At 39.3% G+C, this 116,249-nt stretch overlaps 1 protein-coding gene across 3 annotated transcripts; it reads left to right on the top strand.

The window, feature by feature from the left end:
• The first annotated feature begins 11,868 nt into the window (after positions 1-11,868).
• Positions 11,869-115,507, top strand: RAPH1 (Ras association (RalGDS/AF-6) and pleckstrin homology domains 1). Of its 3 annotated transcripts, none has more exons than XM_076342439.1 (14): positions 11,869-11,954; positions 48,894-49,013; positions 52,512-52,617; positions 53,499-54,016; positions 86,097-86,174; positions 87,499-87,658; positions 91,328-91,449; positions 93,163-93,228; positions 94,700-94,843; positions 96,074-96,184; positions 99,917-100,015; positions 100,659-100,779; positions 102,412-102,554; positions 107,208-115,507. In XM_076342439.1, the coding sequence occupies exons 2-14, from the start codon at positions 48,894-48,896 to the stop codon at positions 109,182-109,184; spliced, it is 3,765 nt and encodes a 1,254-aa protein (XP_076198554.1). In that variant the 5' UTR covers positions 11,869-11,954; the 3' UTR covers positions 109,185-115,507. The 3 variants fall into 3 exon arrangements, with proteins under 3 accessions (XP_076198554.1, XP_076198556.1, XP_076198555.1); XM_076342441.1 differs by lacking the exon at positions 107,208-115,507 and adding an exon at positions 72,519-72,593 and having other exon boundaries at positions 102,412-102,872; XM_076342440.1 differs by lacking the exon at positions 11,869-11,954 and adding an exon at positions 35,728-35,757.
• The last annotated feature ends 742 nt before the right edge of the window (positions 115,508-116,249 follow it).

Below are 116,249 nucleotides of genomic sequence, written 5' to 3' on the forward strand. Positions count from 1 at the left end.
TCCACGAAGAACATTGTTGTCAGAAGGGTTTCCAAGAAGAGTTCTCAAGACAAGTTTCTCTGCTAGAAACCTAGGCTACAGCTAAGGTATCTCAGCATATGGGTAATGTTTTTGGAGGTGGTGGGAGGTCAACATAAGAATCATTTATCTTAGTTAACTGTAATGTCTACCCTTAGATCAGACATCCTACTTCAAAATAGGCTTTAGATACTCTGGCTTAATGTTTTAATTCTAGATGAAATTTAAGCTCCAAATGTCATATTTAAACTCCTAAATATAAGTGGCCTGATTTTCCAGGGTGTTAAGCATATGCAATGCCTGTTGATTTCAGTGAGAAATGTGGGTGCCTGCCAACCATTCTGGAAAACGAGGCCATTTTATTTAGTCATTGACACATAGATTCCTAACTTTAAGCAGCCAGGTTTGAGACCTTTTCTAGCTTCATGCAGTTCTGCTTCAGCTTTAGCAGAAAATCACTTCCATTAAGAAGCACCCTTTCAGCCCTATTTTGCATGCTGTTGTAAGTATTCATTTAAGGCTGATTTTGCAGAAGCAAACAACAAAACCACATCAATTTAAAATATTCCTTTTTATTTTTTAAGCAGAATAAATAATTTCCTAAACATTTTTTAAAATGTTCCTTACACAGAGAGTGACCTCATTTTTATATAGCAATTACTACTCAGACAGAAGGGAATTTGTGCTGCAGAACTGTTCTCTTTAGTACAGATGACACATTTCAGTGGGAAAGGCAAAGTTAAATACATAGCAAAGTTAAATACACACACTGGGTTCCAGCCATATTTGGACTGTATCACAAACTAAATAACACCAGAAAATTAAAAATGAGCACTGCTTCTCAACTCTAATCTAGATTTATTGTGCTCATCCCATGTGATGCTTGATCAGAAAGGAATAGGAATGCATGTAGCAGGAGACAACATGCCAGGTCTATGCTAGACTGAATTTGCCAACTGTTCAAACACATCGTCCTACTGGAGAGACAACTAATACAAAGGAAAACAAATATGCTTTAACCCGTATAGCTTACACTAGTTCAGCATTAGTTACAGTGACCAAAATACTTTCCTCTTAGGACACTCTCATATATGTTAGAGTTAAAAATGCTGCCAAAATTTCCTTTCTCTGATTGATACTCATATAATGGCATAGCCTCTTAGTGGTCTTAGCCTTATTCTTAGACTTTCAGAGGGAATTAGCAGCATGTGTTGCTTGCGTACATCTCCTTGTCATCTGTGGATTCTTTAGGTTCAAAGGAGGCAACAAATACATCAACACTTAGGGAGCCATTTGGATCTTGAAATCTTAAAGCGGGAAGCATTTATGGAAGGTTGCAAATAGTCTGAACCTTCACAGTGGCGTGAATGTTGCAGACTAAGATGTCTCAACACGGGCTCAACAGAAACAGAAAATGGATTAGATGTACCTTTCAGAGAGCAAGGGTAAGATGTTGACGGGGCAGGTGGGATTGGGGAAGATTTTGGAGACCTAAGGATGTAGCAGAGGGAGAATTTGGCTCTTTGAAGTCTTTTGAAAGAAGGAGGACATTTGTTTCCAAGGGATAGGTCTGAACTTCAATACATCTTACACCGTCCTGCACACAACGTTCTGATCAGCAGTAATTCAGGCTCTGGTTACATTCTCTTCTGGAAGAGAAGTTATACTTCTTCCTTCAGCATGCCCTGGGGTTCCTGCGAGTCCACTGTGACATGCCGAAAGGTGGATCTGCACAGGGCCAGTCAGGTGAGCAGGGAGCAGATAACAACAGTCCTGCTGTTAGCTGCTTAACACGAGGCACTACCAGGTTACTCACTGAAAGGGAAATCTGGAACTATAGTGATGTGGTCTTGGCATGCTGAGGATCTGGTTGCAATTTGACACTTGTATTTAGTGGCAGGTTTTCTATTTAGCTAGCTAAAATTGTTTACAATGGTGTAAGAATAGCTTAGAACAGATCATACTCCCCTTTTTCTGACTTTCCAGACACAACCATAATGTTTTAAACACAGGTGTTGGACTCAGTCTCATGTCTTTGACAGCATACACAACAAACCCATGACATAGTCATAGTTGGATCCTAAGTAAACATACAATAAACATACCAGAGCAAACAAAAGACAAAGAATTTATGGGGTGCTGCTGGGGCTGATTTCTGCTTGGTTGTAAAACAAAAAACAAAGTGAGCACTACTCAAACTATTTAAAGGAGACACCACTCCGCCAGCCTGGCCCAGCTCCACAGACTCTACCCACCACCATTTTTTGGCTGTGGCAGAGGAGAGCTTCTCAGGAAGCAGCTGCTCCATTAAGAACCTTGCCACATCCTGCTGCAGCCACAAAGGGCCTGGCACTCCCCACCAACCCACTGCTCCCCCAGTCCTAGCAGAGGAACGGGCAGTGCAGGATACCTGCCTGCTGCAGCAGATGTGCAGCCCAGCTTAGAGAGCCATGACCCACACCACCGCCACAACATAAACTGCCCCAGGCCCCTTTTCTGGTGAGATTGGAGCACAGCCGGTCACCTTGAATGTCCTCCAACGCTTTTGTAAATCAGCAGGGGTAAGTCCCTGGAAAGACCAGGCTTCTTTTGTATCATTTATTGTTTGTATTGTAACAGAACACAGGCTCCTGTGCAAAAATTTTGTCCTGGTGGAAGAAGATGGATGAGGCTATTTGTCTGGAACTGCTGAAGCAGCCCTGTGGGAACTGTCACTCTGGCCAGGTAGCTCAATAGCTGGGCGTCTCCAGTCTGGCCACTTTAACCAGACTAACTGTCCACTGTGTCCAACGGCATCAGGTGTACTGCTTGCACACTGGCCTTTAGGGCAGCAGATCTGAAGTACAGCTGACGCAGCCTGGATATGTGGGATTTGCTGCCTGCTGCGTGAGTCAGTATTGCCACCCCAGGCAGGCGTATGGGTGTGGTAACCCAGATCCTGTCTCTGCTCTCAGTGCTCTTTTATGCCAGATATTCACCCATATGTAATGGGGGACCTACGTCTTACTAAAGAGCTGACAGTCAGTTTTGACACAATAAAAAAAGTGGAAGAATATCCAGTGGAGGAAATGGGAAAGGAAGGACAAAAATAGCAATGATAAGAACAGGCGGTTGCACACATTGATTTTGTGCACTGTAAGCACTGCCAGATTGCTATTTTGAGACATTTGTATTCTTACTGGTTGCTGTGGTGGTGTTATCAACTTTACGGATGTCAAAATGGAGTGCATATGGAAAAGGTTTGTAAGGGACCATGCAGTGGCTTCATGTATTTGTCCAGGGAGTTTACTTTAGGACACAAAGGAGAAGACAGCTTGTACTTACAGGAGAAGAGGACAACCGGTCAGTAGAAGAGGAAGAAATGGTTAGACTTTGATGAGTTTTACAAGGATTGGAAACTTATGTGAAGAGGGTCTACTGGGCAAATCAGTTAAAGTGAATGGACCTCTGGGAGGATCTGGAGGAAGTAGCAAGACTGCAGAATAACCTAGCATACATACAGCTCTAGAAAGAGAAGTGCCATTAAGGGGACTTCCAAATTACAGTCTGGAAGAACTCACTGAGGCTGCTAAACATGAACTGGCTACACTAGCTAAAAGCATGGGCATACAGTTGCTGGGAGACAATGGGCTCTGTCCTTTGAAGCTATTTTCACACTGTGATAGCCAGTTTGCTACTGGTTGGTATATACAATAGATGTTGCAAGTTTTTTGTATCTATTTTAGGCCTAGTTGTCAGGTAAATAATCAGGAAAATCATGGGATTTAAATCTAATATCACAAATAACTTTTTAAAGTAAATTTACAGATTTTTCTGGTTGAAAATCTGTCAGTTTAGTGTAGGCTTATGAGCTTTCCAGTCACATTTATAAAAAGGCATTGAATAAGAAGGCAGCATCCAGTTATGACTGTAGTCTGACTTATAGAAAAACTACCTGCCACAATATGATGATGAGTCAAAAGAAACCACTAGGTCCTCTCTTTCTCTACATGTACACATTGATACAGTACAAGTGAAAAATGAGTTTTAAGATTCTAACAGAAGACAAAGTACCTTTCACCTAAACAGTATAATTTTGCAGGATTTCCCTAATAACCAGTACCAACCTGTGAAACTTTATGCCTGTCAATTCCTTCCTCAGAAAGCTTGTCCACACAGACTCAGAAGTAATCCTCTAATAAGCAATATAAGTGTGGCAGAGTAAGATGCAGGGGGATTTTATTTCCAGCTTTCTTAACACCATATGTTCACTTAATCCCACTCTTCATTTAGTTAGACGTAATCCCTGAGTACTTCAGTACAAATTACATGCAAACATGCATTATGTGTATGGGTGTACCTGTATACAACACTGCACATGTGTCTCTCAGACTAAGAGAGAAATCACACTGATAGCTAAGGCACTTGAATTTTCCTAAACGGATGCTCCCAAGTCATCTACCTCAAAAGTACACATTAAGAGTCGGGAAGGAAATTGTCTCTGAAAGAGTTACTAGTGAGGATTGCTTGGATTTTTGCCCATCAAACCTTGAATAAAAATCTTCAACGTTATTCTGAAGTGCCATTTAATTTTTCCTACCTCATCACTAAAATTATTTAAAAAATCATGACAGCCCTCTTTGATAAGTCCAGAAACATCACACAGACCATGTTAAACATGCTGAAATGTTTATTTTCCACTTTTCACTTCAGAATGAGAGCTTTGAAATAAATTGTAAGTTTCAAAACACAATGAGAAAAAAACTGAAATTTACTGTTCAAAAACCTACTGTCCATTCATTTACAGCTGCTCAAAAAAGAATCTGAAACGTCCCACAACTATTTTCAGTCGCTCACTAGTTGAAGAACAACTGCACCGGTTTAAACTACTTTTTTTAAAAAGTGTGACAAGTCCAGCCAATGTCACTTAAGTGGTCAAGACAGAAGTTCCAGTAAATCCTAATGTATGATTTACAAGGCGTATGTCAAATATTTCACATATGCACAAAAATGACAGGAAAAAATAGTTCTGCTCTGTAAACATTTGGTACAGTTAAATAACACAGAACTTCTGGGGAAAGCTTTCTACTCAGTCTTGCAACTTGATTGGTGCCAGCTGGCTCCTGAAAGAACAAAAAGGTCCACTTCAGCAAGTCACTATCCAGACTGAGATCTGAGGACAAGACATGGCTGAAGATAGCTGGAAAAGAATAGTTAATAGTAACTAGAAAAACAAACAGTAATGCCAGCACTGAGTATACTAGAAATGTGTATATCTATCCCTGCAGCTCCAGAAACTGTACTCCATTGCTGCAGTACATACACATAAAGCTTCCCCCTGCAATTATGGCCAGTGCATAAATGAGTTTGACTGAATTTAAAATATTTCACTCTATAAAGAAAGGAAGCTAAATGTAGTATATTGGATTTTCACAGTGCAGCAGGAGAAGCTCCAAAATTCTGTTCTATCTCAGACAGCAATGTGACTGATGATAACTCTATTTTATTGCACATTCATAAAATCACCTGGACTTTAATAATTTCTAAATCAGATTTAGCAGGTAATTATTCTGTAATGAGGATTAACTGCATATAAGGTGTTCGATCTTGAAGGAAAGATACTTTCAACATTTACATTAAAACGTTGCTCTTTTTCTAACTCAGTAAGCAAAAGACATCACTGCTGAAGTGAGATGAAATAGAAACTTTTCGCCATGAGAAATGTTGTCATGGAGGAAGTAAAAACAGAAGGTTAAAAATAATCTGAAAGGTAAATGACTACTTGTTGCTTCTCTTATGCCTTACTCTGTAATGGTGACATGGATAACATGAACTCCCAAGCCCTTCTGAGAAGTGCTTTCCAGCCTGACCCAGAGAAATGCCTAATCCAGACCCCTGGATTATCCTGGGACTCTTCCAGTTTGATATCAAGCACAGCCATTATGCCTAGAGAGTCCATAAGGCCATATCAAAAAGGCCACTGCAAGAAGAGAAGAACTTTTCGTCAGAACTACAAGACAAATTCGAGCTGCAAAGTAGAAGTAGCAAGCAGAAACAAACTCAATTTCTTTTCCCACCCCACTCTGCCACTCACCTCCCTTAGTATTTTAACTATATTGTGGACTTGTTTTTTTATGTAAAGCAATGGTTCTCATGACTACAAAACTTCTGGTACACTTCTGTCATTTCACTGTGATGTTAATGACCCAACCTCTGCCATTACACCATAGCAAATGGGATGTTTTAATGCTTTTGAAGTTATGTGTGGTGTTTGCTCCTATGCTGAAAATTCTAGTGTTGTTTGAATGAATGTGTGGAAAGGAATCACTATTTGTATTTTAAGTGAATTATGTGCCAGAACCTCATAATTCTTATGAATGAGTAACCTCATAATTTTCAGAGGCATCCCTCAATGAAAGTAAAGATGCTCCAAGGTGTATTTATTTGCAGAGTTGTTTGCACAGTTGTTTGCACAGTTGTTGCCATAGCTTTTTTTTAGACTGGCCATCCTTACCGTGTAGTGACTTCTCCAAAAACTGACCATGACAGAGTCAATGTCCTCTACGTTAGCATTTGTTTACATCATCCCTCTTGCTGTTGTTGGCGCCTCATTCCAGTTCATGTCACCTTTTTTTTTTTCTTATGCTAATAGACTTTTTCCAATTCATCTTCACCACTGAGATTTTTTTCTCTTGGTTTTAAAGGTACTGTCAGATAGAAAAGTATTGTCTCCTCCCATCTCCAAGATGATGATGAAAACCCGTTTTATGAATGGCCAGTGCAACTACTGTGATTGGAACCCACAGCTACATTATTTTCCCTTGTAATCATATTAAATCAGATGGAGGAAAAAGAAAGGCAGCTAGAGGGTATTAATAGATCTTGGGGGCATGGTAGATCTTAAGGCCTGTAACTGTGCTGCAGAAAGCCACTCATTTATCTGCCTCTCAGTAAGAATCTCTAGAAATAGAAGCATTTTACATTATTTTGTTCCTAAAGGTACAAAAATATATACATTCTAATTGCACTTTGGAGAAGGAAAATTAATAAAGACAGTTGCGCCATTCCCCATTAGTGGAAATGCCCCACAGTTAACCTGCATTAAGCACTTTCAGTATCACTGAATCCCTTGGGTGGGATTTTCCAAAGTGCCAGCATTAGCTCAGCCCTGTTCCCATTAAAATCAATCACTGACTTCAGGCTGGGAGGAGAGTCCAGAGAGTCCCTGTGGTGCCCCGTATGTTGGAAGATCCTAATCTTTGTGCATGCTGTTGCTTCCCTATATTTATGTGCGTGACTGCACAGGTGCACAGATACATTCATGAGGGTCAGGATTTTCCTCAGAGGACCTAAAACAGAACCAGAAAGTCAGCTGTGCGGAATAAGGAGTAATGGAGGGTAATATAAATCATGGAGAAAAGGGGAACTTCACATAAGATGAAACTTCATCAAATGTCGAGTGAAGTCAATTAATTGCAGTCTCTATGCCCCAATTCACAGAGCAAAACCTTCCAGAACTTGTTTTCAATACTACTTCACACAGTATACTTTCTATATGGAATCCAATTGCCATAGGCAGTCATCAAGGCAAAGAGTTTAGTAGAATTAAAAAAGGGATTTAGGAAGCTTTGTGAGCAAAGACAACATTTGCAGCTGCATGTGCTAGATTAAAACAATGCAGGGGACAAACAAGCTTCCTGCTTCAGCAGCATAAGCTGATCGTTTTGAGGGTCAAGAAGAAATGCTTTCTTGCCATGTGTTAGCCCTGCTGATTTATTGAGATGTGTGATGGGATGGTTTGAGTTTTCACTAAAAGGAGTGATAATGATAATGAATGCTATAGGTAGATTATTTGCTAGTCTGTATTACGGTAATGCTGGCACTTCCACAAAAAGAGTATCAGTCAATGAGTCTGTGATGAAGAGCAATCTCCCAAGCAAGGCAATGGTTTGGCACTGATGAGAGCAGAATTCAGACCTTGGCTATGAACGAGACTTCCTTTCTGACTGTAGGGAGGTAGCTTACTCTCTCTGTGCTTTAAATCATCACCTGAGAAATGGGAAGGCAGTACTTCTCTAGTTCTCAGAGGTGGAATGAGGGGAAAGTGCATAAAGAAGAGATTGGTCATATTTTCATTCACAGCCATTCTGTGCTTTGGATTCAGAGCTGTCATCCCACCGTAAATCAGGGTACTTTAGCTGGAATTAGTCAAGCTTTTCGTGATTTACACTGATGAAATGAGTTCAGAAAATGGTGTTTTCATTCCATTGTTTGTGGTGCTCCTCTGTTTAAACTTGTTCCCACATGCAAATAGCAGCAGCCTTTCCTAAGAACAGTAGCCCTGAGAAAGCTTAGTGGCCTTAACCTAGAACATGAGCGGTTTCTGCAATGGATTATGTATCATGCTGGCTGGCTTGAAACCCCAGAAGCTCCTGTCCAAGACTTCATTCCTATTATGGGCTACTGTTGTCATTACACCTGTTGCTTCAAGGTCAGATCCTCTTCAAAATATTCTTGTTTACTCCGAACAGCAGATAAGATCTGAGAGAAGACATTTTTAATGTATAGCTGGATGAGCTGAATTATTTATTTTAATGGCTATGGGTGCTATACCTGTTGCTAAGAAATACTGTAATACTTTGTCATAACTCCCATTTGGAAATGCCATTATAGCTAGCTGAGCAGCAATAGATACGGTATAGGTTAAGCAAGCTATTGATGCACAGGAAAGGCTTTTTAATGATTTTGTACCTTGAAAACTTTAGTTGGCAAAAATTTGATAAAGAAGCAGGTGGAAACAGTCAGACTGCTCTTCTCCTTGTTAGGGCTGGCAGGGGTCACGGGCACTCAAAGTTCCATGATGGGATAGCCGCATGTATATATAGATGTACCTATATATGCACATATATACATAGTTTTGATTGATAGATATAGAGTCTGGATCAGACGCAGCTGATCTTCACCAAAATGTGAAATCTCTACTGCACTAGTCATTGAGCTTTCTTGGGTCCAACAAAGCAATCAAGATGGGAGCTGGTTTTTTGATTTTGAACTCTCATATTTCCAGCCTTTGCCTGGTGTGTCCTTTGTGGAAATTCCCCCAATTGTCTAATGATCCAACGTAACTTTTGTTTATTTGTGTTTTCTTATTCAGAATTGTTTAAATACAGAAAACAAAACCTTTGAAGCATTCAAAGTTAAGCTCAGCTGCCAACACTTCTTAGCCGTAATTAAAATTTGAGATTGATTGATAGACAACATTTAGGGAGAAGGAAGGGTCAATAGCCATGGAATTATTGCCCTGATTAAAAACAACGATCCATTTTATCCTTTCTTATTTAGAAGCAAATATACATTTAAACCGACCTTTTAACCTACTCAAAAGGCTTAACTGTTTTTATTACTTCATTAGCTGTTAATTTTATTGGTGGATGTATGACTAAATCCCCTGTACTATGAAAACCTTACCCAACTTCTACTGCAGGTATGTACTATTTCCCTGGCCTGGGGGATGATTCGACATTAGTAACTGGTGTATGTAATTGGATAGTGGTTCTGTAGGATGCACACGGATCCAATCTGGTCCTCAAGCTTAAAATGGTCTGGCTCTGATCTCTACCCTGCATTAAATTAACAGTGTCTGTTGTCTGCTTAGGCTCAGGGCAACTTAGCACGTTTGATATAAAGGAATAACATTTCCACGCTCCAAAAGCAGAGTTTGCATTAGTCAGCTGCAGCCTCTTTTTTCCTTTTGGTACAGTTTCATAGTTGAGTGTATGAAGCTTTGCACACTTCATGGCTATGCAGTTCCTGAGCTGCTGTGGTGTTGAACGTGACTTGGCAGCGCTTCTGTGCGGGGTTAGACATAGCTGGAGCTGCCAAAGAGCTACAGAATGAACCTGGGCATGGCACACCCAAGTTGCTCCTTGTACTGCCCATGCACTCACTGTGCTTACTCCGTGAATCTCGAGTCTGCTTCTCGGGGAGGTGGTGTCATTCTAACCCCTTCAGGCTCACGGAGGATCATTAGGAAAGCATGGTGGGATTAATACAACCTGGAGACGTGGTCTAAACCTGCTGATAACATCAGATCCATAGTCACTGCTAGCTCACTCTCACTGTTATTCAGCAAGTGCAGAACGGCACTGAAAATTGAAGTACTTACCACTTTTATTAAATAATGTGAGCCCAGACATTTATTAATTGTGGAACATTTCCACAAACTATGAAGCAGTGTAGCAGCAGTGGTCTATTATTTTGAATGGTTGGATTAAAATTCTTTTATTTGCAACTCCAGAAGGCTACTGTAGTCTTTTGGTGACGAATGCATGTATTTTTATTCCACATCATTGATAATTTATAAAAGAAATTCAAATCTGCAATTTCTGCATCCAAAACCTTGATCTCTGCTTGTCTGGGACATTGTTAATTGTCAGCATTTAATTATGTTGTCCAAAATTTGGAAGTGATTACATGCTAAGGCTGTAAGATTTTTTGCTATATACATTAGAATTATATGTGTGAACTTTGTCTTTCAAATGGCTTAATTGTATGTATACGTGAAAATAATTTTCTCCGTGTACTAGCTTGTATTTTAAAATCTCCCTCTTCGTGATGCTTTTGAACTAGCTTATAACCTCGTCGGTACATTAGTATTTACAGAAGTAAAACAACTAGCATGATTTTGCATAATTGCTCTCATTTATGGAAAATACTGTGCTTTAGCTGACTGAAGTTGTCTCTTTATCAAATACTGACAGATAAAACCTGATGTAAAACATGCCTATGTTCTGGCATGGTATGACAGCAGGTCTAGCAAAGGGGAGAAGTACCTTCCCAGCCGAAGGCAGCATGAATGTCATCCTTTCTGCGCTACAGCTTGGAGCCCCAGCACACTGGTATCTTCCCCGGCAGCCCACGCAATAAACTATATTTAAACGAATCACCTCTCGCATAGCATTATTTGCAGTAGCACCCAGCATTTTATCCCATTTCGTAAATAATTTAAAAAATGGTGATCTCGGCCCTGAGGTTGCGGTAGGATGAGAAATAGGGGGAAACTCCCAGCCGGGGAAGAGCGTGGCCGAGGCGCCGCGGTCCAGGGCTGGCCCAGGGCAGCCACTGCCGGCTCTGCGGGACACACCACCGAGGGTTTCCGGAGGGTTTCCAGGATTCGGCAATTTGCTGCCTACAGAAACCCTCGGTGATCCGCGCGGGACGGGTAACGTCTCCCAGCGCCTGTAGCTGCGTCCGGGACCGCACCGTATGTTCGTGCCGCAAGCTGCTTGGGGCACGGCCAGCGCCCGGCGAAAGCGCGCTTGCCGCCGCCAGGTCCGGGAGGACCTGCTCCGCGAGGCTCGGCAACGCGACCTCCTGGGCGAGAGCCAGCGGCCCCGGAGGCGGGGGTGGCAGCGCTCCTCAGGGCACCCCGGCATTGCGCCCAGCCGACCCCGCGCGCCAACCGCCCAACCGCCGCTCGCGCGCTCAACCGTCCCCCGCGCGCCCAACGGCCGGCGGCTGCCCCGGCGCTGCGGGGCCCTCGCCGCCCCCCGGGCGCTGGCGGTGGGCCCGGTGGGGCGGGGCGAGGTGCGGCCTTGCGCGCCGGAAGTGAGCGGCGGGGGGAGCCCGGAGCGGCGGCGGGCGGTGGGGCGGTAGCGGCGTGGAGGGAGCGGTGTCTCCGCTGCCGGGCAGGGAGGTGCTCCGGCGGCCGGGCGGAGGCGGTTCTGCGCTCGGCGGAAACAAGAAACGGGAAAGGAAGGGAGCGGCACTGGGAACCGGTATCGGCGGCCACCATTAGCGGCGGCGGGAGGAGGAGCAGCAGTCGCGGGGGTCTGCAGGCGGAGCGGAGCCCGGGTGCTGCCGCCGGCAGCAGTGTGCCCGCCGCCTCGCCCCTCTATTTTGTGGGGGGTCGCCGCTGCCTGCCAGCCCTCCGGGGGCTTCCCCGGAGCCGGGGCGAGGTGAGTGGTGGAGCCGCTTTCTTGTAGTTTTTTTTTTTTTTTTGCGGGGGGCGCCGCCGCACCGCTCGGGGGTGGGGTGGGGGGGGGGGGGTGGTGGGAGAGCCGGCGGGCGTCTGCCGGGCCGTGGCGGGGGGGCGGGCAGGCGGGGAGCGGCGTTTCCTGCCGCTTCCCCTCAGCCCGGCGGTGGGGCGGGGGCCGCTGCGGCCGGGAGCTGGGCGGGGAGGACCGGAGCGAAGGAGTATGAGAGGGGCGAGGATTTAACGGCCCACGGTCTGTGTCCTGCGCCCCTCCACGCCCCAAACATCATCGGGTGATTTTTTTCAAAACAGGCTTTGCAATGCTGATGACTGATGGAGGGTTTTTTTGTGTGTGTGTTTCCCCCCCCCGGCTTTCCCCCGTGTAAGGCATGCCTCAGAAGGGGCTGGGAAGTAAGCCGGGGATGCGCGAGGGATGTAGTCGGTGGCATCCAGACAATGTCAGCTTGGGTGAGTCTCCACCCTGTGGAGCTGCAGGCAGTCGAGTGCCCTGCACAAGCATCGCCAAGTCTCTCTGTGCGACCCGGGGAACAAAATACGCTCAAATCCCCTTTCCTGGTGCAGGAAGGAAAGATTGGTTTAGATGGCTCGTTACAGTGTTTTGTTTAAAAAAAAAAAAACAAAAACAAAACCTGAAATCTTTTAAGCTTTTTAGCCATACGACTTACTGAGGGCAGGTTGGTTTGTGAAGAGCCTCCCAAGCAAGGCTGGTGTCTGCATTGGTTTTCATGAAGATGGGGAGAGTGGTATATTTTTTTTTTTTGCATGGGGAAAATCATTGATGGTGGGAGGGAAAGGAGGAGTGACTGTATACATGAGTGTCACATGACCTGCGAAAAATTCATATAGGTATACTTATTTTTCTCTTGCATTAATGCTAGTTGTTTTAAGAAGCCAATGACTTACCTGTTCACTTTGGAAGGTTTTATTTCTTTTGGATTGGTTATTTTGTGTGGGAGAAAATAGTCACCTGCATATTTGGGCACTGTCTTTGCATTTTATCATTTTTACTAGTATTTCAAGGCTTTTTATGTTTTTACCTTGTTGTAGGTATTCAGAAGGGGACAAACAGCAGTATGTGTAGTATAATTCCTCTTTTACTGGAGGAGTACAGGTACATTCAGTTTGGCACTAGTATACTATTTTATATGGCTAATATCTTTACATTGCCATTCATGTGATGGAGGAATGGGGAACTACTGTTTGGTGAGACTGTAGAATCACACCCACTCCATTTTAAACAAGTTGCTTCTTTTTGTCTGTTCCCCCTCACTCCCCTGTCCTTCAGACAGGGACACGTTAGCTTGTAAAAACATCTTTAAGCAGAAAAATGAATTTACATGTTTATTGATGAATGAATTTAGATGTTTTTTGAAACAATATGTCTAAACCAGCAAATCTTCCTATTTTACTGTCTGTTTAATCAGCTTTTCTCTGCTGAGAAGTTTCCTATTAAAATAGAGGAACAGAAAAATCACTTGCTAAATCATCTTGAAGAACAAAAGTATAGGTCATAAATTCCAGTTCTAGGGAATACTTTACACGTAAGTTATATAAAGGCGTAGACATGTCTGTATTTAATATGCTTATATCCTTCTTGGGTGGGTGTGGTGGATAGTGGAATATAGAACTGTTTCTGCACCTAAGTTGGTATGTGGTTTTTTCATATCAGTGGGTGACACTCAAATTACCTTATAGAAAGCCATATTAGGGAGGCTTTTTGCTTTCATAGAACAAGGAGGTAAGTGGCACTAAGGGAATTTATTTATTGCCCTCCTACAAATTTCATTTTCAGATAGATATTTCCTTAAAATGGCTTGGTTTTTAGACTTGTGACATGCAATGAAGAGTCCTTCTACCACTGTTTCTCTGACTCAGCATGGGATGACGGAGAAAAAAGTATTGCTAAGAAATAAGCCACAGTTCAGGAAAGCAATGTAGTTTATCAGCTGTTAATCTTTCAAAAGAATATAAAAAATAATGTGAAAAGGGACACTGACAAATTTTATATAATCTTCAGTCTGCCTTCCTTGCATAATATCTTGAGACCGCTGCCTTCAGGTTTGAATTTAAAATAGTTTTTTTCCAGGGGAGTAGTGCATTGCCATGAACTGTTTTGAACTTCCTGTATATTGCTGCCTGTTCCTTTCTTAATAAGGTAAGCCATGGTCCAGAGAACACCTGTTGGTTTGAAGGAGTGTATGAGTCTGCTGTGGTAACTTTTTGTAGGTGATGGTTCGATATGATTGATTTTAAGAGACTTTATTTTTCAAGAGGGTGTCTCAGTCTTCCGAGTATCAGAATATGTGGATATTGCCTCATTTCTCCCTTCCCCCAAACCACTGAATTCTTTTTAGCTGTAGAGCTATTGTGTTGCTTCTTTATTTGAATTTTGCAAGAATATGAACCTTTATCTCTTCCTTCAGCATCAAGATTTTTAATAAAATCAGCTAGCTTTTCTAGCCAGATATAGTTATTTCTTTGCGCTCTTAATTGAACATCTTTATGCTGTATTAATCTGACCTTTACTGGTCATACAACTTGCCTGCCTTCTTCAAATGTCTTTCAGCCACTGGAGGGGAAAAAAAAAAATCTATCGAACTGGGACAGAGTTAAATCTGAGTGACTAAGCCAGTTAGGCAAATACTAAGAAGAATAGTGCTGAAGATCCCAGTTGTTAAGTAATTGAGATCACATTCTTAATACTAGAAAAATCCAAATTTCTGGTGTTACAAACGAAGCCAAAGATTGCAAAATAATCACACCGCCTTTTCTGTTATGTTAAACAGTAGTTTTATTACTGAATTTTCAAGTAGAACTGAAATACTGTGCTTCACAGCTTGCCATTAACATCTGTTCATACTGAGGACCCTGCTGATTAAATCTAGAACTTGTTACAGGCACTTACCAAACCCAAAAATGTCCAACTTGTATTTCAGCCCCCAACAATAAACCAAACACTGATGGATGCTTATTTCATGATGTTTCACACCCTTTCTCTGCAGTTGCTAGAAGAAAGCATATGGTGATTTACAGCTGAATCGGGCAATCTCAGATAAACAAGCATTATAAAAAGGGGCAATCCAGATCTGTTTTGTTGCTGAGGTTTAATAATATCTAGAAATGACAGCAGACTGCTGAGTAGTCACATTTAATGTATTTCTATGTGGAATGTTAATTTTGTTTAAGGAAATGTAACTTACAAAACCAAAGTTGTTGTATTGAGTAAGTTCTTTTAAGGATTCAAAAAATCTCTCTCTCATAATTGGCAGTCACAGATTTTGAGTGAGTACACATGTTGAATGCTCTCCACCTTTAGGAATGCCTACAAGGTTAGGGAATGCCAGTGAAGAAACTTGCACTATAGTTGCCTGTTATAATTGTTCTTCAGATTGGCAAGGGATTTAAGCTGCTTCTTGTTAATCTGCAAGCATTATCATCACTTAAAAACTGTGTTCATTGAAAATGGCATATTATTTTCAAGAGGTTAATACTAGAAATTAGCAATAATTATCCAATTAAGCATATCAGTCCCTGTGAGAAAGACAAGTAAAATTCCTTGATGATTCAGGTTGCTAATAATCATCCTCATAGTTGAAAATCTTATAAAGACTAAGAAAAGTATCTGCAGCATAGTTTTTACGCAACTTGATCCAGATACATTGGCTGATATTTTTTTGACTTTTCAACGAGTTAAAGTCACTTCTCTACTTTGTCCTAAGTAGTAATTTTAATTATTTGCTAGGACAGGCTTTAGTTGAAGTGTTTAATGTAAGGTGTTACATAGAATAATACTTTTGTTGAGCTTGCTTTTTTTAATACATGTATTAATGAAGAGCACTTGAAATGTCTTGTTCTGTGAGCTATCACTCTGTTTGTTAGGGATTGTATGGAGGAAGATGATGTGCATGAGAATTTGAAACTGGCCTGAGGTTAAATATTAGGAAAATTATTTTTTGCTGTCTTATTTCATAATGAGTTAGTTGAAGTCTATAGAGAGGACGGGGGGGGGGGGAATTCCAGAGCTACAATAAAAATAGTTTTAAAACTTTTTAGTCATAGACCATAAGTTTTACCTGTTACTGAATTTCTAGTCTCAGAAATTCATCAGATTAATTTAAATTGCTATTATCAGAAAGGTGATTGAATCTTCATTGCCTCTGGTCTTTCTTTTTAGGAGAGCAGTGTGTAAGGTGAAAGTTTTTATACAAAAATATAGCAAGTCTGGTGATGGAATTACTATACACAGTAGCAAAACTGTTATGATATATTTACTTTTCTTGAGTAAATATTTTAAAGTGTTCAAGAACTCAAGTTGTTGCTGATAGAAATGCACTGATGTTGCATAGAGCAAATGGTAAACTGAATGAGGATTGTTCTCATCTTGTGTGAAAATTATCTTAAATATCATCCCTTATTGGGATGTTAATGTTGTATTGTTCTAATTGTTGTATTTGACAGCTGCTGAAATGGTCTTGTACTGTGTAAGGGTGTCAGTACTCTGTCAGTGTAAGTGTTTAGAATAGCAAGTTGTGTTCATATACTAAAACAGAGTGCTCTTTTGCTTAAGCTATGTTAAGTACAGATCCAAACCACCTTACTGTTTCCTGCTGTTTATTACAGCACAATAGCTGTTTTCTAGCAGATCAGGTTTAGAAAGAAACAGTAAAAAGTGACATCGTTCTCCAGTTTCATGGCTCTGATCAGTTTTATTACTTGTGTCCGTATTGCACTTTCATCCAAAAAAAGTCTTGGAGACGTTAAATAGAGAATGTGATCATTTCTCTCAAATGCATGTATGAAGTGGAAAAATATGCTAAATAAAACACATATACAGAAAGGGGCTTGGGGGAGACAAATTGGCATCCTCTCCAATAACTTTACCCTTCAGAAAGCTTTGGGAGCAGTTGAATGGGGACTGGCAGAAACTGTTCATGTGATAGTGACGGTTGAAGTCCACTGCCTATTGCTGGCATAGGGTCCTTTGCTACTGCTGGTGCTGTGATTATCTCATCTTGTTCTTCCCTTTCCCCAAAGACTTCTCAATTTGCTGTGTTTGTAGGACCTGTAGTATTCCTGGCATATCTTTTTGTCCTTAGTACTGGGTTAAAGAAAAATAAAAAAAAGTGTAACTCGTAGTTGTTTTTTTTTAATTGTTGCCTTTGTGGCTCTTCCAGTAGAAAGGAACAGTTTAGTAGTTTGCTCCCTAAAGAAAAGCTTCCAAGTAGAGCTTGTTGCTTTCCAATGATACATGGATAGACTTCATCTTGATGCAAATTCTGTCATTTGTTACCACTTTTCTGCTTTAAGAACAGCCATCTTTAGCATAGAAAAGGTAGTTCATTCTATCTGATCATAGTCTTAATGTCTGAACTTGGTTACAGAGCTCTGGTAAAAGTGCTCCCCCAAACTGAAACTTGTGAAAAACTCTGTAGGTTCTTTGAGGAAGTACTGCAAACTCTTCAAGGATTACTCTGTGCAAAATTTTACTTTATTTTCTGAAATCCAGTTAGTCATCATAAAAGGAAAAATGTTTTCAGAAGCGTCCAAAAGACTTAATTACTAGCCTTACTGAAACTGTAATTGGTAAATTTGCGTCTTCTGCTTGTAAAATTGGATTTTGAAGGCTATGTCATTAAATAGTGTTAGAAGTGCAAATAATGAATATGTATCAATGATTATGATAAAATAATCCCATCTCAAATGGTTGAATTCTTACTCTGATATCACCTTTGCAGTTAAATCCCTTCAATATATGTCATAAAATTGCCTGCTGAGTTAAGTGCAAGATTAAAAGTTGAGTGAGTTACTGCATACTGTGAAAAACGCTACCTTTGCAACGTAGAATTCATAATGGGTTTTTTGGTGTGGAATTTAATTCTTTTTGGAACTTATAGATGGTGCTAAGACAGTTTTGCCCCAACTGTGTTGTTTCAATCAGTGATGAAAAAAAATATTTAGTGTTTCTTTTTAATGTCTCTGGATTTCTTTTGAATTGCTTAATTGATTATTATGATGAAATATCTCTTTGTGTAAAATGCCTATTTCATTGGTTTAATCACTGAGAAAGTATACTGAAACTGTTTGACAGATTTTCCTCTCTGTCAAAGGGCTTGTAGATTTGTAGTGGTACTCTTACATTTAACTCTGTCAAGTTGGTGAATTGATCCTTGTGATATACTGTTAGTGAAAAGAGAAATGTTCGGAAGGAAACAGCTTGTGTACACGCTTGCTGGCTTTGTCTCTCCTCTTTCCCTTTCTTCATGATGAGATGTCACTGATAGACTTCGTTATAGACGCTATAGAAGATAGCATTAGCAAAACAAATGTGCAGGTTCTTTGGAGGGAGTAAAGTTGCTCTGTGCATTGTTTATAAACTTCTTCCAGTCATTAATCTCTGTACAAATGCATTTGCTATGCCTGGAATAGCCACAGGTTTGCAGTTCTCCCTGCTTGCATCTCTGACTGTGCTGGCCCAGTCTCAAGAACTGTATGTTCCGCTCAGTGTTTTTTCTAGTAGGTCCCTTAATGAAATGCTGTTAATAAGAGCAAAAGAGAAGCAATTGAGATTAGAGACTACTTCTTTTTTTTTTCCCTTATGGTTTTCCTGGCAGAAATATCCTTAGGTCTTACTTAGCTTTAGTGATCGCTAAACTGTTGTGTGTTAAAAATACTCTTAAAAAGAAGAGACTGGTGAGATTTAATCCACGTTAAGTTGTGTGATCCAGTTTACAGCATGATCCACAGCATGCCAAATTGGTAAAATTGAAGGGGTGATGAGTTGCGTGGGGAGCTGTTGAGAGAGGAAGAGAAGCTACATCCTTGTATACATCTTCCTAGACCTTGATTATATAGTTTTGCAAAATTAAAGGTTCTTTTATCTCTTTTAAAAATAAAGACAAACTCCCTTCCAGGCTGCTATTTGCATCTTATGAGTATTAAAAGGCATCTGTCCAGGGTTTCAGAATCTATCGTAGGAAGTACTTTGCACCATGATTTTGTAAATGAAATCGTTTTCTTACCTAGATGACAAATGTTATCTGTATGTATTTAGGCAAGCTGGTTTACAAAACTGGGATGGGTTCTAGCTCAACATTGAAAACAGTAAGTTTTCAAGATGTTTTTGAACATCTCATTAATGAGACTGATTTTTTGCAGCTTAATGATGATCTTCCAAAGGTGAAATTGGCATGGGAAGCTTATTAGTTTTACAGAAACACTGTACTTGCATACTAATTGCTTTAATTTTAATCCTGTGTTTTTTCTACTTTGTATCTGAGCTCATTGCGTGTTACTCCTCCTCTTTATGGTTTAGAACAAGAAGTATTGAATTAGGTGGGAAGAGAAGTACTCTAACAAATGTGAAGCCATTTCATTATGACTATGACAGTGTTCCCTCAGGTTTTCTCATATCATTGGCTGGGAATACACAAAGATAAGTTAAGATCCGAAGTTCTTAAATTTGTGTTAACTCTGAAACTCTTGTGTCTACGAGGACAAGACACCCTATGTGAAATAAATGGCGTAGCTACTCTAGCTTCTTTCAGAAGCGAGGACAATGTTCACTGCCCAGGGATGTTCCTCACAATTGTTCTGTGAGAGGTACGTTACTGATGGATTGTGTCTGGACTTAAAATAAAGCCTCAGTCTTTGGTATTGCGCTGTTGGCTATTCCTAGGCAGTTTCCTGCTCATGTATGGTTGTTTTCGATTTCATCCTGGCTTGCCTAGTTCTTGCCCGTATAGTGATGAGGCATCTTGCGTAGGATTTTTGATTCCATGCCAGAAGCCAAGCATTCCAAGCTCTCTTTATTTATCCTTAGTAATTTTGCTTCCTGCTTTTCTCCTTGCTAGAAGGATCACCATGATCTTGTTGCACCATTTAAAATGGAGTTAATAATTGTTGGAATCTGTTTTAATATACCAATGCTAGTTTGGACTTCCTAGGTGTCTGTAATCATTCTTCTTCACAGGTGACTAGAGACCTTTTACACAAATGTGTTTTATAGTGCATTTAAAAAAAAAAATTTCCATAGTGAAAAAACTCCTTAAGTTGTTTTGAGCCTTTAAAGAAAAATGCCTCACAGACCTCTGTTCTCCAAGGAAGTTGTCACTTACTCTTTAATGCATGACTTAAGAAAATAACCTTTTACTTAGACATGTAGTTCTGAGTGGCTTTGATAGCAACATGGATGATTGCATGCTATTCCCGGAAAAGCATTCTGTAAGTTTGTTGTGTGTATCAGTGACCAACATTTCTAGTAGTTTGGATTTTAGTTAACAATTGTTGTGTCTGAGGGCTTAAGAAAAGCACTTGTGTCTATTAAATAGTGGTATTTTATTTAGGGGGGGGGGAAAGCCAGTAGTTTTCACTCACTTGTAACTTTGCAAGGTAGTAATACTGACTAAAACTTGTGAACTCCTTTGGCCATCTCTGAGCACGTCACAGGTCAGGAGAACAGCTCTGTCTGAAGCTGGGTAACAGAAGATCGCTTTTTCTTTCACCTCTATGTAGGTATGTCTGTCAATAAGTAACTTAGTGATATCTTATGATCAGTTCTGTGAAACTGAAAGGCTATTTGTCAGATTGATGTGAGTACCAACAATAAATTCCTGTCCAGGGCGGAAGGAGAGGAATTATTTTCCTAAAGAAATGTTCAGTTGTTCTGGATTATAGACCTCAGAGATTCTTTCTAAGCAGCATAGCAGAAGTGAGAAGTCTCATTTTCAACAATTACATAGAAGGAGGGCCCCATAGAAGAGCGTGAATGTTGTCTTCCTTCTGGCAGCTGGCAGAGCGGAAAATTGAAGCAATAGGAAAATGAGTGAAATTTTTAGGAGGAACCACATATCCATGTCAGTTCTTAAAGTGAAACTTACAGTGTCTTTATGAAGACTGCTCTGTATTAACTAAGCTGCAGTTGATAGTGCAGCAGACAGCTTAATCTTTTGTGCTTGCTATTCTAGTTAGTGAAAATCAGACACTTCCTTGTTAAAAATAAAATAGAAAACAAACCCCCCAAAACGCCTACTGAAGTGCTTGTGATTAGCTTGATTAAAACTTTCTATTTTGATATTCCTTATTCCTATTAAGCTTGAATCTGTGCAAAAACTTCAGAAGGTCCTCAGAAACAACAATTAAAAAAAAAAAAAAGCCCTTGGAATTAGTTATTGCTACTTTGTAATGAAAAAACTTAAATTATCTTTTATCAACTGGAACGGAGTATTCCTGGAATGACTACCGTGCATTGTGGGGTTGAAAGTCCAGTGTAGAGCAAACAAAGTATTTTCAGACTGTGCACTTTCAACTTCAGTGGTTTCATTTCTGAAATGTGATGACTTGCGTGTCCCTCTTTTTGAAAAGAGGTGTCACTTAATCTTCATTCTCCTGAAGTACCATGTAGTTAATATATTTACAGGTGTCATGTAGGAAGTTAGCTTGGATAGACTGTTACGCCCAAAAGTTTGGGGAATGATTTTGTGTCTCGTTTTTTCTGGGCCTAGATCCTTCAGAAGTATATTAGGTTTGTGTGGCTTTTAAATTTAAAATACACCTAGTGTAGGAAAAAAACATTGTCGCTTGACACAAATTCCTTTGATTTAATGTACAGGCTGTCTGCTAACATTGTCACGACAAGAGTTTAAATTGAACTGCTGTTGCTTGCTTTCTGGCCTAAAGACTGATCTGATTGCAGTACATAAGGCATGTTATTGTATTATCTGTGACTTTTTAAATTATTCCTCGTATCTAGTACCTTCTGATGATTAATATTTTCCACTAATTCTTGTGAACTGTATACTTTCTTATTTTGAAGATGACAAAACGAATTGTTATGTCCCTGTATAATGTGACCATGGGCCAACCTCATGTCTTTGTACACTGTAAAGTAAAAGGTGCATTAGCATTTGAGAAATGAGAAGTGAAACTGAAAACAGTAATAAAATAGGTCTAAAGTGTTTGTAAAACAGGAGGATATGCTTTAAAGCAATGTCTTCGTAGGACTTTATTTAGTTTTTTGATTTTGTGGAGCATAATAAAACGCCTACCTTCTGAGCTTGGATTCCATCTCTCCATTTTTTTTTTCAATCTTGAAGGTACACGGTCGTCCTTTTGTTTAAAATGTACCTCACCTAAAACTAGAAGGCCAGAACTTTTTAGTTTTCTGTATTTATGCTCATTATTAACTCTCTGAGATAAGGTTAGTCTGGCGTACTCTTTGATACAACTCTTGACAGGCTGTGAGCATTTGAGAACAACATTTCTATATACGTGATCTGATGAAACTTGATAAAATGTTACACAAGATATTGATATGTCTTGTGTAGTACATTGTTCCAGTTAAAGCTGCCTAAATCTTTGTTTTTCTACTTTAGAGTGACTTGAAAAGCAAGATAAAAGGCCAGTTGTTCTCTTACGAAAATGTTAAAAATTGCAGCTGACCTTATGTTGTCTGCATTCTTTTTGCCTTCCAGTATGGATTTAAATATTTGGGTTTACAATTGCGCATGCTTTCACTATGTTATGATGTGCCATAAGAGTTGAGAAAGCATAGCCTACTGATAAATTCAGCAGCTGCTTCCTCATTCCTAAAATGACTTTTGCTGGATTGCTTTCCTTAAAATGTTGGTATTTTAGCATGATTCAGGCAGTATTATTGACAGGAATATGGAACTAACATATATTAAAAAGTAGGGCTTTTCTTGTTTTTGCAATATGATTAAATATGTTGTTTTGTATCTGGATACTGTATATAAAGTATGCATCTTAAATCATCACCTTTTATCATGTCTACTTATTCCAAGACACTCAGACTGAAGTATCGAACTTTCTGGAGTATAGTGACAGCCATTGTTCAAGACACTGGTATGTAGGGTATGAAGTTGTTTCTCTTTTTTAATAGAATTTGGAATACGTAGATGGTTAACCAGTTAAAATGTTATATTATTAGTTCGCTTTTTGAAAGGAAAATTTAAAATTTTTCCTGACAAAACTCGTTGTGGATTACTGTAGTGCTGTGATGGAGTCATCTATTAAACTAAAAAACACTACTTTGTGGGGGAATTGTTCAGTAAAAGAAGCCCTTAGTTTACTTAATATTTCTTTCGTAATTTCTGAAGTTCTGCTTGCATCTATAATGTGATTAGTAACATTTCACAGGGGAGGTGGGGGGGTAGCAGTGGTCTGGTCCTGCGTGCATCAAGAATCGTCTGTGTAGTTACGTGGAACTAATTTGAACATATGGTTTGAGGCTTATATTTCAACACTAGTAAATAGTGATGATCTTCCTATCATTAGGTGTGCATGCAGAAGTCTGGTATTTAATGGAATACAGGTTGATAACTGTAGTTTTCATATTTTTATTGCCACTATGCTTAATGTATTTTATAGATCATGTTTAGAAAATCTATTTGTAACTAACTGATCTTTTTCTTTCCGAAGATGAGCAAGATAAGCACTGAAATGGTATCAATGACTCTGCATTCTGTAAAAAATTGATTTGTGCCCTCTGTGTATTGCTGATCTTTTATAGTGTCTTGAGGAATAGGACATTATTTAAAAAGAGGAAGTTAGGTCTGCCACAGAGGAAGCATTATATTATGGATTAAATGCTGTCCTTGTCATCTTTGAACCACACTTTTTCTGCTGTCTTGTTACATGCATGTTTTTTTTCTTTATACAGTCTTACAGTTCTCGAGTTGCAGACAACGAGTAGTTTTGAAAGTTGTACATGTAGCGCTCTTGTCTTCTTTTTGGGTATTGGTCTTGGAATGTTTGCTTCTGAAATGTTCCTTGGTTTGAAACTGGATAGGTAGAAAAATCCTTTTTTCTGTGCTCGATTCCTTCCTGTACTTGGGCTTATGTTTGCAAGCGTGCTTTTAACTTTTGTTGGCTAGAATTTTCCCACAGGAGATATTATGTCCACTGAGAACTGGACAGAATATTGTTCTTGGTGTTCCCCATCTCAAAATGCACATGGGGGAAGGCTGAATAGTATAATATGCTATGCTAGTCCTGTGCTTTGTGCATATTCTCCTCAGCTGAGAGAAATTCTTTACATGATACACAAGAATTGAAAAAGGGGCTGAGAACTTGCTTTCTGTGACTTGATTGCATTTTAAAAAATATAAACTGTCAGGAATAATAGAGCTGGAAAGAGGTACTGTTAGAATTGACCTTACTACTTAGCACAGAAAGCTGTGAATGATTCTACAGATGTATTGCTCTTTTAATTGTTTTCTTCTGAGTGAAGATTGTGACATCAGATGAAAAGTTGAGACCAGGAATAAACAAGGTCTTAGGATGCATCCCATTTTTTTACAGGTATTTCTTCATAAATGATGTTGTGGGGCACCCTCTGGCTTGTGATAGAGCTGTTTCATCTCCAGATCTCGTAAGTGGTTGCACTGAATGGATAGAGACAGTGACATAGAAATAGTGCTAACAGCCAGGCATGGATTCCTGGTAGTCATACTCAGCGGTATTGCGATGGGACCATAGCCAGTCAGTTCGCTTAAGTGTGAAGGTCCACTGGCAGCTCTGACAGAACAGCTGCAACTGATGTTATAGCATACTAGCACCTAGTTGTTGAGTCATTCACTGCTGATCATTCTAGCTACTGTCCAGTAAGTAAATAATGAATTTTGGCTAGTTTCTTGACTAAAATTTCCACGTGCACCTTGATGACCAGTCTTTCGAACAGTGGTTATTACACTAACTTTGCACTGATTACAGTTTTGTCAGGTTTTTGCTACACTGCTATATATTCAGGCAATATCAGAATGTGAGGTTAAGATTTTGGAATACTGTTGAACAATAAAAGGAGAGCAAAACAACATGACCCGTATCTTCAGCTTTCTCTAAGTTCAGTAAAACTGAATTGTTTGTACAACTTCCTTCAATATGATGGGAAAATTGCCCAGGTAATTGCTTCCTTATTTCTTCTATTTATATGTATCATCCTTCAAAGTGTGTTGCAGGATTTCTGTCAAATGCTAAAGAGCATTTTCAACAATGCCAAATTCAGCTGTATGAGAACAGAAGTTGCTTCAGCTTCACCAGCACAATTTAAAGCCTACCTTGTGTATAAGTAGTTTAATCCAAAAAACCCCAACCCAACCCCAAAATCTAACTATGTTCTATGTGGAAATGTTCTAAAGACTTATTTATTGAGACTTAAGTATTTGAGGACTCTTAGTAGTGGATTATGTTGGTAATACTACCTGCCTCTTGTCTAGTGCTTTTTATGAGCAAGTGTGCAAAAAGTATACTGGTGTAAATAAAAGTACAGTTCTTTCCTTTCTAACTTTCTGACCTCTCTAATACAGTTGCAGCTAGAAAGTGATAGCAGTGAGTACTAGGAATCCATCCTTGGTCCATGTGACCAGCAATGTTTAGCACTGCAACAGCAATGTGTGGAAATCTTTCCCAACTTTCTTCCACTGACTTTTGGGCTTGTTTTTCTTTTTCCTACAGAAGGTGGGCTTTTCTCATTTGTTTTTCTTTACTTGAAAATGGGTGGGGAGTCTCATGGTTGGTTGTTTGTTGTTTGTGGTTTTTGGTGGCACTTTTTTTTAAAAAAATAAAACTTTTTGAGGTTTTTCTTCCAGTCTTTGACTTGTAAAATTAAATTTTAAATGACATACTGTCTTTTGTATGTGTGTAACGTTGTCCAATCCCAAATACACTATTGTAAGTCTAACATTTCTTGACTTTTTAACACTGTGTTTCTTTTTTCTGCTATCACTTCCTCTTGGGAAAAGAAGACCTAATTCGTTTTAGATGAATCAGGAGATTTGTATAGAGAAACTTGGATTCTCTGACTTTGCATATACAAATTGCTTGAATTGTCTGCCGCACCCTGCGGATAGTTTAGTCTTAACCTTTTTCTTGTGTTGGGAAGGAGAGGTCTTCTGGCTCCTTTCAGTCTTGATTATGAAAGGGGGCTGATGATGTGTTTATACTTTGTGGGAGCTTTGCATCAAGAAATCTCCAGTACCATAACAAAGTGATTGGAATTAGTCACTTCAGCAGTTTTAAAGGCTTTTGCAGGACTTGACAGTGGGAAAAGCCTAATTTATGAAAATTAATTTTATTCATAATAAAAATCAGTAGACTTTTTAAACTGCTTTGTTAATATCTTGCATCTAATTCTTATACAGCATGACCTATGAACTGAACTTGTGGATGATTTCTGTGTTTAGACATGACATTGTTAACTAAATTTTTTTTTTAACTACTATTATTTATATCCTGAGGTTATTTTGGATGCGACATCTGAAATATTTTACATAGTGGCATCAACAAGCATAGGGGATTTTTTGAAACTTTTCTTTTGTACTTTATTAAATGTTTAGGTTGTCCTTGACCTGATTTAAAGTCTGATTTTTGTCCCACCCCAACCTGCAAAATCAATTTGGCAATCAACTTCTCGATGTTCCCATTCATACAAAAGTATATAGAGATTAAATGCACCAGAAATGCTCGGGCATTGTTAAGCCTAGATATATAATATAGCTCAGATGTTGGTGGATACTTTTATTTTTTTATGAAATGGTTTGTTATCATTTGACCTGTTCTAAAAACTGTTGCTTTGAATTATGTCAAATACTTTCAGCCATTGAGTCACAAATAACATAATTCAATCTCTTATTCCTCTCCTAATAATCTACGTGCTATGAAAATTCAGATGCCTTGTCTGTTTTAGGGTGGGCTCTGTTACTTCCTGTATTACTTTATCTTAAAGGCCGTAAGTTAACTTTCCTCATTTATGCTTAGAACCAACCAACTTGTCTTTTATCAGGCTGCAGTGTGAAAACCCATTTTCCTCATGAAACATTTTCATCTGAAGTCTGGTGTAGCACAAGCCCTGTTATGTTGCTAGAAGTCTTCCTGAAAAGCATTGATGAAAGTGTTCTTGGATGCTAGGCTTAAAATAAAAAAGCACTGATCATGTTCTGAAAATGTTTTACTGAAGTTAGACTACACATTTTAAAATTAGATTTCATTATGTTTGTCGGTTTTAACTGATGTGTCATACTAGTTGAAAAGCTGGAGTTCTACCTTGCACTAATTTTCCAGCTTTTAAGAAGTTCCTTGTTTGTTTTGATGGTGAGGAACCAGTTTCTTTAAAGTTTTAGGTCTGCTTTTACTATTGAGTAGAAGGAGAGGGGAGATTAATGTCATGGGATACCTTGACAAAAGAGCCGCGTTTCTAGCTACAGGACCATGTTTTCTACCCATCCCTCTGTGTGCTTTAGAGTTAGTCAAGTGAACTACTTGCTGTGATGTAAGTGAACAAGATGAGATGCCCTGACCTGTATGAATGCACTTCAGCATGCTTCTTGCAAATGTAAAGGAGAAAGAGAAAGAGGAAGAAAAGGAAAAAAAAAAGAAAAAGCAGAGGTGGTGATTTTATAGTAAGAGCTGTAATACCTCATCTTTGAGATGGAGTGACATCCCTAATTCTGAAGGGTGAAGATGGATGAAGTCTATCACCTGTATAGATTTCAGGACCTCCAAAGAAGCAGCTCCATTTCATTCCAGTGTTCCCCTCCTGCTGATGGAAACAGATATGTGGCACTATCAAATGCGATATTCCTTTACAGTCTGGACGTGGTCCCTGGCAGAAGTTATTCATAATTAAATTCCTTATGTATACTTATTTATATATTTTAGTAATTATAAGCTACCTTTACTGCAGAGATGTGTTGGAATGCAGGGAGAATGTGCAGAAAGCTCCTAGTGGAATGAAATTTATAACTCCGCAAAAATGATTTCCTTTTTTGGCTTGTAAACCTGTTCTGATTTGTCACAAGCTGGGCCTTTAACATATGCTAGGCTGTAGCTCCTGTCAGCAAAACTTTATAAATCCTTTGGAAAGATAATAGGAAGAAGTTGCTAGCAAGACTTAGACCTGAATGAGCGTTTAGGGGTCTGAGGGAAGATAGAAAACCAATAAAAGCCATGAAATAATTTAGGTTTTTTTAAGCTTCATTGTAAATCCTTTCACAGTGCTGCTTTTTTGATTTTAATTCAGCTTGAGATAGAGAGCTATGATTCAAGTGTAATAATGTTTTCTACAAAAAATGAAACTAAAAAAATCTTCCAGCCAATTCACACCTCACTGTTAGCAATCCGAGGAAATGAGACTGTGGGCTAATGGAATGTTCCACAAACTTCAGCATCTGCATAAACTTTTTCATAGTGCAATAGACAAACACAACTCGGAAATTATTTTGCTTTTAAATATTGAGGTGCTAATGAATTAAGAGACTTACTGTAATGTGGCTTTTAAACTGGTCGCTGTCACCTACATTTTAAATAGCTACTCTTGCTGCTTTGTGGCTTATTTTGGCTACAGCAAATTAATGCAGATCAGTTCTTGCCAACCCTTATCCTTAACAAGATGTGAATGTGGTCCAAGTAATTACCATTTCTAGTGTCACAAATGACATTCCTTATACAGTGTGGTCAACTCAGTACAGCTGCTTTAGCAGTAAAAATAGTCATTGTGGTACACATTCCACTTTCAGTGTTGTATTCTGTAGTTTATTCATCTGACTCAATCCTTAGAGAGGTCTTTATACCAAAGAAGATATTTTTGAGGAAACAAAAATAATTGTTCTTTTGGGATGTTCAGAAAAAAACTTCACTCTGAGGCTTGCCAAATTGTTACACAGCTGTTAAGATGATATAATGGTTTTTTTTGTTTGACTAAGGTTGTAAATACAAACTTCCTTCCTCCTGCATTTATAATTAATCTGGCTGTATGCAGAATTTGTGATAAATCTCTTCCAAATCTCTGTTGAGGGAGAGTACCTATGAAATGCTTACAAACTCCAACATGCAGTTTATATTTGCTTATGAAATGGGTGACCTAATTTTCTGTGAACCAGATATAATCTCCTCCCCTAGTCCTGCCAAAAGAATATATGTCTAGAATAAGAGTTTGTTCTGGTTTTATATAGGAGAAAAATATTAATCTGTGAGAATTCTTGACTGGAATATCCTTAATCCTGGGAGGCGTTCACTATGGTTAAGTTGCAATAGAACATACTTAGACTTCAAAAATGGGCTCAGAGTGGATAGTAGGTTCTGTTTTGTTTGTGTATGTCAGGTATTCCTGCATTTGTTGTGAGCCATGTTTCCTGCTGCTTTCCAAATTATACTGAAGGGAAGTGACAGCACTGGTGATCAGCCTTGTGGACACAGGCTTAAGTATTTTGGCAGCGATACTGTAAACTGAGGTAGTATTTTGCCTTAGGAAGGGCATGGCTCTTTGAGCATGATGCAAATTCAGTATGCATTACAGTATAAGCTCGGGTTTAGCCCTGTTTTTCTAACTAATTTTTAGTGCTTAGAAATTGCATGTAATTGTTTTCATATGAGGACACAATTTTTTATGTTCTGTAGGAAAAAGCTGAGGTGGTGTGTGTAATACATCTATAAAAGGTTTGGGGTTTTTTGAACAGTATTGTAGTATCAATACATCTGTAAAGGGAGTTTTTTGTTGTTTGGTTGTTTTTCTTTGTTTAAACAATATTTTGGTAGCATACTTACATTTGTAGCAGGGAAAGATGAAGGAATTAAAATATCTGACTAGTTGAGAAAAGTCACCTATAAGTCTTCTTGCAGAGTTTTCCATTTTTCCATTGAATTCAGGAAAGAATGAGTCTTGATGGCTTCTGATATTAAGATGTGATGGCAAAAAGAGGCAGGAATGTTTGTTTCTTGACAAACTGATTCTTACTGGAAGTTTTCTAAAGTTTGTGGGTTTGATTCTCAGTTACATAACAAAATAATAAATACAGTATATGTTTCGTGATCATCTCTAGAGCCAGATACTAGGAAGATAGAGACCATGCTTTCAATGGCAGCAAGCTGTTTGTCTGGAGTATCATGAGAAACTATAGCCACAGCTGAAAGTGTAGTTGGCTGGTACCCTTGTTTGAGTGAGCTCTGTACACCTGTTAAAACCAAAAATTTCCAAGATGACATTTGAGTTAGGGAAGCCTTGAGGGTGAGCTAGTGAGACATGTCTGTGCTGGACAAGGACAATGGGAAGTGGTCATTCTTCCTTCTCCAGGAAACAGAACAGAGGGTCCCTCTTCATCTTTCCATAAGAGAAAGATCATTTCAAACACCGAAAACCAAAAATTGTCTGTAGTTGCAATTAGGGATCTATTTAAAAACTTAGAGTTAAGGTATTCAGGGCTCTACAGCAGAGTATTCTTGTAAGTACTCTTTACACTAAGTAAAGTTCCAGCAGAAGATATTTTAAAAGTGTCATTCCAAAGGAATTTTGCAGTCTTGACTCTGGCAATGTGGGGAGAAGATTAGAAAATTCTTACTTTGCCTGAGTTACTCTAGTCTTAGCTTGGCACTGTTAATACCTGGTCATTACACAGAATTTTGTGAGCCCTTAGTATTCCTTGCTTGGAATTATAAGTGATTTTTTTTTTTTTAAGTATTGAAGTATGTCCAAGTATTCTTATGAAAGAATTTGGATTTAGGTGTTTCTGAAAATATTATGGTACAACATTAACCATTCATGCTCATATCTTTGGTATTTGAGAAAAACCAACAAAACCCCAAAACACAGGTGTAGTTATTAGCATGTAATGGTTTATAAAGCATCTACTGTAGTCTAGAAGGCTGTGAAGGAATGTAGGAGGAAGGGTGCTCTGTTGTGTGCCTGAAGCTGGTCACCCCATTTCTCTTTCTCATTGCTCACAGCAGAGTCATAGGCAGTCAGCTGCGTGCTGGTGGTGCCAGCAGATTGTGCATACTCATCTGAATGAAGCCATGTACAAACTTTGAAACAAATGTGAACTTTTGTGTCATGGCTTAATTTTTGTATGAAGGCTGCAGAATGTTTCTTATACTGGCAGGAGAGGCAACCTATGTCAGCTAGTTAATGTATGCTTCAGACAATGAAAAATTGAAGTGACTTTAACTTCATGGAATTGGTAGTAAACTGCACAATTACAGCTGTACCCAAATGAGATATTCATAGAATATCTCAAGTTGGAAGGGACCCATAAGGATCATCGCGTCCAACTCCCTGCTCCTCGCAGGAATACCTAAAACTAAATCATATGATTAAGAGCATCATCCAGACGCTCCTTGAACTCTGTCAGGCTTGGTGCCGTGACCACTTCCCTGGGGGGCCTGTTCCAGTGACCAACCACACTCTCAGTGAAGAACCTTTTTCTAATGTCCAATCTGAACTTCCTTTGATGCAGCTTCATGCCATTTCTTCATACCATTTCATGTAGCAAAGGAGTGTTTACATCTAAGGAAAGAATGTCTTATTTGTTCCTGATAATTTGGGAAAACTGCTACAAATACAGGCCTGTTAAAGTGTAAGCCTTTCCTTTCAAATTTTACTTTTTAGTGGAATTTGTGTTGCAACAAGTATTCATTTGTACCTTTTATGTCATCAGTTCTGTGATGCATTTTAACGGAGCTGTGCCCTTGCTCATGCACAAACATTTCAATTTTATAAATACCTACAGACTACTCTAGTGAGTAAGTAACTTACATTGGCAAGAGAGTTTTCTTTTATTATTGTATAAATAATATATTTTAAAATTTTCTATCTATATTATACATATTTACAAGCACAGATGTGCTTACATGTGTTGCCTTTGGCCTGGTTCTGAGACCACCAATTCCACAGATATATGCAAGGTCCTGTGCTTGTGAAATACGTCTTTAGTTTCCAGAAATGTCTGACCAGTGCTTGTAAGCATTAAATGAAAAAGTGCAGTAGGGAAAACACCATTTCTGTATTTAGCCTCTAATTTGAAAGCTCTTTGTAATGGCATGGGCATGCTATGTTTTCATATCTTGTGCCTCAGTGCTGCAGGGTTTATGCTGGAAGTTTTCTGAATTCAGAATTATTAATGTATTTACGGATGGTAATGCTCTACCCCCCTTTTTTTTTTCTTCCTCCCCCAAATTGTTCCAACTTCTGTTTAAATGTAGTCTTTAGGGGTTAACTTGATATGTGAAAAGCACTAAAGCATTAAATGCTTGTAATGAAAAGTACAAGCTTTAAGTATATTTGTAGCTAAAGTAATTTATTAAGACTTGTCATTTTACTGATTTGGTAAAACTGATCCAATTTTAATATAAATAAATGCAAATCAGTAAAATTTTAACTTTTTCAGTGTCATGCGTATGTGTTTGCATATGCCCTACAGTAGGTAGCATTTAAAATTTTCTCTGTACTAACTGAAAAGGTAGCCTTTTCTGTTTATTATGAACTTAAGAATGTAAGCCAAGTGTTTGAATTTTTTATAGCACACTCTGTGAGCTAGAAGTGGCGTTGCAAGTTACAGGTGAGCCTGTTACGGGTAAACTTGCTGCTGCCAAAAAGGGGAAGTCCCACTTGTTTCTTTCTCTGTCCCTTCTCCCAGCTGTCTGGTATGAACCCAAAAGAATGTGTTGGCTCTCGTATTTGTCCAGTCAGAGGGTAATCTGCTTCTGCTTGCTAACTCAGCAGAAAGATTATTTTGGTGTTTGGAGTGTGGAGTGAGTTTTCTGGTGGTTTAGAAGGTTGAGCAGGCTCAGTGATGTTCTGGAGCAAAGAGCTAGTGGATGGAGGGGAAGGAGAGTCCTTCCTTTTCTTGAGAGCAATGAGGTATTAGGCTGGCTCAAGCTTTAATGTGTAAGCTGTTGTTTTAAACTGTAGGAACAGGAGCTTAAAAAAGACATCAGGAAAGCTTGTAGAAACATTTTTCCAAAAACTCCTTTGGAAAGGACTGTAGAAAGTTGGCTCTGGAATAGAGAGAAAGATAACTTTACAGTTTTGTTGCTTCTGAGCCAGTTGTCAGTGTTTTCTAAATGCAAAGACAACATCCACCCAAAATGTGCTGGTTTTCTTTTTTTTTTAATATCCTGCAGCTCTTAAAAGCCAATAACAATAATAAATTGCCCGAATTTCTCAAATACTTTGCTAAAAATAAGTGTTTGTAGATTTACCTAGCTGGTATAGTTGTAGGTGTATTTGATGACTGAGTTGATCAGGCAGAGTAATGCAGCTAGGAGGTAGGCTGCCCCTTTCACAATAGCAAGTTCCTGAGAATAGGTCAAATTGAAGGATTTGGTATTGGAAGTATCTTAACACTTTGGTGCTCAGCTTCTTCATCTGAACAGGCAGTATACTTATCCCTGGAGAGGATAGGAAGGAAGAAGAAGGAAGCGTGTGCTGCAGCCCCTCCTTTCCTATGTGACTGGAACTGTTGGGTATGCACAGCCCAGTGTGTGCTTGTAGGTGAATTTCTTTCTGAAGGGGCAAGCACAAATGATCTGCTACCTTCCGCGTATCACACAACCTGCTCCCAGCTTTGCTTTTCCTGGGCAACTTGAATGTGGTCTGTGTGAATTATTTTGAAAGTCGTTCCCCTATCTATCTTGAGAAATAGACAAGCTGAATTCACCTATGACTTTTTACTAAGTAGCATGCTGCAAATAAATCCAGCGTGATGGAGGAGAGGCTCTGTGGCTGCCAGGAAGAATGGCAGTCAAAGGGTAGTTGCTATTAAAGGAAATAATCCTGCATTTTGCTGCTGAGGATTCTGTGGGAAGGTGCTGTGTGGTGAAGCCCATGAGCCATCCTGTAGAGTACCATTCTTCTTAACTTCTTGAAAGCTACAGGGACTCTTAATGTTCACAATTCAGTTTTGATAGGGTATCTGTCCCCCAGATTGATGAATGCCATGGAATATCTCATTCCTGTCCCTATGAACTTCTGTTTCTTAGCATGGAAATGAGACTACTGTACAGTATTTTTCAGTGTGACCCTTGCTAAGAAGCCCTGGTGTTTAAAAAGGCTCATTCACTTTTTGTATTTTTTAAAAAAAAAAGTTGCGTGGAAAACAAGTACCCATGTTGCTTTCAGATGGCTTTAAAACTAGCCATAAATTATATCAGTCTGATCTAAAAATTGTGACTTTTAACAAACTTTTTTGTAAACTGTAAAATTATTTTAATCAGCCTTTGGTGTTCTTTTTTTCTCATCATCTAAATCTGCTTACCTTGGTTTATCAGTTTACCACAGTATCAAACTTAGATGAGAGACAAGAATAATTGAATACTGAGGGATAGAACTTCCAAGCATGTTTATAAGCAAAATATCATGTGAAACATAATGCACAGTGTATATATGTCTGTGTTTATAATAGCTGCACTCAACCAGTTTAGGATTATCCTTCACTGAATAAAAAGACTCATTAGTTTAAAAGTTGGCGGGGGGGATTAGTTTTAATCAAGAAGCTTTTTGGAAAAAATCTTGAAATTTATATTCATGAGTGGCAGTATGAAGTCTGTTGACTCACTTCATTTATTTTATTTTTTTTCCCCACAGTTGCAGTAGCAAAGCACTCTACTGTCTTTAGTTTTCGTATGCAAGAAAAGTTCCATTCACAAAGCTACCAAGTGTGGTGGCAGCAGACTTTACAGTAGTTGTTTATGTGACTCAGGTGCTGAGCTGTTTAGACAAGGATCCTCTGCAGCTTAGGATCTGAACAGTGTTTCTTAGGAATGCTGGCCTAATCCTATGAATTTAAATCCTTCTGTTTAAAGTCCTTCTTTAACAGGACCCAGCTGTCAGCCCCGTCTTCCGTGGTTGTTCTACTGTATAGAAATTTTGTGTTTACTTCCTCAGTGGCATGACTTACTTTCTTTTTTCCTTTTTGCTATGAAAGCTGACTTTTCATACCTTTTCAGGAATGTGTGCTTTAAAACATTGGTTCGGTGTTGAATTTTTACATTTGGTCTTAATCTCTACAGTTATATTCTAGATAAAGTCCTTTTGGTATGCATCAGTTGGTGCTTAACTGGCTTTTAGACTACTCTAAACCCTTGACGTAACAGATTTTTTTTTTCTGTTGAGGCTGCTTACTTGCTTTAAGTGCTTTTTTCCAGGGAGGAGAGTCCAGAACTGGTGTTTTTCTCCCCTTCCCTCCCTCACTCTCTGCTGCCAAGACTTATTTAGAAACTGAAGTAATGCAGCTTTTCAGTATTAACATATAACTTTAGAGCACATCTTAAGTATACAAAATTAATTTTAAAAAAATTTTTAATGAGTTTCATGAGGCTTATAAACTAGAGATTAAGGTCAGTGCTCAGAAGGCAATGCTTAGATTCCTGTTAGCAGTTCATGACAAATTTCATAGCTTTAGACCTCAAATTGCTGATACTGGTTTGAGTTATTTTGTGGACTTCTTGGTTTAAGATAATTAAACCATCCTTCCAGAGAAAGGATGTTGAATTGACAGTAGAAGCAAAATCCCAAGTGAAGAAAGTATTAAAAAGAAAAAACGCAGGGAGAAATATTGTCAGTTTTCTTCATTTTTTTTTAGAAACTTTGGAGAGAGTTTTTCAGTGACATTCTGCTAAAATGGCAAATAAGAATTAAGTTGTATTTTCAGCCTTTATCAGTGATAAACATGCCTTTCTGTATCTACTCACAGACGTTCTCCTCTTCAGAAATTTGTGCAGGCTTTACTAGAGACTAGTGGTGGTGGAATTGTTACAGGCTTTGGCACCCTGCTTAACCGGATGTCTCACAGAAGTTGCTTTGTGGATTGAGATCACTTCTGGAATGGCTTCTCTCTTACTTTTTGAGAAGAAAAAGAGCAAGTGCTGAGAAGAAGAGTTGTGCAAGTGTAGGACTTCCTTCAAGGGAATTTTTTTTTTTTCTTGCCTGGTGGGGTTGTCAAAATACAACTTGGATTTTTCCAGTATCAACAAGGAAAACGGTAAGTTGCAGTTTATGCAGCAGGAAGTTGGCTTTCTGTCTTGTTATTGCATGTGAGGTTTATGGGGATCTGAAACTATGCCTAATCACCTGCAAGACCCAAGGGAAGATGCTGGTAAAGTAGTATCTCAAAGCAGTGGTTCTCCTGCAGTTGTGAGATTCATAAACATGTTTTTCCACCTATATCCATATTGTGCAGAACTTGTCTGTACTTTCTCCTTTTCATGCCACATAGTTGTTCCCAAATTTCATTGTGTGGCAAGAGCCCCTTCAGCCTATGTGCCTCACATCACTACCTAGTGAGCAGTGTTGGTTTACTGCCAAATGATCCCCCCCCCTCTTTCCTGTCAAAGAAAACTGCCCCATTTCTGCTACCTTGCAGCCTTTCTTCCCAGTCTTGGCTGCTAGGACTCATCTCTGTTCAGTGCCCCACATCAATCTTTCTCCTAGACTCACAAGGCTCTCCTCTAGACGGTCCTTCAAAGCCTCCCACAAGGCACAGCTTTTCCATGGAAAAACCTCTCCTTACATAATATTTCTTTCTTTTCTGGTAATGTCATGGTGCAGTACTGTACATCCATTTTTTTCCTCCATCAGAGTGGCTATCCTCATCTGCCTCACACCTCAATAGACATGCATCCTTCTGTGTAGAGGTTGGTGATGAAAAAGAGTGATAGGGATAGGGAGGGGTTTTATGTCCCTGCTTGCAGTTTGCAATGAAGTTGGAGGATGAGAGTTGGCTGCCAGTTTAAATACTTAAATCTGGTCTTACTAGTGGCTGAAAATACAAAACCAATTGAGCCGGGGTAGCCTGTTGTTTAGATGTTTATTTTTAGTTTAAGCCAGTGTTGTTGTTGTTGTTCTTTTGCTCAGCTTGTTAGGAGTGGGTTTAAAGTAAATCAGGTGTATTCTAAATTGAGTATACTTTTTCCTTCTTTGATAATGTTTCACACAAAAGATTATTTCCCTACTCATCCTCTAAACACTTTTTTTTTCCCAAGGGGTGTTTCTTAAGGTTATGCTGTTTTGTAATGGCTAACTATGAACAGCAAAGTGTGTTGACTCATAAATGCTAAGAATGAAACACCTATGTAGGTGTATCAAACATTCATTTGTGGGTTTTCTGAAAAATATGCAGTTGTGTTTTTTGATTATTTTTTCCTTGTTCTTCCCCCCCTCCCTCCCAGAGATGATAGTTCCAGCTATAGAGAAATGCAGCTCTTCACAATGTAATCTTAATTCTTACCAGAAATCCTAAATCAACTTCCAGCCTGTTGCAGCTGAGGTTAATGTAAAGAATATATACCCTGATACAAAAGTTTATATAAAGCAACCTGTGAAGAATGTTGTTTATTTATCATAGCTAAAGCACTATGCTTCTGTTTTTTGAACCACGGTTCATAGGCTGACACTAGGTCCTTGTTGAAAGGGATTTGGCAACTTCTTCTGAGTCTAGATAGTACCCACATCATACAGATTGCCAGTGTCTGGTGTGGTATCTTAAGTGAGCATTGGCATAATGATTATTTTTAACCTTTGAGAGGGTCCCTTGAACAAAAATTAGCTTTTAACTGTACTGAAGCATAGAGTAGCTCAGAGTCTTATGAGGAAATACTCTCACCTGCATTGTAATTTGACCTATGACCTAAATGATTTCCTTACGCCTCCCTCCTTGTGGTTGGTTTGATCCTTTATATATATTATATATACCATCTTCTATAAGCACTGTTAAGATGTCCAGCTTTTACAGGTAGTTGGCAGTTACTTGCTTTATTTTGCTTTCTTATAGTTGAAAGACAGCCTAGTATATGTGTAAAAATGAATTTCTTTGAGTATTTATTCCTGGTGGAAAAAGACCCTGTACAGGCACAATAGACCAGTTTGTAAAGGGATGTGAATTTTATAGTGATTGATTGGCAAGTGCTTCTTCCCTTCCCAAGTGCACAATGAGCCTAAAAGTGCTGCTGTTAGCCTGGTGATTGTTATTACTGGGCCACAGCTACAAGAATATTTGGGTATTTCCTGGGATCTATGCGTAAGGCCAAATATAACAAAATTCATTGCTATTCTGAGTCTGCTGATGGAGAAGAGAGAGTACATAATCTTTTCTGGAATGGATGAAGTTGCAAGAGGCAAGTAGGCTCATAAAAAATTAATTTATATTGTGCCTTCTAGTGCGTTTCTGGATTGAAGAGAAGATCCACAGGGCGATGTGGTAGATCGGGTACCTGTGGAGCTATCATTCAGGGAGTGGCCAGAATGGCATGAATGTACAGCACCTGTGCACAGGCTAGTCTCACCTGCTTCTGTTGCATTATTAAATTAGTGCTGAGTTTAACGTTGGTAGTAAAGTTGTTTCCTTTAAATGCAGCTGACAAGTGTTTTTCAGTGCCCATTAAGTTTAACTATGGATGTATCCAAAGCCATTCTTTCATGCTATGTCTCTTCTCATGTATTGTTTGAGACATCCCATCCTATAGAGTGCACATCCCTTCATGCAGTTTCATGCATCTTGGTTCAGTCACCTGCTGATCCTGAGTTAAGAAGTTTCCCGTTCACGAGGTTTCCTTACCAATCACAATGACGTAGAAGTACCTCTTTTTGTACGGCCTGCAAATAGAATAGTCAATGCAACCTGCATTTTGAACAGCAAGGACAGGGATGGAACTGTATACTGACTGAGAGGGAGAGGGAAGAAAGTAGATCTGCATCACAAAAAGATGTTTTGCTCATGTCTCAGTTGAATCATTCTTATGAAGGCCATTGTGTGGCCCTCCTACAGAATAAGACAGCCTTGGTTTTGTTGTGTTATTGCTTGGTTTTGATTTTTTTTTCTTCTTCTATTATAATGAGCAGCTATAGAGGAAGGAGAGGGCCAAGGGAGACAGCAGAATTAGGTGCTGTTTTATTTGAAAAATGTGTTAGACCTTTTGGATCATCATTTGGGCTGTTGCTAGTAGTATGTCCGAAAATGTTGTCCTCATTGCAAAATAGAATCCTTTAACTGGTTATGTAAAATACCATGCATGTTTCTGTGCTTTTTTTAGTCAGATTTTATGTTCTGTTGTTACATGCAGGATGTTGTTGAAGGTACAGTTACGGATGTAGGCAGTTTTCCTTGTTCTGTCTTCCCAAACTATGAGCAGTTTGCTTTGTATTCCTTGCCTTGGTCCTTATCTGTAAAATGGAAATCCTCCTTCCTTCGTTCTTCCAACATGTCTGCTGTAGTTTTGATGATAAATGCATACAAAGATGTTAAAGGCTTGCATTTTTACTTGAATCATTAAGCCCTTGGAAAGTTTCAGTAAAAGTTCAGACATGTCAGTTTTTAATTTCCTTTTCTAAAGGTTTTACATAAGCTTTAGTGGAGCTTCAGGCTGGCTGATCGGTATGTGTGAGTCTACCACATCATTAGGTGATGTGCACTTCTGGATCTCTCATCCACTTCCTTTGTGTACTCTGAGGACAAAATGATTGCCTACATTGCCCTTAGTGTTCTCACATCATTTGCAGCTGTGTATTAGGATAATAACTGTAACTGAATTGAATATTATGCTTCAGGACTTAAGTGAGTCGCCTGCGGTGATCAGGAATGTTTGTCTTCTCCCTATGCTGCTGCACATCTCCTCCCTCCCCCCCCCTTCACAATTAATGAAATATTTAGGGATGTTGTGTTTTCCTGAAATGTATGGCTATAGTTAGAATTGGGAAAGCAGAGAAAGGAGCCCAGTGGTCTGAGGTAGGGAATCCTCGTTCTGAGATGCTTGCATAGTCTTGCTGTGTACTCAAACTAGTGGCTAGAGTTGGCTGAAATCTGTTCCTCTTCTATCCCTCAGATCAAATTGGCAAGAAATGTCTGAGGGCTTTTCTTTTTCCTAATCTGTATGGACCAAGAATTGCCTCTTAGAGGCATCTGAAATTTATTTTGCTTAGTAATTTTTCACTTATTGTAGAGGCTCCTTCAACCTGGGGGAAGTTTAATGGCCTGCAACATATAGAAGGTGTAATATTGAGGATCTGTAGGAAGGATTGCTCTGAAACAAAAACTCAGGGCTGAAATAGCAGAACTTGTTGTGAGTCACTTGTGGTTCTTCAGTGGGTAAGAAAGAGGTGCTTTTTAATGATCACTTACTCGAGCAAAATTTGCCATTTATCTAAAAACATCTAAGACGGATTGACTTGATTGTGTATTTATGTCCTCTTCAAATACTGTCATGAGCCTGTTCAAAGTATATGTTGTCTGGAGTCAAGCATAAATAACCCCCTTAAAGCTTTGAATTTGTACATTCTCAAATTGTGTAATAAAGCTTAACTTGACTATGAAACCTTTTTTGGACATCTAGCTGTCTTTTGTCAAGGTTGCAGCTGCTCTAAGATAATTTTGTTTCATTTATAATACAAAATGCATCCTCTGTCTACTTCCTACTAATATTTTAAAAAGATTAGTTATGCAAAAAAAAAATTTATTTAGAGACATACACTTCTTGAAGTTACTGCATTAAACTTAGTTCTGCCTCTGCATCAACTTGTTAATGTTTGTTATTCTTTTTTTGGACATCATTCCACAGCTAAAACTGAATGGGAAGAGATAACACAAACACTATTGTAGCATGATAACTGCATAACAAAGAATCTGGAAAATTGGAGCTAATGTACGTTTTTAAGTACATCTTTGCCTACTGAAGGCAGACTATACTTTAACATAGATTTAAAGCTATGCATTTTCCTAGCTTTCATAATCTCACTCTGTTTTCACACTGAAAATTCTCTAGTGTTAGCTGGTAAGACTAAGATGTTGGCTCCTTCAACTAGTGAGTGTCACTGTTTTAGAGAATACCTATATTTTATCCTCTGCTTGAAAAATATTTTAACTAAGGCAACTTCTGTTTTTATGATCTCTGGCTAAGCATTTTTTTAGAGCTGTCTTCAGGTTGTCTTCATAAAGAATCTGCTGTGAGACATGATGTAATCTAGGATGGTCTTTTTATGGGAATTAATTTAATGTCCACTTGGGTACCCTGGCTGGAATCTTGGTTCAGGAAATGGGACATGATGATTGATAAAACCCCTTCTTTTCAAGGCAACATCTGTTTGGCTGGATGTGAGACAGGCACTGAAATAGATTGGAGGGAATAAAGGTTTTACTGTGTGCCTTCTCAGCAGCACAAATTTCAGATGCAATTAGGTAGATTCTTCAGTAGACATTTCAGTAATTTTGGTGTGTCCCCTCTCTTACAGGAAGAAAGATCTTTTAAATGTATTTCGATATACAAGGGGTCACCCTGTGGAGACTAATTTTAAAATTTCAGGCTGCAATTATGGAAAGCTGGAGTCTATAAATAGTAATAATAATACAAAGACAGCTTAAGTGATAATGAGAAACCAACCCTGTGGAATATAGGGTAGACTTCTGCTTGATCCACTTTGCATTTTACCTCTCTCCAAGCTTTCAAACAAAGAAGAGCTGGGCAGGTGGGTATTTTGTGGGTAGTTTTGCTGTGGCATATCAGAAGTATTTCCCATTGCTTGTTAGAAATCAAGATGATGAAGTAAACATTCTAGTATCTTCAGTTTTTTATTTCAGGAAATTGTGGGTGCTTGTGTCAATTAAAGTTGGGGTGTACAAGTTTTGATTAAATACAAAGGGAGTCGGTAGCTGCAGCAGATGTGAATATGGAGAATTATGTTTTTCTATTTCTTCATGTTGCTAGCCAAAAAGAGCTTTATTCTTTCATATTTGTATTGTCTGTGAAGAGTACTGTGTTGTCATATCCCTGCTTAACACACTGTCTGCTTCATTCTAACTATTTGGTGCTGAATCTGTGGAAGCCCAGGAAGCAACTGTGATATGTTTGACTTTCCTGGTTAGAATCTCTGGGGGTAGTTGTTGAACAGCCTGTTATAATCTGAAAGGCGTAACAGTGCTCTCATGAACAGCATTGGGTTTAGAAAACCTGTATTTGCTGTACACAGCACTGATGTATTTTGGGGGATTCCAGGAACAGTGAGACGGTTTGCTTTGATGTTACCACCTGATATCTGATTAAGACTTTTTTCTTCTTCCAGTTGCTTTTTCAAACAGTTGTTTCATTAGCAGTTGCTAAAATTTATGTAAGTTATGTGTTCACTTGTGTTGCTATAAATATTTATATTACAAATGTATAGATAATGTAAAGAAAAATTTTTTTAAGAGCTTAGTGAAAAGGTTGTTGTTTGACTGGGCTTAAAATACAAACAGCTAGAGGCAAAGGCAAGTTCTTGTACAGACATGTGCTTAATTTTAGGAGTAGCATTAGAAATCATGCTGAATATGTTTGACTGAATAACTGTTACTTTCAGCAGCTTTTCATTGATCTTTTATTGAAACTCTAGCCTGTCTGCAATTCAAAACATGTATTTTCAGACATGAAGATTTTTTTCTGTGGTTTCAAAGATACATTCTTGCATGTCGCACAAATCAGTGGGTAAGGGAGGGAATATTGTGGGCTGTCCAGTTTTGCACCTTCCAGCTAAACCCGAGAATAAGACCTTACAGTGAGGATGCCTGGTTTTCGTACTTGCTGGATTTCTGCAGTCCAGACCAGCTGCCTGATACAAAGTAAAAGACTTGAAAATGAAATATGCTTGAACTGCAAATTACTTTTTAAACTTTTTTATGTATTCTGTGATTATTTGTCTTCCTTCTCCGAGTTGCTTTGAATAAGTCTTGTACATTTCATGTTCTGCTCTTGACTTCCTATGTTTGAAGAATAGGATTTATTGCTAAAGTCCAATGCCCTATTTTAATTTTGAAGAACAACTTAAAGAACCTCATGTGCGTAAACATTTGTTCATTCCTTTTTGCCAACCCCGTTTCCAAATTTCTAATTAGTTTATTTTAAGAAAAAGTAAGGAATTAAATAAAATAAATTTTCCAAAGTAATGCTGAGTCCCTTGCTTCCTTGATAGTTGGAATGCAGTTGAGTTTGACAGGACAGATCAATTGAATGGTGGCAGATAATGTATTGATGTAAAGAAAACATCCTTAATGAGTTGGGCGGGGGGGCGGGAAAGAAGGGCAGGAGACAGGTAGTAGACTTGAATCAAAGGTTGTCACATTCCTTGATAATCCAGTGACCCAATATTGAAATACATTAGTAACTATGAATGCTTTATACACCTTAATTATATCTTCAGTCTATTGATGTGTGATCTTCTATTGAGGCAGATGGATATTGCTGTCCAGGACCTCAAGAGGTCACCCACAGTACTTCTGAGTATGTGAATCTCTTCATGTGTGCAAGGCATAGATTCAATATTCTTCCATTTTAAAGCTATATTGCGTAAATAGTTTTACCTGTTCAACGGGTACAAAGGAGTGCATAGACATTATTTGATTTTTTAAATGTGGCAACAGATGCTATCTTTGATAATGCTTAAATGCAGAATTTTAACTATTAAAATTACTGCCTGAGTAATTTCAGAAACTTATGAGGTTATTGGTTATAAAAGGTCTCTTTGCTTTTACTAAAGTGGCTAAAACTTTATCTTTTATCAGACATTCAATGTGTTTTCACCATGTTGTGTGACTACAAGCCTGGAAAACTATTGCCTGAAGCATGGTTTAAAAAAAGAAAAACAAAACTCAAAGCTGGCTCAAAATAGTATATTGAAGGAGGCTTTTACTTGACATAAGATTTTTATTTGGGATGTTTTGAATTTGAATTTTTTGGCTGACAGATTTATACGTCAGTTTTTGAATTTGAGAGGCATCGGAATGTCTGTGTGCTGTAGGAGCCTTGGGATGTATTCAGCCTCGTACCTATGCTATTTGAAGCTAAAAGAAAACAAATGCTCTTTTGTTTAGGTTTTCATCTAGATTACTCTTAATGCAAACTGGGTTATAGGACATTGGATAATGCACAAAGAATTTCCCATAACTTTCTAATCCCCCTCCAAATCTCTCTTTCAGGAGTAGTTAATTTCAGAATATTTTATGCTTATTAAGAAGAAACATGGAAATACTAAAGCAAATGATCTGCACTGTATCATTGGCTTAGTGTGCTGCAGTAATAAATTAAAAGGAGAAATGTTAGTGTCAGTTATAGCATAAGACTTTCTTATTTTTTTACTGAAAAACATGCTGATTTGATTGGCCCCTGTCATATGGGCAGAGTATTAATATGAAACAAATAATTTATGTGCTCAAACTACCTTTCGTTATCTACCGGAACTTCAAGAAAATGTGTAGAAATGTGGATGTGAGCTTTGGCTGTCAGTTTTGTGAAAGCATTTAAATTTTTTTTTCTGTGTAAGTAACCTTATTTCCTTAAGCAGTCAGGTGAATGAGTATTAGAGGTGAAAACCTGCTGGAATCTTACTCTTGTATTCATGTGTGCACACTATGCTTATGTGCTCGTACGGTACACTACTGTATTGTTCTGTCATATACAACTTCTTAAGCAGAAATGGATACTGGCATGATGACACATGGATGATCACAAATGGAAGAACAACTCTGATTTCCAAACCAGCTCCAGAGTATGTTTTCCAAACCAGAGTATGCTGTATAGTTCCTCTTGGTTCCTGAGGCTAGATTTTAAAATGCAGAAATCCAGTTACTTGTTCAGATGGTGTTTTGAATGTTTGTGTATTGTCTACTGCATCCCTATAATAGATTTGTAACAAATTCTGCAGTTGTTTTTAGGAAGAAAACCCTTAGTTCAGTAACAAGCATGAGCTTGTACAAGCTTATGTTTAAATAATAAGAAAGGTTGGGGGTGAAAACATCAGTTGTCTGAAAGAAAGATAGTTTGTTTTCATTTTGGGGTTTTATGCTGTCAGTTGCCTTTGAACATACTTAAGCATCTCTAGTTCAAAATGCTTGTTACAGTGCTTCTGAAATTATAGTGAATAAACACATTCTTGTTGCTGACCCTTTAAGCACATTGGCGTTTCCAGTTGGACTCAGAATTCTATTTTTGTTTCTCTGGTAATCTTTCCATCATTAATTAAGTGTGGTGTAGACAAATCCTGCAGTCTGATTCTTTTACAACTACTTTTTTCAGTGCAGAGTGTTTTCATTATAAGGAAATATTGTTAATATAATAAAATTTCCTATTATCTTGAACTGGGTTGATTTTAAGGTAGGAACTACCATCTCAAAGTGCAAGTCTGCAGACTGGGGTCTCAGTGAAAGACACTTTTGTTTATAACTTACCTCTGTCCCAAAGATCAGCTTGGGAAAGCTGTTACTTTCCGATGACAGCAATTTGTTAGTTTTAGAATTCTGTGATGGTGTCTTTTCTTGAAAATGTCAAAATAGTATATTTGAAGCATTGTTCTTGGGCTTTTCATCTTTCCTCATGTGTTTTGATATCGCGTCATCTCATGCTTGTCCTGGCATACTGAAAGCTACAATGGCTTGCGTAAGAATCAGCTTGAAAGAGTAAATGTTTCTTTTTTTCTAAATTATTGGTAAGTTTTTTTCCTTACAGTGTAGTTCAAATAGTAGGTTGTGATTAAATGTTGCAACTGGTGACTTCTAAGGAAAGTCTCAGTAACTTTTCATTAAATGATATTAGAATACTGTGCTTCATGCATTTAAAGGTGAACAAACTGAATGAACTGTTTTGGAAACTAGATGGTTGACTTACAGCGATTATGGGTCTGCCTGTTTAAACAGCGTTTCAAACAGATAAAGTTGACTGATGCAGTCCATAGTAGATAATGAAATAGTACATAGACCACACTTTAGTGCAGGAAGCCTTACTTGCATATGGAAGACTATACCACGTTGGTAACTTATTTTATCTCGGTATCCCAGAATGATGCTTCTCATTTTCATTAAGTTCTATTGTGACATAAACTTGAACAGAATAGAAGGTGAAGTGTTGAAAAATAACTTGAATCCTAAAATTATTTTGGCATTTCACCTGGTATGAGCTAAGCAGAAGCAACAGCTACTTAAACTCTGCTACCCTGCAAATGCTTTAGGAATGTCAGTGGCTTGCTTTATGGTGTCATCTTAGAACAGTTACTCCTTTTCCGTTTCTTAGAACTAATTTAGTTCTAAATGACTCCTTAAAAAAACCAAACAAAACAACAAAACACACACAAAAAACCCCAGCCCACCCCCCCCTCCCACCCCATTAAACTTATACCATTTTTCTTTCTTGTTATAAATAAAAATGTCATATACTTAGAAAGGTATGATAACTCCCAGTTAGGTCATGACTTGCTAAAGTATGGTGCATGTTTGCTGTGATCAAGAACAGTGAGAAAGAAAATGGCCGTAAAAATGAAAATTTCAAGCTTTTTAATTGGAATGTGCACTCTTTTTGAGTTGTTGATGCTTTGAGTTCTTATGTCAAAAAGTTCAGGTACTGTTATCTGAGCATTTTGTCTCTGCCTTAATTTATTGAATTAATCCTTTAATTAATGTCCTTTGGGATATCTCCTTCCAGTAGCGGAGCTTGTGCTAAGAGAGATCCCTTTTATAGAACTAGCAAGTTAATATTAGCTGTTTCTTAAGTGAGACACTATCCTCTGTGTGTCTTTTGCAAGCAAACGTTGACAGGCTCATAGGAAATGCAGCTGACGTTAGGAAGCTTGGGTGGGGACTACAAGGAGCTGGCAAATACTACAGGGTTTAGTGCCAGACTTGCTGACACAACAGTACTTTACTTGTAAAAGTTTTCTTTAGGCTGCTAATTCTGTCTTCAGAGTAACTGGAACTAAAGCAGTGTCTCTGATGCCAAGTTAAAATAGCTAAAGCAACAGTTTATGGGAGATTGAGAATGCTGGTTTCTTTCCACAGCTTAGATCCTCAGAAATATTAGTAAAAAGAACAAGCTCCTCTCTTAATGAAAGGATGAGTTATGGACAGTGCCATAGAATGAATGCACTGCAAAACAAATCCCATCTAACTGTAGAGTAAGTGGCAAAAACAGCTCAAAGAGGGAAAGGCTAGCAGTGTAAAGTATCTGTAAATACCGAGCTCTGTTTGATTTGATTTGCCAGTTCATAGTCACATTTCCTAAGGCACGCTTTTAGTAGCTTCCCTTAGCCTTCAAATAAAAATTCTTTAAGTGTATGTAGACATTGAGAAATGCTGTGTTGTCAAATGTGAACAGTGTTACAGCAGTTTGGCCATGTCACCTTAAGTATAATGTATTTTGTGTTGAATTTACAGTATTTCTGGTCCATGTAAAAGCCTAAGGAGTAGTAAAGCAAAGCTTTGAAGGGGCATGAAAGTGGAATCCAGCTTCTGTTTGTTTTGCAGAAGTTCAGGCAGAGTATGAGTGGCTGCTACCCTGCTGTCTCCATTTCTGTATGTGGGAGGGCTTTCAGGTGACATCATGGAGAGGAATCTTGCAGGGGGAGGCATGCCTGACTTATAGAACATAAAAACCTGGTGCGGTCTTGGTGGAAGGATGCAGCTCTATTACATAAGCATGTTGGCATTTTTTGGATTTCAGCATCACTTTTAGTTTTTAGGAAGAGCTTCCTTCCCTTCCCTGCAGTGCTAGAAGTACTTTACAGGACTCAAAACAAGTGTTGGATGAAATGAGATTCAGATGGTGAATTTAATCTGTTCAGTGGTTGCTCGGTGCAGTATGCCATGCCGGGTTAGCTTTAATATTATTGCCCCTTTTAAGGTAAGCAGCTGTGTTGTGCTGTCCCACAAAAGTAAAATCTTAGTAGGAGACTGAAGTGGCTTTGCCTAGAGCAACTGGATGGCAGTATCTTGCATCTGTGGGAGGCATTGGCTTCTGCTGACCTCAGAATTGTAGATCACCTCTGAAGTCTCCTGTTCCTTGATTATTTTATCAAGGTAAAGTGAAATATAAGCAATATATAAATAGAAGGAAAGGCTATTTTTAAATCATGGAGGTTTTTTGCATTAACTACTGTCATATAAAGTCAAAAACGGATTGAACAGTATTTCTTTGACATCACCTTTATCATCTTTCATGGCGTCTCTCATCAATTTAACTCTGCAACGCTCTGATGTCTTTCAGACCAAGATGTGTCTTTTCCTGAAGACTAGCATTTAGGAAGTTTGCTTTTAAATCTACGAAATGTAAACTGGTGCTTTCTGAAAGCTATGTAACAAATTATGATGTAGCCCATGACTTGACCAAATCAAGCTGTACAGCACACCACGAATTTTTTGTGTAGCTCTTGGTGGCGATCTGTTCACATGTCTCTCTGGACATTCTATAGCACATCTCTAGGATTTACTCTTTTGTAGTGCCTGATCACTCCCAAATTGTTGCCTATGTTGTTTTCCCCCCAAGTATGTAAATTTTCATTCTGAATCAGATCCTGGGTTTAACAGTGTGGATGTACCCAGGAAGGCATGTGTCTCTTCGCTCCATATAAGGGGCTTGGAAAACATGTTTGGGGAAGAGAAGAGAGGCTTGTTTAACAAAAGATTAATTTCCTTTGAGGTCATAACAGATAACCTTTGGAGAACGTTATGTCTTTATCTTGGTCACTCAAATTTGTTGAATGAAGGAGGGTCTGATAGCTATAATGGTGACTCTTTGCTTCCAGGGAGGAGTTTCTTTGTTGGGTAAAAATTGTGCAGTATCACTGAAGTGATCTGGACAGTGTCCAAGATTTAAACTGTCTCATGGGATGTATTGCTGGCATTCTCTGTGGCCTGTTTAAGCATTTCTGTTTACAGATGTGTAGAGTCAGCTATTTGCAGTGCAGTCAGACTGCACTTCCTGTGGGTTGAATGGTGTTGCTTAACTGTGGTCAGCTGAATTCCTTGGACAAGAGTTGAATTTTTGTAATGTAAAGTCAATAGACTTTGCCAACAATAGCTGGCAATGAACGCACATGCAAGGCTAGCATGAAATAATTTATGATGGTGTATTAAATATTGTGGACTCTGTTCTTCATCTTTTTCTGCATGGTTCTGACAAAAGTGAGCTGTAAGAATGGCTTTGTAATTATCCGTTGCAGCTTTCACGCTGACTCTTTAGTTGTGAACAGGATAATAAACTGTGAATGTGTGCAATTTTTATAAAGCTTATGGACAGACATGTGCTTTGACTTCAGAACATTTTTTCAGAAACTTAGTAGCTGACACCAGTTTTCTTAGACACAGATACAATTTGAGTGTCAAACTTTTATTTTTTTCAGATGGAGCAATTATCAGATGAAGAACTTGACCATGGTGCGGAAGAAGATAGTGATAAGGAAGATCAGGATCTGGACAAGATGTTTGGGGCCTGGCTGGGCGAACTGGACAAACTCACACAGGTTAGGGAGGTTTCAATCATCTCACAGAATAATTCTTTATAGGTATTACATGTTTCTTTTCAGTTGGATGCTAACTACTTAGAACTGCCACTTGCAGCAAGGTAGACTGTAGCATGTGACCAGCTCAGTACTCTTTAAAGGTTTCTAAATTGGCTTGTTTTCCCCATCTTAAAGTTGTTAAATTCATTTTTCACAGCCTGCTGGTTTGACCTTTCCCAAAGGGTATGATTCCTTATGACAACTATGGAATTGGTATTTTATCCTCAGGTATATAGAGAAACGCTGTCTTTAGCTGGCTAGAGGTAGGCTATATCTCCAAACATATGGTTGGACATTGTCCAGCTATGACAGCATTTATTTGTTGCACCTGAACAGCAATAAGGAACAAGAAATTGTGAATGTTGCCACTGATGACATGGTAAGGTGCCCTGATATACCCTAGAGGACTCAGATACTCTTCCTCATCAGAGAGGCAGCTGATAGGACATCTTCTTTTGGCACTTCTTTCTAGTGCTTTTCCTTTCCTTCATGAGCAGATCTTGCGTTTTGCATGGTATGCCAGACTCCTGGGATGATAGGCCATTTCTCTGTGACTGCCTGCTGTGGTTTTTTTAGCCATGTGAGCTGGCCCTCCTGAATAATGTATTTTATCTTCTCCCTCTTTGTCATGTAGACTTAAGCAAAGGTATGATACCTCGATTTTCAGTAAGCTGGAGAAGAGGCAGCTTTTCTCATCTTCATCTTACCCAAAGACTGAAGGAAAATTGAGCTAATCATATGGCAGCATTTCAAATTCAGGCTCATCTCTGTTATCTTCTGGTTAAATCCCTGCCTCCAAGATCTAAATGTAGGGGAAAACGATTTTTTTTTTTTTCTGAACTTGTGCATGCAGGGCAATAAAGAATCCTGCCTTTTGAGATGAATGGAAGACAGTGTGAAAGATATCTGTATATCGTAAATCTTGTTGTTTTTTTAACTTCCTCTGAAGGATTTTTAATGGTAAGTGGGAGTAGTTTTGAAGGCATGGGCTCTATTAAATTACCTGGAGTGCGAATCTTCACAGAAGAACACAATGGGTAATTGGTCTTAGGCCTTTTGTTCTCTGTCCCATTTTTTTTCAGGTAGGAGCAGCCTAGAAATATAAGCATACTTTACTTGGGGCTTATAGCTACACTGTTGACATACAGACTTCATGGTGATGTCTCAGTTTGTGTGCTGATCCATGCAAAATTCTTAAAACCTACTAACAGATAGTTAAGGGGAGGACCCACATTATTTGTTTCTCACTTTCATATTGCTGTACAACACAGTCTGCAACATAGCCTGACAGTTGCCCTTCCTGTCTTTTGTGACTACTGAGAAATAACATTTCCCCCAAAACTTTGAATGACCTCATATGGTTTTGTATAAAAAAGTTAAAGCAGTTAGTTGTGTCTCTGTTTGTTTGGAAAGTGATTGTGTCTTGATGCAGCTGTCCCAATGAAGTACCAATAAAGGGGGGTGATTAGAGCTAATGAGCTCCAAAGTGCATTCTCCTGTAGTCTCAGCATTTGTTGCTATTTATCAGCTGGACTTTAAGAGCAGTAGGAGGAAAGGTTTTTTGTCCCTGAGTTCCTTGAACTTTAACTTCTTTTTTAGATTTCCTAAATGTTTTATTTTGGGGGCATTGAGAGTAAGACCCAGATTCCTTTCCAGATGGAAGTGCTTTTTAAAAGATTTGTAATTGTTAAGATGCCCATGAGATCATTTGAATTCACTTTGCCCTCTTTAACTGTTGGTCTAATAAAAGTATTATAAAATGTAGTCACAAAATTTGCAGCACGTGTGAGCAGTGTTTGGCACTGATGCAGAGTGCATTAACATTTATCCTGCTCTGTGGTGCAGGTTAAATGAAGGAAATCTTACCTTGCTTCTCATGATCATTCAGAACTAAGCTGCTGGTGCTGTTGCACTTTTCAGCAGTTCTCCAAACTGCTAGTTTAGCATCATAATGTGTTATGGAGAATGTGCTCTGATAATAGTGAGAGCATATCACATGTGTTTCCAAGGATGTGAAATAACTTAATTATTATTAAATTCAGTAAAACACATTTTAGATGCTTCTAACCAGAATATATTTGCTTTACAGGTAATCTTTTGTGGCAGTCTGTGGGTTCAGTCTGAAGGAATGAACCCTAACTTGCCTCTTCTGTCTTGGGTTTCACTGCTGCCTCTAGGGTTACAGATAGATTATTATTATTATTGTTGTTGTTGTTGTTGTTTTTTTCAGCTGTTCTGTGTGAGACAATGTTAGCTCCATCAGAGGTACTAGGGGTGAGGTTTTTTCCACCTGATGGAAGACAAGGCTGCATCAGTGACTTCTCATTAAGTGATGATTGACTTCCTAATAAAATGATTTTTTTTTTCAAGTTCAAGCCAAACTGAGGAGAGAAGGGACTTCAGCAAAAATAAATATTAGGGGAAAAAAATAGTGCATTTAATTTTTAACAAAGGCTTGAGTAAAGATGTAGAAAATGGAAATAAAAAACTTTGTTCTGTTAGAGCTAGAAGCTGCTTTTCTTTCAGACAAGCATATCTCCAGGAAAGCATTATCAGTACAAGCATTGCTTAAATTCAAACCGTCTGCAGGCCTGTCGAGCCTCAGCGACAGCAAGAGCTAGGTTCCCCATGTAACACTTGTCACTCCAAGGGCAGCAACTCCGGACCCTATCATGCACCTCTTGGGTCACCAGCTGGATCATAGTGCCCTACTACTTGCTACTTACAAAAATGCTGGTATTTATTATAATATTATGCCTATATTAGCCTTCATAACATAACAATTAAATGCATTGGGTAGAAAGATGTCTTGTCTCTTTTTAACCTATATTAGTTTCTCTAAAAAAATTTATCCTACATAAACTGGCTTGGGTTTGCTTTCACAATTTAACATTTTTCACAGGAAAGGCTTATTGAGAAAAAAGTCTGAATTTAGTCAATTTAAAATCCCTTTTAATAAAATAGAATTCTTCACTGAATGCTTTTGTGTACTTATGCCATGATTATGCTCATAAGCTAATGATGCATTTCTTAGAGCTAATGATGCATTTGAATGTGTTTAGATACTTGTGCAATGCGCTGCAGAGAGGTTGTTACAGGTAAACCAGCTGTCTGTGTTTCAAAATGAGCTAGTATGAAACACCACTTAAAAATGCATTTATGGAATATGCTTCCATCCTTTTGGTTCTAAAAAAAAACCAACCAAACCCAACAGTATGCGTTTGACATCTTTTCTCCATTGAATATCTGAAGCTAAATCTCTGTGGTATGGTGACGTATGTTTTCAGTCTAAAGTCTGAAAAAGAGGTGTTGTTTGTTTTTTGGTTTTTTGTTTTTTAAATATGCCAGGAGTTTTTGGAAAAATTTGTCTTAGAGAAAATTAACTTTCATTCATCTTGAAGACTTGCTTGTCCAGTTCCTTGTCAAACTTTATTCTGCCCTTTTTCTTGTCTTTTTCAGAGTTTGGATACAGACAAGCCTGTGGCACCAGTGAAGAGATCACCTCTCCGTCAGGAAACCAATCTTGCCAACTTCTCATATCGCTTCTCCATGTACAATTTGAATGGTTTGTTAAATTATTAACCCCCTCAAATATTAGTTTAGGAAAAAAAACTGTTCTAGCTATAAATGAGAACATTGTGAAATATAAGAGCATTTAAATACACTTCTAGCTGAAGTGAGAACGTGTTTGCTGAAGGCATTGCTTTCTGATGGCACAGAATTTTGGGTATCCTAAAGCAGTATCTTTTACAGCACCTAGTATCTGAGAATTGTAGTCTAGTGTTTGTACAGAAATACACGTTCTGGGATCTGGTCTCATGAAAGAATGAATTGATGTGTATCTGTTAAATGGGAAGAAAGAGCATCTTGCTTCATGGGACAGGATGTAGGAATATAGCTACAGAATGCTTTCAAGTTAAACAAAAATCATGTTTTTCCTTGTCTTAAAATAGCTTCCCCTGGTTATAATACAGGAAGCTTTAATTTAAAGGCTTGAGTACGTATGTAGTATTTTGTGGTTTTTTTTTTAAAGCAGTGGCACATACCTTGCGTTGCTTTAGCAGAAAATGCTTAGCAAAACATCTGCACTTTTTTTGAAAAGTTGAGGCATGATATTATACAAATGTATTTTTAGATTCTGTTCACAGGACAGCAGTTTAAACTTTTCAAATGTAATCTGAACATTCATAGATTTCTTCTGTCGGCAAATGTCTTTAACCTAAAAAGGTTTGGGTTTTTTTTAACTGCTCCTAGACCAGTTAAGAGCAGTAGTGCAAATAAATTTCTGCTTAGCAGTGAGCAGAGATTTTATGATACAGATGGGAAAATAAAATAGAGCTTCCTTTGCTCCCTTACCCTAACTGTTAAATTTGATAACACAAAGTGAAGAGTTGCACGGACAAATGAAGTAACTCTGCGTGTACTGAAAACTCTTGTTTTTTGCAGAAGCCCTGAATCAGGGGGAGACTGTGGATCTAGATGCCCTCATGGCTGATCTATGTTCCATAGAGCAGGAGCTCAGCAGCATTGGGTCTCATTCAGCAAACAATGCTGCAGTGAAATGCCTTGCCACAGAATCGAAAGCTCAGAAACCACCTGCTAGCCGACCTTCTACTAAGCACAGTAGCATGAAAGGATTATCCTCCACATCTGGTAAGGTGACTAAACCATCACATGCCAACGTATCTTTGGATGACATCACTGCACAGTTAGAGAAGGCCTCTTTGAGCATGGATGAGGCAGCCCAACAGTCTGTTGCAGAAGACACCAAACCAGTAGTCACTGCTCAGCACAGGAGGACAGCATCTGCTGGCACAGTGAGTGATGCTGAGGTGCGCTCAATCAGTAACTCCTCCCGTTCCAGCATAACCTCTGCAGCTTCCAGCATGGACTCCTTGGATATCGATAAGGTGCCGAGACCTCAGGAACTGGACTTGACATCACAGGGACAACCAATCACTGAGGTAGTGTGTCATTAATTCAAGATTTTGGTTGGTTTCTTTTTTTTCTTCAAACTCCCCCCCCTCCCCCCCTGCCCCGCTGACTCTCCTAGCTAAACATCTTCAGTGCAGTGGGGTTGATTAAAGATTAAGATTGCTTTTGCATGGACTGCACATGCTGTGGTGGCTACTTTCTCTGTTTTTGTTTCTGTCTGCAAGGAATCTTTTTAAAGAATGTGTATTTTTTTTTTTTATTATTATTATTAAGGGCTTTCCCCACCTCTTCCTTCTCCTAAGCCAGTCATGGATTTTAATGTTTTATAGTTAATGTTTTTATTCTAAGTAAATCTCATATATTGTTTTTAATCTAAATCTGAGGAGCACACAGCTGTGGAACAAAGAAGGTACAACTGACAAGACTGCGTTCCTGTTACAGTACACTTAATACCTGAAACACATGGAGGAATTTATGAGTGCCTATCTGGAGCTATACTATACCAGTAATTTGCTGGTACTTAATATTCTTGTTTAATGTGTGACAGGGAGAACTCTTTGAAGCAATGCACAACACAGGAAAACAACTGGGCTGGGATACAGCAATAGCAGATGTTCATTTGGGATTTTGGTGCCTCAGTGTTGCTTAATCAGAGAGGAAACTTTTCCATAAAAACACAGCCAGTTTGGGGAACATTGAAGGTGCTGGTGACTCGTGTGAGGAAATGGGGAAAATGTTCTGGTGAATTTAGAGAACTTCAACTAGAAGCTGGCTTGTAGAAATATCCTCTGAAACAGAAATCTGGCCTGTTCAAAAGTCAGTTGTGCTAATACGCATGTTCTCTTTTACGGGAGAAAACTGGAACAAGCTTTGTTTTTTCTAATCAATAATTAACACTAATTTGAATGAGCTGTGCTGAAAGCATGCCTCTACTCATCTGCAGCAAAAGTTCATCTGATGTAAAGAGTGAATGATACAGGCTTGTCAGTCTAATGATCAACTCATCAAGGTCACACTTAGATTTAAATCTTTATTTGAAATGGTGAGAAATGAATGAGTGACAGTTTAGGTAAACTTTCTTTTTTGTATAAAAAGTTGGTGTTCAGTATATTTTTATTAGAGATTCGTATTGAGTGAAGCAAAACAGAGGTAGAAAGAAATGTGTCCTTTTCTCTTTGGAAAGTTAAAATGCAAACCTTTACATTATTGCTGTAGGCCTAAGTGTTGGAGGCAGCCTGTGACAATAATTGATTATATTGTTGTTTGTTTGTCAATCATTTCTTTCTGTATAACAAGGCTTATTTTGGGGTTTTTTGGATCCCTGACTGTTATTCATGCTCTTTTTTTTTTATGTAGAAAGTTAGGCTATATTGCATTTTTGTCTCTCCTCAGGCTAAAAAGATGGTTTACTTGAATTAATTGCTTCTGTAACTTGCATAGCACAAGAAAAACTTGAATTTTGCATATTTTTAATTTTTAAAAATGCAGGATGTTTTCTGCAGTTGATTTCTCAGGTCTCCCTCTAGATCTCAGCCTCTCTTACTTCAGGAGTGATACACTTGAGGCGTTGGTAAGATTGCCCTTCTTGTCTCCCAGATTTTTCAATTCTTTGCATAGCATGAGTAATCAACAAACCACATGCTGCACTTAAGTAACTTGATGTTGGTGAATCAAGAGACAGAGGTCAAGAAGTAGCTTTGTCTTCACAGGAAGCTAATCTGTATTGCTGCAAGTGTTGCAGTTGCTTTCTCAGTTGCTTTCTGAGCTCTTAGCCACTGACTGCAAGGCTCAAAATCACCCCCAAAAGCTTTTCTCACAAAGACATGCGAGAGCTGCCTTTGTAAACCCAGTGATTGCTTCTCATAAGAATGTGGCTATTGTTTCTCTGCCCGGATAAGTTGATAAGAATGATTCCTTTGAAGGAGGTAACCAGAAAGTGTTGGTAACTTGAGAGCCAAATTCTGCTTGCCTCTTGAGAGCAGAAACCTCTACATTCATTAACAGTGCTGCTTTGCTTTTACTCTGTTCTTTTTAATTTCAGTAGCCTGAGGAAGGTGTTCTACTCTGAGAAATTTTCCCCAAGTTTGCAGAATTGGTATTCAACTATTCAGTATTAAAACCGTTATGTGATGGGATGGGACTTTTTACTGTGAAGCAACTTTTTTTTCTCATCACTGGTGAATGGAAAAGGAGAAAGTTACATTTGTTTGGAGTTTGTGACAGATTCGGTGGTGGTGGTTTTTAAATGAAATTCACCTTACAAATGGGCAGAAACCCAAGGATTCTTTGGTAGAATCATTGGGTACCAATAGAGGAATTTATTTCCTTTTTCATTCATTTAGTGCCTGAAAACTACTGTTTAGGGGCTTATTAATCTTCATGGCTAGGTTGTGAACCAAAACACCTTTTCCTAGTAGGGCTGAATTCTACCCTCCCACCCACGCAGTTGACTCAGTGGTGCTGTTTCTAATGGAGGACATCTCTCTGAGGAAGTAGCCTTTGAAGAAGACCTAGTGTCCATGTAGGGAAAAAAACACGGTTTTTATGCAGAAAGTGGGAGAGGATATTACTTTGTGGCCATAGCAGATCTGTTTTGAGATTTGTTATTCTCACATAGTGCTTTAAGTTAACTCTTTTCTTTTTTTTTGCCTGTCTTCCTTGAGACTGTGTGTAGTTGAGCTGACCTTTAAAATTTTTCTTTGCTGCTATGGCTCTTACAAAAGAGGTCAGTGACTTGGCAGCTCTGCCCTTTTGACTGATCCTTTCTGTCCTCTCCAGGCAGTATAGGGACTTTAAAAAGTCATCCTTTCTTCTGCAACTTAATATTATGCTCTTCCTCTTGTGATTCTAATAAAACTAAGTAAAACGGAAGACTGTTTTGATAGGAGGAAATGCTTGTCTGAAAAAGGAAATTAAGCTTTGCAGTTATTAAGTTCTATTCTATCTTAAAAAATAATTCTGCTGTGTATTTAAGAGCGCTCTGATCTGGAAATGTAGGGAAATCCTGTAAAAGAACAGCCATGCACTGGCCCACTGAAGGTATGTATAGTTTAGTATACTTTCTGACTGATAGTAGTGACAAATGTTACGGAAAGAGGCTGCGATTCCACAGCCACCAAAAATGGGAGGATATGACTTCCCTTTCCTCTCTTCCTTCCTTCCAACCAAAGCTCTTATTTACACTGTCTCATCTCCCTTGTCCCAGCTTTGGCACTTGCTGGTACTTAACACACCAGAACTTACCACTTTTATTCTGGGGCTCATTCTGTGTGATTTGGGTGAATTGTATAGGCTCAGAGGGGTCTGATGTGTCCTGATGCGCAGTAGGGGGATAGTAGCCAAGAACTGGAGGCTGGAAGGGAGAGCAGGAACACACCCATTGGTGGTAATGGATTATTCAAATCTTTTTGCCTGAGCAATTGGACAGGCACCTTAGATACATCAGCATCATGACAGATGATAACTCTCAGTGGTCCTATTGGCCAGGACCATCCTTGTTGTTCTCATTCTGAATTTCTCTCTATGCCACTTTCAGGAGAGTTGACTGGAATTCCCTGGGTTGTCTAAAATCATGGTTTTATTAGTTGTCATCATGATTTGTTTAATTTTCTCCCTTTCATAACAATTCTTAACACTATCTCTTTGGATGCTGTGAACATTAATGTCTTCAAAGACTATTGCTTTGTAGTCTGGAGATCTTGTCTTGGTGATATTAAGTGTCTGTCTGCACTTATGTTCTTGTCTTCTGTTTCCTCTAAGCATTGCTGAGTACAAAAAGTTGTTTTCACCCCAACCCCCTGTGATTTTTGCTAAATTAAAATGTCTTTCACAAAATGATTTCCCAAACCTTGCTTGAACAGTATTCTTCCTTAAATTGGTAGGTTACATTTTGTCTTCTGTGCTTTTAGTTGTGTAATGAGTGGCATACACTTTAAATCTTGGTTTCTGTGTGTGAGATACTTCACTTGAATGTAGACTGAATGAGTGATGTAATAGCATGAGTTAAAGTTAGGAGAAGCGAGGACTATATGACTAACTTGTCCCTTCCACCCACCCATATTATCTTTTTCCTTCTTCCTTTGGTCTCTCTGTCACCAAGAAATTGTCTCTATTTTCAGTGAGCTGTGCTAGAGCAATAGGAGAAGAAAGTAGCGGGGAGAGAATAGAGAACTGTGTTGATCATGCTCGTGTAGCTAGTTGTGTGTGATCAGTGAAAGGGTCCATTCACGGACAGTCTTTGTTACTGCCCTGCATATACTCAGTGAAGAGGTTGCAGATAAGGTTGAAGTCTGCCATCTGGTCTGGCACAGTACAGCATCACCCCCCTCCCTCCTAACACGATGGAGTTCTTTATGTCTGTAACCCAGTTTGCACAGCTGAGAGATTCTGACTTACATACAAAGATAATGCATAATTTAGCAGTTGGTAATGCTACGTGGTGGTTTTTTGGTTGGTTGTTTTTTTTGGGTTGGTTTTTTTTTGGTTTTTTTTTTTTTAGCTTTTACTTAAATTCATTGTCATTTTAGACTTGATGTATAAGAGGTGAAAATCATGACAGGGGACTGCCAGTGCATTAAAACTACAGGTTCTTTGCTTCACAGGACAGAGAAGGTGGCAGTATAGAGTAAACGCTAACGTTTCTTTCAGGGAAAACAAGGGAGCTTTGGGGGCATGACAGTTAGTAATAGTTGTAATGTAAGCTCAGCACACATAGACAAATCTGTATAGGCTAATAACTCCTGTGGGATAAAGTGGAAAACTTGAAATGGGCATAAGGAAAGACAAAGTTTGTGTTCCATAGCAATTTTGCCTTGGTTCTTGTATGGACATGTTGTCACTACAATAATACTTGCTACACCATGGTATAACACAAAAGCTTTTCTACCCATTGAAGATTATTGTAGGTCATGTTTTATGTGTGATTACTAAATGTTACATTGTATGAAAATGCAGTTAACTGTTTCTGTATGCAGAGATATCAACCCATAATATATATGGTCTTTGGTAGGCAACAGTGTCTTAAAATAGAGTTGGATTGCTGAACCTCACATATTATTTGTAGGTGATTTAAAGAACAGTTGTGGTCTATTTTAGCTCTTGGAGGAATAGAGCATTATTGGCGCTTGTATTTTGGGAGTTTAAGGTTTGAGTAGTTTTCCTTATGTTCCATGTTTTTTGTGGTTAGCAGATGTGAAGGATTTGTGAGAGTGGTCACAGATACGCAACAAACAAGGCATGACACTTTTTTTTGTGTTTCTTCTAAAGACTCTTAAAAATTAATTTCATTTTCTGCCACTTCTATTATGTCCTTAGTTTTGTACACAAAGTGTATTCTCGAGTGTTTCCAGTTATCCTTTTCCTAAGCTGAAAATAGTCAATGGAAAGACTTAATTTGAAACACAATTAGACCATCTCTTCCTCTTTCTTTTTTCTCCAATTATTAGTCACAAACTGTTTTTTTAATAAGTCAACAGTAAAGGAAAATTGTGCATGTCTGTCATCTTGAAGCATTACTTCGACTTCCAATTTTGTTGGCATAAGAAGTGTGAGCTGTCCAGTTTTCAAATGTTCTTGAAATACATGTAAAATGACTCTTCACTTGCCAGATTTTTGGAGGCTTTCAAAACATCCTGAGATAAACATATCAGTTTATGAAAAATAAACAATACTTATGTATTTTGGTAATCAAACATGCTTGGCTATTTGTCATGAAGTTTATGCATGACAGTAAAACAGTTTTCATCATATGATGCACTAGAACCCAAAGATTACTAATACACTCTTCCCAGTGCCTGCAAAACTAGCACCTCAACATTTTTTCACATTATACTTACGGAATCTGCAAAGCAAATGATGGGAAGGGATTTTTTTTGGTAAGAACTTTGAATTTGAATCCAAGGGAGACATTCTAAAAGTTTAAATTAGTGCACATGCATGGAATGGTAGGTTTTAAAAATTGGGGTATATAGATATAAAATAAGTGAAAGGGAAATGAGAACCTAAATGTTATCTTTGTAATAAGTCTTGATTTGTGGTACACTGATCGGAGAATCAAGATTTATCTGACTGACTTCATAGCCATGAATTTAAAATTTACCCTGTAACTTTTTCTACATAGGAGGTCACTAATTAAAGTGTAGCAGGAACCATAAAACACGTAAGAACATATTTATCTTCTGAGATTGCCTGTCAGCTTTGCCTCACACTGATGAATAAGCTTAAAAGTTCCCTCCCTGGAAGGAAAAGGAAAATGGACAGTATGATACATGTCTTGTTTGACAAAGCTGGCTGGCAAAGCTGGTATCAACTAAAAAATTATAGTTATGGTATATTTTGTTACCTTAAGTATGAACACTAAAGGCATTGTCTATGCCTAAATGCTGTTCTTTCTGGTTGTTCCGTGATGTTGGAGTCTTTTGTGGACGAGCAACTGAATGACTCACTCTGCTGTCCCAAATGCATTTATCTGCAGTTAAAACTGCTTCTTCAGAAACTTTCCTGGTAGCCCCTTGCGTGTGGCAGTAATGAGATGACTGTCTCCAGCCAAGTCATACTATATCAGTTAGAATTTGCCTGCGGCGTGCTTGGCCTTTCTTCCATTGTGTTCTTCTGGAGATACCAAACACTTGATGGTTTCTATTCTCCAGCTGTGCTGACTTTTTAAGATGAAGGCACACAGTTAAAGGTTGATCAGCCTTCACTTTCCAGTTACAGTAGACTCTTGCCTATTACAAGAAAAGAACGTGAGCTGGTGGCAGTGGTAGTCAGCTGAGCTGGTACCCTCTTAAAATGGTTAGACTTCTGTGTGTGTATATACATGTGCTGTTATGATTAGTAATGCTAACAGTAGAACAGCTTCTGTTGCTGATGGAAGCTGCCTGCAGTCCAGTGACCTTTTTTATCCTTTTAGCTTCCCCTCCTGCCTCTTTACATGCATTGATTAGAGAAGTCACTATCACAGACTTCATCAGTTGTAGAAGACAGTTTGAATTGGGTGCTGTGTAAATAACCACATTTTAAAATAAATCTCACTGCTTTCATGCCGGTTCCACAGCACTTTAGGAAAATACTTGTGTTTATGATAGGATTTATTGAGAAAAAATTATATCATTGATACAGACAAGCTAAGAAAATGGTTGCTCAGAGATTGGAACTCTTACTAGATTCATCTGCAAGAGACAAAATACCATAGATCAATAACCAAGTAAATCTAGGCAACATACCTCTCAGAAGAAGCAGTATTGGACCAAGCCGCTAGACCTGAGTTGAGAAATGAGAATTCTTGCCTTACAATGTTACCAAATTTTGTCAAAAGCACTGGAGGGAGTTGTATGCTTTGGTTGCAGTTTCCAGTGAAGATATCACTCTACAAGTTGTGATTAATTAATGGAGCTTTTAAAACAGCCAATTTCTTTGTAGATACACCAGTCCACTTAAAACCAAGACAAATTCCTTTACTTTTTCTGCAACATCTAATTAGATTAGGGAAGAGAAATACTACATCTGTAGGAAATTAGCAACAGATTACTTGTTTGTCCTTACTTCAGGTTGCCAAAAATCAAATTTGGAACAGATGACAAAAATTAAGAACACAGCAGCTGATTGTGGAACATTAAACTCTTAAGAGGAGAAAAGAATTTATGCAGTTTTCTTCAGTTGCATATACTTCTAACTTATAGGATGAAAACTAGGGTTTGTCAGGTTTGTAAAGGAGTTTGAACCCAAAAAATGAGACTTCATGTTCTGAAGAAACAACTGAGAACTGGCTTTTTAGCTGTGTCAGTTTTGCACATGCTGGTTAGTATTTAGTCTGTTATAGTATAATAAAAGTTGTCTGCAAATACAAAGAAAAGTCTTAATTTTTAGTTAACCAAATTTACAGCCTTGGTTACAGTTTCCTGTGTTGGACATTTATTTGTCTCCTGTTTGTAAAAGTTATTCAAGGTTTTTTAGACCAGCCACATCAGTGCTTTGCTTTATGAACACAGGTTTAATTTTTTTCATATGGCTTATCTGCTTTTAACCAAAAGGGTAGATTTATGACTTTTAACTCCCCGGCTGTGTATACTCGTTCTCTTCTGGTGATTGATCTTTGGATGATTTGACGTCTACAGTCATTTTTTTAGGATTGATTCACAGTTTAGAAGTCAACAGACATATAAGTAAATGTTACTTAATATAGTTACTACTTAGCATAAAAGGCAGCAGATTCAAAGAAAACCAATTAAAGCTACATGTACTCTTATTCCCGAGGTTTCTTAGCTACTTTGATGTCTTGTTTTCTGTGCTGCAGGTAGAGCTCTTCACAGGATGAAGTATTTGATACTCTTTCTCTAATGCAATTACACATTAATTAGTCTTACTAAAGTTTAGGGTGTGTTTTTTTCCTTCCTTCTTTCAGTCTTCCACTTAACGTATCTCTTTTTGGACAGATCAGACAACCATTTTCCATGAAATTATACTCCATCTTATTTATTTTTTCCTGTTGTGGTTTTTTTCTTTTGGGAAAATTCCACTGCTTGCAACCTCCTCCCTGCAGACAAACTTCATTTGGGATTTCATGTTTGGTTTATACTAATTTAAGTCCATGCTACTGCTGAATTGCGCAGTCTTGCCCCATCTTGTATTGGCACTAGTGCTTGTGCAGCTGCCTAGTGATTTGGATCAGCTTGTGGTCTCCCTGAAAAACAATCCTTCTGAATTAGTTGTTCATTGATCCACTGGCCGCATGGTCAAAATCACTGCTGTCCACATAAAAGAGAGGTGAGAGCACATGGTTGGGGGAAGGTCAGGACTGCCTCTTTCTTGTGGCAGTTTAGTCTTAAATTTCTTAAAACCAGTAGTGAAACTAAGCTTGAACTGAAAAGTTTGCTAGCTTTTGCAATCCTTTCTGTCCTGCTGTGTCCCAAGGAACTTGTGTTCAACAGGGAAGCATCACAACCTGGCCTGGGAGGTGCATGGACTGGCAAATACTGCACCTCATGCACATGCTGCAGCAGTTTCTTAATTTGAAATGCCCACAGACATGTTTCTTAAATTGCAGCAAACTTCAATAGGTTTAGACTGTAACTGCCAGAAGTGGCATGAAGTTATAAGCATTCCTAGTAGTTAAGAAATACCTGCTGTAAATTAATATTTTTTTTTCTTTCTAGTCCTGATTGGTTTTGGTTTTGTTTTTTAAAAAAAAAAGTTACAAAGTTGAACACTTGGAATTAGGAAATCCCAGTTGCCTGCAGTGCAATGGAGTTGCACGAGTTCCAGGAGGAGGGTTGGCCACTTGGGAGCACAGAGTAATAACTCCAGATTCTCACTTCCTGTGTCTGGCTCCAATATGCTCTGCAGCAGCCAGGCATTGCAATTTCAAGAAGGCTGCTGTACTCTCCCACCGTGGACCCAAGCATTCTCAAACTTGGCCAATCTTTTGTTCAAGGTTAGTAGTGTGCAGTCCAGTTGAAGGGCTGCATCCAGTGAGAGGATGCAGCCTTGAGTTTTTTTAATAGTGATGCTCCAGACTTCACTGAGACTTTATGGACTACAATTTTAATTCTAAAAGCTTATGCTCAGGCAAATTTGGGTAACTTCCCATGGGACAGCACAAAGCAAGTCTTTGAGGATGCCCCTGCCAATAATCTATTTCATGGTCAGACGTGCAGAGGTCTTTTAAAAACATCTGTATTTTAAATGAGATGCACCTTCCTTTCCTCTCTTGGAAATACTTCGTCTAATGTAAATGACTAGTAATCATCCTGTAACAGTAACCCATCATGGGAAATTTCTGTCTTAGTGGTTGTAGCTTGGCAAAATTTTTATAAGCAACTGAAAACACATCTTGTATGTGGAAGCATCAGGCAGCCCCATTATCTTAATGCTGCTGCTTCAGTTTGTAAGTGTCTGTTTTCCTTTTCTGAGATTTTGATAAGAATAAGCCTGTGACCCCTTTTGCGTCTGTCAAACCTTAACTGTGTGACTCAGTTACCAAAATGAACATGCCTGAAACAAATACTTCTGTACCTTTGAAGGAAAAGGAGCAAGGTTGGATGACACACTGGAAGTATTAGGCACTCCGCTTTTTAGTAGCATAATATTCACTTTCTAATCCCTTAACAACTTTGCACTAAGAAGCTTGTCACTACCATGAACACTTTGTCCTGAGATACAAATGTCTACGCCCCCCCCCCCCCCCCCCCCCCCCGCCCTGTGTCCCTTACTGAAGATTATGGAAATACAGAAATACTTCCTCCTCATTCTTTTTTAAATGGATTACAGTATGAGGGCACTCAGAGATCTAAACTAGTGTGACCAATTGGAAATAAGATAAATCTCTACTAAATGGACATTCTTCTTATATGTACTTAGTAATTGTCACCAGAGTGTATTATGTTATTTACCAGTATGGAGGAACTGACATGGGAAGCAGATAAGCTTGTGTAAAGTGACAGTATGGTTTTTCTGTCTGTAGTGTTTAGAGAATTTAACTCTCAGTGGTTGGCTTAGTGAGCAAGTGGTTGTGCAAAGAGAATGTTACCTGGGTTTATTTTTCTGATTTGTTTCAACAAAGGTAGAAAAAGTGTGTTGTGTGTGCCTGCAGATGTTTTACTGTGGTGCTTTTATCTGAGACTGACTGTTTCCCCTCTTACTGTGGTCAAAAACATATTTGTATCCTATCTCCTTCTCCCTTCCCATAGGAGAGAGCCTGAATCTCCACCTGTCTTCAAGTCACTGATCTTTGTCCATAAGAAATTTGGATGAGGGACACTACAACTTCTGAATCTAGTTTTGTTTCCTTTGCTTAAGTTAATTGTCATCACTTCTTTCTTCCCTCTTCTGAGCGATAATAAAGTCTGTCTTTCTCTTTCCATTCCTTTCTCCTCTTCCCCTTTTGCATCCTTCCCTCCCCATTTTTCCTACATTTTTACTGTTTCTATGGGACATTCCATACATCAGTCCAAGCATCCCATTAACTTTCCAGGAGAGGAAGCTGAATTGACTTCTGTAAGTTGTTATGACATGTTTATATGGCTTCTGTTTATGTCAATAGTGTCAATTTGCCTGCAACAGAAAACCACATTAGTGACTTGAGGTTTAATTCATTAGTATCCCAACAGTGTCGTAAGGTAACCATGTATATCATTACAGTCAAGCTTTTTTGTCATCTTTAAGTTGATCATTGCCTATTTTCTAGTTATTAATTGGGCAAGGCTACTTAAAATACACTTAGCTTTTTTCTGGAAGCGTGATTGCTCTTGGCGGTCATAGAGTCGTAGAATCATAGAGTCGTAGAATCATTTAGGTTGGAAAAGATTTTTAAGATCGAGTCCGACCATAACCTAACGCTGCCAAATCCACCCACTAAACCATGTCCCTAAGCACCACATCTACATGTCTTTTAAATACCTCCAGGGATGGTGACTCCACCACTTCCCTGGGCAGCCTGTTCCAATGCTTGACAAACCTTTTGGTGAAGAAATTTTTCCTAATATCCAATCTAAACCTCCCCTGGTGCAACTTGAGGCTGTTTCCTCTTGTCCTATTGCCTGGGAGAAGACTGACACCCACCTCGCTACAACCTCCTTTCAGGTAGTTGTAGAGAGCGATAAGGTCTCCCCTGAGCCTCCTTTTCTCCAGGCTAAACAACCCCCATTGCAAAGGACAGCAGAAAATGGATTTTTTTTAATTAGATGTTCATAATTTTATATTGTGTGTTCTTACATATTCCATATGAATACATAATCTCAAAGTTTGTAAAGAAAAATTTCAGTTCTCCTTTCCCATCTTTGTCCCCCTTTGGGACAAAATTAACAATTATGTTTAAACTGTTTTTAATTCTTGAGTTCTCTTGAAAATAGTGGATTCTAATTCTTTAAGCTGGAGTCTAAAGAATTCAGCGTACTGATGTAGTTGAAATGCAAGCTATAGTAGTTACCTTTTCAACAAAGTTTTGCAAGCATATAGCTCTCTATTGGACACTGCTTACTCGGTTTCCCTCATTTTAGTTTGTTTCTTAGGGACAGAAGGAGGCTTTTAAAGATTTTTGTGGTGTTTCTCAACTGTCATATTAAATCCAAACTAGTGGCACAAGAGTGCCACCAGCTGGTTTAATTAGATGTGTGTGTTAATGTGAAATTGTTAGAGTTTTGCAAGAAATGTGGCAAGATATTTATGTACACAAGTTCTCAGTGTCTTGTCATTGTCGTCTTTTTTTTTTTTCTGATGTGCTGAGGTAAGTTATTCTGTTGTACGTACCTTGAGTGAATGATGTCTTTGAACCTGCAGATAATAATTAACCAGAAAGGAGTTCTTCTATTTAACATATTTAAGGCATTAGAACAATAAGATAAAATACCTTAGAAGATTGCCAGGTCATCTTTTTCTTACACTTCCCACCCAGTTTTTGTTCATTATTTATAAATTGACAGTGTAAAGAACATATTTGGCACCTTTCATATTGTATTGTACTGTTTTTAAACCCTGCACGTATGTATTCTGAGCCCTTACCTTAAAATTAGAGGAATTAGCTACAACTCTGTCTCATAGCAATGAGATTGAATCTTTCTGAACTTGTCCTACTTCTGTACTAAGTGATAATCAGGTGTGTAACAAGAAAATGGATCAGTGTTTGATATGAATGTTATTGTCCAGGTTTTGCAAAAACGTGCAAGCAGAATTGAAGAAATAAGGCAATGTGTATAGCATGTTACCTGTGAACTGATGGCCTGCTACAGTTGCAAGATGGGCTAACACAGCCTGCATCCTTCAGAACCTAGCTATAGGCAGCTCAGTATATCACCTCTTCTGAAAGGATCTTTACTTCTTAAAATCCACCCATCAGTTACTATCTGCAAAAAATAATTCTAATATGCTCAGTAATTCAGTGTTGGTTTAGAAATCATTTCAGGTTTTTTGTTGGGGTTTTTTTTTCCAAACTGGCTTTCATCCTAAGAGCTCAGAACCTCAAGAATTAAAACAACCCACTGAACTTTTCCTAAAGGAACTGACAAGGATAATAGGGGAGAAAATCTTGAGCTTTTGGCCATGTAGAGGTTTACTTGTTGTTTAGTATAAATAATCTGAAAATCTGAAAGGTATTTTCATTTTCCTGGTCGTCCATCTGTTCTATGATATTTAGCAAACATGTTTTGTAGATGTAGGGTTCGTGATGGGTATAAAAATGTTTCAGCATTGAAAAAACTTTCTGGCATAGGCAGCCAGTTTGTATTTAAGAGGAGTACCATGTTGAGTTCTCTGAAAACACTGTGAAATGCAATATTCAACAGCTGGTCCATGAAATTCTGGTATTTAGGCCTGAAGATAATGGACGTTACATTCCTGTCTTCCAAGAAAGGATGTAGGAAATCTTTGAAGTCCAAAATGTAACTTGGAACAAGACTATATTCCATGTTTTTATAAACATCAAGGCTAGCTGTCTTTGCTGAATGAACTACACATGAAAGCTATTTAAAAATTTTTTTTGTCCTAACAGCATCTAGAACTTTTTAAATGTTAATTTTACTCAAATCTAGTTTTCTATGTTGTGATTATCCATACCAGCTAAAGTTCATTATGGAGACATTAGTAGGCTTATTTATATGCTTTTTTTTTTAGTTCTGATACTTTGATCATCATACTCCATTTTCTTAATGTAAAAATGTTTCAGTACTTTATACTTTTTTGCACAGCTGTTTTGTTATTCCTTGAGAAAGGTGTAAATTTTATAGATTGTTAATGATCTGATCAGCATATCTTTTTCTAGTATTTTGAGGATTTTTAAAAAAATATTATTTTTTTTTAACATCCATAGTTTTCAGTGTGACTTGTAATAATTGCTGCTGGGAGTTAGGGTAGAAAACAGTCCAAAACAGTCGTGATTGCAATGTCTGCTTATACTTCTTGTATAAAATGAGTTAAAACCATAATTTTCCTATTTTTTGATAGTTTTCTTTTCACTATTGTTTTCTCTATCCAGGTCTTTTGAAGTAAATTGAGTTTCTGAAACTTAGTTGAAAGTCTGTTCCATATTATGTGGAAGCACTAAAACATAATTGAATAGCTTTCTATGTATTATGTACAAAAAATTGTCCCCAAAAGAAGCGATTTTGGCACGAAAAGAAGTTGCAAGCGTATTCGATACCTGATGGTAGGCTTCATATTTACTTATTTTTAGGGAAGGAAGAGTATCTTCTGAAGATTATAAAAAAACCAAACTTAGCGAGGTTCAGTCTCCAGCACTGCTAGTGTTATGGCCTGTCCAGTGTTACTGTTGTAAAGTCTTGTAGCACAGTTTATATCGACAGATTCTTCACTTAAACAGTTTCTTATTTCTTAGTTCTGAAGTGCGAATTACATGATTTGATGACGTGACAAGGAGAAAAATTTCTTATTGTCTCTTAAGAATCCTCTTAAAGCCCTATTACATTTCCTTTCCTGGATGCTCACCAGGCTATGGTATTTTGAGTTCTGCCTGAGCAGTAGTGTTCCTAGATTAACTGGGAATCCTAAATGGAGTCTTCCTCTGTATTCATCATTTAAAATATCAACGTATAAGTGTTGGTTTTAAAATTCTTTTATGAACAGAGTGGTTTTATAGAACACCTTTTAGTAGAAAATTTTAGTATCTGCTAATGCCTATTAAGTGAATTTTTTCTACGTATGGTGGAAATAACTTTGGGAAGCTTTTTCATTTGCACTGCATTTGCATTAGTCATCTTATACAAAAACTTATGAAAAGGTATGGCTGGATTTTATTGAGACAGCTATCCTATACATTAAAAATACAGCTTTAAAAAACCTTCTAGTAGAAGTAAAGAATTATAGCTAGCTTTGGACTGTGCACACGTTATATAAGTCTTTGACTCAGTGTTATTCATGTTGAATAAGCTTCACTGAGTATTTTAGTGAATGCAGCAATTAAATAGTCTTCCAACACTGTTACAACCTAGCTCTTGTGTAACTTCATGCTTAGTAAAAAGAACTGCATGTTTTTGCCTTCCCTGAAGCTTTTGTCAAATTTTGATACTTTCATGATGTTTCAAACTACTTTTACCTTCCAGGGATATTTTAATGTTCTGGTTGTGTGACAATTTTAAAAAAATTTAAAATTAAAATACCCATTATGAGAAATGATGTCCTTGTACTGTGGAAGCAGTCAGCTTACTGCAACAGGATAGAAAAATGCATGGCACTGTGGGAGGGTGGGGGCGACGGGGCATACTACTTTGTGTAATTGTAATCGGTTTTATATCCTAAATGAACCTAAGACAATGCACTGGGGGAGAGACTTCTTTGTTGCCAGGGCATGAGTTCTCATTGTTGTGATGGGAGCACGTGGAAGGAGAACAGGTGCTTTTCATGGTGGAAAAGTAGAAATGTCTACTTAGGAGAAATTAATGTTTTGGTTTTGTTTTCCTAGATTTCATTGGTGTTATTTTTAGTCTGGGAAAGTACTTGGGGCAGAAAAGTAGGTTAACTTATTTGGAGAGGTCAGGCATTTGTATTGTCAGAGCTTTGATACATATTTGAATTCCAGAAGTAGAGAGCTACTTGGGAGTGGGCTATTTAGATCCTCTGTGTGGTCCAATGTGAATGTAGTATCTTAAGAAAAAATAACAAAATATTTATCTTCCCCTGAACAATGGAATATTCCTAGGAGCCTGTATTAAAGGGCAACATCTATTCACCTCAAAGCTTGATGTTTGAGCTGAAGTCTTTCCTTTGAAATAGATTAAATGCTTTAAAACTGTGGATTGTGAAAGAGCAATGTGTTGTTCTAAAATGGAACTTAATTTTTTTCTTTCTCTAATGGTTTGTGCAGGTCAAATATTTAAAAAATGTTATGTGCACATCGTTGTTGTTTAGCCAAGCTATAATTCTTAGAACTTGGGCTTTCCTGTTGCTTTATGACTTCCAGTCATTCTAACTTTTGCGTATCTGCAGTACTGCAGAAGGTGTTATGAAGTAGGAAGGAGCCATGCACAAAAGGTGTCTGGCAAAGAACTGTTGCCTTCCTGTTCCTAGACATGTCTCTCCAGCTCAAATTCACACAGGTAGTTGTGATCACACTGTTACTTCTCGTTTTACTGGCCAGCACCTGTTTCCATGAAATACCATCATTCTTCATTTCCAGAATAACTTTCCTGTGGTTATCTGTTTTCATATTTTGCTGCCGGTCTGGAAAGCAGTATTAGCAAAGTCCCCAGTGGTAATTATTTTGTAAGAAATATGTAGCATTCCCATTTCTGGATAGAAGAAAAGTTCCTTAGTGGGGAAAAGTTCCGCTGTACTTAAATGCAAGATGGCAACAGCCAAAATGACCAATGATAGGAAGAAGGTTAAACAATCTGCCTTGAGTGTCTCTGCAGGAGAAATATTCTCCAGCAAATAGTATTTCCTTTAAGGAGAGATTCAGTATCCTCTCTTTGTCCTGACACTATTGTTGACTGATAGGCTAAGGAGAGAAGGTGGCTAAATCCTAAGGAACACGCTACAAATGTACATTGTAATGTTCTTTCTACTGCAGTGCTCCATTCACCATGAAGTGATCCATATTAATTGGAGTCCATGATGTCTGACAAGAACTCTATCAAGAAACTCTTTAAAAGAATTTTCTTGAACTTGTCTTTGGATTTTTATGTATATTTTTGAGCTTTGGATTGAGCCAACCAATTTATTCCAGAAGTTCTGTAGTAATATGTTGTAATGAGACCATTCTAAACTGACTTTGTGTGAAGTTAGAGCTTCTGTGTAGGAAAGGATACAATTCAGAGTAAAAATGCACCTAGCAGAAATCATAAAAAGAGGATCAGTCTGCCTTCAAGTTAAGCAAAGCTGTATTATTCACCAGCAATGTTAGCATTGCCTCAGGCTTGCTCAGGCTGTGTAAATGAACTGTTCTTTAAATGATAGCCTTTCTTAAGTATCATTGAAGTTGCTGGAAATCCCATGTGTCTAGAAAAACCAGAATGTATTAGTTCATCAGTCCCAAATGGTATGATTATGTATGTCAGGAAGTCTAATCTGAGAATTCTGTATGAGTGTAAACAATGCACGAGACCTTTTAATTATACCAGGTCCTGCATCACAAAGCTCTCATCAGTGTGTGCTTGAGGTGTGAAAAATTTGTCAGTAGGCAGCACTGCTGTGCTTCTAAAACATATGATGTAGACGCAGACAGTAATTAATCTGCAGGCGGAAAAATCTTCATTCAGTCTGTAGCATAACCTGTGTCTATATTAGTGGTTAAGTACCAGGTGGAGCTTGGACTGGAGCCTAGGTTTTACTTCAGATGCTGTGTAGAGTCTCTTCTGAGCTGCAACTTTTAAAGCCTGCTAGAGTTCCTTAATTACTCATCCCAGCATGTGGCAGTCGCATCAAGTAAAATCCCCTGCAGGAACTGTATTCACCAAACTGTTTGATATTGCATTGCATGAAGTTGTAGACATGGTCTCTTCATTTTTTTTTTAGGAGACTATACCTTATTGTGGCTCTGAAGAAGAGACGGGGATTCTGTGCTGCTAATTATTAAATGAGTATAGTAGGCTGCTCAGTTGTCATGCCTTGTTCTATATAGCATTGGACCAATCTACACAAGTAAGGCTGAGACAGCTGCAGCCACATGGGACAAAATTTGCAATACAGTGGTGGTACACAGGAGATACACTTAATGCTCTTGTTACGTGCCACAGCATTAGCCTAATTTCCTTAGCAGACTTGTGACTATGTGGTTCTACAAACTCCTGTGGGCTGATGGTTTTGTTGTTCCTCTGTAGCAGATGCTGGAGAAGATAATCACTCTGTTAACTGTCATTAACTGATTTTTGCCTTTTGAGAAGTCCTCTACTGGTTGCTACTGATTTTGCTTCCCCTTTTTAAACAGATTAAAATATTTTTTCTGCTAATTTCTCTTCCAAGAGAAATATGGGGATTTGTTTTTAACTTCTTGGATTATATAATTTGGACTGCACAAGAGAAGAGAGACTTAAGTCCTTTAAAAAAAAAAAATTAATTGTAAGTCAAGTTTGGATTATTATTATGGTAACATCTTTTTTCTTTGGCTATGGAAGCAGCAGCCAGTGTAGAAAGCATGAAACCTGTTCCTTGTCTCCAGGCTGACCAGTTTTTTAGTGGCTTTATGTTTGCCTAACAGAAGTAGAATGTTCAGTTTTAGAAGACTGGTTTTTGAAAAGCGTTGTAAGTGCATGTTTTCTTACTTTTGTAGTTCTAAATGTCTTTAAAAATAAGTTGTCTCTTGCAGAAAAGAAACCAGTAGAAGGTAAGCAAAACTTTTCTTAATTCTATTGTGTGACACTTTGTACAGGGGAAGATTAAAATAGTGTCCTCTATTAGCACAACTGCTTTTATACTGGTGTATTAGGCTTGTAGTATTTGGGAATGTTCATGTTTTTACGGGAGGGAAATAAAGTGATGACGTAGGATTTTTTTCCTTAAACTCTACTTTATCTTCTGTAATCAAGACACTATAAAATTACTATACGCACTTCTTTTGACTTATGTTCTTTCTCTTTCTTTCTGCACAAGCACTCCTATTTGGACAGGGAAACCTCCCTCCTTCTGAGAAACATTGCAGGAAAGCCTTCTCACTTGCTGACCAAGGTGATGCTTCTTCTTTCCACCTGTATGTGACTATTTCTATGTAGAAAGAATGCTTTTGGTGTGTGCTATGCTCCTCCCACCCCTGCCCTTTCCGGGAACTTGTGCATTTACTTACATGATTTTCCTGATTGTCCAAGTTGCTTTTAAAGGCTGAATTTTATTGGTTGTTTCTGCAGATGTATCAAAGTGTTCAAGTTCTTGGCAAATACTTAATAGCCATGTCAGCAGGTAAAATGCCTTAGCTGAAAAGGAAATGTACTAAGCTAGAGTTCTTTTGTTCCTGTTCCCATTCACTAGTTTAAAAAAATAAAAGATCACAACTGTGGAAAATATGTGGGAATATTCAGTACTGTTAAAAGGCAGTAGTATCCTTAAAATAAGTTCACTTGCTGTATTGAAGATAAACTGTAGTAAGTAACAGGATATTTTTTTTTTAATATTTTGAATGCTGTCTTGATATAAAGTGGGGAGAATATCCTAGTAAGACAGTGGTCTAATGAGCCACGTATGTACAAATCCTGATTATAAATTAATTTTCTTTACAGGAAAGAGGTCAGTAATGTACTAAGAGAGCACAAATTGCTGTTCACTTTTTCTGGTTCGGTTTGTTAAGAATTACATTTTCTATACATATTTCCTTTTGAAACTAGAGTAGGAGGGATGGAGCAAGCTATAAATCTTGATGAAAAAACAAGCTAGGATGAAGAACATACAGCTTCACGTTGCTGAGAACTTTGAATGTTCAGTAGCTGAGGTGTCAGATATCTGATGCTACTATCTACTGCAAACCACTCCTTGGGTTATTTTTCTAAAACAGACACTCTAGAAGAGAAACCTCAGGCAAGCCTGAAGTGACAAAAAGTACCTTGGTGACTTCAAAACAATAAGGATAATGTTTGCTGGGCATAAGTAGTCTGTATTTTCCAATAAAAGTTTAGAAGTAGTTTACTGCTTTTTCTTAATTACCTTAACATTCTTCTCAAAATGCTCAGCATGCATCTTGACAACAAATTTTCAGGCTGTCTTCTAGAGGAGTATAAACAGCCAAAACTAAGTAATTTTCTGCTCTTGTGATTGTTTTGCTTAAAATTTAGGTCCATACCTCTTTGCTTTCCCCCTGTCAGCTCCTTGCCCCCACACCCCCAACAAAGCAAACAGCCACCAAACCAGCAAACCTTGCTTGATTGCAAATAGATTAACAATGGCTGTGGCACAAACAGAAACCATAATTTTCTCTCTTTCATCTCCATGTGTTTTCATATCCTCCTTTCTGGTTATTTATATATGGGATGAGTGTTAGTTAGCATATGGAACTTCGATTAAAAAAAACAATGCATAAAATATTAAGTGCATTGCATCATATGACCATGAACTACCTCGTATCAGTGATTCTAATAGACTTCTGAAGTTAAATGTTTGGGTTTATAAATCTTTGTCTTGGCTTATTAGACTTCATAGCCCTTTGAGTCAGGTGCTTATGGTGAGCTTGCTGATGTTCTGAGGATAATGTTTGTTGTTAGCTCAGCTTAGGACTGTCTCAATGCAACTGTGCCCTCTACTTCTGACTACTGAGCAGACAGTCCTGGTGTGGATACTTACTGGTTCTCTTGTGAGCTCCTGCAGAGAGAAATATCTTTAGTAAAACGATGAAATAGAAGGCTGCTTTGCTGCTTAGACCTCTTCAGCTTGCTGTAACATTAGATAAGCCCCAGTATGAGAAGCAGTCCCAAGAAATGGGGCTTTTCCTTGCAATTGTAGCAAGGTGTTAGATCAGTTAACTGTAGGATCATGTTGCAACTCTATGCTGGTGTCTCTGGTGTGTCAACTATTTCTTATTGTCTTACTGTTTCTTGTAGTCTACCTCTTACATTGAGACTAGAGACACTTTGGGGAATGATAATAGCATTTTTGTCCTCTGGTAGTATAACTAATTGTAAAAATTCTAGTCATGGACTAGATTCCTTTTGCATTACAACCATGCACAAATACAGTTCCTGTCACAGCATAGGGCAGATCTCAGCACAGAAATGATCTATTCATTGTGGCGTTCTCTTCATTTTTAAACATAATTCCATGTGTTATTGTTCACACAGCATTCAAATCCTTTTTTTGAAAACAGAAGTGAAAGCATATCAGTGAAGTAAGTTATTGAATATTGAAAATAAAGCAATGTATCTTTTAATGTCAAATCTGCAAGCTTGTTTCCCTGTAGGGTTGGAATTAGGCCATCAAATGAATACTGAAACCTAAGCTTATGGCTGTGAAATACAGAGCACATGCAAATAATTTTGAGAGAGTACTCAGGGTTGAAATATAACCCAGTTTAGGACATGAAAATAGGAAATAGAAATGTAACATGCTGGATTTTGAAGTTACCGTTTCTTCTACCATTCTTATGCATGTGAAGCTGAAACTACGTGCAGGAAGCCAGATGATGGTGATTTAATGATGTAATGCTTCAGATATGTGTGTCAGCATCTGGAGAAAAGGAATCATGTTATGCCTTCTCTTCTCAAATATCTAGTACTTCATTCTTCTTTTCTTGTTGACCTAAAAGGCAAATATTCTTCTTATGAATGTTGATTCCCCTGGTTTGTAGATTTTGGTTAATACACACTGTAATCCCTTCAGACCTTTGAAAAAATCAGTTGTGAAGTTGGCTTCATGCATCTTAGGTCAATCTGATTCAGATGTCCTCATTCTTGAATGAAGCATCTGTTTGAGATTTTTTTTTTAATGCAGTTTAAAAATACAGCAATTGATTTCTAATCTGCAAAGGATGTAAGCACGATCTTGAAAACTCCGGTCTCCTACAGCCAGTTTTTGAGGAAGTTGTGATGGCCACAGCTGGAAACCACAAAAAGGATGTAGGTGGTTAGTAGCAGGGTTTTGTGCAACACTGAAAATTATGATATAAAATTTTTATTCAACAAGTGGCTTTGTACTAATCCACTGTGATTATTGTGATGTTCCTGTGTAGCTTTAATGTCACCTTTGTCTTGGAATGAATTATAATAAGCTATTGTGGATACATTGTTAGACAAACAGCCTGTGTTCTCAAATCTGTGTTTCTGCCCTGTTCTGCATATCAGTCGAGCTTTTTGTCTAGCTAAAACTCCTTGCCAGTCAGTCCCCTCGTGCCTCATCTGTTATGTTGTAGTCGTCTTTCCACTCAAACTTCATTACCATGGTTCTAAGGACTGTTCTCTCCCTCCTGGTTTCTTGTTTTCTCTTCCCTTTCTTGCTTTTTCCTGGTCCCAGATCTAGTACCTTTTCTCCTACAATTATTTGCCTGTAGGTAGCCCCAGTGAGAAGCCTGGCCTAGAGCTGTCACAAGACAGGTCCTGTTCAGAGGCGAGCAGGAAGATAATCTAGTGCAGATGGATGCTTCAGGGAGTAAAGAGCCAGTGAAATTCCTTGCAAGTGCGTTTTGTTTCTTCATCGCTACTAGCTTTGTCAAATCTAGTTGAGTATTCTTTCAGGGGGCAGAAGAATGTATGTCCCTGCGGAATAAGATTCTATTCTGCCATACCTTGAAGTATACCTTCAAAATGGCACAAGGTCTAGTTGGAGGCCATTAACCAGTGGTGCACCCCAGAGGTCAGTACTGGGTCCAGTACTTTTCAACATCTTCATTAATGATCTGGATGGTGAGGCAAACACTAACCCTAATTTCTGGCTCAGGCTTGGACTAAGTCCCCCACCTCTCGCCCACACCAAAACCTACTCCTCAGCACTGGTCTCTTTGCTCCAGCTTGCCTTTGGCTGCCCAATTCCAGCACCACTCCAATGGCCCCTCTAGGCACTCTTGCTTAGCCCTAATCCTATAGACAAGCTAACCCTCATAGACAAGTTGTTGATGTATGGGCTGGATAAGCAATGAGGTGGACTGAAAACTGGCTGAATGGCCGGGCCCAGATGGTGGTGATCAGTGGCACCAAGTCTAGTTGGAGGGCAGTAACTAGCAGTGTACCCCGGGGGTCAATACTGGGTCCAGTCCTCTTTAACATCTTCACTGCTGATCTGGATGATGGGTCAGAGTGTGCCCTCAGCAAGTTTGCTTGTTTTGCAAGTTTTGCACTCCTCCAAACTGGGAGGAGTGGCTGTGATGCCAGAGGCTCATGCTGCCGTCCAGAGGGACCCTGACAGGCTGGAGAAATGGGCTGCCAGGAACCTTGCAAAGTTCAACAGAGGGAAGTGTGAAGTTCTGCACCTGGAGAGGAACAACCCCGTGCACCAGTCCATGCTGGGGACCACCCAGCTGGAAAGCAGCTCGGCAGAAAGGGACCTGGGGGTCCTGGTGGACGCCAAATTGACCATGACCCAGCAATGTGCCCTTGTGGCAAAGGCGGCTAATGGTATCTTGGGCTGCATTGGGAGGAGTGTTGCCAGCAGATGGGTGGAGGTGATCCTTCCCCTCTACTCAGCACTGGTGAGGCCACAGCTGGAGTAATGTGTCCAGTTCTGGGCTCCCCAGTACAAGAGAGAGATGGAGCTACTGAAAAGGGTCCAGCAAAGGGGCACAAAGATGATGAAGGGACTGGAGCATCTCTCCTATGAGGAAAAGCTGAGAGAGCTGGGACTGTTCAGCCTGGCAAAGAGAAGGCTCAGGGGGATCTCATCAATGTGTACAAATATCTGAAGGGAGGGTATAAAGAAGATGGGATGGAGCCACGCTCTTTTCAGTGGTACCCAGTGACAGGACCAGAGGCGATGGGCACAAATTGAAACATAGGAGGCCCTGTCCGAACATCAGGAAACACTTTTACAATGAGGATGGCTGAGCTCTACCACAGGTTGCCCAGAGAGGTTGTGGAGTCTCCATCCTTGGAGATACTCTGAAGCCATCTGGACATGGTTGTGGGCACCTGGCTCTAGGTGGCTCTGCTTCAGCAGGGGAGGTGGACAAGATGACCTCAGCCGTTCCATGAAAATTGGGAAAAATACGTTTCCCAGGGATAGGGACATGCACATTTTTTTGGTATGGACAAACTTAACTTTTGCTTTTCCTCATCCTTTGAGGTAGCTGATGTACTGATTTTGCATCCTCTCTTCCTCAACTTCAGTTTGAGATAGACACTAGCATCGCAGTTTTCTTCTCAACCAGTTGGTTTAATGATATTACAAGCAAATAAAATTCTGATCTTGTTAAATTTGCGCAGAGGTTCTCTTTAATAAGAAGTAGCACTGCCAGGTTTGTGAAAATTTCTTTGCATCACACTTCTAGCATTAACACTTTGCCAAATAGTATATGTTGTTGTAGTATGGTCCAAGATCACTGGAGAGAGTGTGAAAGGCTGGTTAATTTTGATCAAGCACAAGGGAGGTTCTGGAGAGACTTCATAGATGCCATTATGCGTTTAAGTTCATAAGCAATAGACACCTATCTCTTGGCCTTCCTTCTTTGCCCTAATAGACTGTGGGGGAGAAGATCCCTTCTGTAGGAACTCGTGACAAGGGCCAGTGTGACTTTGAGATGCATTTAAAATGTAACTGCTGCTTTCCAGTTTCCATTCAGAAGCCATCTTCTGTGTTGAGGTTAGGCTTCTAATAGCAAAAAGCTTGTGAATTGTGCACAGAAGTAGAATAAAGGAAAAATATGGCACTAGCCCAGTGTAGTGTCACTGTAATATTTAAAAACTTTTCAGGTGAATAATTCTCAGACACAACCCCCAAACTGCTTTACATGCATTTCCATATCTATTAACATAAAACAATATGGTGACAATAAGTCAGGAATGTGCCAGAGGTATAGAAAACTCTATATAAAGTTGGGAAGGAAGAAAGGAAATGTGGGATGAGTCTACGTTAGGGAGGATGGACCCCTCACCAGGAAAATGGCTGCTGTACACGCTCACATTTAGTGAGCTTTGAAAGTGAGTAATGTCTTGTTTCCCTTTCTGCTTTACTCAGGTATAGGTTATTCTGGGTTATTTTGAGAAGAAATGCGGTAAAACATATGTTTTGAGAATGGTCATGAACTACTACTGTAAACACAAGTTCATTGTTTATAAATGGGCTGTGCCACCATTGTCACACATTGTTTTTTAGGGTAGGGGTGTTCTGCCTGTCTGAATGAGTTTATCAAGAAATACAGAAGAACTGCTGTTAATATTCACTCATTTGGCTTTCCCCTTCCAGTGCTGATCACATACACACTTGTTCTAGTGTTCCTTTTTTTTATATACATAATAAATGAAAACAACCAACAGAAAACACTCCATTAATGTGATTAATGTTCTGATTGATGCACATTAAACATGGGGCTAATAAAGATGTCTTGAAATTTTGGGGAATTAGGTACAAATTGAGATGTTAATATGGTGTTCTCGGGCAACAAGAACCTCTGTTTCAATAAAAACTCTGCAGGAAGGAGAGTCCTTGCAGAACAGGTGATTGCCTTTCTACCTGAGGCTAGACTGTAGCTGGGAAAATAAACAGTGGATGCCTGCTTCTGGTCCTTCAGAAGTCAATGCTACTTGTGTATTTAGTTATCTGCATTCAGAGAAAGACTTCAGAGACAAATTTCAAATATTAAACATAAAAGAAATTTCTTCTTTTATGCATCTTGTGATCTGTGTATCTACCCTGCTAACTTAAGTGAAATGTGGACTTTGTTACTTACCTCTTATCATTTAATTACTAGCTTTCCTAAATACTGTAACCTTTCTTAAGTGATTCCCCCCATCTTTTTTTCCATTCTGCCTGTGATCTCTGTAAAAGGGATCAGTTAATTACACTTTAAATATGTACAATGAAACAAAAAATAAAACCCCAACCTAGAAATGTGAGGCATAAAGTCATTTGAGCAAGGTCAGCTCTGTCATAGCACACATCTTACTCCAGCTGTGTTTTAACATTAAATATGTATCTTTAACTGCGCATTTAACTGGAAACTGGGGCAGGAGACTGTGATTGTCGTTATATTAAAGAAATCTTAACTTCAGATTTTTTGGGGGTTGTTATTTCCAATATTCCAGTATAGGCCAAAATCATTGAAAACTGAGTTCTGGTATAAAAATACAAAGAAAAAGTCATTAATTTAAGACCATTGCATTGCAGAGCTGTACTTCTTCAATTTTAGTTCACAATATGTTAGGATATTTTGGATGAACAAGTTCTTAACATAAGTATGTTGCCAAGCATTCTTTAAATCAGGTGTGATGTTTTCCATAACCAAAAGTAATTTCAGCTCAAAGCTTTAAAATGCAAGTATAAGACTACTCCTGAAGTCGTCCCATTAAAGTGAGGAGTTTATGCTGCAATTTTACAGTGATGTGTACTGCTACTAAAAGAATATCCTTTTCCTGTCAGAGGTGGAAATGATACTCCTTTATGTTTTGTGTTTTTACGCAGTGGGTATACGTATCTTTTATGCTTTTCCATAGCATGTATGTGACCATAAAGGCAGTTTTATCAAGGAGTGGATTCTGCTGAATCTTTCTGCTGTGTTAATATTCAACTAGATCAGCTCCCTGACTGAATTGTCTGTGTGGCCACAGCAGCACTATGGCTGCTATAACTGAGAAGTAATGCTGTGCAAGGGAGGCAGGTGTATCAGCCATTTCAGGGATTTACACTGGTATATGCCACTTGTGAAACCATGACGTAGGCAGCAGTCCTGCCATTTATGTGCATGATTATGACCTTTGGCAACCTAACTCGCATCACTATTACTAGAAGGATTTACTAGCAAAGGAGAAATAAATATGTAAGTTAAATGTGATTGGACTGTATGTCCTGGCCTTGTTAGTTTGTGGTGTTGAATATTTTACAGTTGCAGTCAGGTATTTTTGCCACCTGTCACCTTTCTCTGTGTGCAGTGAAAAATGTTGTTAGCTTAGTACAAGCTGATTGATTGCACATAGAATCATAGAATCATTGAGGTTGGAAAAGACCTCTAAGATCATCGAGTCCAACCGTCAACCCAACACCACCATGCCCACTAAACCATGTCCTTAAGCGCCTCATCTACACGTCTTTTAAATACCTCCAGGGATGGGGACTCCACCACTTCCCTGGGCAGCCTGTTCCAATGTTTCACCACTCTTTCAGTAAAGACATTTTTCCTTACATCCAATCTAAACCTCCCCTGGCGCAACTTGAGGCCATTTCCTCTCGTCCTATCACTTGTTACTTCGGAGAAAAGACCAACACCCCCCTTGCTACAACCTCCTTTCAGGTAGTTGTAGAGAGCGATGAGGTCTCCCCTCAGCCTCCTTTTCTCCAGGCTAAACAGTCCCAGTTCCCTCAGCCGCTCCTCATAAGACTTGTTCTCCAGACCCCTCACCAGCCTCGTTGCCCTTCTCTGGACACGCTCCAGCACCTCAACGTCCTTCTTGTAGTGAGGGGCCCAAAACTGAACACAGTATTCGAGGTGCGGCCTCACCAGGGCCGAGTACGGGGGACGATCACTTCCCTACTCCTGCTGGCCACACTATTTCTGATACAGGCCAGGATGCCATTGGCCTTCTTGGCCGCCTGGGCACACTGCTGGCTCATGTTCAGCCGGCTGTCGACCAACACCCCCAGGTCCTTCTCTGCTGGGCAGCTTTCCAGCCACTCTTCCCCAAGCCTGTAGTGCTGCATGGGGTTGTTGTGGCCGAAGTGCAGGACCCGGCACTTGTCCTTGTTGAACCTCATACAGTTGGCCTGGGCCCATTGATCCAGCCTGCCCAGGTCCCTCTGCAGAGCCTTCCTACCCTCGAGCAGATCAACACTCCCACCCAGCTTGGTGTCGTCTGCAAACTTACTGAGGGTGTACTCAATCCCCTCATCCAGATCATCAATAAAGATATTGAACAAGACCGGCCCCAGTACTGAGCCCTGGGGAACACCGCTCGTGACCGGCCGCCAACTGGATGTAACTCCATTCACCACAACTCTCTGGGCCCGGCCATCCAGCCAGTTTTTTACCCAGTGCAGAGTCCACCTGTCTAAGCCGTGAGCTGCCAGCTTCTCTAGGAGAATGCTGTGGGAGACAGTGTCAAAGGCCTTGCTGAAGTCCAGGTAGACCACATCCACAGCCTTTCCCTCGTCCACTAGGCGAGTCACCTGGTCATAGAAGGAGATCAGGTTGGTCAAGCAGGACCTGCCTCTCGTGAATCCGTGCTGGCTAGGCCGGATCCCCTGGTTGTCCCGCTCATGCCTTGTGAGCGCCCTCAAGATGAGCCGCTCCATAATCTTCCCCGGCACCGAGGTCAGGCTGACAGGCCTGTAGTTCCCCGGATCCTCCTTCCGGCCCTTCTTGTCGATGGGCGTCACATTGGCAAGCCTCCAGTCATCCGGGACCTCCCCCGTTAACCAGGACTGCTGATAAATGATGGAGAGCGGCTTGGCGAGCACCTCCGCCAGCTCCCTCAGCACTCTCGGGTGGATCCCATCCGGCCCCATAGACTTGTGAGCATCCAGGTGGCATAGCAGGTCATTGACTGCTTCCTCTTGGATTACGGGGGGTTCATCCTGCTCGCCGTCCCCATCTTCCAGCTCGGGGGGCCGAGTACCCTGAGGATAACTGCTCTGCCTGTTAAAGACTGAGGCAAAGAAGGCATTGAGTACCTCAGCCTTTTCCTCATCCTCAGTGACAATGTTCCCCCCCGCATCCAATAAAGGATGGAGATTCTCCTTGGCTCTCTTCTTGTCATTAATATATTTGTAAAAACTTTTTTTGTTGTCTTTAATGACAGGGGCCAGATTGCGTTCTAGCTGGGCTTTTGCCTTTCTCATTTCTTCTCTGCACGACCTAACGAGATCCCTGTACTCTTCTTGAGTCGCCTGCCCCTTCTTCCACAAGCGGTAAACTCTCCTTTTTTTCCTGAGTCCCAGCAAAAGCTCCCCGTTCAGCCAGGCCGGTCGTCTTCCCCGCCTGTTCTTCTTATGGCGTATGGGGACAGCCTGCTCCTGCGCCTTTAAGACTTCCTTCTTGAAGATCGTCCAGCCTTCCTGGACCCCTTTGCCCTTCAGGACCGTCTCCCACGGGACTCTCTCAACCAGCATCCTGAACAGGCCAAAGTCCGCCCTCCGGAAGTCCATGGTTGTGGTTTTGCTGCCCCCCCTCCTTACTTCACCAAGAAGCGAGAATTCTATCATTTCATGGTCGCTAAGCCCAAGATGGCCTCCGACCACCACATCTCCCACCAGTCCTTCTCTGTTTGTAAACAGTAGGTCAAGCGAGGCACCTCCCCTGGTAGGCTCACTTACCAGCTGTGTCAGGAAGTTGTCTTCCACACACTCCAGGAACCTCCTAGACTGCTTCCTCTCTGCCGTGTTGTATTTCCAGCAGACATCCGGGAAGTTGAAGTCCCCCACGAGAACAAGGGCTAGCGATTGAGAGACTTCTGCCAGCCGCTTATAGAATGCTTCATCCGCCCCTTCATCCTGGTTGGGTGGTCTATAACAGACTCCCAGCAGGATATCTGCCTCGTTGGCCTTCCCCCTCATCCTTACCCATAGACACTCAACCGTACCATCATCACAATCGTTGAGCTCTATACAATCAAAACACTCCCTAACATACAGGGCCACCCCACCGCCTCTCCTTCCTCGCCTGTCCCTTCTGAAGAGTCTGTAGCCATCCATTGCAGCACTCCAGTCATGAGAGTCACCCCACCATGTTTCTGTGATGGCGACTAAGTCATATCTGTCCCGCTGCACAATGGCTTCCAGCTCCTGCTTGCCGCCCATGCTGCGTGCATTGGTGTAGATGCACTTGAGCTGGGCTATCGATTTCGCCCCCGGCATCGGCACGCCACCCCTAGGCTCATCTCATGTTTCTTCCCACTGAGGAGTTGTCTTGGTTCCATGCATGGGGGAGGAGAGAGCCTGTGTTTGTGCCGTTTTGGGGTGGCTTCAATGGGGAGGGGATGTGGATGGCTGTTTTCTTGGGGCTTTGGGAGGGAAATAGAATAAATTGTTGTGAGTTTTGAAGACATCTGTATTTATTAAATTATTAAGTAATCAAAATAGATAGTTACTCTTCCTGCTCCAGTGAAACGTCATTTATCACATCAGCAATGATGCAACAGTGGCCTGAGCACTAACTATAAAGCAAAACTTGAATAACTTAAAATCCTTGACTACTATGTGCTTTCAGAAATTTCTAATTCTTGCTTCCTTTTCTTCTGTGCATTTCCAGTAAGTAGATTCAGATCTCTTTTTATAATTCGTTGCTGGTTGAAACCAGTTCTTATTTTTATAATTGTAATTCTGGGTTTTTGTTTAAATTTAAACTGACTTTGTTAAACTCTAGTAAAGTATAAGAAATCCTGATCTCTGGACCCACATTAAAATTGAGTGGCAAATGAAGAGTAATTGGTAGGTGTTAAAATAGTAAATCCTCAATCTTTTTTGGTCTACATATTTATTTTTAAAAGCATTTTAGGGAATGATGGATTATAAACTTTGAGATCAACAAAGATATTTTAGCTGTGTTAGCGCAGGTATATGAGAGGCCCCCAGCTGCATCCTTGTTGCTCGCTCTCTTGTTGCTGCCTGTGCGCTGTAGCTGTAAAGTGCTCCAGCTGGGGTTTGCTGTAGATAGTTGCATTACACAGATGCACGGTGAAATGGGGTGGAAAATTGTGCTGCTTGACTTTAGTGAAGAGCAAAACCACATGTGCTGTCAACCTTTGTACAGCAGTAAAGGTTTATGGTTGGGTTAATGAGCAGCTTTTTTAAACCATAAATTACAGTTTCTGCAAATATATGATAAAATAAAAAAAGTCTCTTGCTCTTGCTGATTTCATAATGCACAGGTGCATAGCATCACTTTTAGAAACTTCCAAGTATTTAAAGCCTTGTTTTTTATAATAGTTTATTTCTATAAATGGAAATGGTTAATGTTAAGGAAGAGGAAGAATATTTTAGAATTCTAGGTGTGTTTTACATTTAAATGATTCTAGGTATCATGGCACTGTTTGTTTTTAATAGAATGCTAATCTGATTTAACCTTTCTAAGCTATATGACACTATCATTATGGTGAATAAAAAGCCATAGTTCCCTGTAGACTAATAAAAACCTATGTTCCTAGGTAATTGAGTTCCCAGATAATGTTTCAAGCTCACATTATTCCTGCTCATGTCAACTTACTGGTTCATTTTATTGAAAAGAATTATGTTTCTCACAAGGCTGCCTATTGTCCTGTCTAGCTGATGTCTTTTCTGGTGCATAGTATGGTCACAGGTGTGAGGGAGCAAAAGCTGTTAAGTAAGAGTACCATAAGTAGCATAGGGAATACCTTTTAGCAGTTGATAGGAACATTAGTAGTTCAGTGAGAAGTGGAAAACTTAAACTCTGTGGATTTCAGGATAGCTGAATCTTGACTTTTACAAGAAAAGAAACCATCTAAACACACAGTAAAGAAGCCACGAATTACATTCATACAAGAAAGCAATGCAGAACTAAATGTCTGTGGCATGCTGAGTGTTGTTGTGATGGGCTGTGCTACTTTTCATCTGAGAAAAATCTTAATTTTTCTTTTCTAAGGAGATTGAATATTTTGGAGGGGATTGTTTATTTGTTTAATATGTATGTTTATTGTTCTAGAGATTTTTAAATAGTTATGATGCTTTCAGATGTTAGCCACAATGAAAATCCACAATTTAAGATTTCTAAAATCTGAAATCTGCATATGGCATCTTTAAAAAGAGTGGTTGCTTGTTTAGCTGTGTATTTCAAATCCACTTTCAACAGAAATATCAATACTCTCCAGAAATTAAAAAATAGTATCGCTAGTCTTACAATATACAGATTTCTTTAGCATCAGCAGATAGAATAGGTTTTAATTATCTGAATTTTTAATGCATTTCCAGTTGTAACAAAAATAGATTACTTAAAAGAGCATCAAAGAAAAGAATGCTCGTTTGCTTTATGTGTCTTAAAATACTTAGAGCAAGGAGAAATACAGCCTAGATTTAGTAAAGATAAATGGAGTGTTCAAGCTACTTACTTATTGCAAATGGATTTAATAGTTTAAAATCTTCCAAACCAATGTACATAGTGTGGAATCCTATTTATAGATTTTGTTTTCCATAATTTCTGTGTGCTGTTAAATTCTGATGTTTCTCAGCGTGCTATTTATGTTTTATGTTGATCAACCAAAAATCTATTGGGTGTACTCAATTGTACACTCTTGTTGAATATGTATTGTCCAAATCTATGACTGTAAATACACGATATGCTAAAATATTTGGTAGCAATGCACAAGGCTATTTACAATATGGAAGAACAGAGAAATGCCAAATGTGTCTATACAAAATATATGCCTCTAGTATGTTCTTTTGGAGATAAAGGCAGTTGTATTTCTAAATGTTAAACATATATAGTAACACTTTTTGTCTTAAAAAATAAGTCTTCATCATCACTAAGAAATAGTTGAGGATTTATAGGTGGGTAAATCAGCATTTCAGTTCATGTTTTAAAGCATGGTAGCCTCAAATTTTAAATCCACTAAAACCAGACTGAAGTTTGTGTTAACTGGAATTCTGTGCTTTGTGTCCCCCTAGGAGGAACAGGCTGCTAAACTCAAAGCTGAGAAGATTAGGGTTGCGTTAGAGAAGATTAAAGAGGCACAAGTGAAAAAGGTAAGTTATTTTCAGTGGTTTATAAGATACTTATTCACCTGGAAAATGCAGGCAAAATTCTTGTCATTTGTGTCTATTACCCTTAAGCTGCCCTACATGATCAGAACTCTACAGCGTTCCTATTTTTTTGAGTGATAAAGTACTTTCTCATCTAATCAAGAAAATCCTAGCATATGGAATAACATGTTTTTCTTGAGGAATAGCTTATTTGGCAGCTAGTGCGCATTGAGAAGACTTTGCCAACTTCCACCCAGAGCTGAAATGAAGGTCCAGCCTCCTGAGATTGCCTTTGTATATTAAGCAGTCACACATTTAAAATGTGGGTCCGTTTTCTTTACAGGCCCCTTCCCATTATGCATAGCAGGATTTTCCAGTGATAAATGGAATACAAGCATTCCAGACTATAGACAGGGAGAGTGGAGAAAGTCTACTGACATTATTTGATGCATTATCAAAGAATATAAAGTGTTCCCTTGAAATTTAGCATTCTTATTTTATGTTTGGAGTTTTTCAGTAGCTTAAAATGCCTTTTACAATTAGTGTTTATACATCAAAAGGTGAAAAACTGTCCTGGCTGGAAGGTGGGAATTAACAAGCCAACCAGTGTATTACAACTAGTACATTTTAACTTTTCCACCTGAACAAGGTGTAACAAAGGAAGCATAATGATTGGCAAAAAGAATCTATTGTCTTAAGTTTTTTGATTGGTTTAAAAAATGGCTGCATTTTTCTTTCTGGACAGTGACTTCTTTAAAGTGCCTGTGAAAAGCCACTGTGTTTAAAATCAGATTTCTTTCGCACTAATGCTTCATATTCCCCAGAAAAAGGAGATTTAGTATAGGTATATTGTTTACATAATCAGCATTTTTAGAAAATATGGAGGAAGCAGGCAGAAAGCTTGAATTGCAAATCTGAAAAATTGTGATTCTCTGTGTGCAGAACTCTATATCTATGTTTGTTCCACCTGGATATATGAGAAAAATTGTCACAAAGACACTTTATTAATCAGAACAGGACACTTTGGCAGGAGGGATTTTCTTTCTCCTTAACACACGTTAAAGCACACTGTCATTGTATTTGGAAGACCTTTATATTTACTCTGTTATACTGAAGGAGAACAGTATCTGGTTAAGTGTCCGTGATCCAAATATCTAACCATCATTTATGACTTTTTTCATTTTGAGGGCATGTTTTGATTGAACTTAATATTTTATGCTATTTTAACAAAATCTTAGAAAAAGAAACAAGATCTTAAAAATGTGTTTTTATTTGAAATGTAGGAAATTAATCCTTCTTCTTGTTTTCCTAATTTTCTGCTTAATAGTTGGTGATCAGAGTCCATATGTCTGATGACAGCTCAAAAACAATGATGGTGGATGAGAGGCAGACAGTGAGACAAGTATTAGACAATCTGATGGACAAATCACATTGCGGTTACAGTTTAGACTGGTCATTGGTGGAAACCATCTCTGAATTGCAAATGGGTAAGTAATAATTATAAACATTTATAATTCTTATCTATTGATGTAATACTTCTCTATGTCTGTGTCCTCAGAATGATTTAAATTCTTGTCTTCATAATGTTCATCATCCCATTCGTTCATGTAATAAAGCTCATGAATGACGTTGTTTCAGAACAATCTGGAAATGTTTTCTTCTTTCATATTAAAAGCATGTCTAAATTCTAAGGTGTGATATAGGAATTCTACTAATGTCTAGTCACTGAGCCTCTTGGTTTTGATGTGTTCTTCACAGAAGAAGGGATAAAAAACTTACCATGCATCTTCCTCTTTGTAAATAGTATTTTGTACTGATCCTAATAGCTCATACCACAATGTAAGTTGTTCATTTAGCCAAAGGATATAGCATCTGAATGGAAAAGAAGGGGGAAAATGATAAAAAAACCCAATATTTTTAATCCCTGTTATCAGAGAAGAATTACATCAAAGAGCTGTTAAGCACCTTTCCCGTTGACTAAAGAAAAGCCCAGAACTGAACCGCAATATCTTGATTTCAAATTAAAATGCAAATTAATATTTCCTCTCTCTTTTGGTGAAACCTTTTCTATTTCAGGCAGTGTAGCATGTTAACTTTGCTTATTGTTAGACAAAAAAGGCCACTGTAGGGTGACAAGGTATCCTTTGAATCTTCTACCTTTCATATGAAAAATAACATCTTACTAGGCTCAAAACCTTAAAATTTTAATAAATGAAATCTTAAAAGTTGCCTGAATTTGTACAAATTCTATGTAAATCCAAATTAGGTATATAAAAATCAAAGGTGTAATTCTGTAACATTTTACCAATGAGAATAGTATGAATAAATAACCTTATTAGTTCTGCAATAATTTTATGTTTCTATCACTGAAAAATCTCTGAATGTGTAGGTAGCAGGATTGTGAACTCAAGGCTCAACTGGGGTTCTTTCCCATCTTAGATTTGCTTTCACAAGACATTTCCATTCACTGTGCAGCCTGGAAAGAATAAAGGAAAAAAATACTGGGAAAAATATTTTTAACTTCTGTTAGAAACAAAGAGCTAGGCTGCAGACAGAAAGATAAACATATTTATCCAACTTAACAATGTGACTGAATTAAGATTATTTTGAGATGAAACCAGGCTTAACAAATCTCTCTTGTTGTTGGGTGTTTTGCAAGTATATGCATGCCCTACTGTATGGGATCAGTGACATACTGGAAATGACAGAATTTGACTGCTGTACTGGAAGAGTTTCAAGCTAAAGAACAACATCTATTATAATTACAGAATTTTAAATTCAGACTACATGATAAACCTAAGAGAGATGCAAGAGGGTAGAATTCAGTTTACTCTCTCATTTTTCAGTTTGGCTTTCCTTGATCCTTGGTAGGGCAACTGTTACGTAGTTTTTCATAGATTTCACACACGTTTTTTTAAAAGACAATCCAAAATGCAGCCTGTTTGGTTCATATATTTTATACTGGAACTTGAAAAACAGATGAAAAAATGATTACAACAAAGCCCTCACCCTATGTACTGTTGTGTATTGTATTGTGTTATTTTGCCAGTGGTTCATCTTTTGAAACATTTTTTCTGGCAATGCCTATGTAAGAGGAAGGAACTCCTTTATTATAATATTTTCCTTTAGTGAGACACAGAAGACTTACGTACCTTCACAGTGTATTTTACCATGTTCTTGTCAGTTGATTGCTCATTAATTGCGCAGTTCAATAAAACGCAGTGAAAGTTTTAAGCTAACAAACTGCAGAGAAAGACATGAGGCCTGTGGAGTTCCTGATTGTCTTTGCGTTTTATGTGGTCTGCTTCAAATGTGTGTGGTTAACTAGTTTTTGAGGAGTCTGATTTAGGTACATGTACTTGAAGTAGAAGGCCACCTGTTACTATCTAACAGTTTAACCATGAGCTTTAGATGTACTTTCAGAAGAACTCGGTGATATTATTTCCAGAATGCAGAATGAAATGCTTTGCCCAGTTTTACCCTGCAAGTTTGTAACAGAAACAAGTCTGGAAGGTTTGTTTTGGTTGGGACAAAGGTTGTTGTTTGGGTTTGGGTTTTTTTTGTTTTTTTTTTTTTTAGTTAGAGCAGAGTATGTCTATGAAGTATCTGTGAGTTACAATGTTTTAATTTTAGAGAGTATGTTTAATTATAGGAACATTGTATTATATGCAGTTTTACGTACCATAGGTACATACACACTCAGTGAATAAGTTGTTTCATGTTTGAGTTCAGTTATTGTTCTTATTGTAATAACAGTTGATCTGTTTTGAAAGCTCTCCAGTTTCGTTAATGAGGCTGCAGTGAGATTTAAGCTTTTGTATCACAGTCCTTTGAAGTTTTTTTGTTTTGTTCTTCCGTTAGGTAACAGCTTTTTTACTTTCTTGGAAGACAGTATTGCTGTGTTGCTGATAGAGCTTGATGGAAGTCGGGAGCTGTAACTCGAAAGCTTCCTAGAAGGGTCTCACTGAGACCTCAGTAATGTTGTGTTGTCATCTCAAACCTTAATTCATTCCCTGCAGATGACATTTTGTTGCATTCACTCTGCTTAGTATTCTTAATTACCAAAGATGTTGAGATGTCATCTGTCATCTCAGTCTTCATTAGTGATACCTCCTAGTTCTGGATGTGATCAGTGCCATATAACCTCTAAAAATGTGGTGTAATTGATTTTGTGGAAAAAAAAAAAAACGTGTTCTGCTTTCAGATGCTATTGAAAGGTCAAGCAAGTCCCAAAGGATTCTGAAAGAAATAATTTGCTGAAATGCCATCGTGTGGCCTATGTGAAGAGGGAACAAATTGAAGAAAGCAAGATTCTACTTCAGTGTCTTAGAAAGGAGGAGAAAGTTGGTCTAGTGGTTTCCCAAAGATGTATTCTTCCTTATTTATTTTAGAATAAGGGTTTTCAGATACTTCTCTACCATTTCAGTAAATTTTCTTCTTTTTTCTTCCTCTCTTCTCTTTTGCCTATTTTCAGTATCTTGTACTAGTGATAACTATTTCAACAGAGAGTCAAAGCTCAGAGTTCTCGGAAGCCGTTGTTGATACATTATTTATTCAGCAAGATAGATTGTAAGAAATAGTGTCAGTTTTCAGACTTCTTCTACAATACCCTCACTACCCATGGGTATTCTGCATTTCGGAAGCATTTTTTTTTCCCTCTAATCATTGTCTATTACTTTTTTTGATACTTTATGAGTGAGATAGTGATTGGGGATGTAGAAACAAATTTTGTGCTGAAAAAGCTGCCTCATTCCTCCAGGGATTGTGTGGACCAGACTACATATAAATGTGATAACCTTCTTATTTGTACTCGTAACATTTGAAATGTTGTCATTTGAGTCTGCTGTGTTCATGTGGCATGGTTGGCTTTGTCGGGTAAAAAAAAGAAAAACGCTTCATATGTTGATGGAACTATAAGCCTGAAGAGATGGAAGTGAGTGTGTTGAGTGAGTGTATGTGTAAAATTAAACCAGGCGCGTCTGAAAGTTGACTTAAGTTCTTTTAGTTTCTTAATGTAAACTTCTTCCCCATTTTAGTAGACCTTGAACTCTATTTTCTCTACGTATATGCCTTGTCTCCCAGATATGAGTACAGAGTAGTTTCTATCACAAAATGTGACAGATTCAAATGTATTTGCTCTCTTGTTATTGCTGCAGAAAGGATCTTTGAAGATCATGAAAATTTAGTTGAAAATCTTCTGAACTGGACAAGAGATAGTCAAAACAAACTAATGTTCGTGGAACGTATAGAGAAATACGCACTTTTCAAGAATCCCCAGGTAAGCCTGAGGTTCATGTTGAATGCGTGTGTGCGTGCACACATGCACGCCTGATTGCCGTTTCTTACTTTTTTTGGTAGCGTTCATTTTCATACTTTTATTTCGATATTTGTGTATATATTAAAATGCCAGGCAACTTTACATTTTGGCACTGTGTACATCCACATTGTGGTTGGCACAAAATCAAGTCCCTAGCAGAAAACTATGAGCTGAAGCAATCTGTTTACTAATGTGTTTGTGGGTAATTTTAATGGAGATGAAGGCAAGCAGTTTCATGGCATTTACACCAATACTTAGTGCTGTTCAAATATGTAAATGTGCAAGAAAGGTGTTGGCAGATACTGCTAATAGTAATGCCTCTCCACTGTGCATTCTTACATTGCTGGCAAGAAGGGGAAGAGAAAATCTAAGAGAATAGCTACTCCATGGTCAAATGGCAAGTGAAGAGAAGAGAGCATGTGTCCCTCCCTGTGGAAGCTGGGACCTGCCTCTATTCACCTGTGTTTCCTGTTCCCTGGCTAGGAAACCAAAGGCCCCTCTTCTCTTTCAAATGGCCTCGAAGGCCTCTCTTCTTTCAAATGGTAGCTACAGATTTGGTATCCAGCAGCAGTTCAGTGTTGTAAGGGAGTGGAGGAATAGAAACAGAAAAGCAGAAGGTGGCTCTTTGAAGAATTTGAATTGAAAAGAACTGGATATAATATCACTTGATCTGTCTCTTAACTCTTACCTAATGTATTCCCTTTCGGGGTCACAGATTATTTCTATATCTGTATGGCATTTATGTGGTAATTTCTTGGATTTAAACTGAGTATCAGTTTTGCATGCTCATCCTTTGAGACACCATCAGTGTTTCTGATTATTTTTTTTAAACAAGAATTGAAAACCAGTTCTTATTCAAGTGCTTTGCAACAAAGCAGCAAAACTCTAAATTGTTTTTAAAAGCTTGTAGTTGATACGTTTACTATCAGTACATATGGTAGACACTGTCAATAAGAATGAGGTACCAGCATAAACCTACTATCTCTCCTTGGTTTAAAATACTGAACTGGCTAAAGTTTGTGAATATTGTTTTTTCTCCAGTATAAGAGCCAGGGATTAGGAAGAGGAAGATTTTCATTGTCCCAGTCCTTTCCAAGCTGAAGAAGAGTACAAAACTTCTTACTAAATAAGATACAGTACCTATGCATAGTTAGGTTCCTTTTAAGAAGACAAGGAGTATTTCATAATTCTTCATGAAAAATAAATAGTTATTCAGCAAAACTGTCAGGGCAAGGTGGAAAGAAGCACATTGCTTCTGTGTGTGCTTCTTTGAACACATAAATAATGGCAGTATGTAACAAGTTTAAAGATCTCTGGGGTTTTTTTATATTTTTGTTCTGGGATTTTCAAGTTCATAGTATTTTTATTTCTGGATGCATTGTGCCAGGCAGCTGTTTGTTTTGTGGAAAGCCAGGAAAATGTTGTTTGAGGTTTACTTAAAATAAGAGTATGGACTGATTGGTATTTCTGGAAAAAGTGGTTATAACTTAGTTCCATGTATTATTTGGCAGTCTTACAGGTAGTTTCAATTCGACTACAAAGTTTTGTTCACTTAATGTATTGTTCTTAGATAATAGCTGTTTTTCTCTTACTGCTACAGAAAGGTAAATGAGAAATGTTATTTGGCTTGATTTCAGAATGCCTATAGAAATATTAAGCTTTCTCTTGTTACAGAACTATCTTCTGGGGAAAAAAGAAACCTCTGAGATGGCAGACAGAAATAAAGAGGTGCTGCTAGAGGTAAGACTGCCAAAACAAACAGGGCATAGTGGTCATTTCAGAGTTTGAAGCTAAACTCTAAAAGGTTGTGGTGGTTGAAATTGATGGACGGAGCTGAATGTAATTCTGGAGCAACTGTGAATGGAATGTGTTACATTTGAGGTAAATGGCTGTTTTGATGTTACCCTGTTTCAGATAAGATCAGTTAATAAAAATGTGTCTTTATTTTGTTTAATAACTAAAATTCCATACACCGTGATAATCAAAATGAGATTACCTGTAACTGTGGCTAAAAACAGTCAAAATTTGCAGAACTGTCACCTGTTCTTTGACCTGTGGTAGTAGAGATTTTTTTACTAGTACTCTCCAAATGGTTATTCTCTACAAAATTCTATAGCATTGGTTCAGTCACTGGTCTATGTTAATATTTTAAATTTTGTTAATAAGCAAAGTAGTTTAAAATTGTTTCAGTTACATTTTAAAATAAACAACCAAATATTAAATTTTAAAAATGAGTGACAGAAAAGGAAGTCAATTAGTATTGAACACATTAAATAGTTTACAGAACTAAGGACAAAAAAAAAAAAAGTGTGTGGAGCAAATAAAGCAAACAGTAACCATAGCCTCCGTAAGCTGAAAACTGAATGGGTTTGTGACACTTTTGTCAAGACATACCCATGCTGAAGTGTCACAGCTTCCACTTGATTTCCAGAATAATGATTATGATTTCAGTAGTTACACAACAGTAAATATTTTTGGTATTTAATTTTGGATTATACTTAATACAATTTAACTTACACATAGCATATGTATGCTGTTAGTATATTATTAATATGGGTTTTAATAGTGGTCATGTGAATACTGTGGATCGAAAAGATGCTTGAAGCCATGAGATGCAGAGGGATGTAATCCTGTCTAATTCTTTCTGTCTTCTAGGATTACTCATAAATCTCTGTGCTGCATATTAATCTGGAGTGTATTTAAAGCATTTGTTTTCCTCTGTTAGCTCTTTATAAATAGAACCTTAACAGAAATTGCAGTGTTGGCAGTTAGTAGCAACAAAGTACTCATGGAATGAATTATAGCTGTGTCTGATGGATATGTAATTAGGTTTTGTGTATACTTAGACTTATGAGGCTAAATCTATAAGGTGACCTCGTGACTTTGAAGCCGGTAAAGCCATTGGGGGATCTATTACTGATAATAGAAATAGCAGTTAGAAAATCTTTACAGTAGCTGCTAATATTTTTGTTGTCACTCTTGTGCTGAGAAAATGCTAAGATACCCTATTGTATTTGTCTGAATTATGTTATAGCTTCTACAATTGATCTCCTTTTCATATGTAGTATTTCCTATTACTGCATGAAAAAAAGAGCCGTCCCTGTTACGTGTGCATTCCTGAAATAAAGAATTTCAGTCATTAAAAACAAACCACTGCATGCTGTATGTTCTGTCTCTTTCTCTCTTCCCAAACCACTGTGTTTATCGGCAGGAATGTTTCTGTGGAAGTTCTGTAACAGTGCCAGAGATTGAGGGAGTTTTGTGGCTGAAAGAGGATGGTAAGAAGTCTTGGAAAAAACGTTACTTTCTTCTTCGAGCTTCTGGAATCTACTATGTCCCTAAAGGGAAGGCAAAGGTATGCTATTTTAAAGCAATTTCACTGAATTGTTTTACTGGTAAATCATGGACACAAGAGTCAGCCTTAAATTTTGGTTTAGCTATGCCTTGCCTAGCGCCACATCCCTTAATTAAAAGTGCAGCTTTATCATGGAAATATTGTGTAAATTACTGTGGTAGCAGTTGATGTGAAGGGTGTAACCCCAAATTTAAAAATACAAGAAGACAAAGGTCTGCTTTTTGAGTGGGCTCAGGGGTAGATGTTCAGAAACACTTGAGGAAAAATGATTGGTGGAGTTAAGAGGCTGTCTTTTCTCAAGCAGAATTCAGATGAAGGACAAAATTGCACTGCAAATGCCAATCATAAAATATCAGACCAACTCCACAATCAGTCTGCATAATTTTATTTGGTTTAGTTAGTTCATACAAATAGGATTCTTTTTGGACCAATTTGTGCTAAGTTTTTTGAAACTGGTAAATATAATACCATTTCTTCAGTGTCACTTAATGCTGTTCTGCGTGAATCAATAATGAAAAGTAAATAGAAAGCTGCTACAAATGCATTATAGCTTCAAGGCTGAACTACTGTGAGTTCAAGTTGTCCATGAATCCATCAGTCTTGACAGCATCAATTCATCCCCAGTACAGGAAGTCCACCTCCCACACAGCTGGCAATGAAGAGGAAATCTCTGTTAGCACATCAGCTCCCTTTAGAGCTGAATACATCTCAGATGTTCTTTCCACAGCCTTTTGCTTCGTTAAAACAATCTATATGTAAGATAGTCTGTTGAAATTCTGTGCCCTACAATCACTGCCAAACATCATTAAAATTATACTCACGGTCACATTGGAATTTGGACACCTTGATTATTACCAAGACAAAATGTAACCAGCAGCTGTTAAAAAGTTCCTGGTCAACCAGTCCTATTTATTTTCTCCTGATACCAACTCTGAATAAACATTAGTAGTCTGGTGTAATATGTTGTCAAAAGGCAAAATGCAGACAAAACGCAAAAAAACAGACTGAATTTGGAAAAGGATATCCTGGTTAAAAATGAATGTCTGATTTAAGAGTTTATGCATGGCTGTATCTCCTTCTTGTATTGGAGATTTTCGAATCAGATTGAAACTAATATTAGACCTTAACTAGACCTTATATTAGTATTGGATCTTAACACTGGACTGACTTTGTCACTGTGTGGTTTTCATATAAAGATATTTTGTAAATGATTATTTTTGTATTTAATAGGTCTCGCGGGATCTTGTGTGCTTTCTACAGCTAGATCATGTCAATGTTTACTATGGACAGGACTATCGGAACAAATACAAAGCACCCACAGACTATTGTCTAGTGCTAAAGGTAACTTGTTAATTGTTTTAAAATTTCTCATACTGAAAAGAGCAATTAAAGATCTTGAAACATTTCCACACTAATCTTAGTCCCTTGTAGTAACTCTGCTTCCTAATTGTGAGCAAGAGCTGATTAACACAGTATTAATCCTGGGAGAGATTATAATTTAGAATACACTTCCTATACTAATATAACAATTGGAAAACTATGCCTGTTGGTTTTCAGGGCAAATGTCTCAATTATTTTCATTCTGCATGTGAGAAATCTAAATTGCTTTAAGTTACAGTGACAATGAGAAAGCAATGTTTAACTATGTTTTCTGTGGAGTTGTTGTAAAGAGCCTCCTTGACAGAAATACAGTAAAAAAAAAAAGAGAAAATGCCATGCGGGGACTAGTGCAGAGGGGAGAAATGGCTATGAATCACTTTCTTCCCCATCAAGCTGACAGATTTCCTCCTCCTGCCGGAAGATCTGTGTGGATTGCATGGTGGGGGAGGAAAAAAGATCATAGTGAGCAGCAGAAGAATCCAGAATACTGGATTCATCTAGCACCCTAGGTTTCTCTGACAGTGGACTTTCTTTATAAGCTGCTTAGGGAAAAATTAGAAGTACAGGACAGTCTTGCAGAGATAACTTCCACAGAATACTTTTTCAGCCTTTAGAAATTTAGGGAGCCAGGGAGTGGATCTTGGCTGTTCAATAGCCCTAGGTGTATTCTTACTCTTTGAGTATGCCCTGTCTCTTTTGGCATTCCAAGAAACTTTTAGAATGCTGCAGCAGTTAGGTACACCTTGTATGCTCTTTTACTTGTTCTGAGCCATCAGTTGCTTTCCATTTCGTTTTCCCCTAGTTCTTGTATAGGAAGTGAACAGTTAGTGAACAATTGTTGCCTGTTCTCCATGCTCCTCAGGACTTTGTAAACATTTTTATATTGCCCTGAATTGTCTTACTTACAGACTGATGAATCCCAGTCTATTTAATTGTTCATCATACTCTAAAACAAAACACTAAACTCTTTTTGTCCCTTTGGCAACTCTATACCTTGCAACAATTTAGGTTCGGTGAGATAATACCCCTTGAAACGCTAACTTCAGGGAGTTGCCATCTTCTCAGAGTGTAGGTCCAGAGTTGTGCAGAAATCGGTATTAGAGAGTCAAGTCTACCCGTATTGCCCAACCTGAGGGAAAGGGGATGCTGTAAAGGAAGAAACTTCAGAGTATAAAGGACAGGTAGAATGAACAAGTAGAAAAAAATGTTATGAAAGCAGTGACCTGATCTTAAACTGTGAGATTAATAACTTGAGTACTTCAAGTTATTTTAAATTGCATCAACTCATCTCCCAGTCTCTTGACTCCCACACAGTATTCAAAATGGTGTCAGCTCCTGCAAGATAGCTAGCTACAAAGCTATTTTAAAACAGGTTTTCACAGTATGTTCATAGCAAGTAAAGTGTCTTCATGGATTTGAAAATGGTATGAGTAACAAGAGATGGTTATAGTTGTACTTACAGTTTTCCTTTGACCTCTTACTGTCCCTGATTTGTAGCTCATGTGGTGTTGCATATGTCAGTACATTAGAATGTTTTATGTGCCTGGAGTGTGTGGCTGCCTGTTCACTGTGTGAAAAAAGGATTTAATCTTCTGGTAGATGGGGCAACATGCATTTGGGCCCACTGAGAGGTAGACACTGAATATCAAATATGGGACATGATACTAAGGGAGAAAGCATACAGCTGAAAGTGGAAATATTTTCCATGTTCTTATAGGTCATTGGTGCAGTTAATTGAATGCAATTAAAAGCAAAAATGTCAGTTTGTAGATATTTATAAATTCCTTGAAGTAAATTGATTTCTTCTGCTTACATGTCACTTTCTATCCGCATCATATTGACAGGTTAATAGTGAATTATTTTTTCAGACTTGTTGACCACACAGAGTAAACCAGACTAAGTCTTATCTAAGTAGATTTTTTTAAAAAAGTATTGCTATTTTGAGCATAAATGAAGACATGAAGATGTTAAAGTCAAATTTTAATGTGTCTAAATTGTCCCTTATTGGCTTATTTAGGTAAATTAACGGGGTAGAGTTAGTCGGGTAACTTAGACAAAGTGAAGCTATGTTTTCAGTGTGGAACTGATGAATCACCAAATTACTATATTTAGCAGGATTGTGTTCTGCCTTCCTCAATTCTTAAAATGTTACCTCAATGTTTTATATTAGTACCAATGTACAGAAGCCATACAGGTTTTTTTTTAATAGAAACTCAGTTTTGTGCCCCAAAGACTCACTAAGCTGGGAAATATCTTCAAAACATGAACATGTTTTTTGGAGAGCTGAATGGCAAATACAAACTCAAAGGCCGGTTCTCACTGAAGTCCAGAATGGATTTGTCTTTACATGTTTGCTTCCTTTGTCTATCTTGAACCTTACTGTTATGATGCTATGCTATTGTTAAATATAAAGTTCATTTGCTAGTATATATTAGCTCCTTGGTCCTAAATGTTAGATTTCTGAGAGGTTCTTTTATTTCTATATAGCCAGATTTTTTAACAAGTCTGGGGAAAAGATGGCTTGTTAGCAAAGTCTTTTTTTTGTGCTTCTATAGACTCTTCTTTGTTATACAACATGTGTGTGAAAGAGGCTGGTAGTGAAAAATGAAAACAATTATCTAATATCATAATGAAGTTAGTTACATATATTCTGTTTATGGAGATAAACATGTTCATGTTCATTTTGAAATAATTATGTTTGGAAGACAAAAGGAGAAAGTATTCTGAAAAGAGATTAAAAGTTCTTTGATATATGTTTCAGAGAGTCTTCAGTAAAACTTAAATACCTATGATCATCTAGCAAAACTGTGTGTCACTGAACTGTAAGCTGACAGAGGAAATTATAAGAACTTGAGTATTCAGAGTTGCCCCGACAGCTGTGAGACATGTAACTTCTACAGCATGGACAGGAAACAACTCAATAATCCATCTAGAATGATTTCCAGTGTCTGCTTTTTTGAAAAATATACATTTCTTTCTTGACTGCTGAATTGATAAATACAGCACCTTTTCTGTTTTTTATACATGCATGTGGGAGCAGCAAGTATTTTAGATGATAGCCCCATATCAGTAGGGTGGGGACCTTGAAGGCTCTACAAGCTGAAAATGGAATTGTGCTTAATAGCGTGTCATTTGTGGAGTGTCTCACTCAAGCCATACAAAAGCAGAGAAGACCAGTGTGTTTGTTTTCCTCCAGTTCATTTTGGTGTGAGAGGAAGGTGAAATTTATTAGTTGCCTCCCTCAGGTGGTGAGTTAGTCCATAGAGCAGTGAAAGGAGACAACTCTTTAGTCTTTGGCAGTCTCTTGCTTGTGTTTGGAAAAGGTTTTTAAAAGCTGAGACTGTTCTGACAATTTGGCTTGAGTGTATAAAGATTTCTAAAGAGCTTTACAGGTACAGAAGACTCTGTTGGTAGGTAGAAGGTACAGCACTAAAATACTGAAAGATTCACCCTTTCTTAGTGTTTCAAACCTGAAGTCAGTGCACACTGGACACACTGCCAATCTATGTGTGAAGCAATCCCCACTGCCACCTCCTGAAATACTCTCAAACATTTTTAAGTGGTCTCAAAATACAGACTACTGTTGAAGAGCTTCCAGCACTAAGTTTGTCTCTATAGACCTCAACAGATAAATGGCTTTCCTTGCATTCCTAACTATTAAAATATTGATGAGGATTAACAATTTTTCTGCAGCATCCTCAGATCCAGAAGAAATCCCAGTATATAAAGTATCTTTGCTGTGATGATGTAAGAACTCTACACCAATGGATCAATGGCATCCGCATTGCTAAGGTAACCTCCTCTAGGCAGTCTTGCACTGTTACCATGAGTTGTTGTCAGTATCGGTTTGAAACCATTTACAGTTACTTAGCAAAATACATGCTAAATCTAACTTCCCATGAACTGTACAGTCTTCTTACATATTTCATTCCGTAGCAAAATTGTTAGGCTTTGTTGTTATGATAATTCAGTAATTGGGCCCTTTCTTCTTGTTTCTGCTGCACCTCTTTGTCACATGATGAAGTTCTAACGTGGCTAGATTTTAGCCAGCTCCTTTACAGATTTTAAAAAGAAGGCTTATTGGAAGAGAATTGAGAAAACAGAATTGTTTTCTAAGATCCCCAGGTTGGCTTAGTTTATTCATTGGCCCATTTCTTGCTTGACACTATCTCTTCTAGCATAAGTAAACTGTTTTTCTTTCTTTCAGCAATTCACTAATAAAAAAGCAAAAGGTTGGGGGAAGGGAGTTGCCACTTTTTTTAAATAAAACAAAATGAAATTTGCACTGAATTGATGTTGCCTGAGCTCCTTAACAAAGAGCCTGTTGTTTTTCTCTGGGGGAAAAAAAGGTGGAATAGAGAAGCCAGAGGTGGAGCTCCACAGTCTGAAAAGGGTACACAGCCTTTACAGTTGTTAAATTTGTCATTTTGCTTAGTATGGGAGGCAACTATACATGAACTATCAGGAAGCATTGAAGAGAACAGAATCGGCATATGACTGGACTTCCTTGTCTAGCTCCAGTATCAAGTCGGGCTCCAGCTCATCTAGTTTGCCAGGTAATAATGTGATCTGTCTCATAATAGAAAGATTTAATTACCTTTTTTATCATCTGCTATCTGGAGACCTCAAGAGAGACTATTGCCAGAAATGGACTGTTTCTCCAAAGTCTTTCATGCTATTTTTAGTCTAAAACATAGACTTTATGTTTAACATACATACATATATAAAGCAGCATATAAAAAACTTTTTATTATATTACTTGCAGTGGTGTATGTATTTGGAACATATAGTACTTTCTTGTTCACCTCCGGAAAAAAAAAAGTTTTTCTGATACTGAGAAGAGGAAACTTCCTTTCAAATTCCTGATGTCTCTATCTTCACCTATCTGAAAAAAGAAATCAAATCTATGTTTTGCATAGAGATTTGCGTGTGTAGCTCTTAAACTGCTTTTGTTGACTGAAATATTTGAAATTGGAAAATGAGAAATAGTCCCTGCCCAAAGGCAAAGATCCAAACAATCTCTTTAGAGACAAACTTTGAAAATACTGTTTCTGTTCCTGTGTCAAACTGTGTATGCCTGCAGTAATATGCTCCTGTTCACCTCTCAGCAGGACTGGGACTGTTTTTTTGTAGCACATAACAGTTTAAAAATTGATGAGTCATTTATATAGTCTCAATTCACTGTTCAGAGCTGACACTCTGCAAGGTTATTCTGAACCCTCAGGGGCAAGTTTCATTATTGAAAACAGGTTATTGTGTGAAAGTGTTTTGTCCATTGCAGATACAGGTCAGGAAGTAATGCTACTGAACTGGAAAGGTTCAGAAAGTAGCCTGTGAGAATGAGCTAAGCAAATCGAGCCTAACTGGGAAGGCACCATGTTTTTTCAAATGTGTGGAACAGCTTGCCAGGTGTAGCAGTAAATTCTTGGTTACTGACAATTTCTCCATCCAAGCTGTGTTTTTCTGATAAAGTTTCTTTTGTGGGGAGCTGAGCCACAGCCCACCAGCCATGCATGTTCTGCCAGAGCTACAATCCAGCTTGTGCCTAGATGCTTTTTCCCAGGACAGCTTGGGACTACACAGAAAGCAGGTGCCAGGCTGGATAAATCAGTCTGGCAGTGGCTGCTGCTGTCTTTTCAAGATACCCTGTGGACCCAGAGCATCATCTGCATTTGCTAGTTACAGGATACGCATCATTCCTTCCCTTCACTTGAGGAATGGAGCAGTCAGAAGCAGACTGCTGCCTCGGCTAGCGTAGTTTGCCTGTCCTCAGCCTATGTCCAGTGTCTGTTTCTAAGGTTGTGCTGGGAAGGAGTGTTGGAGAGAGCAGTCTGCGTGCATTGCATGAAATGGGGCTTTTCCCAAAGTGCAGGAGCTGTTGGGTGTTTCAGAACCTATACAACTGCAGTGTGTTTTTACTTTGCAGCACATCTGACGTGCTGTCATCTCTGTGGAGCTTCAGATTTGGTTAATACCAGGGATCTGTTGCACTGTTTTGTTTTCCAGACAGCAACGGCCTGTATGTGAGCTAGAGCTTATGCAGTAGTTAGTGGGAACAATGTCCTTTGGATAACATGTTTAACAAGTGTGACTAATAAATGTCACACAGAGTTGCATTATAAGCACAACGACTTTACTCTCACATTCAGAAACATATGCTAACTATTTTTTAACTTTCTTCTAAACAGAATCTCAATCAAATCATTCTAATCAGTCTGACAGTGGAGTTTCTGACACCCAGCCAGCCGGACATGTCCGTTCCCAAAGTATTGTCAGCTCCATGTTCTCCGAGGCCTGGAAACGAGGCACTCAACTGGAGGAATCCAGCAAGGTAACAAGAAGACTTTAGTTTGAGAACCAGCGCCCAACAGAATGTACGAGACAGAGTGATACTTCTTCCACCTCTGTCTTGAGTGGGATTTCTTCTCTTTTTTTACTCTGTTATTGACATACACTGCCATATAATTGTTTCTTCAGGAATCACTTTTTCAGGGAATTCAGCCCTGGAACCTTCTGTTCTTGCTTTTATTTGTGTGCACAGAAGCCCTCTGTTCTTTGAAGGCATGATACAGCCCTTCCCATAGAATCCTATTAACCAATGTTGAATAAAGACAAAATAAAAGGATCAGCTGTTAACAAGTTGAATGAAATTCTTTCACTAAGATCTTTCTCCAGCTAACTAGCCACATCTTTCCATTGTAAAGATGTGAATAACTGAGACCTGAAGGCAGGTATATCTATTTAAGAAGTACTCCAGTAGTTTTTACTCAAATGTTTTCTATTATATTGGGTGGAAATGGAAACAGTAACCATAGACATGGTCAAAGTAAAATACTAAAATTGACAGCAATTGTGGCTCGAGGCAGATTTGCTATCTCCTGTTGCTGGTAGAGAGTTAGAAAAGATTTTAACCCATTGAAGGCTGGGGCTCAGGTCTGTTGTGGTTTGGTTAGTTTTCTGTCCTTTCTGTGGTAGTTGACTGGGGTAGTTCCTGGGGAAGACTTCCAAACACAGCAGAATTGCCACTTAAGCTGGTTTGTCATCAAGCTCAAAGGAATTTTCAGGTTCCTGAACAGCCATGACGTCGGTATTAAACTGCAGGAGTTACATGTGGAAGTACCTTGGGCAGGATGCTGTGAGAAGCTACGTTCACTCCTGTCAATTTTGAATCTTTCCCAGACCCCAGGTTCAAGCTAGAGAAGCAAGCTTTTTAAAACTAAAACCACAGGTCACTACACCTGACATTGGTGTATCAGATAAATAACTAAAGATAAGACACAACATCACATTTTCAAATAAGTAAGCACATGTGGCACAATGTGAAAACTGACATGGCTGCATTCTTTGGTATTCATAACTTTTCTGCAGTGCCTGCTGGCTTGGAAATTGTCTGACTCTAATAGTAATGTAGTACTTGGCCCAGGAATGCAGCTTGCTAAATTGTGATCCAAATTTCTCTACTGCATGAGTGCAACACCTGGTGCATGTTCATCAGCAGTTGGCTTGTGTATGTGTACAGGGTGCATCATTTCTGCAGGAGCGGGGTAGATGCAAAGATGGGGCACTTGAGTCTATCTAGCATGTATCCAACAGAGGTGAAAGAGTACTGCTATGAGAACTGTAATGTTATTTTTTCCTAAAGTTTTGGTTTTAATGTGAAAATCTTGCTGCTACGCTCTCTGTGAGCTTTTAGAGAAAAGTTTGAAGTTTACCGCAGTGGGGTCACTGGTGTTCTTACCAAGTCCACAGTGCTGCTGGCAATTGCTTATTTATATAAACCCCAAGAATTTTTGTTATCTGAATAAAGCCATTTTAAAAATAAAATATTCAGACTGCTCCCTGTTGAGGGCCATCCATGGTTCAAGATTTCATCAATTTGAATTCCTTTCTATGCACAAATCGAAGAAAAGGTATGTTTCTCTTCCTTGTGAGTAACACAGGTGAATGAATTTCCCTAAAACTTCCAAAGAATCCAGATGAAATGAACTGTGTAAAATATAATTCGAAGCCATGCTAAAAAAATTCTGAGTAAATTGGTGACAAATTTACCTTCAGTGAAACTACAGTACATGCTTTTTTATCCTGTACAGGTCTGGCCCAAGGAACTTTAACTAATAAATCAGACTGGCAGTGAAAAATGGTAAACTGTGTAGCAAGAAAGGAAATGACACAAAAAATTGTAATTTACGTGAAAGGGTAGTTGCAGCAATACTGAGATATGCTAGTTTAGGCAGATTAGTCTCCAAACAGTTATTTAACTGTTTGGAGAGGAGGTAGTTATTCCACAGTGGTTTGGTGACAAAGCTGGCTTAAGAAGTTCATACGGGCAGGTTGCTGCAAGTGGCAGAATTAATGGAGACTTGTCCAGCATGTTCCTTCCCCTTCTGCAACAGCTCTCTCCCTCCTTGTCACCCTCGTCATCCCCCTCAGCAAACAGGGCAGAACAGAGCATGCTTTAGCTCAGCAGGGAGATGACATTGAGGCTGGCCAGCCAGCCAGGATGTTGTACTGGTTGGCCAGTGGCTTACTGCTCAACAAGTTAAAAATGGGTGAGTTCTGCCTGCTTTTCCCTCATTTACCACGTGCCAGTAACTTCACAACAATTTCTTGAAGTTGAAAATATATTGAGATTTCTAGCGGTCTGTCATGCTCGACTGAAATTTGCTAACCAATCCAAAAGCAACTGGCACAGGAAAAGAGACGGCAAACAGTTCAGTTGCAAAAGCTTGTTTTCTTAGGAAAACAGCTAAAAGAAAAAAGCACAGTTGTTATTTTAAAAATAGGTACTATTCTTTTTATAGCATTTCTGAGTGTTCCAGATAGTCATGAAGATGCATGTTACAAATATGAATTGATAATATGCAGTAAGTAATTTTTCAAGATACACAGAAGGACATCACACAGTTATAAGGACAGACAAGGACAATGATCTGTTTCAAGGTTCTTCTATAAACAAAGTATCACTGAATATGTTTCTGGTTGTGGAAATTTAATTGATTCTGTGGAGATGGGAGGGGCTCCCCCTCCTGAGATGCACGATATTCTTTTTCCCTGTCCTGAGTGTTTAATTTGCTCACTGTCTTCAATGGATACAAGGAAAATTCCTCTCTTTCAAATATATCCAAGATTAAAAAAAAATCTTTCCCAAAATGCAGGTAATCTGTCCACTTCATATGTTGAAAGATTGCTGTTTGCCCAAAGAATACTTTATTCATCTGTTCACATTCTTCACAGTTGGGCAGTGAAGATCTCACTATGTCTCATTTTGCTTGTTGGATTTTGAACACGTTATTTCAAATGGGATGCTACAACAGGCATCAAAATGCATGCTCACTGTCTGTGCTTTAAGTGACAAATTCAAGATTCTCCAAGGTCTTGCTATTCAGGGATAGCTGTTCTGTTATGCCTTGGTCTCCCTCTCTGTCTGTTTTATGCCGCTTTTATTTTTCCTGTTGCCTTTTGCTGTCTCAGGTGTCAAAAGTGAAGCTCAGCACACCCGTGGTGCCTTACACAGGGCACAATTAAGGTCAGGTGGTGCTACTTGAAAATTCATTAACCTGGGTGATTGGGAGAATGGTAATTTACAGACTAACGCTTGCAAGAGATCAAGATTTCTCTCCTGTTTTGTTATGTGAACACCTTGATTTAGCTCCAGAACTTTGTTACGCTCTTACCTTCCAGACCTCATGTTGACAGGTAGAAGCACACCCCATGTGTGTTGTAAATCACTGTTTGTTGTTTCTGACTCTAATCCTTTCGGTGTTCTTCTGCACATATAGAAATTCTGTGCACCTGTGTTTAGAACAAAGCAATATGCAAACCTGCTCAGACAGTGCAAATGAGCATAATTGGGCTAACTTGTGGCAAAGTATCTAATAATGAAGTATAGATACCCAGTGTGGTCAGTTGCTGTGTCTGTATTGCATTTCTAATGCATGTTTCTATGCTGTGCACTGTGAAATTCACAACTTGGCTTGTAGCCAAACCACTTTGTATTAGGAGGATATTTATAAACTTGAATAATGCAATTATCTTTAATTTTTAACAGGAATGTAGGCTTACAATTTTAGAGAAACAATTTAACTTGAGCAAAACCCAACGAGTAGACTAAAACATTGCCTGCTGCTTTCCCATTGCTCCTTCCCTTAGTCAGCTTCTCCCTGTCTTTCCTTTCTTTTTCTGCTTAACATAATAGTTGCATGTATAGCTTTTCTTTCCCAAGCTAACTTTCTTTTGCGAATCTCTAAACATTTCCTTCGTGGGAAGTTTTCCTAAGAAACCTCAGTTCTCCCTCTTTTTCCTCATTTTTTTCTTTGCCAGTCTTGGATATCAGAGCATGCGGAGTAGAAGGATCTCAGTAGTATTCCTGCGTAGAGCTTGCTCTTCACGTGTTTTAGAGCAGTTCAGGATTTCTGCGTTTTATATCACTGAACCGTGTAAGGCCTGAGCTAACCAATGTAAAGGCTTGACAGATGCTGTGGGAGGCCACGTATGGTTTAACTCTAGTCTTACTGAGCTGAGGAGATGTCTGCAGAGTCTCTTGCTCTGCCTGATGTCTTCTGTTATGGCCTGTGGCGCTCTGGGGAGTGCTCTGTTTGGGTCATTATAGTTGCCCAGAGGAGGACCAGCAATTCTCAATGGGTACAGCTGCCTGCCCCACAGAAGTGACAAGGCTGGTGTACTTTCTCCCTGACATTCAGCCTAGCTTGGAGTAGACCCTGCTCCACTGATTATTACCAGCTCCCCTCCCTGCCTGCCCGGTCAGACTGCACGGTCCAGGCTTGTCAGCGTATGGAATTGTCTCTTGCTGCATTGTTTTGCTAATACTTCCTGCATGCTGTAATCTGCCACTTAATTTTTAATGACAGGCACATTTAGACCTTGACTTTATAATCTCTTTGTCTCCTTCCCTCCCTCCCTCCCTCCCTCTCTATCTTTTTCCTTTTCTCCCTTTCCACTTTCACTAAAAATCCCTTCCCAATAGGCCCGAATGGAGCCTGCAGGTCGGCCCTTCATGTCTGTTGCACCTCCTGTGTCCCCACAGACAAAAGTGGCGACCCCCTACACAGCATCGCAGCCGTCCCCCCCGCTGCCCCCGCCGCCTCCCCCCCCACCTCCTCCCCCGCCCCCCCCTCCCCCGCCCCCACCCCCACTCCCCAGCCAGGCTGCCCCATCTGCGGGCTCGCCCGCCACCATGTTTGTCAAGTACAGCACCATCACCAGGTTGCAGAACGCTGCCCAGCATGGCGGGCCTTTTTCCAAAGCTGCTGCTGCACAGCAGGCCCCCCCGCCCCCCCCACCCTCGGGAAAGCCTCAGATACTGGTGCCCCCCAACGGGGTCATGCCGCCTCCCCCCCCTCCACCGCCTCCCCCCACACCGGGCTCGGCCATGGCACAACTGAAGCCGGCACCTTGTGCCCCCTCTGTGCCACAGTTCACACCGCCACCACCGCCCCCCAAAATCCATCAGGTTCAACCAAGTATAAGCCAGGCCACTACCAGTGCTGCCACCTCGTTGCCACCCCCTCCTCCTCCTGTGCCTGCCCCACCACCACCCCAGGCACCCCCAAAGCCTGTCATGGCAGCTCTCCTCCCACAGCCTAGTGGGAAGGCGGCATCACCAGGGGTCACACATGTCGCCCCCCCTGTGCCAGCTCCCTTGCCCCTTGCAATAAAGAAACAACCAAGTGTCACCTCTCCCCAGGTGCCTCCACTGCCCCCAGCCCCTCCTGGCCCCACTCCCCCCCCAACGTTCCCAAAGCAGCAGAGTTTCACTGTGAAGCCTCCCCCATCCCCTCAGTCCCCAGTGCCGTCGGTGGTGAAACAGATAGTTAGCCAGTTCCCACCTCCTCCCACCCCACCTGCCACTGAGCCCCAGTCTCTGAAACCCCTTCCACTGAGCGTGGCTCCACAGTCGCCTCCAGCAGTGAAGGCAAAGCCCAAATGGCAGCCTGCTTCTGCTCCCTCACCAGATTTCCCCCCTCCTCCACCAGAGAGCAGCTTAGTGTTTCCTCCTCCACCTCCTTCCCCAGCTTCCTCTGCAGGTTCTCCCCCCCCTGACAAATCAGGGTCTCCAGTCAAAAAGACCAGCAAGACATCAAGCCCCGGAGGGAAGAAACCACCTCCAACACCTCAGCGAAACTCCAGCATCAAGTCTACCAGCTCCACTGAGTACCATGAGTCCAAGAGACCTTCAGTGGACCGCCTTGTCAGCAAATTTGCACACCCACCAGAGCCGTCAGGGTCTCCTTCCAAGGAGTCATCGCCTCCTGCAGCCCCTCCAAAGCCAGGAAAGCTCAATCTTTCTGGGGTGGGCCTGCCCATTGTCCTTCCGCAAGGAGGGATCCCGGCCAAGGCTCCTGCTCCAGGAGTGTCTGGGAAGGAACCTGTGGTCGAATTCCCTTCACCACCGTCCGATTCAGACTTTCCACCACCACCACCTGAAATAGATCTTCCTCTCCCGCCAGTTGAGATCCCATCCGTGTTTTCAGGCAGCACCTCCCCAAAAGTCGCTGTTGTCAATCCCCAGCCTCAGGCGTGGTCAAAACCATCTGTGAAAAAAGCCCCACCACCCACACGTCCCAAGCGGAACGACAGCACTCGACTGACACAGGCAGAGGTTGCAGAGCCACCAGGGTCAGCTGGCCCTCAAGTGCCCACTTCACCCAAGTCCAGCCTTAGCGTTCAGCCGGGATTCCTGGCAGACCTCAATCGGACACTGCAGCGGAAATCCATCACCCGGCATGGCTCCCTCTCCTCTGCGCGGATGTCCAGAACAGAGCCCACAGCCACCATGGACGACATGGCCCTGCCTCCGCCTCCGCCGGAGCTGCTGGCTGACCAGCAGAAGACGAGCAGCTTTGGGGGCAGTCATATATCCGGCTATGCAACATTACGGAGGGGGCCACCCCCCGCACCTCCCAAAAGGGATCAGAACACCAAGCTGTCTCGGGACTGGTAGTCAGCCCCCAGGGGCCGGTGCTCTCCATGACTTGTGGGCCGCTCCGTGATCGGCCAACCTGTGATCTTGCGCACTTGGAGAGAATGAGGGGACGTGGATGATAGCCCCATCAAAAGAGGTGATCTCAAACTGTAGCTAAGGCTAAATGTAAAGACATTGCCCTTTCATGGCTAGGCCGAAAAAGTTGGGGGCTTAGGGGTGTTGATATTTTATTGGGAAAGGTGGGTAGAGAGGCATTGACTTATCCTTTCAGTTTCTTTTATCCTTCATATGGATTGGACCAAAAACCCGTTTTCTTATTTTTTCTGCATCTAGGGGAGGGGGGGGGAGATAAATTTTTGTAGTGTCTGTCCATGTGAGACATGTTTGTGCATGTATTATAAGTGTAGGTATATAATATATTGTGATATATTTCGTCGCAATTATAGAAGATAACCAGAATGTTTTTGTAGAACCGTATTTATTGTTTCAGTCACTATATTATCTGGAATCAGACTCTAACTAGTCAAATCTTACCACAAAGATGAAGATGTAGGGAGCACTTTAAAGAAAGGAAGAAAAAAAACAAAACAAAACACACCCCCAAAACCTCCACAAACCTCTTGGCAGTTTGTGGTGGGTAAATGGTGCAGAGCTGAGGTGTTCTGCTGGTAACTGTACATTGTCCATTGATGGAAAAGTACAGATGCAACATACCAAAACATTCTGGTCATAATACTACTGAAAATTAGTATGTTCTGAGGAAGAACATAGATTTTATATATAGTGGGCTGGAGTGAAATATATTTATGCTATAAAGAGCCTCCCCCTCCCTTCCAAATAGTTTAAAAATATACACTGCTACAAATTATTTCAAAGTTATTTGTCCATGCAGTAAGTAGGATAAATATATATAATGCCAATCCATCATGCATTCTAACTTTATAGTAGGCTCGATCATTTGTTTCTATGGCTCAAGATGAAGATATTTGTGTTAACCCCTTCTGAAAGCTGCCAGGACTCCTGCAATCAATGCTGACCCACAAGGCCGACCCACGCCGATAGGTCACTTGTACGTGTAATTCTTTCCCTGAATGAACAGGTAGGTTTCTGTAGAGAGCGTTGTGTTCTCGCACAAACACACACAGCGTACAGTCTCACCTTGTCTGTGCCTGATAAGATGTATTATCTTTACAAAAACAAGTGTCTGGAAACATTTAAAGAAAGTATTGTTTGTAATTCATTAGAAACTGTCAGGAAAGAGAGAAGGGAGCGGTAATTTCAGGCCAAGCACAGCAGGAATTCTCTCTCTTTTCTTTGACCCGCCAGAGACTGCGACCAATGCATAAACCTGTTAATTACAAAGTTGCACTTCTAGCAGTCAAGGGAGAAGACTTGGAAAAACCCCAACCTTGAGAGGCAATAACATTTGCTAGTAATTTAATTTAAGGGCCCATATGAGTAGGAAATAGACTATCGTATTTGCTTTGGGTTTTTTGTTTGCCACTGATTCACAGTCAATCACCAGATCAAGTACTAGAGTCCTTTTTCTTGTACTTCAGTAGCTTGATTGTACAGTCTTACCCACATATTCAGATGTTGTGATAAGGTAGTGTAGTTAGCGTAAGCGGTCTTATGTATCATGCATGTTCATTGCAGGGTAGCGGTACACGACCTTTGTGAAGTAACTGAAATACTTGGACTGTACCTACCCTGTCTTCGGTTGCTACAACGTCCCTCTCACCATGGGGATACTGTCAAGGCTCAGATGGCAAATGATTTTACTGTTTGTTTACCTTTTCTCCAAAAGCAAATTCTAAATGCTTTCCTTCCCCCAAAGAATGACACAAAGGAAGTAGCCTGACCTGACAGTGTCCTCAAGTGTGTTTAAAAAAAAAAAAAAAAAAAAAAAGTAAACTAATCTCTCATTAGAGTAATTCAGGCTGATAGAGTTAAGAAATATTGTGACAGTGTCCCCTGTTCCTTTTTTTTTATAAAGTGTTTTTAAAAAAAATCCAATAAAATAAATGTCTTTGTGAATAATTTATGAATAGGAAAAAAGCTTTGCTAATTAGAGGGGAAAAATGACACATCTATAACAATATAGTTTTAAATAAGTGCATCGTCAAAAGAGAAAAATTAATGGTGCTGTCTCTGCTGACCTGTTTCATATGATTTTTTTAAAATCTGTTTCAGCACCTCTGGAAATTGTTTTAATATTTCAGACTAGTTTTTTTGAGCAATAAGAGTATATAGCATTGTGTGCGTTTTTAAAGCACTGCTATGGAAAGGCACTTTTTTGTATCTTTCAAATTGTTCACAAAGTTTTGTTTCTACTATTTTTGTGCTTATAAAGTGTCCTTAAAAGCATTTGCATTGTTGATTTTAAGCATGCTCAGTGTAGCTGGCGAATAACTTCACAGGAAGGTTGTTAAGCTATACTGCAGTTCATGGGTGCTGTAATTTTCAACATTGGTCCTCCTGCTGCTTTGTACTGTATGCAGCTCCTGGGGCTCATACCCACCAGTGGAGCAAAAGGTGCGCAGATACAGTCGAACTCCCCAGCTGTTACTGACGATAGGTAAGTGGACATGTTCTCCTACTCCCTGGAAGGATGCATCTGGGCTGATGCAGCGTGTGCTCCCAGATGAGAGCCGTCAGGGAATTCTGCTTGCCCTGTCTGTTCTTCTTCTCCCCCAAGACAGCTCCGCTGGTGTGTGTCGGTTCCAGCCCTTTTTCCGTTGTTCATTCAGTGTGGGTACCTCTGGGCTTTGGACTCGGCAGAGCAATGTTTTGAGTGCAATTTCTTCAGAGGCATTTGAGCTTTGTTCTCACTTTCCAGTGCCCAAGTTCATTTACCCAGCATCTCTCCCTAGACAATGAATCCGTGCTTACTACTGCAGGCTGCTACACAGCTTGCTGGGAGACAGAAGTTTAACTCTTAAGTTTGCAGCGAAAAGAATGAGCGTCAGCAAAGGTGGCACCCTGTATTCCTCTTGTTACAACTTGCTTCCTAAGCCAGTAGTGATACAGAAATACAGTGAGTGGCTGCAGCTTGCTTTCTCTCAGCTGAGCACTGAAATTTGGCTACAGTGTTGTCACCTGGTTGCCTTTGCAGCTTATGAGACCCCTCATTGTAACTTGCTTTTCCAGTGTATTTACTGTTTCTGTGACAGTGAATATTTATGCCTTATTTGCAAGTAAGTTATTTTTCCCTGTGTGCACTGGTCTCATAATTGCACCATTATATTTATTTAAATCAGAAAACAAAGGGGCCCAATATCAGACACACAGCAAGAAGCTTCCTGCTACAAACACGGGCTGTAATCCTTTTGACACTATTAAAATGAGCATACGAGAGCTGAGCTTTCATACTCTGGACATGGATAGCAGATGCTTTGATCCTAAAATACTAAGAGTACAGCTGTAGTTGTGTTACATGATGAAGCGTATGGCCTTTGACACTTGTTAAGGTGGGTGTTGGGGAAAGCCCTGCTGCTGCAGGAGCAGCTGAATGTTAATCTGTTCCAGATTTGGTCTTCGTTTCCTCTCTGCCATGCAGCAGTAGCATCCAGGGTCCCTCCTGTTCAGCTGGGTTTCTCTGTGCCTGCAGCACAGGTGTAGAAAGCAGGGAGCTAGTCTTCTCGGACACTTCCATTGTAATTCAGGAGTTGCTTTGGAAGGGAAAACTAGGCTTTTGTATCAGCACTAATCTCAGAGGAGAAATTATTAAAAAAACAAAAACAAAAAAAACCAGGTTCTAAACAAACCATAGGTTATGTGTTTGAGACAGATATGCTGGAGGTTCTGTTTAGTCTTTCAAAACCTGTGGTTGGGGAGGAGGTTAGGCACAAGTCTCACAAGAAAATAATCCTGTTATTTTCTATGGAAGAGGAAGGCTCCTGCTTCCCCCTGTGCAGTGGTTTCCTCCTGTGGCAAACCACGACTGCTTGCTCTGACTTGGTGCATGACCTCAAAGCCAAAGAGCTCCTCTCCTGAACTTACTTACTCTGCGGTTTCCTGCAGGGCAACAGCGACTGACAGACACATCAGGGAAACAAACTAAAGGTACCTGGATCACTTTGGTTTCAGGTCTGATGGGAGAGGGAGCAGTTTCTTTCAACAAGTGCATTTTAAGATTTACTGTTCTGGACTTGCACATTTAAAGGTTTTCTAACTTCTTCTTTCTGTGCCCTTAGGCAACCAGTTAACTCAAATCAGCTCAGAGATAAAGTGTGGCCAGTTTTCCTCTGAGTTAAAATTATTTTTCCCACAGTTAAAGGAACCAAAAGTGCCATTTCAACAGCAGAAGGGCAAAAGAGAAATTTTCTGCTTATTACAGAAAACTGCATAGAACTAAATTGTTTTACTTAAGTGGTACCATGGCAGGTAAATTTGTTTCTTATTCAAAATAAGATTATAAGTGGGTCTTACTAATGAGTATTACTTCAAATACAGAGTCACGTTAAGATCAGTTGCACTCCAGGAAAGCAGTATTAAATTCCTGACCGAAGGTAGTGAGGATGCAGCCAGAGATGCCGAGTTTGGGTTTTTTTTTCCTTTTTTCATTGTTAAGGTGTAGATTACGTACTTGTTCAAACAGTGCTCCTCATTTGGAGGTGAGGGGAGTCTTACTTCTTTCGGGGAGGAGGTGTTCTCCCAAAGCCCGTTTGTGGCTCCTGGTGTTTAGCTTTGCATTCCCTCACACAATCGGGGCAGACTCCAAACCAGAGAGGATTTAACACTACAGGGGATAGTTTCTCTTAGATGTTTTTGTAATGTGCTGGTGGGTTTTATTTTGGAATTATAAGTTTGTCTAAAGTTGAGTAATTTTCCTTTCTGAATTGTTTTTCCTCCTTCAATTGAAAAAACGCCCATGAAGACTGACAAAACCAGCGTTCTGTTGCGGGGGTCAGCACTCACTAATACTGTGATCCAGTGAGTCACAGGCTTTGTCTAGTTTTGAAAAGTTTAAGACACTAAACTGCAAATGAGGTGACAACACATGCTTATCCCTCACAATGTAAATTAAAATTGCTACAAACATGGGAAAAATAGTGATTTGGGTTGATGGCTCTTTGGTGCTCCGAGGCACTCAACAGGGCAAGGACTCGGTGAGCTCTCAGTTCATCAGAAGTGTGTATCTTTGGTGAGGAGAGCTAGAGAAGTCGGAAGAACAGGAGGAACGGGAACTAGTGCTATATGCACAATCCCCTACGGCAGGGATTTAGTGAGGGAAATGAGTGAGAAGGAACTTGAGCAACAGATTTTGGAAACCCCCCCTTATTTAAACGCTTAAAGGCGACTTGTCTTTTAGGAGACTTAGGAAGTGAACCAACTGTTCCCTACAGTGGAAAATAGTTTCCTCCCACCTTTCCCAAGATGCCAAAGATGCGTTCAGAGCTAAATTCCAGGTATGCAGATGTGCTTGCACCAGCCTCTCCTGAGGCTATGTTGCCAGGAGCTGAAGTCCTGCTGATCTGCAGCAGCTGTTTGGCAAGAGAACAGGGCTGCCACTGTTAGATGTTGTGCATCTCTTGCCTTTAACCAACACTGGTAACTGGGTACACATCTGCAAGGGGCAGGGGCAAAGGACAGTTTAGCATGTGAACCTGTGCCCAAGGCTCCCTGCTGCTGATTTGGTGCGGCACTATAAAGCTTGTACTTCTAAAAGGAAAACTAAATGCTTTGTCATGAGTTGTAATTGCAGATCTTGGTCTCCTTCTAGTGGACTGCAGTGGACCAGAAATTAACTGGAGCAGCAGTTTGTTTTATGGCTTACACTAATTGTTAGCAGCCACTGGTGATATTCTGTATAATACTGGGGATGCAAAAGTAAGAAAAAATGTCATTGCAATGATGATTTGTCTGTGCAGCAAACTTGTGCTGAGTGCTGTAAATACATTCATGTTTACTGCTTTAAAAAGAAAATTGCACATTTTCTCTTTCAATGGGATTGCCTCCCCTCTTCTTCCCTTTCCAAAAAGAAAAATCAAAGCTCTTTTAGACTGATAGCTTCAGGTTGGGGGGAGCTTTGCCATATTATAAATATATATAAATATATGTATAAATATACTTTTTTAAGCATGGGAGAGGACAAAGGAAATACTACATTATAGAGTACCCGATATAGATCATTATACAATGGAATATGCACAATTCAATAAAGATGTAGTTAAATTTAATAATCTGTTTTAATCCTCTGTCGTGCCATTTTCCTTTTTCGTTAGTCCAGAATCCACACTGTGTTCTCAGGGCATCAGTGGTTCCCCTCTGTAGGGATCAGATAGCTGGTGGCCTACAGGTTACCATTTATATGCTCACTCTCAATAAAATTGCTTTGTATTGTTCCTTTGCACAGTTCTTTCCAGCGGGTCAGAGCTGGCTGCACCAGTAACATGGTGCACACCAATGACAGGTCTAAAGAGGACCCAGCGTGAAGGCTCACCTTTTCCATCTGCCTCCTCCCTCAGGCATGCAGGGTCCTGTACAGCTCTGCTCATGCACGAACAGCTGATGGCTGGTAAGTGTTGCTGCGGCCCCGCTGTAGGGGAGGTTCAGCTCTGTTCACCTCCTCCTGGGGTATGCTCGCAGGCTGGCCCTGCATCAGTCATCAGCTTTTACAGCAGAGATTCAAGGAGTTATGTTAGTGCTGATTACAGGAAATGAGTAGTCGTACAGAAGTAGAGAGAAGAGCTGCTGAAGGCAGCAGGCTGGATGCCGATGATCATTCGTACCTTTGCTGGGGGAAGTGCTGCGCTCAGAGCTCCCCTGGGACGGGGCTCCTGCATACACAAGCGACTGTCCCTGTCCCTGCTGTGTTGAAAAGTCTGTAGCCAAAGATGAGGAACATGACGCGGCAGTGGCACGCTCACAGAACACACGGTGTGTGCTTTGTTCTTTTTATTTAGGGCTCGTAACAAGAGGGTTTAGTACACAGCAACAGTTAATTCCAAGTACAATTAAAAAAATTTAAAAATTGGGTTTTGCACTCACTGGAAGGTGGTTCAAATGGCACACACAATAAAACGTTACTGGCGGCATACAGCTCCCCAGAGTCCTGCGGGCTTGGTCATTTACAGTGGG

Source organism: Aptenodytes patagonicus, chromosome 6 (genome assembly GCF_965638725.1).
Source record: "Aptenodytes patagonicus chromosome 6, bAptPat1.pri.cur, whole genome shotgun sequence".
Taxonomy (NCBI): Eukaryota; Metazoa; Chordata; class Aves; order Sphenisciformes; family Spheniscidae; genus Aptenodytes; species Aptenodytes patagonicus.

Bases quoted from the DNA above. Each gene is read 5' to 3' on its own strand.
- RAPH1 (XM_076342439.1), top strand. From the start codon at position 48,894: ATGGAGCAATTATCAGATGAAGAACTTGACCATGGTGCGGAAGAAGAT. The intron at 52,618-53,498 runs GTTTGTTAAATT...TGTTTTTTGCAG, and splicing joins CTCCATGTACAATTTGAATG to AAGCCCTGAATCAGGGGGAG. The intron at 96,185-99,916 runs GTAACTTGTTAA...ATTTTTCTGCAG, and splicing joins ACTATTGTCTAGTGCTAAAG to CATCCTCAGATCCAGAAGAA.